Source organism: Hydra viridissima, unplaced genomic scaffold (genome assembly GCF_058129835.1).
Source record: "Hydra viridissima isolate aposymbiotic clone 2 unplaced genomic scaffold, HvirCarnegie_v1 scaffold_12, whole genome shotgun sequence".
In the NCBI taxonomy this organism is placed as follows: domain Eukaryota; kingdom Metazoa; phylum Cnidaria; class Hydrozoa; order Anthoathecata; family Hydridae; genus Hydra; species Hydra viridissima.
The window spans coordinates 8,063,762-8,201,046 of NW_028324311.1; the positions used below are offsets into that span (position 1 = coordinate 8,063,762).

The window sequence follows — 137,285 nt, forward strand, 5'->3', positions numbered from 1 at the left end:
TGATGGAGGAATCGGCATACAAGTATTTTATGTGAAAGCCCAGTATCAGCCTGTATCATTCAGTATGTGTTACGAACTAAAAGTGTTAACACCGTATTTTTTCGCTAGCTGAAAATGTTGTGTTTTGTACCAGAAAAGTGTGATTTACCTATAGGTTTGTTGCTATTGATTAATTTGAAGAAAACTACAGCTGAAAGTCATTAAATACTTGTAGAAGGCTATGGTGAATATACTTAATCTGAAAGAAAGTGTAGAGCGTTGTTTCAATAATTCAAAATTGGTGATTTTGGTTTGAATGACACAGACCGTGGAAAATCATTAAAAAACTTAAAGGTACAAAATTAAATAGCTCAGCTCATGAATTCTACAGTAAACTCCCGGTTATTCGAACCTCCTTAGGGAATAAGAATTTACTTCGAATAACCGAAATTTCGAATGACTGAGTTTTTTAGTTTGTTAAGAAAAATTCACAGGGAAAGAAAACTGCTTCGAATAAGCGGGAAATTTGCTAATTACAGAAGCTAAATTTCAGGAAATTCGAATAAGTTTGAATAAACAGGAGTTTACTGTGATATTAGTAACTTAACGAAAGAAATGAAGTCACAAGAAAATACCCTCCTCGTTTTCCCGTCAAAATTATCTAACAGCTTAAAATTTTTTGTTTACATATTTTGATTTCTCGGTAGCAACATGGCATCTGTAATTAGTAGCTCAGAAGCTGATCTAAGCTCTCTTGCTGATACAGAAGAAGAAAATATTGGAGAACTGACAGATCAAGAGCTTTATAGTTTGGTGCAAATGTCTAAGTAAGTTTTTAAAGCAATGGTGAAATCTATTTAACCTTTTTCTTAAAGTCTTTCTTAAGGTACTTTTTCTTAAAATTTTCTTAAAGTACTTTTTTTATATGTATATTTTACAATGACATTAAATATAGGAACAAAAAGAGTTTTGTATTTTGAATTACTGTTTTTAAATTGTATTAGAGTCTGATAATATTGCTTACTATTGTCATTTTTTTTTAATAAAGAAAAGCACTTGACGTACTCAAGATTGAAACAAAGATGTTTGAATTATTTTTGAAGAGAGTTGACCCAAAAGAATTAGATGTACATCAAATATTGGGTGCACACCAGAATCTCTCAGAGCAAGCTCAACGAGCATTTCGAAAACGTACTCACCCTCAAAATAAAGTGCATGACAGACATCTCAAATTGACATCACAGCAAAAATGTGATATTGCTTCTAAAGAAATAGAAGAATTAAGAGAGCAGATAAGAAAATCCAAAGAAATTTATTTAAAGAAAATAGAAAATTTTAGTGTATGTAAAAATAGTTTAACTAGGTTTGTCTTGATTGGTTTCTTGATTCTAAAATTATATATTTTTGTGCTACTGTATTAAGAATTAAGCCAATAAATGGATCTTTACTTATTCTATTATATTATATAATTTCAAAATATTTAAGATTTTGACTCTAGTTTCTTTTATGATAAATAAAGAACTTAAGCATGAAGGGTTCAAGATTTCTTATAGTATTATAAATAATAAAAAGTAGTATTTTAGATTTTTAATTCTTTTATGGCATTTTTGATACTTTTAGAATTTTTTTTTAAGGCTGTTATGCAAGAAGCTGATATACGTTTGATTGAAGTAAAAAAAGTACAGCATGAATTTAATCGTGATATTGTTAATGGTGCAATAAATCCAGTAAGTGCATTGTATTTGATTTCTCAGGTTTTTTTGGATGTTCTAATAAAATTTATAGTCAACTCTTGTTTGAAATGATTTGTGGTTTAAGTAGTTTCTATTTTGACAAAGTTATTGTTCATATGATAGATCAAGCACTCTTATTTTATTGACTATAAAAAATCCACAGCCAGCAATTAGTCTCAATAAGGATATGGGGTATTACTAATCTATATCTTTGTCAAGGTTAGTTAAATGCAATGAGTCTGTAGGCTATTTAAATGGAGTAATAATAACCTCACTTAAGTATATCATCTAAAAAACTTACCTTAATGTTATTGTTTTTCAGAAGTTTTTTCTGTATCAAAGTTGTTTGGAAATTTATCTTTATTTTATCTTTATATTTATTGTTAGAGAAATAAGAAAGTTATTGCTGAAAAGTTTACTAGATCTATTGATGATAAGATGAAATCAAGTGTAAGTTTTTTTTACAATAAAGTGTTTATTGTTTTTATCAAGTTTTACCTTTGAAATAACTTTAAAATTTTTTTCTTTTATTAATTTAGCAAAAAAAATTTAAAGTGTAAAATTCTCTGTTCATATATTTAAGTTTATATCTCTTAATTTAGGATGGGTTAATTGAGAAACTGCGCCTGAAGAACTCAGCACTGAAGGTTCAGAAAAAAAAATTACAACAGCAGCTGAAGCAGGTTTGTGAGGAGTTCGCTTAATGCACATCACTCTTTAATTTATCTTGTTTATTAAGTATGTTTAGTGTTTTATTATAGAAAGAGGAAATGGGAGAAGTTCTCCATGAAGTTGATTTTAACCAGCTAAAGATTGAAAACTTTCAGTATCTTGAAAAGATTGATGAAAGAAACCAAGAGTTGCTTAATTTAAAGTTAACTGCTACAAATATTTTGCAATTGTTAAATGCTCATAAGGTCTGTGTGTTCTTAATAATGCATATTATTAGATTGTTTGGTAGCTTTTTTGGTTTCAATTTTACTGGGTTTTTTAATATTTCTTTTTAAAGGAAAAGCTCAATACATCCACTGCAGAATTAGAGAGATTGAAAATGGAAATTGTGCAGCGTAAAGATTTGCTCTCTCACATTGAAAATGAGGCTAAAATTGTAGAGTTGGTAAGTTATTTTATCCAAATAATCTAACTTAAAAGTTAGTTTTTTCAAAAAAAAAATGTTTTCAGTTATTTTATCCTCCAAGCCCCCAACTAAAACAAACATTTATAGGGAGGTATTTTTCAAGTGGGAGTGTTTGAAAAATTCTGGTGAACACCAGTGCTAACAAGAGCATGACAAAGAAAACTAGATAAAGCAAGGATTTACCATGACCTTAAATTAAGGATAAAAAGGCCATATTCATCTGGAAAACCAATCAGTAAATTACCAAGAAATAAAATTATGATTACAGTTGTTATTAAATTCTAAAAATATATTTTCAAAATTAGGTTTTGTGTAATTCAAAACTAGTTCTACTAATTCTTTATATTTCAAAGATCTCTTTTAAATGTTTTTTGCATTGTATGTGCAGTAAGTGAATAAAAAGTAAATTTATTTCTGTATTTTATGCAAGTTTTCTTCATTCAATAGCAAATATCTTTTTGCTTACTTTTTTTTTTTTTTTTATTTTAGGAAAAGAATGGTGCAGACCTGATCAATAAAAAACATAGAGAAAATCTCTCAAATTTTAAAGTCCCTGATGTAGGTACATAACTTTCTAATCTAGTAATAACATTTAATAATGACAAACTAACGAAATGTAAAAAATGAAATCAAAAGTAAAATCACAACTTCTTCATTATTTACAATTTTTTTAAAATAATACATTTCCGTAGTCTCTTTACTTATGTGCAGTAGTTTTGGTATTTCTAGAAATTGTTAACACTGATTCTAAATCTTATTCTGCTATATCTTTGCATTTAACTGATTTTTTAGAATTGAGACTTAAGTGTTTGGTTCTCATATTTCAGGTACTAGAGTATGTTGAAAAGAAAGCTGAACTTTATAATCTTTGCAAATTGGTAACAAATCATTTTTTTGTTTTTTTGTTTTTATTTTTCATAACTAATTAATATCACTACTAATTATGATTGATGATGATTTTAGGAGATGGGAATTTTAACATAAAGCTTTGATGTTTTAGATTGGCAGCTGGGAAAGAAAAGTTGAAATTGCCATGGTAATATTCTTTAAAAAAAGTTAATTATTTCATGTTTTTATACTTTTTTCATATTTTACAAAATTATATTTTATTGCTTTTACAAATGAAAAGTGAAATCATGTTGTAAAATTTGCATGTTATTGCAGCAATCCAAGTGTTTAAATGAACCTTATTGCTGCAACTCAAATGTTTAAATCTACCTTTTTAACTGCACTGACAGAGACAACATTTTGTTTGATGCAGGGTTTATAATATAGGTTGCATTAAATTAGCATGTTATGATGACATTTATTAACAATATTTAAAAAAACGGATCTAAAAAGAAATGATTCCACAGCGCATCAGAGGTAGACAATACTTATATGAATTATGTCTGCTTTTTTTTTTTTTTTTTTTTCCTATCCAAATTACAATTCCTATATATATATATATATATATATATATATATATATATATATATATATATATATATATATATATATATATATATATATATATTGATGAACTTTTGTTGGAAAACATTGAAAACATGTACCATTCCTCTCGGTTGTAGAAAAAAAAAAAAGGTCATCCCGCTATTAAAATTACAATTCGTCATTTATTTAAGCTTGTTACTGCTACTACTAATACATGTGGTTTTGCTGCAAATCATTTAAAGCTTGTATAGATTAGAAGTGTTTAGAACTTTAGAACATTTTGGAAAATTCTAGAATATTTTAGGCAACTTTAGAACATTCTGGAACAATTTACAATACTCTAGAACAATTTAGAACATTCAGGAACAATTTAGAATATTCTAGAACAATTTAGACTGTGTGTATATATAGCTTCTTATCTAATTTTATAGTTATTACAGAAGCAACACATGGCAATGTACAAGCCTAGTGATAGTAGCATTCAGAAAAACAAGGATGTCTGGACCAATAATCTGGTAAAATTTGAAGACTCTCATAAAAGAAGAAGAATGGTTCCTTTGGAAGAATATTTACTGGAAGAAAAGTGAAGAATGCTTCTCCAAAAGCAAATTATCGGATCCTACCATTTCCTTGGACCAAAAATCAAAGGAAGAAAGGAGCAAATAGCACAAATTTTCAAAGAAGTCACCAAATTGTGGAAGAATAGACTGAATTTTCCTCATGTATCTGATCAAGTTATGCAAGCAAAGCTTGATAAAATACTGAAATATTATGATGAATATGTCAAGTGGGGAAGCTGCAAACCCCTTGATGAAATTTTTGACATTACTAAAGTGGATGGAACATGGTTATTTTCCAAGGACAAGCAATTGAGCCCTCTTCAAGTGGAAAGCAAAGGAACAGTGGGATACTCTACAGGCCAAGTGGCCAGTAAAGAAATGATCCATTCCTCTAAAAGACAAAAATTTTCTAATGAGTCATCCAACTCATCATTTTACTATCCTGTTTTTAGTGATTCTGACTCTGAGGCTGACGACAGTGAATATGAAAAGAATGAAGAAGAAGATGAGACTACTCCTACACCAAGCAGAAAATATCATACAACCAGAATTGCAGTCAACTTGGTGACCTACACAAGAGTATCAACAAACAAAACTGCTAACATATGCAAGCAATTGGCTCATGAAGGCATTGACATCCCAACCCCATGTCAATCAGCTATTTACAAGTCAACAATCGAAGAGACAATCAAGCTGAAAAAAGAAATGATTGAAAAGTTGCATATGGAAAGTTGGTCCTTACACTTTGATGGCAAGCGCATTGATGGAATTGATTATCAACTGGTTCTCCTTAAAAATGAAAGAAGAGAAATCAAATTGGATGTCCTGGGCTTGGTAGATGGCAGGGGAAAAACTATTGCTCAAGGAATTTCTAAAGTCCTCAATGAATTTCACCTATGGAATTCAATACAGATGATTATTGAAGATACTACCAGCGTTAACACTGGAAAAAAGAATGGTGTTGTTGTAATATTGAAACGAATGCTCACAGAGAAATGCATCAACAAACCTCAGTTTATTAGTAGTCAACACCATGTATTAGATAGAATCCTCTGTTTGGTGGTGGATGAAAAACTTGGAAGTAAAACACAATCGCCAAACATTGAATATCCATTTGTATCTCAACTATTGAAGGAGTAAAAACAATTGAAAACACAGTTTGATAATGGAAGAGAAGAAATTCTTGAAACAACAGGGTGGAGAGATGATATGAAATTTTTATTTCATCTTACTTGAGTATTCTGATTTTTTGAGGAAAAGGGACATTTTCTGTTGATTAGGTTTCAGAAATTACCCAACATCAGCAATGCGAGGTGGAATTCCAGAGCTATACTAGCAATCCTGGCTTTTATCTTAATTTCTTCAGCAAGGAAAGTTCTGCAGAGAGTATGTCAATTTATATTGTATGGCTAGGCAAGCCATTGGTTTACATACCAACTGTACAAGGAAAACAACTTTAATAACTTGGCTGAAGTACTGAATCCATACAAAAAGGCTTTAAGCTCTTTGAAAAATCATTGGAAGCGAGAGCCATCCATACTACAGATCCCCAGAAGTAATAATGTGCAGAGCACGCAATCACAATAATGAAAGATATTTATTCGTCATGCAAAAATGAAGACAAATTGCACCTTCCTTCTGTGCAACAAGCAAGAGCAAGGGCAATGGTCTGAGTCATTGTTGGATTGAAAGTTTATTGTATTACATGACTATGATATTCTAATTACATTTGAATACATAGTAGTACTTATGTCAAAATCAGTTTTTTAATGGCTGAGTAAGTTTTTTTCAAAAGATATGCAAGTTATAGTTTGTTTTGTGCCTTTTAGTTAAAAGTTTATCAAACTACAGTACAGGAGCATGGGGTTGAAAAAATTTAATAACCCTAATACATATATATATATATATATATATATATATATATATATATATATATATATATATATATATATATATATATATATATATATATATATATATATATATATAGGAGTATGTAAAAGTTTTGTTGTCAAACTTTTAAATTGGTACATTATGCAAATTATAATATAATAATGCATGCTTTTATGAGTTTTGACTAGGAAAAAATGCTGTTGAAGCTAACAATCCAATTTGTTCTGTTTATGGAATTGATGCTCTAGAAGTAAGAACTTGTCAAAGATGGTTTGCTAAGTTTAGCAGTGGATTTTAATGACTTAGAAGATCAGCAATGCTCCAGATGACCACAAAAAACCAAAAATGAAAGATTTGTTAGAGTTGCTTGACAAAAATCAAGTTAAAAAAATAGCTCTAAAACATTTCATCAGTCAAACAATTTTAGTTTGCATGAATTATGAAAAATTCAAAAAAGTGGGAAATGGATTCTGTATGAGTTGAGTAAAAGAAACATGATTCAATGATTGAACAACTGCATTTCTCATTTAGTAAAGTTTTAAAATAAAGATTTTTACTGGAGATGAGAAATGGATTTATTTTGAGAACCTTAATAACAACAACAAAAAAAAACTGTGGTCATACAATAGTTGCAACTCCAAAAAGAGACTGTTACTATAATAAAGTGATGTTATGAATTTGAGTTATTGGAACCTAATAAAAGTTATTGGAATCTAACAAAAGTTGTTGGAAGCAAACAGCAAACTGTTTGTTTAAACAAACTGCTTGCCTTAATATTATTCTCAACAATGAATACATTTGAATGAAATAATCTTAGAAAAAAAAATTGGACCCGGTCATGCAGAGTTAAAATTCATTATGCTGCATGACAATACCTATCTATATGTTGCTATGGAAACACAAAATACAATATTTGAACTAGGTGTGCCACATTCCACTTGTTTCACTCACTTAAGCATTTTCTTAAAGAGCAATTGTTTACAAGCCGGTAATGCATTGAAAATTTTCTTTTTATCATCCTTAAAATGATGAACATATAAAAAGCTTTTCAAAAAAGGAGTTTTTATTTTAGTTGCTATTTTTTCTATTTAATTTATTGTTTTAATGAGAGCACCATATTTTATTCCATGATTCTAGACTATTATGTAAAAGAATCTAAAGCTGTTTCAAAAAATGAAAATGAGTCATTTGGACATCAAAATAATAAATGACTTTGTACATGAATGTTATCATTTGAAAGGAAGTTTTTTGTCAGAAGTGTAGTTAATGTTGGTACGGTAGGATGGAAAGTTAAAATCATTTTGTCTGAGGTAATAAGTTCATCTTCCTCTATGTACTGCTTTGCTAAAATATATTTGGTATAGAATCCCTTTAATTTTCCATAAGATCTAAATTCACGTGCTAATTTTTACATTCAAGTTGTCAGGTTGTTTAACTAGAAATTTAGAAAATGCCAAGAAGGAATCTTTTTATCATGGTAGTCTCAAAATGGTAGTTACTTCAAAATGTGAATACTAAATTGGAAGAAAAAAAAAAAAAAACACTTGTATGATTTCAATAACCTAGTCATCGTTTAAAATTATTTTTAGATTTTAGTTTATTAAATGTTATATTGCACACTACAAAGTAATTATGCACGTCATTTCTAACTAAATTTACTTTTTAGACTGCTTTAAAAAGCCACGAAATTTCGATGAATCGGAAGCACTTACTGGATGATAAAGAAAAATCAAAACGACAATTTGTTAAAAAATGCAATTCTTCTGTTAGCGAAGTCTAATACTCGCTGTAAAAGAATCCGTTATCTATAAGAATTTATTCAGATCTGTTAAAAGAATCTTGTTTTATAAACTTGGTGCAATGCAGGTACTGAGAGCTTTCATCGGAACAACAATTCAAATTATTCAAGAAAGTCTGCGTTTTAGTTTTAAAATGTTCAACTATATATTTTAGAATCAAATTAAAGATTTTTGATACTATTATAATAAATAGATGGTTTAAAAGATTTTTTAACACTTACTTTAATAAATATACAAATTATAAATTAGTTTTTTTGATATTGCAAGCTCATAGAATGATTTGGTGTTCTATCTAAAAATGATTTATCTGAAAATAGAAATAACTTCGTGTGCAGTACTTTCCTGCGAGAAATTTCTTTTTTTTGGGAAAGGTTTCCATAATTGAAAATTACCTTAATTAAAAAAAACTTTTTTAGAAATTTGGAAAGTCTTCATGTCTTCCTAATTATTTAAAATTTTTCTCCAAGTTTAATCGTAGTTTTATCAATACCATTTTGCTGTGGTATTCTTGGTAAGCTTTCGAATTTTTTCGACAAAAAGAATTACATTTTATTTCCTTTTGGCAGGAACCAACAAACTGTCACGTTATTCAAGTATTTTTCACTATAAATGGACTTAAATCTCCATTCATAGTAAAGAATTTGAGTTGATTTGTTAAATGATTTAGCTTTTAATGTTTTAGCAATTTTTTGAATTTTCTTGACAAGGTGACAGTTTATCTAGTTTTTTCAACGTGTTTTTGGTAATGTCCATCCATGATAGAGATTCAGCAAGTCATTTTTGTTCTTTTTTCTGAAAAAAAATTAGCTACGAATCAAACGAGAGTTTTGCATCTTCATTAGATTCTGATTGGAGCTCATGAGCTGATTAAAAAATCTTTAAAATGAGTAAAAAACTTCCTTTTTTAAGTGTGTGTTGTATAAGTTTATTTAAGCTTTTTTTTAAAAAAAAAGTTGAAACAAATTTCAATTTAGAACCAAAATAATATCTAATTAAACTTTAAACGGTAATTTACAGGCTGGAGAATGAACATTTCTTCATTAAAGTGTTACTAGAGATATGAAACTGACGTGAGGTTTTACATTTACTTTAATATTATCCGCTTGATATTTACAAGAGGGGAATGCAGCAGATGTGCCTCACCAGGGCCAACTAAATCAAAAAATTGTACAAAATTTGATTACTTTTATGTCGTACGCAAAATTTAAAGACGGTACTAAACGTATGTACCTACTTGGAGTACCTATTAAGGTATCCCAAGTAGGTACTTTAGTCTCCAAGTACCTACTTGGTACTTGGAGACTGAAGTACCTACTTGTATTTTTTTTTTAAAAAAAAAATCAGTTTTTTTCCTTCAAAGTTTTATCTTTGATTTTAACAAATACTTGTTTTGTACTAAAACGAACATTTGCAAAGTGAAAGCCCCGTTTAAATTGGAAGAAAAAGCTTTTCTTTAAGAAACTATCCAAACAAATTTCAACTTTAAAGAACTCGATTCTCCGAATACTTAAAATTGATCTAAATTGTCGTGCATACTGAAAAGGATGGAGGTGCTACTTATTGATGGTAAAAAGGCCAAAGGGAATTTGAAGTATAGGTACGAAATAATTTCAGAAAAGAAAAAACTACGGATTTTGATTTTTTTATGTTTGGGATTAAAATGGATATTGGAATTAAAATAAAGTACGATCGAAAAAAAAAAGTTGACGAATTAAAACTCTTAGTAGTTTATATAGTTTTAGATCTAAATGTGGGTACGTGCGTATCTGCGATTTACAGCACCGATTTTAACCCTAAAAGGACGGGAAAAAAAAGTTACGTTAAGGACGGCTGGGGTATTAAACTACCCCAACTGAAAATATAGGTTTTTATACAAAATATGTTGAACTTTTTAAATTAAAATACGTGCTTTTAACAGAAATATCAAATTTCTCAATTTTTTTTTAAATAAAAGTGATACTTGACACAATTTATTTAAATAAAAACAAAATATATCTTTTAAATAAGGCAACTATTGCAAACAATTTTGCTATGAGCCTTGCAAACAGAATGACTACATGATGCACATTGCAGACGGGTTTTTCTGTCATGAACACGAGGACACATATAGCATCTTTTTATGAGCTGCTCTTGAATTGGTTGGCCTTGATTTAATAGGTTATTTTGTGCAAATACTTGTCGAAGATTATTATTTGCAACTATTGGTGGAAGATCATTAGCATCAAATGTTTTAATAAGACTTTTTGATAATTCTTTTAAAAATTCTCTTCTTCTGTGAGAAGCCCCATTATGGTCCATAATAATGTCATTACTGTGATGGAAGGTTGATAATATTACTGCTTTGTTTTTCTTAGGTACATAAGAAACTATAGTAGATTCATTTTGAAAACCAAAAATCACTTGAAGATAACTCATTTAAACCAAAAATAATATTATTAGCCTCGACTGCAGCATTTCTTCTTGGGCGACTCATTATATTATGTTTATTCTAAAAAATAGTTTAAGTGTTTATCAAACCAAATATGTGAAAAATATATAACAAACATTTTAGGCATTATTATTTTGTATCAATAATATAAATATTTTTGACATAAAAATAAAATATATGCAACACGAGCACACTATTGTTGTTACAGTGATTGTATATATATAATGAATATATGGTATAATTTACTCATAAAAAAGATAAGTAATACCCTATACCTATCAAAAAATAACTAAAAAAAACAAGCAAGTGTTAAACTAAACATAATTTATATAACTATTTATTGATTCACTAACTAAAAAATGAGAAAACTTGCATGGGGTATAAAAATACCCAAACCGTCTTTAACGTAAGTAAATTTTCAACCAACAATATTATTGTCAATTGATTAGTAAAACAAAAACATTTTACACTAACAACTTCCTTAAATGATAATAAAAGATGTTCTGAAGTGGCAGTTTAAATAGACAAAATTTGTTGATGTGGCAGTTAAAAATAAACTCCTCTGGGGTAGTAAAATATCCCGCCGTCCTTTAAGGGTTAAAGATAAAACCTGTGAACATTTTTTTACCGCGTGCTTGAGGTAGGTGTCGTAAGGATGGATTTTTCTCGTCTTTTTTTTAGAATGTTATATTGACTTAGACAATATTTTAAAAGTAGAGTGTTGTAAGTTTATTATAATTTGTTTTTTTCTCTTTGCATTTACTAACGTTTTTAGTGATTTTATTGCTATTGAAAACTTCATTCCTGTTCTGGTAGTGAATTGACATTGAAGGGGTGATGGGTTTTTTTTCTAACTTTTGAATCAATTTTATATATCTATTTTCTATGTACCAGCCAAATTTCATTAAAAAATAATGACACGCTCATATTCTATTTTTGCACGCAGAAAAAGTACCAAATATTCTTCTGTTGTAGAAGTTGGGGGGGGGGGGGTATTCACGATTATGAGCATTTTGTACATTTGACTTTTTTATTCATTAAAAAATTGTTTTTTTAGAAAAATGAAACTTTATTTAAAATATTGGTGATTTTTTTAAAGTATTCAAAACATGATTTACACACAAACACACACAAAAAAAAACTTTTTCTGTTATTAGTTGAATAAAAATATAACCGAGGCAAAGTAATGCGTTAAAAACAAAACAATGAAGTTCTATTATAAAACCACCGTAAGCCGAACGCTAATTTTTTAAGTTGGTTGCAGTTTTCTTAAGCATTCCTTATAATGAATTTTTGTCACTTAAATGGGCATAACTTTTAATAGAATCATTAGTTTTTTATGAAATTTTTACCATCGTAATACTGATTTAAAGCTCTTTACAATGATGTATAATAATTATATATTTGAATAGTTTAAAAATTTTGCACACGTACCTACTAAATAAAAAGAGAAATGTGAAAAATAAGCCGTCACTTACGGTTGCAAGCATTTCTAGGATAAACAATAGTGCAGTTGAATCATCAAGATATATCATATCAAAAAATATGCTTGGGCAAGACCTTTTCTTGGCTCCCTTACCAATACTAGTTTTACTATAGATTGGTGTTGGAAAAGGGGGCTTAGTGAAAGTCTCGCCCCAATACATTTTTTTCCTGTTAAGGGCCCTGTTCAAGTCTTTCAGGTATTGAAATACCTAAATCTACTGTATGATTACAAAAAAAAAAAAGATAAATTAAGAATGAAATTTGTATCTGCCTGTAAAACCAGGCTTAATAGATAAAAGATTTATAATCTTCCTAAAAATAATTTTGAAAAAGAGATTGTCGAAAAGAGATTGCTGAAAAGAGAAAAAAAGATTGCCGACTTCCTAAAAATAATTTTGAAAAAGAGAATGCCGAAACCCGGGATTGAACCAGGGACCTTCAGATCTTCAGTCTGACGCTCTCCCAACTGAGCTATTTCGGCATATACGTATTTTATAAATTAAGTATTATTTTTAAATAAAATAATTACTGCTTAATGTTAAAGTTCGTCTCAAAAGAAATAAAGTGAAAAACCCACGGTTGTTAGTTTTTTCTACTTTTGAGAAAAATTAAATTTTGTGTTCGAAGACTTTATTAGTCTTTAATGTTAAATATTTATAATCAGTTTAATATTGCCTGATATCGGGTTTTTTTATATGGATATTGTCAGAAGTAACAGTTAATTATCTGTGGTTTTTCCCGTTTAGTCTACAAATAGGCATACAATTATCATACCATTCTATGGTCATTTTTACTTTTTTGATTGAAAATTAGCATTGATATTGATATCCTAAAACACATCAGTATATATTAATGCCAAAAATAAAAAATTCCTTTATGATATGCTCATATAAAATAGATCGTGCATTTTTATATCAATTAGACTCAGACATGCACACACAAAATATCATTTCTATCGTATATCAATTTGAAATGTTTTTTCTAAAAATGGTATTTATTATTTAATTACGTCACCCAATTTGGCATAAAACTGTCAACTCATTTGGTTTTAAAATATCAATTTTTAATATGGCAAATTAAACTTGACAAGTTAAATCTGACGCATGCATCAGCATGAAAATAGCATAGTTTAATATATATTTGACAGTTTTATAATTTTAAAAGCTACTTCTAAGAAAAACATTGAAGGGAAAAGACATTTTCAAAGCCTCAAAATGATATCACCAGTTTAGTAGTACTTCAAAAAATTTAATGGTAAGAAAATCTGTACTTTTTAATAGCTAATTTGTTATTTTTTTGGACTGCGAGTTTTGATAAACAAATGACAAAAGTAGTTAAAGCATCTATGTTAATTGACATATGCTGATGCCAATTGCAATATAATATTTATCGTATTGTAGGGGCGTAACTAGTTTGGGGGCGGAAGTTGGTGGTGTCACTCCATCAAAAGTAAAAAGCGATAAATTTAATATGTACTTCATGGAACAATTAACATAAATATTTCTAAAATATTTATTTCAAAAATATTGAACAATTACAAAAGCACAATAACAACGAAGACGCAAAAACATATTTTTATACCATGCGTTTATTTTATAATTAAAATATATTCTTTCCGGCTTTGGAGGCTGCAAACTCTGAAATAAAGTTGTTAAGTCTTATATTTTTTATTGCCTCATGTTCTATGGCTAATATACACTAAGATTGCTGAGCCGCGATAAAATCCCATTCTACAATAAACTTTAAAAAGTCTAGGGATGCCCAACCAGTAGTACTTCAAAAAACTTGATTGTAACATTAGCAGCTTTTAAGTGTCTTCGCAATCTTGGTATCTCCAAAAGAAGTACTGTTTCTGAGATCTCATCATAAAATTTGTAAATTTTGATGTAGCCAACTTAAGTCAGGGGCGGGTTTAAGGGGGGGCTAAGGGGGTAGTAGCCCCCCCCCCCTTGGGACAATGTTATATTTTTTTTAAAGCGAGTAATAAAATATATCAATGATCTTTATATGCATAAGTTATGCATAAATGCATATACATAAGTTATGCTACATAACTCAGTTTTAGTTTTATTGGAAAAACGCTTGAATGCTTCTTGCATTTTTAAGTTAATAAGTTTCTAAACCATAATGCATTGTAACTTAGATTGTTATTATAAAGCGGTGTCATATAGTTTGCATTGTAGTTTATTCTTCTGTATTTGTTTATAACCATGTTTTTTATTTTTATTTTTTAGTTTTAAATTTAATTTTTTAAATTTTAAGGGATATTTTTAAGTTTTATGTGTTGTATGTCAAGTGTTATTTTAAAGTTTTACACAAAATTTTTAACAAATGAGCAATGCCAATGGAAATGGTAAAAACCCAGTTAATGCAAAAAGAAAACAAGTCAATATTTCTACATATTTTAACAAGAAACACATTTTATCAGAACAAGTTAATAAAACAGAGAACTTAATCATTCTGATACCGTGCACTTCTCAATTATCTGAAAATGAAAAAAACACTGCTTGCAGTATCGAAAAAGATATTTTAGAACCTTTAACTTTTATTGAGGATATTGGATATTATATAAACTCAAAGTCTTTAAATCAGAATACAAGATATAGATTAGTTAAAAAAAAATTGGTTGCCTGGATCTGATTTTATTTATCCTTTTTCAACACATGTTAAAAAAGGCAAAGAAGTAAAGCGATACTTAAATCAATCTCACTTAATGAAATTCCCTTGGTTAGTATATTCATCATTAAATCTGGGTTATTCTGTAAATTTTGTGTACTTTTCCTTGTTAACAATACTGGAGGATTAAGAAATACTGAACCTTTAAAAAAGTTAGTCACTGTACCATTAAATACATTTGCTAAACTATTAGGAAAAGATGGCGATCTAGAATCCCACCAAAATAATTTATATCACAAAAATGCAATTTTACAAGCTAATGAGTTTTTAATCCGTTATGAGCAGCCAGAAAGAGAAGTTCTTAACTTGATTGACAGTGAAAGAAAGAGGCAAATAGTTGAAAATAGAGAAAAAGTTACTCCTATTATTGAGTCAATAATTTTTTTAGCTAGACAAAACATTCCTTTTAGAGGGCATAGGGATGATGGAGAATTATTAATTAATTCTAGTTCAAAATCATCCGTTATCAATGAAGGGAACTTTAGAGAACTTTTAAGATTCCGAATAAAATCTAGTGATAAGATATTAGAAAATCATCTTAACATAACTCATGCCAAAGCCACATATATAAGTAATACTATTCAAGTTATTACTTATGTTTCTTTTTTAAAGATGGTTTCCGGTAAAAATTGACATCAATTAAACTTTTGTTGGTAACAAATAAGAAATTAATAAACAAGCGGCTTTAAAAAGCTTGGCGTGGGTAAGAAAAGTTATTAAGCACGCATTAGGTTCTCCCCTATATTAAGCACGCGAGAGAATGAGTAGAACCATTAAGAGTAGTCCATAATTTACGTCAACCAACTTTGACCAATTTTACCCCCATCGTAATGCTTTTGTAACAAGATCCGTAGTTTAAAGACGACCCTTTATGTGAATTAAAATGTTAGAGACAAATACGACTAAATAGACGTAAAATACGACTAGGTAAATTTTTAAACTTTAGCCCCCCCCCCCCCCCTTGGTAAGTGTCCAAACCCGCCCCTGACTTAAGTTTTTTAGAATTTGCCAAAAGCAAACTATTTTTATGCAATCTCAAATAATAAGCCACATCTTGACAAGACTTCGATCTTTGAAAATCTTGGAAAAAGAAAAAGTTATGCTAGCGATATAATTTTTTTCCTAACTTTCATATCTTTGTTTGTTCTAGATGTTTAGGTATTGGGTGTCACCCCAAAATGGATGACACCCGGGGTGGACCGCTCGCACCGCCCCTTGGGTACTCTTCTATCTTATTGTCTGATGCCTGTCGATAAATTCTATTGTTACACTACTTTTAGCTAGACGATATGATACAAGACGATATGATACAAGACGACTCGATACAAGATTATACGATGCAAGACAAAGCAAGACCAAACGAAACTGAGTGTCACCTCGTACAATTTAATTGTAGAACAAGACTAAGTTATTGAAATTATAATTTGAATAAGAAACTCGAGACTTGAATGTTTTAAAACAAAAATTTTTTATTAAATAAATAAAAATACATATCAAAGATGAGAACAAATTATCTAAACTTATACCATTTTGTAGCTTATTCACAGCAGCTGTGATTTATTATAGAAACCTTTAAATTCTCTTTAACAAATTCAATATAATTTACAAAAGTCGAAATGATATTAAGGGTTGTTGTGAATGACTTTCATGTAAATTTGTTGTTGTGTTGAGAAATTATATTGTAGCCTTTTAAATCTTCTTAATCATATTTGTCTTATTCTTCTTAATTTTATTTGAAGTGCAGCTACCCAGGACGAAAAGTTCTATAGAATTTCTATAAAACTGTTTTAATTCTATAGGAGTCCTATAAAAATAATTGAGTTCTATAAAACTTCAATAGACAATTTCTTGAAGTCTATAGAAATTCAAAATATTTTTTGTTGTCAGATACTGGAAGTCTCGTCAAAGTTGTGTCTGTCAGATACTGGAAGTTTCGTCAAATTTGTGTCTGTCAGATACTGGAAGTCTCGTCAAAGGATGTGCGAACGACAATCAAAATAAAATTAAACACTGCGTCGAAAGTTAAGATTTAAAATATGAAAGATGTTATCAGAATGTACATATTGTGAGGAGGGAGAACTAAAGTAAAAACAACGATCGATAAAAAATATAACAAGATGGTTCACCAATTCTTTGTTTTAAAAGTTTATAAATGCACTTTTTCTTCTTTTTACTCCCAATAACAAATATTCCTTGTAACATATGATGGTTTATAACATATCATAAAAAATCTATAAAATATTCTGCTATATTCCGTCGATTCCATAGACCATCTGAAATAATAATAGAAAATATTTTCTATAGACTTTCGAAAAATATAATATATAGAAACTTCTATATACTTTCAATTGCATACTCTATAGACTTTTGATAGTTGAATTTCTATAGGCAATATGTTTCAAAAGCCTATAGAAAATAGGATTGATTTTTTTATATAGAAAATCTATACAAATTTTTTCCTGGGTTAACAAATTGCAAAATAATCAGATTATGTAATCGGTCCAACAAGAAGCTTTTAAGATGTCAAGGGAACAACCAACCATTGGATGTAAAAAGCTTTAAATGTAAAAAGGTTAAAAATGAAAAAAGAGCGCAAATGTTTAAGATGAAGCACACATTTCAAAAGAGATTATTTTCCGTTTATTTTCGATTGATTTTCTTTTAAACTAAAGGATTATAGCAAAATGAATTTATTTACCACTAAAAAAAAATTCGCAAACGAAAAAGATCTCAGAGTTTATACAAAAATTTCTCATTTTTTTCCTTTTAATACATCGCAAAAAATAATCTTAAAGAGATGCAATTACAAAAAATAATCCAGAGACAAATCACAAAAGAAAAAAAAAAAAAAAAAACCTAGAAGAGATCACAAAAGATAATTTAGAGGAGGCTCATCGCAAAAAATGATAAAATAGAAGTATTTCTCTTACTTTCAAATAAATTAAAATAAAATTTTTTTCATAAGAAATCGTAGAAGAATCTTCACAAGATTTCAAACTTAACTCCTCGCTTTACTAAACGATCGACTAACCCAGTACCCTTAAAGGCTGAACCAGCAGTGAGTACACCACCTCTGCAAGTTAAAGAAAATTAGTAAGACGAAAGTAAAGACACCACCATAAAACACAGCAACATCGAGTTTAACTCACCTGTTTCTTAGATTATCATCTAGAATAGTTTTGGCGCATGCAGTGACGCATATAGAAGTAAAAATATAACCAATTTCTAAAATGAAAAAAAAAAAAAAAATTGTAAACAACCTTTCAATCGACAAGCATTTCAAAATATTAACCTTTAAGTTTATCTAACCTGGCCCAATAATTTGCATGGATAATCCTTTATCTGGTTTTCCAGCAGTAGTACTAAAATTTAAAAACACTCTTAAATTCTGTTTTTGCATGTGACAATTCATAAAAATAAATTAGTTTTAAGTACTTTTTCTACTAACACCTGATGATCAAAAATTGAGACAAAATTTAAATCAATTTATGTATGCTATTCATAATCATACAATTGAAATAAATTAGTGTATTTATAGGGAATTTACTACTCTATTAAAATTATATTATAGTTTTAAAATATTAATTAAAATGGCTCCGTATAAAACAAGTTTGCAAGAAGACCTAAGAAAACGCATTTGCCAATTTAGAAATTCGCATCTGGAAAAGCCAAAAATCTTCACAGTAAAACATTTTCTAGATGAAGGAGCATCGAAAGCGACCATATATTGTGCTCTAGAACGTGTAGATAATAATTTAGGCTATCAACAAAAAAAAGGAAGCGGTCCAAAGATAAAATATTAGATATTACAAGAAGAAAAAATTCCACATCGAAGCGAAAGCCAACTAGCTCGAATCAAACCTTTGTGTTGGCATATATATCGCAATTTTGATTTTGTCTTGGATGACGAATAAAATTTCACATATGCGAATACAAAATTGGCTGGCAACGATGGCTTCTATTCTAGCGACGTGTCATCTACAACTAGCGACGTCAAATTCAAAAGAAAGAAGAAGTACGAGGAAAAGGTGCTAGTCTCTTTGATTATATCGCCCAAAGGGACTTTAAAATCAATGTTTTTTGAAAGTGGCCAGGCAATCAACAAAAAAGCATACATTGGATGTCTCCTCAAGCGGTTAATACCCTTCATTGATGAACAATATAAAAATGAAGAGTACTTGTTCTGGCCAGATTTAGCTAGCTCGCACTATGCAAAGGAAGTGGTTTCTTTTCTCGATGCCAATAACATCAAATACCTGCCAAAGGTAAAAAAATCCACCCAATGTACCAAAAGCTCGACCAATTGAGGACTTTTGGGGTCAGTTGAAACCCTCAGTCTACGAGGATAATTGGCAAGCAACAAGCATTCCTCAACTCAAACGGCGTGTCGTGGATTGTCTTAACAAAATGGATCTGGAAGTGGCAAAACGTTATGCCTTAATGACTTCAGTTCATCTAGGTCGAATTGCTTTTAATGATGTTATTGAAAACCAATAAATATACTTTTTTAAATATCTTATAATTGTTTATAAATTTATTTTAAATTAAATTTGATAGCTATGTAACTATGGCTATAATAACAATTTTAAAGTTGTCTCATTTTTTAGTCATCAGGTGTTATGTAAAAACTGCAAAAATTTCGAAACGATTAAAGAAAGAAGATTAAACAAATTCACCTGGAATCTGGTTTTACACTGTATCCTTTTCCGTGAAAAACTATTTTAAACCCACCACGTGCCAACTAAAAAGTATGTGGCACGAATTAAAATTTAGTATTTATTGCATAATTTATATCACTATTTTTTAAGCGTGGAAAGGTTATTCCAGAAATATTTTATGCAGAGAGTACACAAATTAAAAATAAAAAATAGGCAAAAAAAACCCTACAACGAAACAAAAAAAAGTTTACATCTTCACGTGTAGGACCCTCGTGCGAAAAAGTGCCAAAGGAAAAAACTTTAGGAAACTAAAAAAAATTAAAGTAAGTTTCAACAAAAAAGATAGCACTAGTCTGTGTATAAGCTCTTAAAAATATAACCATTCCTTTCTTTATTTAAAATCAAATCAATTCAATTACAAATCAATAACAAAGTACAAATCAATTAACTCTAAAACAAAATTAGTGAAAATGATAAAATATTAAACATTTTTTAAAACTCCATTAAAAATACTCAAATAAAAATTGTGGAATTATTACACAAACTTTGAATGTTGTTCATGGAGATTTTATTAGTAGCATTTACTATTTTATCATTTTCTCTAACTTTTGTTGTGCAGTTCATTATTAAATTGGAAATATTGCTTTAGTTGATTTTGAAATAGAATCAAGCACAAATAAATCTGAAAATAAGTCTGAATATAAAAAAAAATATAACACTGATTTGGTAAACCTTTACAATAATACTGCTTCTTTGGCTTGGGATACTTATTTAACACATGAGCAGTTTACAACTTTCAACTTCTGTATCCAGAATAGTTATGACATTCCAGATCCTTTGTATAAAGTATATAAAGAATTCAAACTGAAAAAGAGTTCATGCATAAAGGATGTTTTTGAAATAGAATATTCCAGTGTCAAATGAAAACACAGATCTTCCTATTCCAATTCTAAACGAAACCATTGTTCAGTCAAATTCTATGCCAAATGAAATTACAGACCAGCCTTGTTATTTGACCAATGAATTCCCCTCTCATTATAATCAGATGCCAAATGAAGCTATTGTTCAGCCTATTCTGACACCAATTCAGTCTTGTACAAAGGGTTCTGCTATAATAGTGACAATTATATTTTGCCTTATCCAAAGATATATACTATCAAGTCAAAAGAGAATCGAAGAAAAGTTCAAAAATATTTTGTATTAACTTCACAAGAAGCTATGCAATCGAAATTGAATAATGAGGAAAAGAAAAAAAATAAAGTCAAAGCAACTGAAGAAAAAAGATTAAAAAAGAAAAAAGAAAAAGAACAACAGAAGAAAGAGACACAAAAATTATCTAAAAAAGCTAATTTAGTTCAAGAGATTAATAGCAATTAAAAAATTTCTCAACTGATTTTTTTATTTCCTATTTGATACACTAGCTAGATTCGAATAACAAATAAACACTCTGTTAAAGTACTGCTATAAACCAAGAAAAAAATGTTTTTTTAGCAAAACAGAGTATATTTTACTATACTCTTTTTACTAAAAAATATTTTTCTTAGTATCTAGTTGTTCCTAGTTCATTATTAGGCTATAATCATCTGATAAAATAATACTTTTTGATATATAAGCATTCTTAGATATGTCAGTTTTTGGTTATGAAAGTGGCTCATAATAGGTACATTTCTCAATTTGCTGGCTACTATTTGGTCTACCCGGCCATTAATTGGTACGAAATTGAAATCTCTGTTTAAATACATTTTTCTCTGAATGAAGCATATTTTAGTACTAACTAGGACTTTTTTTAGGTAAAGTCATTTGTCACCAATATAACAGTGAAAAAAAAAAAGCTCCGTTAGGTTAAGGCATTCTTTAAGGCTATCAATAAGAAATTTATGGCCATTAATTGGGCACTTTGCCCTAATAGGATACAGCGTCAGAGGATTCAATACATAAAAAAAGGTCATAAAAAAAGCTTAAAGAAAAGCTCAAAAGTTTAACCAACTTTTTAAATACTATTAAACCCTTAAACTTTTGGATACATTAAAACTTACCAAATCAAATTTTTTTACTAAAAGTTAACAAAATAAAATCCAAAAAAAACATTAACTTTCAAAAGATTTTCTTTGGGATTTATTTTCAGTAGCATTTGAAAGAACTATTTCAACAACTAAATAATGAGAAAATCAGTAAAATACAAGTTGAGGTCAAAGTTTAGTTATTTTCATTCTTGATATTTTTGCTTTCTATGAACTCAGAAGTATGCTTTGCAAAATTTTTTAGATTTTTTATTTATCACTAAACATTATTTATTAACAAAAAATCATAATATGGAAAAGGTACCAAAAATGGATGTTCAAATAGTATTATTTGTAAATTTAACATCTCTGGAATTTGTAAGAATATCATTGTGAATTTTCTTTTCATTAATGCCAATTACTACAGAGAACATATTGGCACTCTTAACTCCATCCCGCACTTTTGGTACCTTTTCTCTTAGCCGGTCACATATATATAAAAAGAGGCTTCAACCTAAAATCATAAAAGTTTTTTATTTTCTGTTAGATAAGAATTTTAAAACTCTCAACATAAGTTAAGAAAACAGAAACAAAAACAGGGGAATTAAAAGCAAATATGAAGCAAACTTCAATAAAATAGCCTTCAATAAACTCGCCTTTTCCAGCAACTTGATGCCAAATGAAAACCTTGTAAATATCCAGATTAAAAGTGCAAACAATATCATAAAAAATGTGACAAAAAATGATGGAGCAGTTAAATAAGCAGCATACTGAATTGGCGTTTGATTGTGATTCACACTCTCATACAATTGGGTGCGCCTGACCACAGAAGGATCAGCACCCAAGAAAGGAACAAACCAACGATTTTCAGATTTAGAAAATCCAGGATATCTAAAAAGTATTGAAAAAACGTTTATGACATTACTAATCTTTTATATAAATACGTATAAGATCAAAAATGATTAAAATATTTAAAATCTGAATTAATATCTAAAACAAGCAACATTTTTCACTAGGTTTAAAAAACATTTATTAGACAACAAAAAATAAAAACGTAAGGTAACAAAAAAAGTTAGTAACTCAAGTTAACAAAAAAAGGTAATAACATAAGGTAACAACCTCATCAAAAGTTTTGGTCCAGTAAACCTGAGCTTTTCTTTAAAAATTGCTTTATGCTGAATTTTCAAATTTTTTCTACTTTGAACACTGTGAATGATAGTTAGATATGTCCCATAGTTACCCTAGAAAAATTAAATTTATTAGCTGTTATATGACAGCAAAATTATATATAAAACTTTAAACATTCTTTTTTTTTCTTTGGCTGAAAGTATAACATAAATACATCCTAAATAATTATACTTATATAAAAATAGAAAACAAAATAAAACCTTTTGTGGTCCGTATAGGTGTATATAACTTTCAGCTGCAGTTAGTTCACCTATCCATTTAAAAAATACATCAATCCAATTATTAATAAATTTTTATGTTAAAACTATATAACAAATTTAAAAGCAGTTTGATTCTTTTACAAACATTTATAAAACAGCATACATCATATTAACAATAAAATATGAATATATGTTATAATAACTGTAAACTATATAACAATTCAATCTATTCAACATTACACTATTATAACTTAAAAAACACATTAACCAAGCAATATAAAAAAATCTATGCGTGTTGATTTACCTTGAAACTTTTCTCTGAGTAATTCTAACCCTACATCAGCTGGTACACTGTCAAAGCCACAAGCACCAACTATGTGTATCCCTTTTTCCTCTGCTTGCTTATGATACTTCAACTGTAACATCTGGAGATACTGAAAATAAAAAAACCTTTTATAAATTAGATCTGTAATTTTAGGTTTCTTTTTAGAAACCATATTGATTTTGTCAGTAGAAAAATTAATAATCATAAAACTAATCAACTTAGAAAAGAAGAAACATTTGTTTCTTGTAATTTTATGAGCTTAAAGAACTTTTTAAATATTGAATAGCTAATGCAAAAATTTTGTCATTGGTCACTAGGTACCTCTATTGTCTTAATCAAAAGGCATCCCTACTGCTACTTTTTATCAATTTACAGCACTTTTCCATTTGTGTATCTTTTTATTTGCCAATTTCTGTTTTGATTTTTTCAAAGAGTTTTTTTGTTTTACATTTTGACACCAGAACAACATCAACGTTCAATCAAAATTTGTTTGTTTGTAGTGAAACACAAAAATCAAAAAAAAAAGAAATTTACAAAAGTTTACTTAAACCATCAAAAAATTGGAGTTGACTTTTAAATTAAACCCTTTAATGACTTAGTTTAAGCCTATTTACCTCAGGTTCACCACTTATATCAACATAATTAGTTGCCATTTCAACACATGCTTTGACAACCTGTTCTCCATACCAACGAAACTAGAAAATTATTATGAAAGAAAATTAGTTTATTTAAAATTAATTTAAATAATCAAATCAAAGTTAAAGATAAACTCAAAATTTTAAGGTTGGATGTAAAATTGTAAAGAATAAAAACTAAAAATTTCGTTTTGAGTCAGGTGTATTCAACAGCTGCTTAAATTTTTGATTTTAGCAATATTTTTAACTAGGAAAAAATATGTAGATCATGTAGTGGTCATATTCTTCATTTTGGAAGTTTTATCTGCAAGAAACTAGCTACAACACTTCCAACTGTTTATAGATGGATTATAGATTGTATGAGTATAAATAATGACCCAGTGAATATTGATCTGCAACAACACCAATTAACTGAGAAAATATATCATATTGTTTGTGAAGATCCAAGTGTCACTATGCATAATATTATTAATAATGTAGGCATCTCAGATATGATTACTTACAGTATTTGAAATTGTAATCCATTTGCTAGAATAATTTCAAGAAATGTGACTAATAGCTCAACTAAATCTGTTGTCATCTATGGTCTGTTCAAATTTCTCCTCTGTGTGGGTAAATAAAAGGTCATCAGAAAAAAAGGTGCAATCAATTACTCCACCTTTAAGTCTAACAAGATTGTCAGACAAAATCTTGACCTACATGAATTATACCATGTGTAGCAACTTTTGTCCTAGTTACCTACTTTGCAACTAAAATATAAGTTGTAGGTTTTTTTTCATCACAGTTGTAATGCAAAAGTAAATTTGCTATTGCAAGAATCATTTACTTTATTACACAGGTCTTATTCATAACTAAATATACTAGCATAAAACAATTTTTAAAGAAACTCACAAACAAATACTGATAGAATATGGTGATGTTAGCTAATATTGAATCATCTTGGTAATTGTTGCAGTTTTCTATTGCACCATGCATTTTACAAAAATTACTTCATTAGACAATTACTTAGATCATAGAAACTAGAGCCAGTATACATTTTAAAATATTATTTTTGTTTTTAGAGCCTTAAAATTATGTAAGAACAGCTATTTTCATGCTCAAAACATTTTACCTGTAGAACTGAGTTATTGAATTGACAAAACATGACAACCACTACTTAGTACTGTCTAATTACAAAAATGTAACCAAACAATATTCCCTGGTGGCCATCAAGAAGATAGATAAACTAAATAAAATCATTCTAAAAATATTCTTTTACAAGATCAGGTGTAGAATTGAATTGTGAGACATGGAAGAAAATAACATTATGAGACCAGCTGGAAACATTTATCATGTAAGATCAGGTGAAAATTTTTATCATGTAAAGGGGAAAAATTTATCTTATAAGTATTATTAAGTAGAACTTTGAATGGTAGCTGTATAAGAACTTAAAGTAAACAGCTAAGTGAAAAAACTTACAGGACCAACGCAATTTATAACTATGCGACTTTGTCTACACATTTCACGCACAGATTCTTCATTAGAACTATCTGCAATTATAATACCAACTTCCCCACGCGTATTCCAACCTATAATATTAAAAACAATAATTTCTTATTCTTAGTGCAAGCATCTTTTTTTTTTTATGATATAAATGTGTACTATACTCCAGATTATGTTTTTTTATTTAAACTAAACTTTCTTTATAATTTGACTTAACATATACACTACCGGTCAAAAGTTTAAGCTCACTGTTTTTGCACTATATGCACTAGGCACTATTGTTTCATAGTGCCTAGTGCATATTACACATTATTTTTGTACTGCAAGAATTCACTCGACATATATTTTTCTTTTTGTTTTTCTTTAAATACAGGTGAGTAGAAAATTTTTTGTAATAAATATTGCAACTGTTACAGAAACAGTCATCTATATTGAAACTGTCATCTAAATTGACAATTGTCATCTAAATTTTTAAACTATGAGAAAAAATACATTTTTAATGTTTTAATAGTAAAAAAAAATGAGTCAAAGAGCAGAAATGAGTTCAGAAACACAAGCAGTCATTGTGGCATTACACAAAGAAGATAATTCAACGCCAAAAATTGCTTCTAAAAATTGTTTATCAAAGTTCAGTCAATGGAGGATTGCAAAGAAAGCATGAAAGTGGGTGCAATAAGAGCCATCATCATTTTAGAAGGCCTTAAACAACTTTAATACAAAAGGGCAAATTCATCTGTGTTCAAAGCAAGAACTGTACCCTTACAGCTTCTGAAATTCGAGAGTAACTCAACTCCATCTTAAAAACACGAATATGTTTCAACAGCACAGTGACCTCTAGTAATTGCAATTTAAAAGGATGCATAATTAATCAATGTGTTATTTCAACAGTCTAGCATAGTAGAGGGTTGGTCATTTGCAGGAGACATAGTTGGTAATCTTGTGCAAATTGAAATATTATTGGCAAAAACAAGATGATTTGCAGGAAACATAGTTGGTAATCTTGTGCAAATTGAAATATTATTGGCAAAAAAATGAATTACAAAAATTCTCTAACAACACGTTTTTCTTTGTGGGAAACAGCTTGTGGATTGTGGATTTGTTATTCAGCAGGAAAATAATCCCAAGCTTAATTCTAAATTTTGCCAGACTTACATTTCAGTCTATTGCATATATTTTAGCTATCCTTGTTTAAAGTAAAACAAAGAGAGCTAAAATATATGCAATAGACTTTTCAATCACCTAGTTGTAACTCAATTATGCTATTGTGGGACAAGTTGTATAGAAACAGGAGGATAATGCAACCAACCAATACAAAACAGCTGTGCAAATTTCTAAAAACTTTTTGGAGTAAAAATACAATGGAATCATCTGATAAACTAGTTGCAAGAATGCCCATGGAATGCACTGCTTTTATACAGACAAAAGGTGGATATTTTGAAGAATCAAATATATAAAAAAAAATCTTCAGAAGTTTTGTAAGAGTCAACATATTTTGTTTAAAATGATTATTTGTCTGTAAATAATCCTAGAAAAAGACAGTAGTTAAAGAAAATCTTGGCTTTCATTAAATTTAGTTAAAACTGTGAGGTGAACATAAACTTTTGACTGGTAGTGTATATATAAATAAACCTATATTACTGTCTTACACACATAGCTAAGAGTAGTTACTATTTTAGTGTAGTAGCTATTTAAATAATTAGCAGACCTTAGGCTATGTAGTAAATAAATCATCTTTTGTTATTCCATTTTATTGAATGTACACTGAACAGTTTTAAAAATGGCAGTCATAACACTTAGTATTAGAAACCTTAAGCATTTCAATTTTAATATGTAAACACTTATAGTACAATTAACTACCTAATTGTATAACCCTAGTTAACTTTAGAACAAAGAGTTTTAACAAGCTTAATTATGTTTCTTTTAGAGCATTTCTGCTGAAGTAACAGTTTTTTTTTATCATTAACAGTACACTGAGATAGAAAAACTGCTACTATTTTTGACATGAAGAGAGCCTATTAGCAGATTTAAAGTAATTTTATCTAAATATGAAAATCTGGACCAAATCCCATATGAATTACCTAAAGTTTATCTAAAAATAACTATTTTTCATTAAGAATTTTATTAAATCAAAAAGTAAACCTATATGCTTTTGAATTGCTATGCAGAAGTGCTAAAAGATTGTTTTAAATTGAAGCGGGCTTACTTGACATTTCTAATTGATAAGTAAATGAAAATAGTCTACCCACAATTATTTTGAAAATTTTCTAGACTTCAATTTTATATGATTAGACAAGTTTGAGTAACAAATTTTGAAACTTGAAAATTTGAACAGTATTTGTTTAATCTAAACATATCTGTTTTATAGTATTTTTAAATTAAACTATAATTTTGAGATTATATAGTGATAAATATAATGCATTTGAAAAAAATAATCCTTTCTACTTTCACATAGTATTTCTTTCAATTATGTTTTTGTTTAAATGTTTTAATTAGGTTTGTATAGAAAATTGTCTAAAATTCAAATAAATATTTTTCTACTTCTACTATTATATTTCTGCTTGAAAATACAGAAATAACTTTAACCTCACATTTTTAGTTAAAAATAACGAAGCTCAATAATTCTGCCTTATTTAAAATTTTTGTTTCCAAAAAAAATGTGACACATTGTATATAAACAATTGCTCAAGCACTTAGCATTCAATAATTAATATCTTTACTAATTCAAGCTGTGATAGAAATCAGACTTTTTCTAATTAGACATCATAGACAAAAACAAATGTAAGTAATCATACTAACATATTTGTATGCATTAAATGTGCTCAATTTTTAAATTAAATTGCTATATTAATAATGACCTAGGTTATTCTTTCTTACAGCCTTTTTTCTTATGTTGACTTTTTTCTGATTAAATAAGATGGTTTCTTTGTTAAAGGTTCTTCCTGATTTACTGGGAATACTTAAATAATTCATGAAGACAGTTGTATGTGTGAATGCTGCTGTGTTTAGCTGGTCACCAACCAGCACTTCAAGTAGATTTCTGAAACAAGCAAAGACCACAATCTGAACTGAAATTTTTACAGAAAAATTTTTGAGGAAATGAAGATTTCCTCTCAAAAAAAACATCCTTAACAGGTTATGTATGTTAATATGAACAGCACCATTAACACCAGGACTGTTTATAACCTACTCCAGTTGTTTGTAATGAGCAACACAAGTCAAAACCAAAACCAAAAGCACACCAAACCAAGAGGACATTCTGACAAATATTGTAACATTAAAATATCTAAAATGTACACTTACAAGCTACAGTATCTGTCAATAATATTTTATATTTTCTCAGCAGGATTTTATATAAAAATGATCTTATTTGAAATGTTAACCTATAATTAAATAGACTCATTTCAATACTTCTTCAATGATCATTTATGATGTAATATATGCTTAATAAGTTTACATACTGATTATAAAAACTAATTTTATAATCACTATATAAACTTATTAATTTTTATATAAAATTGTTATAAGTTTTTAGATATTTTTTAGTTATATCTGTGAAAAATACTACTATTCATAAAATTTATTAACTCCTGTATTACATACCACATTCTTTTTCTATAACATCAAAAACCTTCTCCAATTTCAACTTTGATCTCCCAGCAATAGCAATTTTTTTTCCCTGGCATGTTTTAACAACTTCAGCAGCAACATATTTTCCAGTGTAGCCACTTGCTCCATAAACAGCTATATCGTATGGTCGCTCAGCCATTACTGTATTGTTTGAAATTGTTTCCTGTTTTAAAAAATGCAAAAAAGAAGATAACTTAAAAATGCTCATTCACAAGAAGTTTAAAGCTTATCTAAACACATATCCTTACTATTGTGAAATAAATTTCTGTTTACTTTACTTTTATCAATTTACAAACAGATCATATATCACATAAAAGAGTAAAACTTTAAAAATTCAAATGTAATACATTATGTATATGATTGTAACAAGTAAAGATAAAAATAAAAAAAAAAAACTGTTTATAAGGGAAAAAAAATAATATAAAGTATAATACCCCAAACTAATGACAAAATACAACTTAATCATAGTATTTCAAACAAAAAAACTCCTCAACTCAGCTTAATAAATTTAAACTTGTAACGTTTTTTGAGCGGTATTCATCTTCCCCTCCCCTTCTTCTATTCTTTTCTCTTCTCCACTCTCCTCTTCCTTTTCATTTTTTTTAAGTAAACATCTCACATATTCCACAATTAAGATAACTTAATTGAGGAAGGAGGGGGGGGGGGGGGGGAGGAACGGGAAAGGAAGGGGGAAAAGTATGAGTTTAATAAATATGGATTGAGAAGGATCTTATTTTTATTTTTTCATGTTTACCTTTCAAGATACTAGCGAAAAAACGTGTCTAACATGTTATTGTTGTTGCGTTCTTATGTAATTTCAACTGTTGTCAATTTTTTTTCCTAAAAAAGAACTTGTATATCTCTGCCACTAATGAACAGGGCTATAGTGAGTATTTTTTCATGATTAACTTAATTTTTCAAAATTACTAGATAAAAAATAGAGTCGCATCCGTATGCTTCTAGTGCACAGTAATTAGAGCATTATATCAGCTTAAATATAATCTTGTGTCCAAAGGTGATGTAATGTTCTCGGGCAATTACTTAATGTAAATGAAAAAAACCATTACAGAAACTGATTTCATAAAAGGAGGTATTTCAAATGAATTAAAAACAATTTTTGAAATTAACAGTAATTTAAGTCCATTAATTACTTTAAACTTTTCATAAGAAGGTTTTTAAATAACGGGCAAAGTGGGCAATAGAACAATCGACTGTTGATTACTGTGTTCTGTAAACTAACAATTCAGTCCCAAAAGTCTCAACAATATAAGTCCCAAATTTTTGGTTCGAAGAGAAGAGCATTTGTTCGAAGAAAAGTTGGTGAACGGATGAAACAATGTGTGATGAAAAATACCTGAAAGAATGATTTGACCTCTCCAACACCCGATCTTGAAATTTTACGGGATGAATTAGACAAAAATGTCTGAAAATTAATGCTCAAGAGTGAAAAAGAAAGGTGGCAAAAACACAAAAGTGAGTGGCACAAAATAGAATTTCAAAATTTAATAGCTTGTTAAGATAAGTACCTCTTAAACTAAGCTACCATTAAATGGTGCATCGCTTTTAAAAAAAAAAAGGCAGAAAAGTAATAAAAAAACTCATTGCAGATGCAGGAGCGGGTTTAGCGGGTAAGGCTTGTTGACGCTTCGACTAGCATCTTTTTTGGTAAACACTTTTTAATTAAAAAGCTTTCTAATTTTAAAAAAATACATTCTTCAATTTTATTTTGTGATTTTTTGGGTGTAAATTAGCTATATCTAAGGAATTTTTATAAGTCAAGTCCCCATCTTGCTTGTTTTTTACCGGCTTCCGAATTTAAGAAATATTTGTAAAGGTAAGTTTCCACTCATCCGTTTTTTCTACGGGATAGGGATGGGAAAATTAATTACTTGAGCATGCGCAGTGATTAACTTTCAAAATTAAATTACAAACTGCGCACGCTCACGTGATTAATTTTTTCTTCCCTTTCCCTTTCCCGTAACAAAAATGGATGAATGGAAACTCACCTTAAAGTGGATTCTAATTTTGTTATCGGTAGCGTAATTTCGGACCATATTAGATGAGCCCACTGATCTCTATAATAACTGGATAGCGCATCTCTAATATCAAAATTGACGCCAAAATCGCCATATTGGAAAGCCCCAGAACGCTGAAATCTGATATGTGTATTTAAAGCGATAAGCCGAAAAACAGAACTTAAAGCTTACGGGATTTAAATTTTTGGGGCTTTCCAATATGGCGATTTTGGCCTCAAAAAATTAGAAGTTTTGCTCGGAGTTACGCTATTCAGTTATTATAGAGATCAGTGGATGCGCCTAACCTGGCCCGTTTATTTGGCTGACGAGATTTCGAAATCGTACAAATTCTTATTAAATTGTTTCCTTTTTATCCTCCGGTAACGTAACTTCAGGTCAAGTTAGGCAAAACATTTTTGCACCTAACTTGGCCCGTTAAATCGGCAAAAGAGAGTCCAAAAAATTATTAAGTTCATTTAACTCAATGATATATTATATATACTAGATGTCTAACTTGCGGGATTTTATTGGACGAAAAGTGAAGCCGCTTTTTTGTTTACAAATTTAATCCGCCATTTGTAATAAAGGCAAAAGATATATCCAACGTGCGAAATAAAAGTTAAAAGTGCATGTTTTTGCCCGAATTAGAATTGGCTTCCACGGCTTCACTTTTCGGATCGAAGTTAGACATCTAGTATATATAATATGGCATTGATTTAACTAGAGGTTTTTTTTTCATCGTTCGGTAGCGTAACTTAAGGCCTAGTAGACTCCCTCCCCCGCCCTTCTTTATAACTAGAAGCGTTAGAAGCATTTCTTGACTAACTTCTTTAAAAAGCTAAACCCGCGTCTGAGATGATGCTTTATAATTCAATAATTATACTTTTTAAACATAGTTTGCAATGTGTTTTTTTTTATTACTTTTATTATCAAACGTTAAAACAATATTGTTTAAACGGTGATGAGTCTTTGTTATCTATAAATCCTTGCAGCAAAGATAAGTTGTTTCAAAAAATATTTCAAAAGAACTGAATTTTTTAGATCTTAAAATTAAATCCTTGAACTTCGCCACCGACAACAAATTTCGAATCTTTTAAAATTCCGATAGTTAACCGCTAAGCTCTCAAAAATGCGTCGTACATTATTAATTGCCGTAGTAAATAACAGTTTCTTCAACTTAGTTTAACGCTATTAAACTTTTCATTTGATAAATAATTTTAAAAGGCATGTTTTTCTGAAGATTTATCATTCCTGAAAACAATTTTTTAAGTGTTTTTTATCTTTATCGAGAAATGGAGTTATTGTTAAAAGATCAATTGGATGTTTCTACAAGTCATGGAACATGCCAAATACATTTATGTGTTGGTAGCGTTACCAAGTTGAAAGAGCCTGTTGATGTCCTAGTTATCTCTGCTTTTCCAGGTAGATATTTTTTTGACACATATTTTTGTTTCTTCACCAATAACTAAGGATTTCGGTTTTTTATTCATGGAATGTTATTATTTTTTATAGTAAAGTTTCTAAGAAGATCAAGGTTAAAAAAAATTAAAAAAAGTAAACCAAAATTTTTACTGAATTATTATGAATAGCTAACCAATATTAATTAGAAAAAAATTAAACCTCTGCATCAAAGGTTGTTTAAAACAATCAATTTTTGGTTGTTACAACTGCATGAGTTATGGAGATTTTAAGGAATTATCAGCTCCTATTAATAGTTTGAATCAAGCAATATATATTTTTTTAATTTCTTCAATTTTACTTTTTTTGTAGCTGTTTTAACTATAGTCAAGCAATAAATAGTGGAAAAAAGTATTTCACTATTTATTGTTTGGCTTTAGTTATATAGGTATTGCTCCAAAAATCATTTAAAGTTTTCTATGGAGATGAGGAATCACTGTTCAAGGTTCTTAGATAAAATAAAAAAATTTCATTTCATATATTTTCTTTTCTTTTTTTTTAATTTTGATTTGATTTGATTTAATTTTTTTTCCTTTAAAACTTCTCTAAAAAATTGCTTTCCTTTAACCAGGTGCTGGCAGAGTAGTTCTATAATCCCTGAAAAAAAAAAAATTTTAATTGAACCAGTTATCTTGATCAGTAAATCATGCTATAACACTCACTCAGGAATATTTCTAAGGCTCTGATAGATAGCTCAAGTAGTTTTTGGTTGTCATTGAATTAGTTGTATAAGGTAATCATAGATCTCAAATATTTGAGCTCATATTGTAAGGTAAACAGAGAATTCTGTGATTCTTTGTCATTAAATTTTAGCTCAACAGTCAACTATGATAACATGATAACTATATATAAAATAGAGTAGCTTCTTTACCAGTTGTATTTGAAAAATGTGAGCACCCCCATAAACTTAATTGTTTGTGTCAAAATAGTTTCTAGTTAGTCAAATTCTAACATCTCTGCTTAGTCAAGTTCTATTAAGTCTTCTACCTCAGGATACCATATATTGTCCCAGAGCAAAATTTTATAAATGCAAGAGGCATATCTAATCCATTTCCAAAAGTAGTTATAGTCAGATGTTACATTTAGCCTCTGCCACTATCATTTATTATTTTACAATCTAATTGTAGTGTCAGTGACATCTGCTGAAAAATATTCCCTTATCTTCATGACATCTTTGGCATAGGTTCTCTTTAAAGGTGGCTTGATTTTGCTTTAGACAAATTATTTTTCTGTTTGCTTTTAACTAATTAGAGTGCTTTCAGTATTTTTATCATCATTATAATTCATGCTTTCCCTTAGAACATGTTGCAGACTATGTAGTAAAACATGTGGAATTGTTTTAAGCTATACTATTAACATATAATGTATGTGATATTTTTCTTTTAAAAATTGCATGCTGTATAATTACAAAAATTGCATATTTAGAGAAAAACAAGTATCACTTAGTTATTTATAAAAATGAAAAATGTATATCTATCATATAATATATTTATGGCCATGTTCAGGTGATTATACTCCAACATCTACATCTGTCATTGGTGCATTGCATCGTGATTTAAACATAAGTATTCGCAATTTATCAAAAGATAAAGAAGAGGATCTTCGGAGTCAATTTTCATGTTGGTGGTCTAAACCATTTCCATCTGAGCTTAAGTTACCTATGAAAAGAGTATTGTGCTTTGAAGGAAGCTTTAAACAAAAATCTAATCCATCAACAACTATTGGAGAAGTATTTAGATCACTTATTGCATTATGCAAAAATCAAGATATCAAAGTCGTAATGCCACTATTAGCTACTGGAGATCAGGTCTGTTTTTATATTAAGTATAAATAAAAGTTTATAAACAGTAGAACAAATTATTTGTAATTACAAAGTAGTTTTAAAAGTAAAAAGTTATAGTAAACTGTTTCTTAAAAAAAAGTTCTGCTCCAGTACTTTTTTGGATAACCTCTTGAAGTAATCACAGCTTGACAGTAACATGGAATTGAGTTGGTGTGCATATTTCTATTGATTTCTTCATCAACATACTTGATCATGTTGATTAAGTTGAACTTGCTAATATGTTTATTTTCAGCTAATATTTGGAGATTAAAATGATTCAATCAGGCTTAAAATGATTCTATCAGGCTTAATTCTTTTTGCCACTCCAAAAGTTAGTTGTTGTTTAAGATGTGTGTTTCCAATCATTATCCTGTTATAAAATCTATCCTTTCACTTGTTGCTTCTTTTGCATGAGGTATCATAATTTCTTTGATTATATTTCTATACACCACTTGATCAATTATGCCTTCTATACAATTTAATGGATTGAATCTTAACTGACTTTTGAGCAATAAATCATACTTATGATTGAACATCATACTTGTGATTGAACATCATAAGTTTGATTTATTGCTCAAAAGCACTTTTGATAAGACCAGTGGTATTTTAAAAACTCAATGGAGGTTTCTAGTTTTTTAAAATATCAAGTAGCCAGTGCTGGGCAAAATACTTTTTAAAAGTATTTGAAATAAAAATAAAATAGTCTACCTAAAAAGTATTTGAAATGAAAATAAAAATAAAATACAAGGAAAGTATTTCAAATAAAAATACATTATAAAACTATTTTAAATACAAAATACAAAATACTGTAACAACTCGAATCGTACATCACAACTTTATTGACATAATTTAACCTTTAAAACAACATTTATTGGCCTTTAAAAGTAACAGTTTTTCGAATGTTGCATCACTAAGACAGTTCCTTCATGGCGTCTGAATTTGTCCAGCGGTGCTAAATAACCGCTCAACAGGTGCGGATGAAGGTAAGGTCATATTGTACCTCACAAATACGTGTTTTATAACTTCATATTTTGCCAAGATTTTAAAATCCGTACCAGAGTCGCTTAAGTACGATAAACATTTGTTGTTGACTGTTGTTTGTTCTGCAATGTTAATTTCGCTAAACGAGAAAAAATCATCACTCATGCCACTGCCACCAGCTGATTGAGTACCTGGAAGTGGGTCAGGGTCAGAAATAGTATTAGCTCTGTCCAACAACTGTTGTTGCTGAGACTTAGCTGCACGAACGAAGAGATCACGACAGAAATCTTTTTTATCAACCAGAACCCATCTCATTTTGAAGTAGGGATGCGATACTGCTGCAACTATCCTGCTGGCATTATGTTCAGAAAATGATAGATGAACCTCAAATCTTGTTTTCAAGCTTGTAAGCATAGATTCTGCAAATTTCTTAGCATGCGTCAGTGATTTCTGCTGCAGGTCCTGCAACTTCTGCTGTACAGTGTGCAGCGTCGGAAATACATCGCCAAAGTACACATTATCACCTTGTAACCTGTCAATGGCAACAGCAATAGGAGCCATTATCATTACATACTCTTCTAGACATTCTAACTCCTTCTTTTTGAACTTTGGCAACTTCAAAACGTCGCATATTTCTCCAAGCTTATCTTGCAACTGGAGAATGCATTTCAATGCATCATACCGGGAGTTCCATCATGTAGGGACTGGTATCAGTATTGCCCTTGCGATGATTTTTTTCACAGCATCCGATGCCTTGGAACTTCTATGAAGCAAATTCCAAATGCTGGTACACTTGGCCAATGCAGCTCGATAAAGACGTTTGAAATTAGCATCAGAATCACATGCTTTATCTGCATCAGTAGTTGATGTGAGGCTGAGAGAGTGACTATTGCAAGCTTCATGGTGAGGCAGAACAACTTCAGTATCTTCATCCGTGTCTTTGCTAACTGGTAAATTTAGGACTGCAGTCATGTCCACTATTTCAACATCATTGTCGGAATTTTCTGCTTCATCATCATCACCAGTTCCTGTTTCCTGAACTTGTTCTTCAGCAGTTGCAGAGATCCCTGAAACAGATGCAGTACTGCTAGTATCTACAAAATATTCTCGGAAGGCTTTGCTGAAGTTAGAGGCATTATCTGTTACTGTTGCTGTAATTTTTTCCACGTGTAACCCATAATCATTATGAATTTTTGAGATCATTGCAGCCACTGAGTCGTAAGTATGACTTCCAACAAAACGTTGACAGGAAAGAGCAACAGATATGCGTGATACTGAGCATTCAGTACTAATATCAATATAGTGAGCTGTCATTCCTAAGTAGCTCTTTTGGTTCACTGACCAAATGTCAGCTGTTGTACAAACAAATGGTACTTTACTAAAGACTGTTCTTTTATCATCAGGCATTTTTTGCAAATGGGCGTTTAATCGCTTGCCTAATGTTTTGCGACAAGGTATACTGACATTGCGATTGAGTCCGTGGATCAAATTTTTGAACGCCAGCTTTTCCACTGTGATCAAGGGGCGCATTTCCTGCACAACGTAGTCAGCAATAAGCTTGTCAACTTCATCCTGTGAAATGGATGTTTGATTTCGAGGCATAATATGCATTTGTTTCAACTTCTTAGAAGCAGGACCAGATTCGACAGAAGGTCCACCTCCAACTCCAGACTCCATCTCAGCTACTGAGCGCTTACGCTGTTTTGCAGCTGAAACCTTGTGCTGCTTGTATTCCTCGATTCGCTTTTTCCCATGAGCATTCTGCAACAACAACAACAACAGTCAATTAACCCAGATTATTGCATTTATTTGTGTTATGTTAAAGCATTAGCGTTTGTCTGTGTTGCTTTATGAGTTTATTGTTTTTAATGTTTAGTGCGCAATATAATATAGTGTTTTTGTAGTTATATACATACCTGAAGATGTTGAGTAAAATTAGAAGTTGCTTTCAGTGAACCACTGTAGGTTTTTTTGCCAACACATAACATACACTGTGCAATAATTTTAACATCCCCTGTAGTTTTACTTTTAGATATAATTTTGAAAAATTTTCCATCAAGTATGGCAGGGACGGCTTGTTCACTCTCAGCATTTTCATTTTCTACAATTTCAGTTGTCTCCCTCTCTTCTGCCATTTTGAATTTTTGGTAGATTGGTTCCCTCTAATATAGTAATTAAATAACAAATTACCATTACCAAGGGCGGTCCAAGGCAGCTCAATCCAGCCAAAGAACTTTTTGTAGTTGCGTCATTGTGTAATTCATTGTGCACAATGAATATGTAGTTCAATGACTATATATGGCTCGTTGTGCATAAGTCATTGTGCACAATGAATTAAGAAATGATATTTAAATTGTAAAAGCGAATGAACGTCAGGATGAAATACATAACGTATATAGAATGTAGTCGTCTTAATATTACACTTTTGGAAACCAAGTTTTAATTAATTTGCTGTTGGTGGAAAAGTATTTTGTATTTTGTGTTTTAAACAAAATAAAAAATAGCCTTGAAAAGTATTTGAAATTAAATTGAAAATACTAATGAATAAAAGCATTTCAAATAAAAATAAAAATAATACAAAAGTATTTTAAATAGTATTTTAAATACTTTCATTTAAAATACTTTTTAAAATACTCAACACTGCAAGTAGCTTTTTTTGCAGATTGTCTTCTAAAATAAATTTGTACTAAGAAGTCATAGTTTGAAGGTTTATACACTGGATTTTGTGTTGATATTAATCATGTTTCTGAATTTAGGTCAACAGCATTATTCCTAATATCAACCTTAGAAAGACTGATAATTTTTCTGTTAGCTCTGTAATATTGAGTCTTCATATTAAGACTGTCATTGGTTTCAGTTGCTAAGTTTTTCACAAGTAAACAGATTGCAGATTTTGGCACAAATTGAATTGAATTTTTCTAATATATGACTTTTCAGTTAACTGCTTGAACAGTCACGTTTTTCATTTCAAGTTTCAATTTCTTCATCTTTCCCTTTGAAAAATTTTTGTAAAATATATTTAAATTTTTTGCCAAAAACAGTTTGCAAACAGTCTTGAATTAGTCATTTAACTGAATTGCAAACAACTGAATTAACCTATTAATCAAAGGCTGTTTATAAACCTTTGGCCATATACTTTGCTATTAGTATTGACCATTTTATTAAATAAAATATTTTAAAATAATTTTTATATTAAAATTATGTAATGATAGTTTGTAGAGTTTAAATAGAATCTGAATGAGTATAGTTATCATTCTGTGTTTTTGTTCTTTAACCAAAATCCAATAATTCAATTTTTTTTTTATTTATTTGTAAAAAATTTATGCATCAGCAATATATGATATGTTTTGCATCATTAACAATTCTTATGTTATATGTATGAGATTTAGAAATTTGGCACTGACATTAATAATATTATACCATCTTCAGACTCAGTATTTATTGGACTCATGGTCTGGGGTGTTGATCACTTAGTCAAAAGTTTTCTGTCCCAAATACACTAGTAATTTTTCATTTGATAGCTAGTTACTACCAGAAACTAGTTGACATTATGCCAAATCAGTACATCATTAACTAATGATGAGGAACTTGGACTTCTTTTGCATCCATAAATACTCAATAGAGAAACTTTAGCTTATCAGAATTAGAACCTGGTTTCTAAATAGCTAACCTTTTTAATTAAAAACCATACTCTTTCACAAAAGTACCATTGTAAAAAAACCATCATATAAAGACTTTATTATTTTTAGTTTAGAAGGCATTTTCTTCAAAAAAAAACAAAAAAATATTGATTTGTCATTTAAGAAATATAATTTCAGTAAATTTCCTTATTCATTTAACTTAAGTGACCTACTTTTGGAGAAAAAAAATTTCTCACAAATTTAGGGACCCTGATATATTCAATTTTGAATTACCCTTAAGAACAGCTTTTATAAGCTAGTTTTCATACCTAGTTTGCATTTTAACAACTATCCTAATAAATATACCAATTTATTTTCTTGTAGTCATACAGTAAAGATTTTATGATGGAGCTGTTAATTGATGCATCCATACACTGGATGCAAGTTGGTCTTCCATTAAAGTTACTCAAGATTGTTCTTTTTACTCAAAATGTAAACAAGCTTGATGCAGCAACATTGAAATTGTGCACATTCTTCACTGTACAAAAAGAAAAATGGTTATCAAACTGGACAATATGTGTACCTTGCACGGTCAGGAGTAATTATCTATTGTCTTCATATAAGATAAAGTACTTGTAGCAAGACTTGAAATTTTACCATTTTATTTTTGAAATATCATTATAGAAATCACTTTATAATCCTGCAAGTTGATTAAAAAATTATTCACTAGCCTTAAACTGACTTGGCAACAACTGATTTTTCAACATAGCTAAATTTTGTTATGAACAAACAACTAATTTTAATTCTCTGCTATTCAACTGTTACCACCAAAATATTTCCAGTTACCACCAAACAGTTAAAAAATTTCTTAATATTGGTAGAACAGGCTTACAGCATTATTACAGTATGTTGTTTTATTTATTGTTTCATTGCATATTAAGACTAAGATATAAAGGTAAACAACCATATTCTTAATTCTAAAAAATATACTGGATTAATTTGGCAACAAGGCCTGACTTTTTCTTTTTTCTAATTAGTTCAAATTTGGGGAGTGAAGTTTTTTGCAACAAGACTGGTATTTAAAAAATATCTTGATATTTTCTAAATATGTGTCTTGTTAAAATCTGATTGGTTTTGATGGTAATCAGTAATTCTAGGGGTTCTCTATCATGGATCTTAAAAATCAGTACTTTTAGGGATTCTCTATCACGGATCTAGTTAATGACTTATGTTAGCTATCATTTAATATTAAAAATGATATGATTAATGTTAAAAAATGGCCAAATAATGTTACCATACAATGTTGCTTTTTTTTTGTTAAAAAACTTACTCACCTTGAATGACCTTTAGATATTGTTTAATCAAGGTGAAGTTTTTATGAAGTATCCTTAGATCATAAATAAATAATTTGGGTTGTGAGATTGAATAATGTAAATATGCTGTAAATAGTATTTTACATCTAAAATTGCTATGTAGAGTGTTAATATTTTATTTGATAAAATGTAAAAAAATTCTTATTTTAATTACTTTTAATCAAAATGCACTCATTATGAGTTCAAAAATAACTTAAAACTAAATCACCCTAAATTGATTAGGAAACCAGCTGATCTTTAATTTTGCAGCATCCTGAACTGATTTGATAATCACTGTAAAGGAAAATACATAGAATAGAGTCTTAAAAATAATTTCAATAGATAATCAGAGGATAATTTAACCATCTTAAATTACTTTGGTGAATTATCAAGTTTCTTTAACAGTATTATATATATAGTTTTAAAATAACAAGAAATAGAATATTTCTCAAATTGTAGTTTTTCGAAGTTATTTTTCTCTAAGAAACATATTAAGTTTATCATTTTACTTTAAATCTAAAGTTTGTCTATAGAAAAATCATTTTAAAAACCAGTTACTTTAATAATGACTCATTAAGAGTTTTTGTTTTTTTAGTCAGATTGACATATTTGTCAGCTTTAGATTATGACCTTTTTTTTGATTTTTCAGTCAGATTTAGATTATGACATATATTTGTCTCACAGTGATGAAGATCAACATCTTGCAGAAAGAATTGTTGATATGTTACATAAACTAAAGAATGGTATTCGCATATACAAGTTTCATCAAGTGTTAGATAATGAGAAATCATGGCAAGAGGAAATTTATAAGGTACAATAATAAGGAAATCTTTAGCACTATAATAGTTAGTTTATTTGATATTATAATAGACAATCATATGGTACTATAATAAGATTTAAGTGCTGGTGGATGAATTAATGTTTTTTAAATCTATATATATTGGTGTACAGGTAATGGTGAAATGTTCACGTGTCCTAGCATTGCTTACTCTTAATTATCTACAAAACAGTTCATGTATTGAACAATATAACATTGCCTTATGTTGCTCAAGGAATATGAATCGTGATTATTTGGCTCCATTGTACATTTCAGAGATCCCTTGTTTACCAACATATATGACTTTAATTCAATATGTTGATTGCAGGTAACTTTTATTTCAGTTTTGTCTTTATTGATTTAATTTAGGTTACTTTTGAATTTTTAATTATCCCCCTGGAAAAAATTGTCAAAATTTATGATAATTAAATGGCATTTTTATCTCAAGGCATAAATATGTATAGAAATCAATCCAAAGTTAGTTTTTTAAAAACCATGGACCATAGCAAATTGCTACAAAAAAGGGAATCATTCATCGACCAAGCCTCAATGTAAGCTCCAGGCTGGCACCATCTAAAATAGCAATTCTTTTCTCAGCAACTGTAGTTTTAACTCTTCTGACAATTTTTCTTTTAGAATCATCACCAACATCTTTAATGTCTCTATAATATCTTCTCTAAGCAACACTTTTAAATAATGTTTTCTCTAAGCAACACTCTTAATAATGTCTTCTCTAAGTAACACTCTTAAAAAGATTCTTCTCTAAGCAGTACTCTTAAATGATGATTAAATAATAATCAGATAGCTAATACAATTAGATAACAACCTTTTTTTACAACCAAATTTTTTACCTTATCAAATTTTTATAACCTTCTTTTACAAAAATTTGATAAGGTAAAAAATTTTGAACTAATGATTTTGATAATTTAATGTTTATGCCAGATTTGTTTTTAACTAGAAAAAAAAGGTTCCTAACTTAGACCTGAATGAAAGAGTAGCAATCCGTTTCTCTTGTATTAATTGATTTTTTTTTTTCCATTCTTAGGTTTGTATATCTCTTTATTTGTAGATGATGTTAAGCTTACTTATGCAAGGAATTGAGAATCTTTTGATAGATTATTTCAGATTCTGATTTACAATTTATTATTTAATTTATTTAATTTCTTATTTTCTAAAACTATCATCAGCTCTGCTTTCTCTTTTTCTTTCTCTCTTTTTCTAATTAGAATGTACAAAAAATTTGTCTATTTCTTTAGATTTTTTCTATCTGGTTTTTATCTTAAATAAATTGAAAGACTTCCCTCTTTATTTAATCATTTTGGTACAAAAATATTAGATAATCTGTGGTATATGTTTGAAAAATTTAAAATTGATTTTTTTCCATGGAAGAAATATTTGAATATTGAGCAAGTTAGAATATTCTCTCCCTGAAATAAAAAAAATTAGTTTTATATATTTCTATATACTGTTTTTTTTTCCTCCCGCACAAATTTTACTGAGTTGAGTGCTAAAGAAAAAATTAATAAAACCTGATTTTCTTCAAACTTTCAACATTTCAGTGTCACACAATTGTAATCTCCAATTTGCAATTCACTCTTTTCACAATCTATTATTTTTGCATTGTGCTTTAAAGGGCAAGCCACTATATTCTTGGGTGATTTAACATTGGTTGGTGATTTAAGGTACTGGTAGTATCTGAGCACATTTCCTGCAGTATGAAGGTGGTTGGGAAGAATCCCAGTAATTGGATATTTCAAAAGAATTAGCATTCTTTGTGGATTCTTTGTGGATTCTTTTGTTTCTTTTCTTGTTATCTCTTTTTGAATAAATTATTTAAGAATAATGTTAAAAATTAATTCTATATTCAAACAAAATTAATTAAATTCAATGGTTATTTTGAATCATTTAAAGTTATTTATTACAAGATTGATTACAAAACTATGAGTAAACAAATGCATAGTAGAACATTACATTTATGTAAAGCTACATTTGGATTGTAGGAAACTTCCTAAATTGGAAGAACAGCTGAAATTTTACTTTTTTAATTTTTTTTTTAAGGATTAAGAAGTTTCAAACTAAGAGTTGAAATTTAGATCAAACTTACAACAGTTATTTGTAAAGCATTCCACTAATGAATTTGTTCTCATCAAAAGGGTGAATTTCAGTAATGGTACCTTTTAGAAAATCATAAAATTTTCTAAAATCTCTCTTTGTGTCATTTTGATAAAAACCACCTTCCCACATGATAGAAGCTTAGCAAATATAATAAAAACCACCTTCTGACATGATAGAATTTTAGCAAACTTGAGACCTACAGGCTAACAAAAAAAGAGACCTACAGGCTTTTATCAAAAATTAATTCAAATAAAAGTAAGAATGTAGTTTGCTATGCTACATAGGGGGAATTGTCACATACAAATACAACAACTGTTAACAGTCATACAACTATTGTTAACTACACCTTATAAGAATAAATCTTATTTTAAGTTTATGGTAGAATGTTGATGGTAGAAGTTTAACAAATTTGCCCTTTTTGAAGTATTTTTAATTTTTACACTATGTTTTTAAGAATTAAATATTAAAAAAGTTACCATTAGGATATAATGAAATAAAGAAAAAATGCTTCAGATTGTTTTTAAATTTTTTGTGGGCTGTGTAACTTTTACTGGTCATGCAATGTTATATTTATTGTCACTTAGCGGATTATAATATCACTCTATAGTAACTCTAAAGCTTTCATGCATCAAAGAAAATTTGAAAAGTAATTTTAGTGAAAATCAGTTAAAACTATAATTATATTTGTAAATTTGTACATCTATATATATATATATATATATATATATATATATATATATATATATATATATATATATATATATATATATATAGTGCTTTATTTTTTTTTTTTTACTAATATTAAGGGTTATTATACAAAAATAAAAGAGGGTGAGCAAATTCTCTTTAGACCATCAGATATTGAAAAAATCAAAAATGCATGTAGATCCGTGTTTGTCTCGACTGTGAAAAAAGTACCTACTCAGTTTGATAAAACTAAATATGTCACGTCTACATATGATGTGTTTGTATCATATGCTCATAAGGATTTCAAAATATTAAGTGAAATTGTTCGTTTGATAAAAAAACAAAGGCAATCTTGGAATATTTTTGTTGATCAGTCAGGACTGCAAGCTGGAACAGCATGGCAAACAAAATTGTACTCAAGCATAGGTTTTCTTTGATTTGTAAATGATTCATATTCAGTAGCGTTCAAAAAAATGAGACTTATTTTTTAATTAAACTTTGGTTTGTTACTTTGAAGTTTACTCTTAGAAATTGATCAAGTTTTTATGGTAGGTAGTTGTTAAAACGATTTGTTGATTGACATTGTTTTCTCAGTTTTTATTGTGAAATACCATAGACATAAAGAGTTACATCAAATTTTAATGGTAGATTTCAACAAAAAATGATAAAAGAAGAGAAGGTCTCATCGCTTTCACCGCTACTTTGTATGTATGTATGTATGTATGTATGTATGTATGTATGTATGTATGTATGTATGTATGTATGTATGTATGTATGTTTGTATGTATGTATGTATGTATGTATGTATGTATGTATGTATGTATGTATGTATGTATGTATGTATGTATGTATGTATGTATGCATGTATGTATGTATGTGTATGTATTATAGTATAGATTTTTTTATTTCAAGGCAAAGTGCATTATCATAATTTCCAAATTTTGTTCTTGCTTTTAGAAAAATCAAAGTTTGTTATTGCTTTACTTTCTTCAAATTATTTTGGATCAAAAGTTTGTCAGGAGGAGTATAATTTGGCAAAAGCTCTAAATGACGATCCAAACTATTCAACACGATTAGTTTCTATAAGTATTGAAAACGTTGGTATTTGGCCGCCTTGGTGTGCACCTGCCACTTATAAAGTGATGGAAAATAAACTATCAATTAAAATGACACAAATCATAGAGAGAATGGAATTTCTTGATAGTAAATATTTTTAGAAGTTCATTGAAGCAACTTGTGTATTTATATTTTAAAACATATTTTATTCATTTGTTTGCATTTGTTTAGATACATATCATCTTAGCGTTCTTCCAATAAAAGAAATTACAAGTATGTGGCGACAAGAGTATGCTTCTCAAAATTTTCCTATTGTACCGGGAAATAACTTTCTAAAACATTTCTCTTTATTAGAAACTGAAAGTGTGCTTGATATGGAATGCCATGTTTTTCTGAGCTATCATTTAAATGATAGTCTATTTGCTGAGAAACTTAAGTTTGAGTTAGTAAAATATCTCCCTAAAGTTCAAATTTCGCTGCCTGTTAGTGGCATGCTTCGATTTGATTTGATCGATAAAGCGAGAATAATAGTGCCACTTTTGTCCCACCATTATATTGGTTCCAGTGAGCTTATGGAAGAATATAATATTGCCTTGTGTCGTCATCGGTCATCGGTTAATTTGGTCTTATGTCCATTGATTGTTGGGAAATTACCCAATTGCCCAGCATATCCACATATTTCATTTGCTTTATTTTCAATTGATGATGAAATATGGCAAAAAGATAATGACCCAGTTGTATATTGTTTGAAAACAGCTGCCATTCTTATCGGAAACATACTTCTTGCTTCGCCTCAAGTCGACTGTTCGTTTAAAACACTTTATAGCATGACTGAGCTAGAAGAGTGGCGAAAACATTTTCATCGAAATAAAACCGCCGACTCCTTATCACCAAATTTTAATCCACTTGTTTATAGATCATTACTAAGAGAACATAAAATCGAAATCTTATGGAAATTTAATTCTAATGAAAACCCATTCAAAACTGAAGAAGATTTTGGTAAGAGAGCTGTTGGCAATGAGGGTTTGTCTCTTTATCAAAATCTTCATCAGAGTGCTTGTTTGTCTACTAATGAAGCTCTAACAATAAAAAATGTTGACATCGACGAATGTTTTGTTGGTTTAGCTGAAAATAGTTCAGCCATTTATCAAAATGATTCTCACAAACAGTTCTCTGATGCACATATGGAAGACAAGATTTTAAATGATTTAACTCCTAGAGATTACAATGATCTTCTCAATAAGAGCCTAGTTATTAACGATGAAGATCTACTCCACAATGGTGTACCAATCCAAGAATCTAATGATATAACAGATTATAAAAATGACTTAACTGATGTTTTTAAGTCTCTTCCGAATGCAAATATTGTTTTTAATGACGGCAATAATTGTCAGAGAAAAAAGTCAAAAATCAGTAAGTTGTGTACATTGCAATAATTTAATAAAATATAAGATATAATTTAATGTTTTTTATTTACTGTGGATGTGAAAAATGTTTTCTATATATTGATACTGTTTTTTTGTTGTTTTTTTTTGAAAAAATGATTGAAGAAACATAAATTTAGATAATTATTAATCAAGTTTTTTATGATTGAAAAATGATTTTTATGAATTAAAAAAAATGATCGAAGAAATATAAATTTAGATGTTAATCAAGTTTTTTATGACGAAAACTTTTTTATAGTTGTTTTTCTTCTTATTCATTAAAAGTAAAAGTTATCGTTATTTTTAAGAATTAAAAAACGGAATAATAATAGAATTACAAAATAAAACAAAATTACTTCTTAATAGAGAAATGTCGATTAGTCAACATCAGTGACGTAGGCAGGACTTCGTAATAAAGGAAAGGTTGGGGGAGGAATTGTTAGGAAAACCTCAAGTTAATATAGACAACTATTCTGCTATGTTCGTTAAGTTTCTATCGTTTTTTAGGATGAGAGCATAAACTAAAAAGATTTGGGTCACTTATCTGAAAATTTCGTTTTTCAGTGGGGAAGTGGAATGAAATAAAATTTAATGAGTTTTTACACTCCATCTCTGGTACTTTCTCTCATCTACTACACAATTTCATATATGTTTGTTAGGATAAAGTTCATAAAACATCCGCAGAATTATAAGGGATGTCTGTACACTGCTGTTAATCGCTACTCTCTACTTGTGACCAAGCACGAGAGCAAAATTTCTTTTTTCTGCTTTTGTTTAAGTTCTTCCTTCTGTATCTTTAAAATGCAGAAGTTTAGATGCTGGATATAGCTCCACCGTTTTTTTAGTAATTTGTCTGACGTGTGGGAATTCCGGCGATATACTTTACAAAAACAACTCTCTTGACTTATAGGAGTAAAAAGTTCATAACCTAATAACATCACACCGTCAAGTATACCAAACATAAAACAAAAAATCTATTGGCAGATAAAAGCTTATTGATACGATGACCTCGAAAAAATACGGTTTGTGGTCCGAATCCCCTAATACTATCGCATAAAAACTATCCATGTGTTTTACTGAAAGTTCTTTCGTACGCTAGATTTGCGTATTGAATTTTGGGTTTGTTTTGTAAATTCAACACCAACTTTTAGTAGGTATATTCTTTTTTCGCATGTGAGCAGTCAAACATTTTTTTAAAAATTTAAACCGAAAAACTTAATTGCTTCACAAGTTCTTTAGCTGATACTTTAAAACTACTAAAATCGTTAAAGAAATTATTCTTCTAAAAAAAAAAAATTTATTCTTTTATTCAAACAGAAATCTCCTTTTTTTTTACTTTTTTAAGAGGAATAGGGGGAGGAAGTGGTTTAAACAGTTTGTATAAAACTCGTAAAAAGGTTTTTTTTCGTTTATTGATTTTTTTCTTTGTTTTATGTCTGGAGAAAAGATTTCTTATGTATTTTTTTTAATGGAGAATATTGTTGCACTAAATTAATTTTCTTTAAAATAAGAAAATTGTTTAATAACAATGTAAAGTAATTATATAGAAATATTTTATGGTTTAATGTAACAGTTTTCAAAAGAAACATTTTTCCTTTTTCCCAAATGCATACTTAAATTTTATAAAAGCGTTCCAAATATAGCCGTTTAAATAAAGTATAACTCTATATCTTTCAAAATTAAATGCTCTTGCTAGTTAATAGGGTGGGTTTTATTGAAGCAGCTCAACAAATCAAAAATGGAAACCACGTTAAGGCGCGATTTACCAAGTTGTATTTAAGTTTGCACATTCTCTTTTGAAAAAGTTACTAGTGGACACATTAGTTATCAACACTTTTTTAATTACTCTAACTACATTTTACCACTAATTGAAGCAATGATAAAATCTGCAATGTATACCATAATTTGAAGGAGGGGGTATTATATTGAAAAAATAAGTTTTTCATTTAGAAATATGGGAGGATCGTCTTCTCTTGTTTTTCTTGGACTCTTTTTTTATTTTATTGGAATACCTACTAATGCTGGACTAAATCAATTGTGCAATTTTATTAATCGTTATGTTAAAACAAAAGGCCTTCAGTGTCTTTCTTATGACGATTATGGTTGCTGGTGTGGAGTTGGGGGTTCAGGGATTCCTGTTGATGAAACCGACAAATGCTGCCAAACTCACGATTTTTGTTACGATGCAATAATTGCAACAAAAGGTTGCAATCCATATTTGGTTCAGTACAAAAAATTGAATGACACTTGTGGTGAGTTAATTTTGTGTTGAGAAAGAAAAATTTCTTTTTTTAGTTAAGTAGTATACTCTTAGAAAATGGAGTGTTATATATAGAAACATAAGGACTGGCAGATTATGGCGAAAGAGTGTTAGTTGTTTTCCTGATTTTCCGGAAAATTCTTTTTTTAACTTTTCTAACACGCAGTGTTAGAATGTTTACAACTAAAGGGACAGGCAGCATTAAAAGCGAAAAGAGCATAAATACGTGGGCGCCCACGCATTACAACTATTAGTGCATCATACTTTAACTTTTTCACTCAAAGAATTTCTTCCAGGAAAGTATTGCGCAGGTAATACTTGAAGATTTCAGTAAATGTAAATAACCTGACGTTAAAAAAAGAATTTTCCGGAAAATCAGGAAAACAACTAACACTCTTTCGCCATAATCTGCCAGCCCCCATGTTTCTATATATAACACTCCATTTTCTAAGAGTATACTACTTAACTAAAAAAAAAATTTTTCTTTTTTTTTTATCTCATTTCCTTTCTTTTCCTTCAGGCCCCATCTTGTTTGCCAGTAAAATCTACTCTAATCAAAATCATGATATAAAAAAAAAAAACATTTATCAAAAAGTTGTTAGAAAACTTCTCTAGATAAGATTTTTTCAATTAGACTATACTCTGAGCAGCAATCATTATACTTCACACTATCATGGACCTCCAACCGTCTTGTTGTTAATAAAATGATTGGTTCGACAGTTGGTCACAGAAATAAATTTAACATGTTTTCATAAAAAAAGAGACGTACAAAAGCACTCTTAAGAATGTTGGTGAAACAAGATACTCTTAAAGCCTTGAAGTTATCCTTTACCATTTCCTTGTTAGTTTCCGAGAGATCTTTGAACATCTATGTAGATCTCATGGGATTCTTGACTCTAACTGGTTTTTCTAACCTTATGACGCTTACACTAATCTTATCAAACCTCTTCTAGACTTTTCCTACGATTAATTTTTTTTTCCTACCATGGTTTTTAAAATACATTTAACTCGTTTTACAATTATATTACTTTTTTTTTTAGCGGATAGTCTTGAAACGTGCGAACGTCACATATGTGATTGTGATCAAAAGTTCGCTATTTGTCTTAGCAAGTCAAAGCACCAATGGCGATATTGGGGACATCGCTTTTGGCCTGGAAACTGCAAAAACTAAGCTTCATTTCAAGGCAGCCCTTGTAAATAATATTTTTAAAATACAGGAAATCTTTACAACTTTTTTTTTTCTTTTTTGTAAATATTTTTTGTTGCAGACATAAAAGAAAAATCAGATAGTTAAACTTTTCGGAACTTTCTTTAATTATGAATTATTGTGTAAAAAATTCATGACGAAAAAAAAAAAATTTACAAATTAAGTTTTATGGTTTCAAATAGAAGTTTTTTAAAAATGTCGCTGGTTTTGAAAATGAATTTCTTAGCAATGTCTCTCTTCCAATAAACAACTTAAAATAAATAGTATTTTAGTGTTGTATTTACTTTTAGAAATTTATTAAAATTCTTATATTTTAATGTTAGAAAAGTATTTCAAATTTAATCTTGTTAAATAAAAATGCTGTTAGAATTTCTTGATATCCGCAAGAATATCTTGATATCTGCTAAAATACTAAGATATCTGCAAAAATATCTAGATATCTTGATATCAGGAAATAGAAGTTTTTAGATTCTCCTTGATTTTCTTTTATAATTGATGCACAAAGCATTATGGTCGCCAAAATATCTCATATCAAAATATTTTTTCCACTATTTTTTACAATCAAAGTTTATGCATCTTCCCTTCAAAAATTTAGGTAATCATTTTTAGAATCAAACGATAGAGGTTAATGAAGTCTATCAATAGTTAATTAAAACAAGTTCTAAAGTAGAACTCGATTTAAAAATGAACAATGTTTTAAAAGAAAATACTCAGACATATACTAAAATACCATAATGCAAAGAATATATTTCATACAGATTTGGTTGTATATCTTTTTATTAATCTGAAATATTAGCTAACTTTTATATTTTAGAATTACATTTAAAAATTATACTTCATTTGTTATTTATCATCATAGCATTTCTTTCTAATAGCAAATTTCTCAATCCAGACATCATCTGTTATTTGTATTTAATGTACATATTTTATTATTTTAATATTTTTTATGTTGCAGTCTGTTTCATGTTTTCTGAGTTCAACGTCCTCTAAAGGTGAAGAAGAGAAATGTAAAACATGAAAAAGAAAAAAAATCAAGAAATAAATTCAAATACTAAAGATGCTCTGGTTAAAACTCAGTCATTACAATAAGAAATGGTTGCTTATAATAGTGCTAATAACAGGCAATAAGTAAGAATATTCTTAAGAGCATTGTAACACATAAACTATATTTTTTTGCAACTTTTTTGATCAGTAGTAAGTGTAGGTATTAAAATTGAAATAAGTATCCATATCCATTGTTTTCGGAGATCTGCAGTATCTTTAAAAGTTGACTTTAGCGACAGAGTTAAGATAATAATCTTAATGTACTGCCCTGTAAGTCTTGCATTCGAAGAGATAAACAGCTATTCGCCTTTTGTATTAAGCAGATGTTAATTGACTGGCTTAATTGGTTTAATGTGAATTATCAAAAATGTTTCAGCAATTAAATTGTCAACTCCTTTAAATTTTCCCGCTCGAACTAATAAAAAGTGGTAAACCAAAAGAAATCATCTTTGCGTTATAGCAAATGGTTTTCGATTTTTTTTACCCTGCAGTGTAATCAATTTAACGCATTTCGTATTAATAAGGTTACAAACAGGTCATTGCAAATATTGATTTACTAATAAAATTTAATGACCTAGATAAGATAAAGAACATACAGAAAAAAAAAAAAAAAAAAAACATAAAAGGAATGATGTAGGTAAAACATAAAAGGAATGATGTAGGTAATATAAAGTATTTATACATTTACTTGCACATATATTCATATATACAAATAAAAAGTTATAAGATGTTTATATACACAAAAAAGTTATGGAGGTAAAAAAGTTAAGTGTAGCTATTTAGGTAGAAATGATGGAATGGTTTTAAGAACAGATTCTTGGACCTAAGGATAAAATCTGTTTTTAGGTTGTTCAGAATGGTATTCCGAGAAAGGATGCACTGGTATATTATGGAATTCCATGGTTAGTAAACAATATAGTTCTCAATTAAATGCCACATGTTTTTATGTACATTTCAGTTGCTGCTAGGAACATCTATTAAAATGATAGTTGTATAGGTTATTAGTTTTATCATTTAATTTTAAATGAAATAATGTTAGTCAACTAAAAATGATAAGAATAATTTACTACCATTCAACACCATTTTATCCTTGCTCATTTAAAAGTGTGTTTAAATCAACAATGCAAGCTGTTTTGGTAAAAGATTCCCTAATGTCAATAGAAAATATAGAAAGAGTAACTCTAAGGTTGCCTAGAGATATTGTAGTAAAAGTTGAAGCTACAGCTATCAACCGAGCAGATATTCTTCAAAAGAAAGGACTTTATCTTCCTTCTATCAGTGAATCCAATATATTAGGTTTAGAAGCTTCAGGAATTGTAACTAAAACTGGATCTGGCTGTAAGAAATTCAGGTTTGTTTAAATTGTTATTTTTTCTAACCCTAAGTTCAACCAAAATTTTTTAAAAATGTTTGACTTAAATATATACTTAGAAAATCTTGAAGCAGGCAAAAATTTAGTTTGTTAAATTTTAAGTTGATGAAATCAAGTTTTAAATTGCAAAACTAAACCTAAGTTTTATAGGAGGTTGGCTTTAACAAAATTTAAAGCAGGATTATGAAAAATGAGTTGTTTGTTTTTTTCTATAGAGTTGCTTTTTAAGGGTAAGTTGCGGTGAAAGTGAAAAAAGTTTGATTTAGTTATCATTTTTAGGGTTGGAGATCGGGTGGCAGGTATAGTAACAGGTAATTCATTTTCAGATTTTTTTTGTTTTCCTTATGTCAATTTTTTTTGTTTAACATGAATAAAGTTCTATAAAACAATTTTTTTTAAGTTTATACACAAAAGTTATTGTTAGTGAATGTTATATTAATGTTAATTGAGAGTAAAAATCAGTTTTATAAAAGCGATGTATTCAAAAAGTGATATCGCCATTAATTGTGAAATTTTTGAAGTAATACCTTTGTATAATTTTGAAACATAATTATCATGTATAAAGTTTAATATTTATTGCTTTATGTTAGGTGGTGGGTATGCAGAATATGTTTCCTCAGATGAGCGAAACTTTTTTAGGGTACCAGATACAATGGATTTTATTTCAGCTGCTGCTATTCCAGAGGTTTGGATTACAGCTTATCAGCTTATTCATACAATATCTAACTCTCAACCTGGTGAAGCTATTCTCATTCATGCAGCAGGTAGTGGGGTTGGTACAGCTGCTGTTCAATTAGCTAAGCATGCAAAACTAACAGTTTATGCTACTGCAGGTTCAGAGAAAAAGCTTGAAAAGATCAAATTGCTTGGTGGTGATGTGATGATTAATTACAAGCATCAGAAGTTTGATGAAATTATTTTGAAAAGTACACAAGGTTGCGCTTTTAATTTGTAGGTTAATATAAGTATAACTTTTTTTTCAAGGTTTTTTTTTGATAATAGATTTGATTGTTTTCTGGAAACATCATTTACAGGTTCCAAAGAGAATGATATTGTCAAACAGGTGATATTTAGAATACCTATTTTATATGAAACTTTTCCTATTTAGGTCAAGGCGTTAATATTATCTTAGATTGCGTTTGTGGTTCTTATATAACACAAAATTTAAATTGCCTTGCTATGGATAGCAGATGGATATTATATGGATTTTTAGGTGGATCGCAAGTTGATGCAAAATTTTTACTAAAACTTTTTGCAAAACGATCCATGTTAGTAGCAACCACTCTAAGAACACGTCCTATAGAGGTATTTATATATTATATGTTTATAATATTTCATTTAGTGCAAAAAAGTTTCAAATTTCTGAAAAGTAGTTGATTTTACGTTTTTTTAGCTTTTAAAGTTTAATACAATTCAGAATTCATTGAACTAATATAAATTTACTTTTAATATAAATTTTTTGAAATTTTAATAATTTTCGTAATTGTTTTAGTATAAGAGTGATCTTGTTCAATCAATAGAAAGTAAAGTACTTCCATACTTTGAAAAAGGAAAGTTTTACCCAATAATTGATAAGGTTTTTGATTGGACCGATGTTAATGAGGCACATGCATATATGGAATCAAACCAAAGTCTTGGAAAAGTCATCCTTAAAGTTAGTAAAACTGGTTAATAATGACGTTCATATATAAACTTATATTAAAGATTGTAAAAGTTTCTTTTGTTTTTAAATGTTAACATGAAATGAATTTGAATAGTTTTAAACGTTATCTTGGTACAGATATAGAAATTAAAGAGAAGATTCTTTTACCCCCGTCTTTATATCTTAATGTTAAATTTAATTTAGAAAGTCAATTTTTAAATGCCGATGTTTACTTTTTTTGATCGTGTTGTCTAAATAAAACACCGATACTAGATACCGATATTTAGGAAGAAAAAAAAGTTTTTCCATCTAAGAGTAAACCCATAAAAATATAATGAATTGGGGTGAAACGGGAAAATTTTTATTTAAAAAAATCCTTTTTTTTCCTTCGCATTTTGCAAGAAAATTGAATACTGCTTATGTTTCAGCCAAATGACTTGCTAAAAAAAATTTTTCTCGGAAATTATCAATGCATTTAAGAAAGACACGCTTCTTTAAACTTCATAAAATGAGTTTTAAGGAAGCGTCTCACCATTTTACCCCCGGGTTAGAACGAATAATGGGGCAATAGGAGACAATTTTAACGCAATAACAATATTTTATATCAGTATAGTGATAATACTAAACATGGTTGCCGGCTAAAAGCTTCAGATCTGTGAAAAAAAAAAAAGTTTTTGCAAAATTAAACAACCTTTTTAAACTTAAAATTGACTTACATAATAATAATAATAATAATTGGGTTGATGCATAATCATTGCGGCTTTTTTCGCGCCTCTCTTTTGTTGCATCCAAAAACCGTGATTTCTTTGCTCATATTTTGCTCACTCAAACGTCTGCCAAGCTAATACAAATCTTTTCTTAAAGTATATGGTGACTACGCTTTGGAATAATCGTTAAACCATTTGTGAAATATTTTCATCGTTTTTGTTCAATAAAGTTTGTTAAAAAAAAAAAAAAAAAAAGCCGCAATAAGTACGCATCGAGCCAATAAAAAATACAAAAATAAAATTTGAACAAGTTTTAAATTATGGTGTCTAATATTTTTCTTCAAAACAACTCAGATTTGTTTGCTTATTTTTATGAGTCTGAGCATCTGAACTACCATATTATTATTAGTGGGAGGGCGATTATTTGTTTAGTGCGGAGATATGTTTAGTCTTTGGTGTATGTGTTTATTATGTTTGATTATGTTAAGGTGTTGTGGGTGGGTGTGGTTCATATATGGTTCGTGTAACGATAGACTCCTCGACGTCCAACACTTTGTACCTATTTAAAGTCTAACAGTAAAATCTTAATACAATTAAATATTAATGGTCCTTCTCGTTTCACTTAAAAATACTCTCAAATATTTAACTGACGTTCAATAGGATCGAGATCAGAGCTTTTTGGTGGCTGAATCATGTTCAAAACACATTTCCCCTCTTTTCGTTCTAAATAGCCCGTGTATAATTTATACTGTGTCGTTATGCTGTGAAATGAATCCAGCACCATTTAATTGCAACCCAGATAGAACGACATTTTGTTCATGAATTCTGTTTTAATCTTCTTTTTTCACTTCAGTTAAATTTCCAACTCCAGATATGTGAAGGTTATCCTAAACCATGACAAAGCCCCCATCCATTCTTCACCGTAGCCAGCTCGTACTCTGGTGGCATCTTTTTTTTGTTTTTGCTTCGGCCAATGAAAACTCTTTTTTTTTAATCAAATATTTCGAACTTCGATTCCTCAATTCAAAATACTTTTTCAAAGTCTTCTATTCCCCATTCACGGTGAGCAAATGCCAATTCTAGTTTTTCTTATTTTGAGGCCAAAATAATGGTTTTCTTGCAGCTACTCAACCAGATTAGATTCTCGTAGAGTTATTTTATAGGAGATATATGTTTATTCTGAGTGCTGTGAGTTATGTCAACTTCTTTTGTTAGTTACACAATAAACTGCTCCTTTCTTTAGTTGCTTTTGGACATTATGACCGAGGAAAGACCTTGATGAATTTCACTTTATTTGTTCGCTATATAGTATGATTAACAGTTTGATATTTTTAGATTTGGTCAAATAACGCGTTCAAATTTTTATTGGATTGTCTAATCTAATAATAAAAATAGCGGATTAATATAATTGAATAGTTAAACAATAGATTTAACAACAAATAAATTATCAGCTAATAAATAATTATACAATAATTAAACAATAGATTTGACATATACGTATGAAACAAAAATGATTTAACCTTGCGCTTTAAATTACTTGTATTGATCAATAGGCAAAAATAAATGCATTTTAAAATAGTCGAGGATATTGTTTTTTTTCATTAACCCAGGAATTCAAACTTTTATTGTTCAGTGAATATCTTAATTATACTAACTGAACAATAAAACTTAGAATTCCTGGGTTAATGAAAAGAAATTATATCCATTATTCTGGTTTGTTTATCGTAACTTTTATGCTTTGTGTATCTTCAAAGTTAGTCGGCTTTAAATTGTTGTTGATTAAGAACCTATTTATATTATCTTTATTCTCCAAATAAAAATGGTCTTTAACTGGAGTAATGCAAAGAAATTGTCTTCCAGTTACGTTTGAGGCGAGGCTTCTTTAGCAGCAAATAAATTCGATACAATTTTTTCAGACACATAACCATCTTGAGCAACAATATTTTTTACCGTCTTTTGAGTGTAAATTGATTGCATTTATGATATGAACCTTTTCGCAAAAGACTCAAGCATATGTATCATTAAACAATTGGTGTCTTTTCTTCCATTTTTTTTTTAAATTTAATTTACTTATACAGCTTATTTGAAATATCAAGCAATTACAGTCTTATAATCGTGTCCTTTTTAAATCCAAATATAGTTACAGCTATTTAAAGCCAGTAAAGCCAGTATGTTAAAGCACTTCGCAAAACTATTGTCACTTCAAAAGTATTCCAGAAATTTCTCTGAATCACCGAAATTTCATTCAGTTTTAATGTTAAGAATTATAAAGTGGTTTTTGATAGTAACAAATTACTTGCCTAACTATTGATCTTATATTGATCGATTTTATTGCATAAGTGAAAACTAAAACATGATTGACTACTAGAAAAAATGTTTTTTTCTTTAATAAGGCAAAATCCTTGAGGTTTTTGACACCAGCACGAAGAACCTTATTTCACCTGATGACGACACTAGCACCTGGTGACGACACCAGCAAGAAGAACCTTATTTCACCTGATAATTAAAAAATAGTATCTGCAATATGGAAAAATATTTTTAAATATATAATAAATCTCCGTTTTATATAATTTTATATAATTTTATATATTCGTATAACATTTGTATATATCATTAAAGCTATAAACATCAAGTCAACAAAAATAAAAATATAAAATAAAAAATATGAACAACTTTTAACATCTCTTTTTAAGTATTGAAAATAAATTAGGAATTCATAAATATAACTCTCTCATTTTCACTATAAACAAGCTGTGTATATATTTAAAACACGTTAAAAAAATATGACAAAAAAAAAACAACAAAAAAACAACAAAAAAACAAATTCATTAACATTGTAAAATATCAGAAATTTTGATTACTTTCAAATTGCATGTTGCAATTTTAATAGTACTAAATGAACCCACAACTTAATGAAAATATTTAAACGCTAAAGAGCGAAAACATTTTTTAAAAAACAAAAAGTTTTAACCAACAGTTTATATTGCAACAATCTGCATTTAAATTTTCTTATCTTCGTGAAACGACATCCATAGCTCATTGAAATGCAGATCGTATGAGCTAAGAAATAAAAATAACGTCACTCAGTAAAACTAACTAAAGGAATCACAGGAAGAATAATTCGCACTTAAGCAGCACGTGACGCTTTTAAAATGTCTGTTAACGTCGTAACTATGTAATTTACAAACATTAAAAAAAAAACAACCTTTTATTGGCGTTGAGCCGCTCGATTTGCTTCTGCTTTTGTCTGACAATATCCTTAAGATCGTTTAGCTCATTTTCGTAAGTTTTCCGAAGTTTACAAAACTCTTCCTCTTGCTCTCGTAATCTTTAAGACGAAAATTTTATAGATGAAACTTCTCACGTTTACAATTAAAAGTTACGTTTTAACAAAAATAATGGGTGGCCATTTAATGGGCAGTATTTTTAACGAGTCAGTCAGTATTTTTTTATTTTTATTTTTCAGTATTTTATTGAGATGGTCAGTATTTTAACTAAATGGTCAGTATTATATATTAACTGTCAGTTAACTAATTTAGTTAACAGTTTTTAATTAAATGGTCAGTAATTTAACCAAGTGGTCAGTTATTTAATTAAGGGCCTGTTTATATGGACAAGAGCTAGCCCGTTTGCCGAGCTAGCCCAGAAAACGAGCCAGTTTTAAAATTGCGTTTATATGAATTTTTTGCCAAAAAAATAAAAAATATTTTCGAGGTCAGCCTGGCTTTTTCTAGCAGGGCTGGCCTCTTTATCGGTAAAATAATAACTTTAAAGATGGCGGCTTGCAAAAAAAAAACAAAAAAAACATTGCATTTTAACAATATGTTTAACTGATATTTTAACACAAATAATGCTTCTTAAAAGCCTAATTGTATTATATAAGCTTCACAAATTTAAATTTGATAATTTTTTTAAAATTATTATTTTACGAAAACGATCACAATCACTTCAAAAGATGAAACAAGCAGGAGAGAGGCGTCTTAAAAGAAAAAATTGTAGTTGTTGGTTTAAAACTGGCAGAACTGATTTATGATGGCATAATATAATAACTAGTGTAGCTCCCATTGATGTATGGAAAACAAATTTTAGGCTTTCACGGTTTCTTTTCATAAATTTGGTTTCAGAGTTAAGGCCTTATTTATCTCCTAACTCTTTTTCGCCTAACTCTATAGCTCTATCAACAGATAAAAAAGTAGCTATTACTTTATATTACTTAAAAGATACTGGATTTTTGGTAAATTTATAAAAGCAAAACAATTAAAATTTTAAGTACACGGAAGTTGCCAGTTTTATTATTAAATTTATTATTTTACGCGAAAGCTTTCAAATTTAAAAAATGTAAGAATTTGTACGCATGCGTACAAATTTATATAAGAATTAAACCAGCCCGTTTGCTGAGATCTCGGCAAAAAACAGTGAGTTAAAATATTGATAACGTCGATATCTCGGCAAACGGGTTGGCTTGGCAAACGAGCCAGCCCGCTTTCCATATAAACAGGCCCTAAAATGATTTGTATTTTAAGTAAAATGATCTGTATTTTAAATTAAGTGATCTGTATTTTAAACTAATATTTAATGATCTGTAACTTAGGACCTGTTTATATGGAAAGCGGGCTGGCTCGGCAAACGAGCCAGCCCGTTTACCGAGATATCGATGTCATCAATATTTTAACTTAATTTTATTTTGCGTTTATATGAATAAACGAGCTAGCCCGGATGGCGAGATCTCACCGTTTTTTGCCGAGATCTCGGCAAACGAGCTGGTTAATTTCTTACATAAATTTGTACGCATGCGTATAAACTCTTAAATTTTTTAAATTTGAATGCTTCCGCGTAAAATATTAAATTTAATAATAAAACTGACAACTTCCGTGTACTTAAAATTTATATAAATCCAGTATCTTTTAGGTAATATAGATCCAGTATCTTTTAAAGATCCAGTATCTTTTAGGTAATATAAAGTAATAGCTACTTTTTTTATCTGCTGATAGAGCTCTAGAGTTAGGCTAAAAAGGGTCAGAAGATAAATAGAGGCTTAACTCTGAAACCAAATTCATGAAAATAACTCGTGAAAGGCTAAAATTTGTTTTCCATATATCAATGGGAGCTACACCAGTTATTATATTATACCACCATAAATCAGTTCTGCCAGTTTTAAACCAGCAACTACAATTTTTTCTTTTAAGGCGCCTCTCTCTTGCTTGTTTCATCTTTTGAAGTGATTGTGATCGTTTTCGTAAAAGAATAATATTTAAAAAATTATCAAATTTAAATTTGTAAAACTTATATAACACAATTAGGCTTTTATGAAGCATTATTTGTGTTGTAATACCAGTTAAACATATTGTTAAAATGCAATGTTTTTTTTTTTGTCGCTAGCCGCCATCTTTAAAGTTACTATCTTACCGATAAAGAGGCCAGCCCTGCTAGAAAAAGCCAGGCTGACCTTGATATCATTTTTTATTTTTTTGGCAAAAAATTCATATAAACGCAATTTTAAAACTGGCTCGTTTTCTGGGCTAGCTCGGCAAACGGGCTAGCTCTTGTCCATATAAATAGGCCCTTAAATAAAATGATCTGTAATTTAACTAAAGTATTATGAACTTTGACCAAAGTAATTAGATAAAATTTGCAAATAAGACTACCATTTCTGAGTACTGAACAAAGAAAGTTTAAAAAAAATTTATTCCAGAATACAAGTCTTCTAGTGAAGAAGAAATTGAGACAATAGAAGAGCAAGCATCATTGAAATCAAGGAAACAGAAACGAAAACGTGAATGGATAAGATGTGAAACATACCCAAATAAGAAAGATGCAATTGCAGGTAAACAGTTTTTAAGTCATCAGACAGCTAGGTCTCAGACAGTTAGGTCCCTAGAAGTTAGGTCAACAAACTTTTAGGCCTAAGAGCCATTTAGGTCTACAAACATATAGATTGATTGCACATTTGGAGAGAGAAGAGAGAGAGAGAGGAGATGCGTTTTGCTCTCTCCCCTCTTTCCTCTCTCCTCTAACTATCTCTCTTTTCCTTTTCTTCTCTTTCACTCTCTTTCTTCCTCCTCTTCTTTTTATTTACTTTTTCTCAAATATTTTTTCAGCGATAACAGCAGAAGATCAATGGAGTTATCATTATTCCAATTACACTAATGATGGAAAAAAATCATACTATAGATGTAAAGCCATTCAAAGACGCAAAGAGCAATGTGATGCTGCAGTTTATTTGATTCAGCAAGTGACAATGTAATCATTTGATGCTGCAGTTTATTTGACAGTAACAACATGTCCAAAGAAGCCATCCCTACTTTTTTAAAGACTGAAATCAACAAAATGTGTGACTTGCTTATGAAACCAAAAAGAATTTTAAGAACCCTTGTAGATAATGGCCACCAAATCCAAATGAAACAACTTTAAAACTATATAACTGCTTACAAAAACAAAAAATATGGTAGTACATCAATTTCTCTTGGTGAATTACAACAATGGTGCATAGACAATGATAATGTTCCAAACAGTGAGGATGAACCTTTCATAGGAAACTACATAATAGTTCACTCTAATGGTTCAGATGTCGAAGAGGAAAATGATGATGTCGAAGACAATTCGAAATTTCGAATTTTTGTATCAACAAAAAGATTCTTATGTCAAGTTTCAGGAAAAGATAAATTACATGTTGATGCTACGTACAAATTAAATTGGCAAGGGTTTCCTGTGTTACTTGTTGGGACCACTGATATGGATTCCCATTTTCATGTATTTGGAATGGCCATGTTTTCCAATGAAAAAACTGCAGATTTCAAGTTTATATTTGAAAGCATTTCTTATGGTTTGGCAAAAATCAACCAGGGAGGGTATGAACCTGAAGTATTAATCTCAGATGGTGCTGATTCAATTCGAAATGCATTTTCTGATGTTTTTGGCAAAAAGGATATGGTGATGTGTTGAGCGCATATGCGTCGGAATGTTAATAAAAAGGCTGAGGCAATGGTGAACAAATCCCATCAAGATGAACTTATTGAGGATATAGACACATTGCAAAAAGGTCAGAATAAAGAGATCTTTAAGAAAGCTTCAGGTTTGTTTTTGAAAAAATGGAAAACCCTTGAACCAGAATTTTCTAGGTACTTTGAAGCAGAATGGTTGAATTCTCATCAAACTTGGTATGAAGGCTTTAGACATTTCACAAAAAGTACTAATAATGCTCTTAAATCATTTAATAGAGTGGTGAAAAATGAAGATAACTTAAGGGAAAGGCATCCATTCTCAAGATTTAAAGAGGTTGCATTAGAGATGGTTGCAAAATGGTCAAATGAATATTCAACAAACATAAAAAAATACAGCCAAGAACCAACAATTACACTAAATTTGTGGACAAAAGGTTATCAGTGGGCCAAGACCAATAAATCAATTTCATCTAAGCAAATAGGTGAATCAACTGAATATTATTTACCTGCAAATGATGAAATAAAAACTACTCAGACAGAAATAGATTTCATTAAAGAAATGAAATTGAAGACTTTTGACCAATTTAAACAAAAAGCTTTTAATGTCTGGACCTTAACTATGATTAAGAATGAAGAAAATTGGTCACATAATGTATGTAGTTGTCCAGATTTCTTTAAGAAATTCATGTGCAAACATATTGTTGGTTTTGTAATTCGAATGAAGTATTGTAAACCCCCACTGGCTGCAAAAGATGTTCCTATTGGTGAAAAAAGAAAACGTGGGAGACCAAAAAAAGCTACTAAAGCATTACTAAGAGACTGATCACATTTTCATATTGTAAAATATTTGGAGATCAAATATTTTTTAAAAGTGTATAAATAAAGCTTTTACTAACCAACTTCTGTTTTTACTGACCAATTTTAATACTTATACTTAATTTTAATACTTATACTGACCAATTTTAATATTTATACTTACCAATTTTAATTTTTATACTAACAAAACTTAAGTGAAATACTGACCATTTGTTTAAAATACTGACCCAAAGTTATATATATACTGACCAAAAAATACTGAATATTTATTTCAAAAAATACTGACTGATTCATCACAAATACTGACCAAAAAATTTGTACTCAAAAATAATTTGATTCTTTTATAACAGAGCATAAAAAATTATTAAAAAATTCTCTGACAATTGACTTCCAATAATAATAATCACCTTTTATTTTTTTGGTGCAATTTTTGTCTAGCCTGGAGTTTGCTGAACTATAAAAGCGTAAATAACTACAGAAATATTTAAAATATTCATAATACTACTTCATAATTACATTATGATGCAGAATGGGATGATGATTTCTGTTCCCATTCCTGAATAAAGGAAATATACATAAAATTTAAACAAATTTTCCACATATTCTTTGTATTTCTTTGGAAAATAGTAATACATTATATAACTAAAGTATTTATATATTTTTTAATTGTACTTTTAAAGATATTTTGGTGACAAATTGCTGCTTAAATAAACTATTGCAAGAAATAGAATTTAAAAAATTCCAGTTAAACAAAATGATCTTTTAGCATCAGCATGATGGACAAATTGTCAAAAGAGAGTTATAAAGAATTTATAAACCATAAGATTGTCTGTTAAAAGCTTCAAATAAATTAAATTCTTTATGTTGAGTTATTGCAATGAACTTTAATGTTTTTTTTTCTTTTCCCTTTTTGATAAACAGATGGCTCATTTGTATCAACATTATCAACTTTTCTTGCTACTTTGTCATTATTCATTATTTTTGCTAAATTTATCATTCTTTTCATAATTCTTAATTTTTTGTTAAATAATTTTGTTGAACATCATTCATATATGATTATATAAATTAAAATTTATGCATAAAAAAGTTGATGTAATCTCTTCTTTAAATCATTTTTCAAAACCTGAGACAATTAGTTCAACACTTTTTTTCACTAAATTTTCATTTTAAGTTCATCATCAAAAAGTTACTTTATAAAATCTAAATCCACAAGAGATTTAGCAACTACTTTTTTAATTTTAATAAATCTTTGAACCGTGGCCAACATTGAATTCCAAAGTGTTTTTGGATCCAAATTTAGTACAAGCTCCAACTTTTTAAAACAATGATCAATCTTTTAATGTTCTAAAGTTTTTTCAGGTGATCTTTTAAAAGCTACAACAATTTTTCTAATCAAAATCTTGTTCACAAAGATTAAGATCTTGCTATTCAATATGGTGGAATAACATGGAATGTCGTTCATATACCAGAGAGTAATTATGAGCTATCATCTTTTTACAGTGCTATGCAAAAACAAATAGAGATAAATGGTCATTATAATAGTACTAACAATCAATACCATATAAGCATATCAGCAAATCAAAGTATATTAAAATCTATACTAATGTTGGAAAATAGCTATGAAATTTTCATCAGTTTTAGACGTAAATAATATTAAGTACACACAAACTTACCAAGAATTTCAAAAAACTGTTAGTATTCTAATAGTAAACAGTATTCAAATTCACATGGATATCATTTCAGGATCTAATATTGATGGCTCAACATCAAATGTTTTTTATCTCAAAAATTTCATTAAAGTCATTATCAAGATCTTTTTCATTGGTAATTTGATTGTTATTATCATACTATTGTCATACATCTACTATTGTTAATTGAATTGCATCAGCAAATCAAAATTGATATTGAGCAGAATAATTATCGCACATTTTTCCCATTACAGAAACATAATCATTTGTACATCAGTGGATGGCTTTATATTACACAAGTCTACTTTTTTAGCAACTAGTAAATCAAGACAATCATTCCATTTATACAATTCTCTCATTCTTTCTATTTCAAGATTAACAAATCCTCCATTGAAATGAAGATTTATATTCATAATTCTTCAACCATGTTTTAAATATTCTAAACCTACACTTCAACTTGAATCCATTTTTTTTGTTTCAAGTTCTTTTTTTTTCAACTTTTTCTTTGTAATAATCATATATAATTTCATAACAACTGTTCAATAAGGTAACTTTTTTCTCAAAGTAATTCACAAAATTGATAAGATTTTATCAATCCTTTTATAGATAATCCATCTAAAGCTGAAAAATTTAATTCAATGATAAATTCTTTATCATAAAATCTAAATTTAATTGAATACAATTTTTTTATATTTGATAGTTCATCTCCACATTCCTGTTGCAAAATAATATTATGAATTTTTTCTAAATGTCTTTTATGTTAAAAATGGCTCCAAACCAATAGAACCATAGAAACCAAAGAAGTTCATTTTGCAAAAGGACATTAACATTTATTTTCTTCTTTTAAAGTTGTTAAAAAAAATTCAAATCAAAATTCAAAAAAATTTAACAAAAATATTTGAGTGACTTCTGATGTGCCTAAAAAAACTAAAGTTTCAAAAAATTTCCCCCGGAAACACCCTCTTTGTAGACCTACAGGTCAAATACAAATGCCTTAAACCTTTTCTAATCAGATTCAATGTCAATAAAATGAATTCTTGATAACTTTTTTTAATCTACTAAAAGAATTTGATTGACTTCTTTTTCATTTAAAATCATTAAACAGTAAAAATAAAATCTGAAGTGATAAAAAAAATTGTATTCCTCACCTTAAAAAGATGCTGTAACTTTTTTAATTCCTTGTTTTCTTGATGACAGATAAGTGTTTCATTTTTTTTCTCATTTAAAACAAGTTCATCTCGTTCTTTTTTAACATTTTCTGCCTAAAAACTTTTATTGTGCATTAAGTAAAACTTCTCAAAACAAATTAACAACAACAACAACAACAACAACAACAACAACAATAATGATAATTGAGGAAATAGATGGAGTATTAATAAAGACCATTTTAAGAGTTTATTTAGATTTTGAGGGCTTACATTTATTGCTGTTTCTGCAAATTTGTTAACATCTAATCTACATTTCATTTAGATTTTATTTCTTTCTTCTTAAACCTAGGTTGTGTTTATAATACCACAATGATAGACTTAAAATAAAAATAAACGATTTTATTAGCGTCAAAGGAAACAAATGGTATTACATAATTTTAATAATATTACCACTTTTATAACTTGCGAAAGGATTTTTTTTGTATAAAGATCTTTTTTCTTTAATACTTCAATTTCTTTTTTGTAATGATTGAGTTGCTTTTTCTGCTTTCTAGCGTAAGAAAAAAAATTTCAAACAAATACTGCTTTTTTACACTTCATTTGAATTAAATATTTAACTATTAACAATTTACATACACTGATAATTGGCAATTTTGAACAAACTACGTCATCTTAAATAATTTAACTAATAAATCTTTTCTTTAACGAAGGATTTTTTAAGTTCATACTCAAAATGAATTCAATTATAGAAAATAATTTAAGTAGGATGATTTTTACAGTTAAGTTATCATTTGGATTTGTAGCTGTCCAGTAAACTAAAGCATAATCCAGAATAGTTTAACAATATACAATATATTTTTAAAAAATAATTTTATTTAACATCAATCCTGCTTTTGCTTAATTTTCAGCATGAAGATTTAAACTATGGATTCTTAAGTATTATGATTATAAATTTTTAAAAAGTTAGAGAAATCATAACTCTAACAATACATACTAAAAACTTCAAAACAATAACTTCAACTAAAGGTGAACTATTGGTGGATTTCATAATTCAACTTTATGTTAATGTTTTCATTGACTCTTTTTTACTTTAAAGAAATTCTTTTCTTTGAGTCAATTTGAAGCTGTGATTGATGCTGAGGGAGGACATATTGAATAAAAATTCTTAACACTTTTTAAATAAATTTTGTTTAGCTTCAAGCTTTTATTCTATATAAATATTTGTCAAAAAACAAGCATTAAATAAAATTTGTGGTTGCCTACAGTAAATTTAACAAATAATAAAACCTGGCAATTTTCTCAATAAACTTCATCTGAGAAGAAAAATGAAGATTTTCAGCGCATAGTTCTAAAAAAAAAATTGTAAACAATTCTCTTGGATTTCGCTTCTATAATTTTCTTTGTAAATTTTTGTAAAAGCCTTTTTTTGTATAAATACAAATATTATTTTAAAGAAGAAACAAAAAGAGAAATATAAGAACAGAACATTGTACCACTGTTTTGTACAGCTAAAGTAACTCTTTCCTTATTTGAAGCCTAAAATAAACACACACTTCAATAAGTTAATTTTACTATCACAAGCATTTAACAAACTTTGAGGAAAAAATATAATTCAAAAATTTACCTTAAAGGTTTTAAATAATCAAAACATAGTAAAAATAAAAAATTGACAATTCTTCTAGAAAGTCCTTCAATACTGCAAACTGATTTACTATAAAATCATTTTGTTCTTGAAACTGCAACTTACTGTAAGTTTTAGACACAAATCATCAACTTTTGTGAGAAGCTTGTTTATTTCATTTTGGTGCTCACTGGAAGTAAAAAGTATTTTCAACATCAATCAACCTTAACAATCAAAATTTCTTTTTAGTATAAATTACTATTAAGATTTTCAATAAAAAAGTACATTTTTATTGATTTGATGTTTTTGCATTTTAAATGATTAAAATCAAAGTTTATTTTAATTAACTGTAAAAATAAAAAAACTGTAAGGAAATTATTTTAAGAAAAACTTACTTTTTCAAACCTTCAACAACTTTATTATGATCAGTAAGAGCTATCATACTATCTTGACTTCTTTGAATCTGTTCTTTTTGAGATTTTATTAGAGAACAATCATTTTTCAGTTCAAACAACTCTTGCTCTGCATGCTTCTTTCCTTTACTTACTTCATTCAGTTGGTTTTCTAATTTGTTAACTAAAATATTTTGGATAATCAAAGAGAACAAAAATTCACACTGAGAATTTATTGTTACAAAGTTGATAAAACTTTAAACATAAATATTTCAAAATTTAAAATTGATAATACATTAAACTTTTAAATTAATAATATCTTAAAATTCAAAATTAACAATACTTTAAACTTTAAAATTAATAACTTAACAAAATGAAAACATCTTAAAAATCTGAAATACTTTTCTGAGAGTGCTCATTGGTTAATTTACAGATAGTTTCTTTATAGAGCTGCATCTGCTTTGTACAAACTTCATTTTCCTCAAGAACAACTTTTGCTTGCCGCTTTAATAAATTCCTAAGGGAATTACAATAAATACTTCTTTATAATTATGTAGCAGTTTCACATGACTTTAAACAATTATTAAAAAAATGTATAAACTATTTACAACTAGGATTGTTCATGCCATATAATTAAGGAGCTTAGTTTTAAATTACAATTGATTTAAAATTAATTATGGAGAAGGGGGAATGTAGGAAAAGAGTTTAGAAAATGAATATGTATAATTACATAGGGGGCAGATGGGTGTCAAATGTAAGGAGAGTGTTGACAAAATATGTTAACCAACTCTTCAGATCGTCAACAAGGAGATTAAATTATGTTAACAATTCAACTGTAAGATTACTTAAGCAAAAAAAAAAAAGAAAAAAAACTGTAGGGATTTCAAAATGTTAGTAGAATTACCATTTTTCTTTAGGTATCATGTTATCTTTCATTTCTTCTAGAGAAACCTAAAAAAATTGAACTCGTACATTGAATATATATTCAACAAATGCAAACATAAGGTAAAATATTATTCAACCTATTGAGAAGTTACTGATCAAACAATCCAGATATTTCATTTAAATAACCATTATTAAACTCAAAGACAATTTTATGTTAACAAGAAACACATAAAGACATGGTCTGCCTGATAAGATAGAATGAGTAATGTTTATCAAGATTTTAAAAGTCTGTTTAAAAAAAAAACTTTTCCAGAAAAATTTTAAGAAATATTTTACGCAATAAAAGCTTTCATTTTGTTTCAATATTTATGGAGGACTAAACTTTTAACCATAAAAAAAAATTTTTAAGATAGTTATTTCCTTTTTTATAAAATTTTCTTTAAATTTAATATAAGAAACAATAAAGATAACTTTTCATGCCAAAACAATATTTAAGCAGTGAACCAAAAATATCCAATTCAAAAAATTAACGGAGCAAATAAAAATGAGCAAACTTATCCTGTAAAAAAAAATGGTTATTAGAGATGTTTTTCCAAACAAAAGTATATAGAAAAGTAGCATCAAAGTTTTATGCCAAATTCAGCTTGTCGAATAGTAAAGAAATTTTGAACAGAACGAAGAATAAGAAAAATTTTGGAATACCAAGAATAACTTGTTCCCTGATCTAAGAAAATGTTGTAAATTTGAATTCTGAACTGCCTTTGAATTAAAGTAAAATGCAGTGTTAACATAACAAAATGAAGCCTGTTGATTTATTAACAAAAGAAGTAGTAAAGAAATGATTGTTTTCTGTGAAGAATGGAAAAACACTAGTTGAGTTTACTATTTAAAGATAACATGAATCAAAGGATGCACAGAGACACAATTAATGAAAATATGTTGCCTTAAATGAGTAACCAAAAATGCTTAGAAGATGGATCTTCCAGCAAGACGAAAGATCAATATTAGATCTTGAAACATACGGAAGAATTGGTAGAAAAAAAATTAATTTAAAAAAAGATAGTAACCTTTGTAATAAACAAATTTGTAAAAGAACAGGAACTCATTTTCAATAAGAAGTTAAGTGTGAACTTCTTACAGCAAATGATCAATTAATGATATTATGTTGATCTGGGGTCGATAACATCTTAAAATATCTCAGAAAAACTGGATCTACTCTTCCAAAGGTAATAACCACTCTGAATCAAAAAACTAGAACACCAAATCTTATTAAGAACACTTAAGAAAAAATCAGGACGAACCCTGAGTTGAGCATAAAAAATTAGCAACAAATGTTAGCTATGGTACGGTGCAAACCATATTGCAAGATCTAAAACTTACAGCATTTAAAAAGACCAAAGCTCAACTGCTGTCATAAACCAACAAAGTAAAATGGTTGAGTAGAGCGAATCTTCTTTTAGATAAGCTCAAGGAAGAAACACAACCTCCAGTGGTATGGACAGATGAGAAACTATTTACAGTGCAAGCAATACACAATAATCAGAACAATCAAATTTACACACAAGAAAAAAAAAGACATCCCAGTGAATGAGTGAGTAGCTTATCAGCTTCAAAAAGCTGCAGCATCTATAATGGTTTGGGCAGGTGTAATCTCAACAGATGAAAAAAAGCCCCTTATCTTTTTTGAAGAGGAAGTAAAAACAAACCATTATGCTTACTTGAAATTGTTAAAAGAGCAGTAGATGTTTTGGATTGATAGGACGTTTAAAGAGGTTGGTATCAATCTCTAACAAGGTGGAGCCATAACTCATACTGTAAACGTTATTCAAGATTGGTGCAAAGACAATATGTCAGGATTATGGGAAAAGAATTTTTGGCCTCCCTCTAAACCAGATTTAAATCCAACTGATTTTGCTATTTGGAGTATTTTGGAAAGCAATTCTTGTCCATCTTCTCACCAGAATATAACATTAATAAAAGCTAAGTTAAGGTATTGCTGGGACAAAATTTCACCAGAAACTTTCTGTACTTCATGTAATCAAGTTTTAAGAGATTAGGGCAAGTGGTAAAAACTAAAGGAGGTAACATCAGAAAATAAACTGTGATTTATATTTTTATAGATATGTACTTTATTTATGCAAAAAATTAAATCACGTTTCCTTACTTTTGCAAAGTTATTTTAATTAAAATTTGTCTATACTTGGTCTGATTTCTTAGTTACTATTGAATTCTCTTTGCGACTATAATACTTTTTTGTCATAAAAATTTTTTTTGAGTTCAAAAGCTTTCTATTTTGAGAACAATACTTTTAAACACTGATAAAGTCAAAAATATCAATAAATGAAAGAAATTGTATGATTGTGTTACATGAAGAGGATTATAATCAAGTGAAAATAACTAAAACTGTGAATTGTTCCCAATCCTTGATTCAAAAAATAATTCAGAAATATATTGAAACTGGTGATGTAGTAGATGAAAAGAAATCTTATTATCCCAAAAAGTTAATCCCACATGACAAACAGCTTTTAAAAGTATCACCACTAAAAAACCATAAAAAAGTAAGTGCAGAACTTGGTCAAGACTTCAGAAAAGCTACCAGAACTATAGTACATCCATGTACTGTGTAGCAATCTTTGTTAAGATCTTGCTTAAGGGGCTATGTGGCTATCAAAAAACCTTTATTATAAAAAGGCAATAAAAAAGATTAAAATTTGGAAAACAATTTATTGAGTGGCAAAAAAGGTATTGTTTACAGACAATTCAAATTTTCAGCTATTTGGGAGAAATAGATACCAGTGTGGTGAAGTGAAGAAAAAGAGAATCATTAATGGAACTTTATATAACAATGACAGTGAAACATAGTGGAATAAATAAACAAGCTTGGAGATGTATTTAAATTAAAGGAGTAGGGGATATTGTTAGAATACAAGAAAAGCTTACAAGAGAAAAATACAAAAATATTTTACAATTAGACAACTAATAATTGGATATAATTTTATCCTACAACAGGATAATGATCAAAAACACACTTGTAATTTAGTAAAAAAGTATTTGCCAAATCTAGAAGCAAAGTGGGTATGTCAAATAATGTCTTGGCCTCTTTAGAGCCCAGATCTGAAAATTATAGAATATGGACAACAACAAAGATGGAAAGGTTGCCAAGGGACTTAAATGAGCTTTGGAACATTCTACAAGAGGAATGGTACAATATCCTCTACACTTTTATTGAAAATCTTCATAATAATATAAGTGAAAGTTATTACAAACAAAGGTGTTCACACTAAATATTTGTAAAACCATTATCTACAGTAAGAAATTTCAACATTTTTAACCAATACTATTTATGATAAAACTTAATAAAAATGTATATCTACTTTTAATTTAATATTAACTTTTTACCATCTTGTCCTGAATTTATCAAAAATCTCCTAGGTACTACTTTCTTTTTCAGTAATGTATGTGGGTTGATATATAAATAAAATCTGTGTATGTTAAACATAATTTAGGAAATACCTTTAGTGCATTGATGGCATTTTCCTTTTCTTGCAGTTGCTGATCAAAACTTACTAACAATCCAGATATATACCTGATATTTATCTGAAAATAATACCTGATATTTATCTGAAAAGAATTAGCTTTACACAAAAATAGAAGTTTTCTTAAATTGTAACTAATATTTTTTAAAAAAGAATCTTTTTTTTTTTTAGTTTAATGGAGTTAACAAATATTTATGTTTTATTGCTAAGCTGGCTGTTTATTCACATAAACCATGATAATAAGTATAACTTTTTTTAAAAAAAAATTGTATAAAAATCATGTAGCTAACATATGGATCTTCAGTGACAACAGATCCTTCTGTTGCTTTGACTTTAGTTATTTCTTGATTTAACCTCATTACAACAATTCTTAGTGCTTCATTTTCATTTTTTAAGATTTTGTTTTGTTGTTGTAAATGCTTGATGTAATCCTGACCTGCAAATTAAATAAACAAATAACAATCAAATTTTACACAACCAACACTATATATTTAAATAGGAATTTTTAAAAATAATTATAAATTCAGAACACTGAAACTGTAAAACTCATTTCAAACAACAATATCAATAAGACTCAAAATAAACCACAGACATTTAGATAGTCCAGAAAGATTGTTAGATATACCATTGCTGGGCTCAGAGTTATGATTTCTCACTGTATTATTTAATCTTTCCAAATACTAAAAAAAAAATGAAACCAATTTATTTTCTTTTTTTTTTTTTTATTTGTAACATAACTTTAGGCCTCAAAAGTCTTTTAAAACTTATATCAAAAAATCTATTAGTCTACCTGATTCAATTTACCAACTACATTTTTAATTTCATCAAAATTACCACCATTAAATAGCTCTAGGTAGATAAAAATAAAATCATCATGAGATAAAAAAATTTTAATACTAAAGTTTAGGAATAAGACTAATAATAAACTTTTATATTTACCTTTTTTTATTAAAGAATTTAATGCATCAAATATTTGTTGTAATTTCTCATTAAGCTCCATTTGCTTCACACAAGTTTCTCTTTTATCAGTGGCAGTGGATTTTTTATTTTTAATCATTTTTGTTCCATTATTTGTTCCATCTTTTGATATATTTTGTTTACTGGACATATGAAGATATTCTTCAGGTAAGGTATAATTTGTTTGAACTTGTAATTTACTTTGAGAATGTGAACTTTGAGAATGTGAACTTAAATGACTGCTAAAGAGTTTTGGTTGAAATACCAAATTCTTTTTAACACTTTTTGAGGAGGATTTGTCTTCTCTTACAATCTTCTGATTTGCATATTGACTCTCTACTGAATCATTCCAATCATTCATTAAAGAAGTGTTTTGCATAGTCTCTTGCATTTGATTACAAGGAGTATCATATTCTTTGAAGTCTAGCAGTTTTAACTGCATAGAGCTTTTAGATGAATTTTCAATGAACTCCTTCTCAACTTTCTTTTGCTGAACAAACTTATTATATGAGCTGCTCTTATTAAAAGATGAACTTAAACTGTTTTTATTTTTATTTTTTTTTTTAACCCCACGCTTTGATAAATCACTTCTATCTTCACTTTCTTCCATTAACTTTAGGGTTTGTGTGGGAATGGATTGATCAAGAGTGCAACCACGAAATGTAAGTATATTATCTTCAGTGACATTATCTTGTGAGGAAAATGAATTAGGATCTGATAATGCACAAGTAGTGACAGGTTGCAAAGGAATACTATTGTGTTTGGTTTTTTCTGCACCAAAAACATTGTTTGAACTGCAACTAACAATATTATCTCCAGTACAACTATTTGGAGTAGAAGAGGAAAATGCTTTGCAATTTTCTTGATAAGTTTCTTTTCCAAAAAAAGAATGTACACCACCATACTCAGCTATTCCTTCTATTTCACTAACAGTTGTTATATCTTCATTATCAGAGCCTTCATTAGGTCCACACTAAATTTAAAAAATATATTTAAACCTCACTGCAAAAAATATTCCTATAATTGATCATGATGCATCATAAAATGAAGTTTTATGAACAAAGTATTACAACTCATCATTAAAGCACACATAACCTCTGTTAGATTTTACACAATTGTGCTTCAAAGATACTTAAAAATTTTCAGTAACCTGCACAATACCTTCATGAACCTTGAAAAATGCATAATACCTTTTTTACCTTTAACACTGTTGCATATAAACTTTCTGATTTGCTTGCAAAAACATTAACAGAATTATTTGAAGGTTGGGCTGATATGTGCATAGCTGGAACAGCTGGATTAATTACAACTTTTGAAGAATGTTTTTGTGTATCATTTAAAGAATCTAGACACATCTCAGGATCATTTTTGGTATAAAATATCTCCCCAATAAACAGCTGCAAAACCTTTGTAACAGATCCTATAGCAATTGTTAAAGAGGAAGGTGAGGAACGTAGGTTGATATTTTTGGCACTTGGAATAGCTATTACCAATGCAACTGATGGAAGTAAGGAAGAATCAATATGACACTAAAATACATAAATAAATAAATATTAATAATAATAACAATAATAATATATCAATGCTGAAGCAGAGATAATGTAACCCTGAAGAACCTATCAAAATGTTAGTAACTACATTTGAACGATAAAATAGCCTTAAATGAGTTTAATGATATTGCATTAGTAACTTCGGTTTTTAAGGTATTCCACAATTTTGCAGCTCTGTTTGTAAAAAAATTAAATCTTGCTGGACAATTTTTTTACTAGTTCAATCTTCAATTTATGCCCTTGCCTATGTGTATGAATCTTAGGTTTATCAATAACTGGAAATGTAAAATTTGACAATTGAATTTTCTAATACCCATGAACAATTTTATACATTTGGATTAAGTCTCCATGCTGTTGTCTTATATACAAACTGGTTAAATTCAAATACTTAAGGCGGCCTTCATACCATAAATTATTTAATTCTGAAGGGATTTTAATTACTTTGCATTGAATTCTTTCCAGCCTTTTTATGTCTCCTGTCAGATAGGGACACCATATTACACTTGCATATTCTAAATGTGGTCGTATATATGATTTATACAAAATTTCTATCATTTCTATGTTTATTATAAATGCTATAGCTTTTTATAAAACTTTCTTTCTATTAAATTATAAATGCTATAGCTTTTTATAAAACTTTCTTTCTATTAAATTGTGTATGCATGTATTAAATTGTGTATGCTACATGCATACACAATTTAATAACATTTCATATTAAAACCCCTTTAACTTTTATATATTTATATCTCATAAATAGAAATCTAGGACTAATATGATTACATAGAGTATTATTAATCAAACCAGCAATCTCAACTCTTTATAAACTATATGTGTGTGTGTATATGTGTATAGACACACACACACACACACACACACACACACACACACACACACACACACACACACACACACACACACACACACACACACACACACACACACACACACACACACACACACACACATGGGTGATTCTCCAGAAAGGTAGCAATATACTGTCACCACTAGTTTTTTCTTTCAAGTTAATACTATTTTTATTTTTAACGTGTACAAATAATAAATTTACAGCTCATACAATGTTAAACTAATCTAACCCAATCCAAAATAGTATTTTCAGTGAATAAATTATGTTCCACAGACTGTGACAAGTCTCGCCCGTGGAATGTCACCACCCAGAGCTTTTGCTAATCCCAAGTAGTTTAATCTTTGATAGAAGTACTTTACTTTTTTTTAATGCATAATAAATAATTAAAAATACATCAAAATTACAGTTGACATATTATTTTCCTCAAAACATATTTTCAAAGTAACTTTTATGTGATTGAAGCTTGTGTCACCAGCTCAAGTGTCACGTCTATAGATAGAGTTGTTAACATAAAAAAAAAGCTGTAGGATGAAGCAGTAGTGCTCTCTGTTGCTGCCCTAGCTGAAATATCAGACATTTTTATTAATGAGTAAAATTGAAGGAAGGTTTGGTGGAGTTGTTTAGTGTTAATAAGCGTTGAAGCTTTAAAAGTTGAATATGTTAGTGTGAGTGTGTCACATCTGTGGTAAACATTTATAGAGTATATAAATTTATGTTTTTATAAGCAATAATTTTAATTACTGGCTATTACTTGGACATGTTTACTCCAAGAGGAACAGAGTCCTAGCCTCAAAACATAGCACCCCTTTAAGGCTTTTTCCTTTAATCTGTCACGTCTGTGGATGTCACATCTGTGGAATACAGGAAGCAACAGATGTGACACCAGTGGAACAGGTGTGACAACAAATAACAATTTTACTTGTATATGGATTTTTTAATGTCTACTTATACTATTTTTAATACTTTAAAACTTTGCTCATTTAGCCAATTAATTATTAGATTACAAAGATGGGAAAGATAGAAAAAACTAAATATGAGAAAGGCGAGGGAGAAGATAAAAGCTGAAAACCCAGAAAAGTATGAAGAACAAAAACAAAAAGACAGAGAAAGAAAAAAAGCAACACAGAAGAAAATTCATGAACATTCAGAAAGGGATAAAAGATCAGTAAGAAAAGGTTGGAAGGAAAGGACCAAAAGAAGTTGAGAAATGAAAAAGAAAAGACAACAACTAATTGAATATTTGTCAACATCACCTGAAAGTCCAATTGTAAATATTCCTATCGACAATGAACTAGACTTCAATGTACTTCCTGGTCCCAGTCAAGAATCTAGTTCCAGAAATAGCAGCAGGCTAAAAATTTGTAGAAAGTATAGAGATGGGTTAAAGAAAAAAATCCAAAAATTAGAAGAAAAAAACAAATTGTTAAAGCAAAGAGGTGATAAATACAAACAAAAATTCTACAGACTGCAGTCTGCAAAAGATAATACTCCTCGAAAGGTGGATAAAAAAATGATTAGTGGTACAAAATGCTCAAAGGAAGTAAAGAAAAGCTTGCTTTTTAGCGAAGTGTTAAAGACACAAATACAATCAAATTTTTCTACTGAGAGATGTATTAACACCAAAAAAGGCTTTTGCCAGGGTATTAAGCAGAAAGATAATAAAGAAGTACAGACTTCAAAGAAGCCTTAACAATCTTACTTCTAGATATATCTTACCACGCAATCCATACCATACACATCAACTCTCAAATATACTGAAACAACAAAAACTTAAGATGGAAGTACAAAACTTTTTAGAAAAAGATAGTTCTAGTAGGCTTACTGCTGGGAAAAAAGAAACAATAACAAGAAACAAACTGAAAAAACAGAAAAGACTATTGAATGATACAATGTTAAATTTATATAATGACTTTAAACAAACAAACGAGTTCAATTCAACATCTTATAGCACATTTTGTAAATTGAGACCCTTTTGGGTAGTTCAACCAGAGTTCCGTAAATGAGATACTTGTCTTTGTATTGACCATGAGAATTTTGCTTTGGTTCTTGAAAAGTTGTATACTTTAAAGATGTCGTCATATAAATATCCCAATGACTTGCTAAAAAGTATAACATGTGATGGCGAGCTGAGAGAATTGTGCCTAGAAAGAAAATGTTGAGTATGCTGTTTAAACAAAAAAAATAGTTTGTAAAGAATTTGAGAATGAACAAGCAACTTTTCCCCATTGGTCTAAAAAAAATAGCTGAAGTTTTGGTAAAAGGTAAAATGAAGACATGTTTCAAAACTGTAAAAGAAGAGTTAACATTAACTAAAAAACAGCTGTTTTTACATTTTATTAATAGCTTGTTGGAAAAGTTTATGAGGCATGTATGCAATATAAAACACCAGTACAAAGCTACATCAGAAATAAAAAATAACTTGGGGCCTAGGGATATTTTCATTTATTGTGATTTTTCAGAAAATTACATTTGCAAATACTCAAAAGAAATTCAATCGCTCCATTTTGGTGGATCGAGAAACCAAGTGTCAATCCATACAGTTGTGGCGTACTATTACAGTATTTCTGAAAACAAAATAAAGACCAAATCTTACTGTACATTTTCAGATAACAGGCAACACGACTTTGTTGGGATCTGTGCACATTTAAAGCCTGTTATTAATGACTTGAAAGAAAAGCTGCCTATCATTAAAACAGTTCATTTTCTTAGCGATAGTACTTCTCAACAGTACCGAAACAAGTCCATGTTCTATTTGCTAGGTACTTTTTTTCAATAAGAGTTTGGAGCTGAAACAATGAGATGGCATTTCACAGAAAAGAGGCACAGAAAAGGTGCCCGTGATATAATATGGGGATGTATCAAAAGAACGGCAGACAGAATAATAAGACAAGGGAAAGATATTCCTGATATTAATTGTTTGGTTGAAGAAATAAAAAAAAAGTGTCCCAGTATAACCATCTATACTATTAAAAAAACAGATTTCAATCTCTATGAGAAATGTGTACCCAAAAACCTAACAACTTTCAAGGGGACTTTACAAGTTCATGAGGTGTTTGGAGTTCCACTAAAAAAGAAACGTTGTATATGAGAAGGCTGACATGCACTGAATGTGACAATGGTACAAAATCCAATCACTATAGTATTGGAGAAGTACTAATCACTACTGAATCTTTGACAGATCTTCATCCTTGTATCCTTTTAATGTATAAATTTAAATTGGCTCATATTGAATACTGCAAACTTTTGCATTGTTCTAGGTACTTAGCCATCAAGAATGTTTGAACATTAACATTTAGTTTTTCAGCGAGCCTTGTATTTTCATAAAATATTGAAATAAGTTGTGCATCAAAAACCTTACTTAACTATTATTTAATTTTGTAATTTTTTTTTATAAATAATTTTATTTGCTTCTGTTTTTAGAAATTCCTTAAATACTTTACCAGGCCAACGATCCTTGAAAAGGAAGAAAGTACTTGCTGAAGGAACAGTATCCGAAGGTTTGGCGCAAGAAAACCAAGGCCCAAGTAAATGTAAAAAGAAAAAGACAAGACTAAGTTATCACAGTGTTTATGGCAATAGTGAGGAGGACAGCCAGTCTATTAAAATGAATGACTTTGTGATTGTGAAGTTTCAAACTTCCAAACAAATCGTCAAATACTATGTTGGGTTAATTCAAGCCTTAGTTGCAGATAGAAATGAGTTTGTCATAAATTTTTTGAGAAGATCTGGCTAGGAATTTTTCATGTTTCCGGAGAAAGATGACATCTCTGTCATTGATAAAGGCGATGTAGTGCTTATATTGTGCCAGCCAAACCTCAACAACAGGGGGCAATACAGTTTTCTACAAAATTTGCCATTCAAAAACATTTGCTAATTTATGTACTAATAACACTTAAAAAAATTTTAAAAACTTGTACCATATACTATTTTATGTTAGCTAATAAAAACTATTGATTACAGATGATTATTATTTTTGAAAATTACTTGAACAACACTTATAGCTGTTACAGCATAAGTGATATTACTCTTAATGTCACGTCTGTGGTAAAGTTGTCACATCTGTGGATTAGGCTATAAATTTTGAATTTTTTTTTAGTAAACTGACATTTAACGAGTTGTGTGGATACTTTCAAATGATTACATATACTCAAAGCTATAACCACAAAAAATTTGGTTAAAAAAGTTTTATATTTAACTTTTTATCAACTATTGAAAATGTTACTTTTCAGGAGAATGACCCATATATATATATATATATATATATATATATATATATATATATATATATATATATATATATATATATATGCTTAAATTATACGGAGCATATTTATGTGTAAGAAAAGGTATTTTAACTTAATGTTACTTACAGACTTGGGGAAAATACTTTTGAAAAAATACAATACAAAAATTGTATTACTATTTAAAATTCAAAAATGCATTTTTGAATTTTAAATAGTAATACAAAATACAAATGTATTTCAAAATACTTTTGCTCAAACAGTGGTTTATCTCCTTCAATAAGTGTATACACCCTACTGTGAAAAAAAAATTATTCAGTATACCATATGTAACAGTGCTATAACAGAACTATTCATATATAGATTAACAGGTTTTCAGTACCATGGTATTGTATGTCTTAGACTAAGCTAGAACGTTTTGGTAAATATGAGACTTTATATAGTAACACAAAATGGCTCATGCTAAACATTATGAGCTGCAGTGTAATGAATAGCCTAACTGTCTAGAGTACTACAAAGAACTAGCCAATACTGATTTGTTATAAAAAAAATCTTCTTGACACAAACAGTTCATATTAGCACTAAAAAAACCATTTTTCAGCTGAAAGGAGAAATGCATTTTGTATTTTGAATGTTCAAAATACAAATACTTCTCAAAAAAAGTATTTCAAATAAATTACAAAATACTTTCCAAAAAACATAAAGATTAAAACGCCTAAATAAAAAAGATGGTTTTGAACCATTATATGCTATTTTGAACTTTAGACAGAAAATCCCATTTTTTGGGCCCATGTTCTCTGTTATAGATTTTAATTGTACCTTTTTCTAAATAATTCCAGTTACAGTGGAAGATATTGGCTGAAAGTTGATAGGTACCACTGATTAAAATTTAGTGGAAATCTGAGGGGGTGGGTGAAATGACTGTCAAAATTTTACATGGAATTTCCCAAGCGCAACACATACTGGAGTTAAGTCATTTTAGTCAAGTTTGAATTTATCATTAATTTAAAGAAAAACACCCTAACTCATTCATAAAATATAACTGCAAAATCCTACGTATTGCTGTCTCCATGAATAAATAATCAATTTTTTCTTTTTGTTTTTTCTTTTTGTAGTCTTGGAGTTTTTATTTGCTTCTTTGGCCGCCATTATGTGTAGTCCAATTTATCGAGAAAGGAAACATTATTCTCAGAATTTATGTGGTTCTAATTATTGATTTAAAAATGTTTTAAATACAGTGGAGAAAATAGAATTAGCCTCAACATGTACTGATCCAATATTTTGTAAATCTGTAAACAAGTTTGTGCGGTACATCTTTTGTATCCACACACATAATTATTGTTACAAACAACAACTTTTTAGATTATAATATATTAAATTGCGGTACATTTGATAAAACCATTAAATGTATAATACTTGATATTTGCGGTAACAAATAGAATTAGCCTCATCAATAATTATTTTCAGTTTACTTGTATATTTTGATCTGGTGATACGCATTTGTGAGTTAGTTTTTTATTATTATTTGTAAGTTAAACAAAGACTGTGAAATCAGTGCTCATAAAGTTTTTAACATTTGGTTTTTGATACCTTAATTTGAAATGGGACGTGGTAAGCGTTTAACGAATGAAGAATTAGCAGTAATCAAAGCATACAAAGATACAGGCTTATCTAATAAGGGAATTGCAAAGAAAATTAAAAGATCTCCAAAAGTGGTTAACAATTACTTCAAGATTGGCGTTAATTATGGAGCTTATAAGGGAAGTGGTGGCAAACGTAAAATTGATAATTGTACTAAACGAGTTATTGTACGTGGTGCTGCTGCTCAGCACATGACTGCATCTCAAATTCGTGCTGATTTACAATTACCTGTATCTGTTCAACGTGTGAGACAAATCTTACATGAAGATACAAACACAGTTTGGAAAAAGCGTAAACCAAAACCAAAACTTACTGCTCGTCATAAAAAAGTTAGATTACAATTTGCGAAAGAACACATGTCTTGGCAAGAAGAGTGGCATCAAGTTCTCTTTAGTGATGAAAAAAAGTTCAATCTTGATGGTCCTGATGGCTAACAATATTACTCGCACGATCTTCGAAAAGAGAAAGAAACTCGGATGAGTCGTAACTTTGGGGGTGGAAATGTTATGGTTTGGGGGGCTTTTTCCTTTGCTGGAAAACTTCCACTGGCATGGATTTCAACAAAAATGAATTCACAGGACTACATTGACTTATTAGAAATAAGTTTACTTGAACATGGTGAGGAATTGATGTTTGAAAATTTCACTTTCCAACAAGATAATGCTACTATCCATAATTCAAAGGTTATAAAAGCTTGGTTTAGAGAAAAAAATATTCACGTAATGGAATGGCCCGCACGTAGTCCAGATATTAACCCAATTGAAAATCTATGGGGAATACTTTCTAGAAAGGTTTATGAAAATGGTAAGCAATTTGAATGTACCTTGGAGCTGAAAACTCATATCAGAGAAGCTTGGAATGAAATATCAATAGAAACTATCCAAAATCTTGTGACTAGTATGTCAAACCGCATATTTGAAGTCATTAAAAATTCAGGAAGCAGTACTAAATACTAAATGAGCGTAAAAACAAAATATTTTCTTTATTTTTTGTATATAACGTTAATGAGGCTAATTCAATTTTCTCCACAAATTGAATACTTTTAATTTTTTTTTCCATTTGTAATTAATTAAACATATTAATTTATAAACTTTTTAGTTGTAGTAGAAGTAATAAGAAATAAAGTAGATTTCATAATTGTTTCACTGCGATTTTTGTTAAATTAGAACAAAAAATAAAGGTGAGGCTAATTCTATTTTCTCCGCTGTATTATACACAATTCATTTCTTATTTCGAAGTTTGCGTGACAGAAAAATAAAACTATTAGCAGAGCAACGCTCATATTGCGACTTTTGTAACTTTTCAAGTTAATGAAACGGACAAGTCAAAATATTTCTCTTAAGAACTATTAAATGATTAAGAATAGTGAAGCTAATCAATTTCTATCACCACATGACATTGACAACACATTTCCGACTCATGAATATTTAATAACTCAGAATCAGCGAAGATTATGCGGCTATTAGTTATAATCAAGCTTAGTTTTACTAACGTTTTTGATACCCACTTTTCGGTACAGGTTAGCTCAAACTACTCAAGCAATCTATGAAACCGTCTGAATGCACAGTGAATCGTTTAATACAAGTTAGCTGGACAAAAACATTTTCTTTACCAATTCTATTGTTCTAGTCATGAATGGTTGAAATGAATAATACTTTGTTGCTTTTGTTGAATAATTACCCAGGGTTTAAAAACTTAGAAGACTTTTTTTGTCCGGTGGGATGGAGCAATCCCCTTCGGTTACCCCCCCCCCCCCCTTCCTCATCGCATCGGCAACTGTGATAATAAAAAAATGAAGTACAAAATAAAAGATATATTTAAAAAATAAGGATTCATAAAATTATACAACAAAAGTTATATTCAGTTATCAGAAAGCTGATCATTTGACTCCTCCGAATCTTCAGAAGACTCATCATTTAAAACATTAAATTATTCATCGAAAAATTACAATTTGCTTTTTTTGGAGGCGGGACAATCAAATTCAAAACCTCGTCTACCAATTTTTTACTTCTTTTTGCGAGCAGCTCTCTAAGTAAATTATTGACAGGGTCAGATGTTATTAAGAGCATATTCAGCAAATCTATATTTTTAGAAATACGCGACTTTTTCCTAGTATGATGCTCTCGAAATCTTCAACAATCTTTATTTCGTGCTTCTTGAGAGAGCTGGTCAATTGGAAGAACACACGACTTTATAACTTCAGTACTATACAATAAAATTTTGTACACTGTAACAGAATACAAATTTAAATATAAATTTCTAGTTTCAGAAAAAAAATTTTCAAATTAGACGCAATCAATGTCATGGCCAGAAGATAGCGTTCTTAATAAAACGCCAAAATTTTAAATTAATTTGACGTCTAATTCTGTAATCTATCCGCTCTTTTCTGGATTTAGAAAAAACCTGCAAACTGTGTTGCCATCATTTGTATTGTCATAACGAGGTTTCGGTTTGTCTTCTGAACGTTGTCTGATACGAAATTTATCCTCATTACTTCTAGCTGGCCACTTTTTTATGTCCAAGTGGTAGCAATGTGTTGCAAGCATTCAAAGGTACGGATCCAAGTATGCAAGGTAGACAAACCAAAATTATAGTTTTATTTTTTATCAGCCATGCCTTTTAATTCACCATTCTTTCATTTTTTTTGGAGTAGCACCACAGATATAATATTTTTGTGTTGAACGCGTGTCAGTTAAAGGATTGCACACTTTTCATCGCAGGTAACAGATTTAAATTCACCAACAGTATACAGTATTGGAAGAAGTTCAGATATTTCTTTAAAAACTTTGTTAGTTTCTATTACAGTAAATTCATGTGTTTCTTTTGAAAAGATGAATTTAATTGGTTGGCGATAAGGTGTTAATAATAGCCGGGGATTTTGCCAATTAATATTATGACAGTCAACACTAAATCTCAATTAGAGAAATGCAAATACAAACAGAAACTCATCATTAGCATCGGAGTTCTCAAATTTTTGTTTGTAGGAACTGTTGCCAGAACTTCCGTCACATCCCTATTTGCTTATTCATGTAAGTGACGATTTAGAGGGTTAATTTTTGAGAAATTGACTTTGTATTTCCATTAACTGTTCAGTTGTTTTATTGATTATGGCTTGAAGTTTAATTTCAGCCCGCGTTTCTGAGACAGATATAAAGTCTTCTGGAGGGTAACAGAACATTTTGGATTTACATAAATTATGGTAAGACAGAAATACTTCATGTCCTGATTTCAGGGACCACTTTCTTGTTCAGTGTTCAGAAATATCATGGGATTATCTACGAAGAGATTCTTTGAATTGACTTTTGTCCATCTAGTTTGTATTAGATGATTCACTGTGCAGTAGGATGAATTACGAATGTTCCACGACTCTTGGGCCTCTTCAGATAACTGTTAAATTAGTACAAAGACATATTTAACTGATAACGAGCCACATACTGAAATGATATGAATGATTGGTGGCACACAGTACCAATTATATAATTGTAGATAAAGTTCAGTAGTTTCTTTAGCATACAAGTTCAAGATTTTATTTCATAGCCACTATAAATTACTGTTAATATAACTATTCATCTTTTTTTTAACTAGGAATGTTAAATTTTAATTGCAACCATTTTTCGTTTTCAATTAAAAGTTTTGACAGCGATTCCTTCCATTTTTTATTGGCTATACTAAAATTTCTTTCCATTTCCCCCCTCATAAATTTTTCAACTTTCTTATTAGAATTTTAAGTTTATTCCCCCAGAAAACTTGTTTTGCCCAACTATGGATAAAGATTACTTATTTTTCGCTGATTGACTGTTGGATTGTTTGTTGTAGTGAGCAATAAAAAATCTACAAAAGAAGGTCATACTCGCAAAGATTTTGATTCTTATAATAACAACTTTGATTTCTATTGATTGAAAGATCATAAGTACGTTTGTGCTGTTTAAAATAACAAATCAGTTCAGCAGAGATATTAAAAAATTTTTTTAAATATCTCTGCTGAACTGATTTGTTTAAAAGATTTGTTTAAAAGATTTGTTTAAAAGATTTGTTTAAAAGATTTGTTTAAAAGATTTGTTTAAAAGATTTTTTAAAAAAATACATTAAAGTTAATACTCCACAATCAGATGTACTAGAAAAAAAAAAGAAAGTAGACTTAAAATCAACGCAGAAAAATTATTTAGAAAAATATTTTTTTTTTCTGATGCTTTTATGCTCATTGCAGTCTTCCATTTCTCGATTATCCAGTAATCGAGCAGCTTAATTAAAGGTTTCATTAAGTTCAAGAAATTTGGAAAAGAACATTTCGCGTTACAAGAGACACGACTACAATGAGGTGCTCAAATACTTGACTTTCTTCGAAAGTTTTAGCTTCTAAAAACTCTACAAAGAAACATATTCAACAATCATTACAACTCTAAATTTTGTTTTTAGAAAATACAGCTGTTGTAAGATAATCCAAGAGTTTTAATAACCATGCTGTTAAAATCGCGCTTTTTTTTGACATTACTTTCGGATGTTTAAATTAGAAAATATTACAACAAAGGTCAATTTTCATCAACCTTCACAACGCTTTAATGTTGTAAAAGAAAAAACATCTTCTACCCAAACATAAAGCGAGTTGTATTAACATTATGAGCAGGAATCTCAGCGACAGAAAAACTTAGCGACAGAAAAACCTAAGCAAAAGCAGCAACATGCCTAATATATTCAATGTAAAAAATGTGTAAAAATGTATTCAACCACCCAAACCAACAATCAACTTTGAACACAAAAATTAAAAAAATGGCGATGCTCAATTACAGAAAAGAAAAAAAAAAAAAAAGTTAAAAACATGAAAAGGAGGTTGATGTCTGAAATGAACCCAGATGTCGCTCTACTCAAAAAAATCCGAAAGAACAAACCAGTTTAAAACATTTTTGATTTTGTTTTACGAATTTTTGTTTTTGTTAGCAATATTTGAGAGTAAAATAATTATTTGAAAAAAAAAAAAATTCAAAATAAATTTGCGTGATTTTAACTAAAAAATATTCAGTGTGCTACCATGACAGAGAACTTGATATCCCTATATTGCTTAGATCTCTAACTATATTCCTCAACCACACATGCATAAAACGCAAATAATTACAACTGTTTTGTATGGGGAAGGAGCATTTTTTTAATGCTAACCAATTTAATAGAAACAATATTTAGGAAGAACTCAATCATCCATGTCGACACATATTTGCCTTCAACTAACTTAACGGCATTTTTAAAGTTATGTTCAAAAATGAAGAATACAGAAAGTTACAAATGTGTAATTTCTGTGTAAAAAGAATACGAGAATGGATTCGAAGAAAGCAAATCTTTTCATTGATTATTATAGTTTTTATTATTTTTACATGGAAACCTATCGCTGTATATTTTTTGGGAGAAACAGGAAAAGTGTATTTGCATTGGAGAAACTACGATTTGTCTGCGAATTTTTACGCTCAGTCATTTAATCAAAGCAAAAGTAAAAATACAAATATTTTGGAGTTTACTAAATCGTGGAGATTTTTACATGGTTCTCTATCGAATCCTTTTTTAATATATAACAACTGTGATATGAGATGGCTTAAAAAAGATGCTATTCCGTGGTTTAATAAAAATGGAAGAACAGATGTTGAAACCAGCTTTATTAGCATTTGGGATATTAGGCCTGCAGGTGAGTTTAGTAGAATTATGCTTCAAACTCAATATCCAAACGGTACGCAAAAAACATTCGGTGGTGATTTTTGGAGATGTTTTGTAAAAGGGACTACATCTGTTCCTGTTGCAAAAAAAGATTTTTGGAACGGTTCTTACGAGTTTAAATTTCTTCTCATGGAAGGTGGAAATTACACTTTAGGGTTATCTTTAGAATACACTTTGTGTGATGGAATCAAAGAGCCTCCTCCTGATTGGTTTGTTAAAGGTACACATTAAACTATCCAATCACTTTTTAAGTTACAAATATTATTAGTTTCTTTTTAAATGCATTTGCATTAATGATTTACGTATATAACAAAACAAGTAAAAATTATATTCTAAAAAGTAAAAAGAATCAAATGAAAAAAAAAAAAAATTAAAATTATTCAAAAATTATTGCAGGAAATGTTCAAGGCAAAGAACAAAAACATGGTATATTGTTTGGAGATATGCCGTACATTAACAAACCTTTGTGGGGAGGGACATCTATTCACTTCATAGTCCCTCCGGCTAGGGCTTCTATGGAAGGTAAGGTGTTACAAGAATGCTTCTTTGAGTAGGAGAGATTTGAATTTAATTACAACTATTAATCTAATACATATTTAAAAAAAGATTTTTAAATATGTATTTCTTACAAGTTTATTAAATTTTTAAGAATCGAAAAAAAATAAATAGATAAATAAAACATTTTCAGAAAAAAAGTTGGTTTTACAAAAGCATTGTATTGAGAATAAGACCAATTGCAGGTTTTTATGGGACGGCTACGGAAGTTGGATGAATAAAACAACATGGATACCATATTGTCGTAAGTAAATAATAATACTTTACACAGGTTTACTTAAACAGTATGTTAATGTACATAATCAATTTATACCAATATATACTTATACACTTTTATTTTATTTTATACCAATATATACTTATACACTTTTGCTTCAAAATAAACACTATTTTAGAAAATTATGAATTAAACTACCCGCGTCACAAAGAAGGTGTGTTGTGGCTCTATGGTGATTCTGTATCGTCACAATTTTATCATAGTATTAAACAAAATAGAATATGCAGAAAAATATTCAAGTACTGTTTATACACATATAACTGGATTTATAGTCTCGAAAACTATAATATAACTTTGAATAAATACGTTCGCCGAAATAATACAGTCGAAAAGAGCCTCTGGGATACAAACGATTTTCAAGTCGAAAAAGTAATCGATGAATTAAAGCAAGCTTTATTCCATCCTGCTATGGATGAAAAAAGCGTACTTTTGATTAATTATGGACTGCACTACACAGAGGCAATCAACTATACAAATTTTCAAAACCTGGTTCATAGAGTAATAAAGATTGGCAAAACGGCTCGTTGCAAACTTGTTTGGAGAACATCAACTAGTTTAAACAGACATAAATACTCATTGCCAAATCTACATTCAAGAAGATTCATGACGTCACAGGTTATAAAGATTGGTTTTCACAAAAAATTCTTTTTTGAATTTGCTTCGAAATTTATTTGTCTACATTTCACTCTGCTCTGACTGTTTATTTTGATTTATTTATAGAGGGTTCTTCTTTACAATGCATTTGCCACAAAAGAATTTTGCGCAGCTGGATATGATGTACTTGATGTTTATCCAATTACAGATTCTTATCCTGATGGGACTGGTAATGAAAAGTTTCCTCACGATCCGGTACATTATGAACAGCATGTAATGAAGCCGGTTGAACAGCTCTTAGAACGAGTTTTCAGCCCAAAACAGTAAAATATGAAATTAATACTTTCTTATTCATTTAACATTCTGTGTTCGCCTTTGTACTTGACCAAAACAATCCCAGGTTAAATGCAATTTTACGTGATACAAAACTATTTTATTTATAAGGATATTAGTCCTGTAGTTATTGCAATAAGGGTTTCTGAAATCTGTACTAAGTGCAAAAGTGAGATAAAATGGTACATTTTAGAACTTGGGGCTGTAAAATTGTGTTTTTTTACTCTTTAGATTCATAGTAGTTTTTATTTATAACAATTTTATTATGTAAGAAGTTCATACAAACACTAAACAATTGGAATTAAGCTTGAGGGTTGAAAATCCAAGTTTTCTATATCTTGTTTAAATTACTTCTATCCCAGTCTAATCCCTGGTATCCTCGTTGAAGAACATTTTTTTAATTTTATTCAATAATTGATCTCTGATCGGAAAAATAAAACCAATCAACAAATAAAGTTCTGGTGAAGAAACCAGTCTCTCAATTAATGTACCTGGACCCAGGTCAAGAAAAAAAATTGAGGATATATACAGGGTGCGGGAAAAGTATTATTATTACAATTTTATTAGTCGAAAAAAAAAAAATAATATAAGAACATCAAAAAATATATACAATTTTAATTACAAAAGTTCATTTTCAAAAATTCCTCCATTTGCTCTGATACAAGCTCTGAGACGCCGTAGGAACTGATCAATTGCGGCGCGCACCACTTTCTCGTCAATTTTGCTTCACGCTTTCACCAAATCGTGCTTCAACGATTCCACTGACTTGTGTGGTTTAGAACGAATCTTTGCCTCTAGAATCCCCCAAATGACGTACTCGAGTGGTTTCAAGTTGGGCGAATACGGCGGCCATGGCTGAGGCAACCAAAATGTCGGAAAATTGTTTTTACAAAATTCTTGCGTCGTTCTTGTTCGATGTGCTGGCGCAGAATCTTGTTGAAAGATCCAATTTTGGTTCGGATAGGTTTGTTGGGTCCAAGGCAACACTACGACTTGAAGAATGTCGGTGACATAGTTGTTGGCGTTGATTTTGATTCCATTTTCAACAAAACTAAGCTCTGTTTTGCCCAAAAATGACACTCCGGCCCATACCATCACTCCAGCTGGCTTCTGGGTGCGTGAAACGATGCGACCTTTTTTTTTTAGCCTCAGAAGACCCTGAAGCAAGTACACGATTATTTTGGACATTGTAGGCTTGCTTAAAGCTGAAGAATTTTTTGTCTGAAAAAAGAACCTTTCGTTGAAATTGAGCACCGCGCTCCCGTAACAACCTTTGACATCTTTGTTTTCTTGTTTCGCATTTTTTGTCATCTAGATGCTGGACTTTTTGAAGCTTTAAAGACTTGAGTTTAAGTTCTTTTTTGACAATAGACGGACACTGTGCTCATCAATGCTGATTTCGCTGGCCATTTATCTCATTGAACGGCGGAAATTTCGTCGAATTCGGTCTCGGATCAGTTTGTGGTTGGCAGGAGCGTTGGCAGTGCGTGGTCTTCCACTACGAGGACGGTCCTTAGTGTGACCCAACTCCTTGAAACGTTTAATTGCTTTAGACACCACAGATTTACTGACATTGAGTAAACGCACAATTTCGATTTGACGTTTATTTTGCTGATGCAGGGAAATTATAGATGTAAGAATGTTTTCACGTTCGATAGACATCTGAAAATAAAACATTTAAGAACGTTTGATACATCATTCAAGAGAAAATTGAATAACAAATTTAACAACATAAAAATAATAATAAAACATTGTTTCACTCAATAAAAATTTTAAAGCAAAAAAAGTTTCCGAACTTTTCCCGCACCCTGTACATTTCGTATAATCTAATTTATTCACGGTCTTTCAAACTCTGTTAATAAACGACAGGTTATTGTGCTCAAGCGCAAATATATTATGAAAATTTTAGAACTTTCTAAATGGCTACGGACCTTTGTTACAGAATGAATTTTTACTTAGCGACCAATTTTTCATTACTTAGAAACATCAGTAGAACATCTCATTCCTCCACCAGAGTTACACATTCTTATTGGTATTACTTCTATATTTGTAAAAATGTTAATTACGTTGTGGCCTGATTTTGATTCGTGGCTTAAGTCGAATTATATAATCTTTAGAGGTTACCACGGAACTGGTTTGGATGAAACTGGTTGGTAAAAAACACAAAAAAAAAATTCTTTGTCAAAACTATATATAACAATACATCGAATGCAACACACAAAATAAATTAAATAAATCTTTAAAAATCAGTTTCCATATCTTGTCTTTCCTTTCATCAATATACACCTTTCAAATAAAATATCCATGACAAGTTAGCTCCAGCCCCTGCACTCCTTGCGCACGTCACCACTAGTCTCGCCAATTGCACAGACTTGCAATCGCTTTGGTTTCCGTCGAAAGAAACAACTATGTTATGAGTTTTCTTAGCTCTGATACTTTCGCTAGGTTTTGTAGTAAATAACGGGTTGTCCACATAAAATGAAAAACTCATCGTTTGAGAGAAAATATTTTTAAACGGTATCTGTGTAGAACTGTTGGCTTTCACTGTAAAAGGTCCTTGAGGTTTTGGCTGCAAACAATGTCCGAACAAAGGAAAAACATATTCCCCTCCAACACTAGACGTTAAAGTTAAAACGGCTTCCGAGTTACCGAGACGCGACGGTTCGTATGTGACATCAAGACTGACCTCAGTGCCACCACTCAATGAGGATGGTGCATTAACGGTTTTATCAACTATAAAATCTGCGGAATCCACCTTAGAAAAAAAAAATTGAAAAATAAAGGAATAAAAACTTCACCCAAACAAAAATGAAATCACTATGATCACTATGATCGCCAGTAAAATGACATCATATATATATTTTTTATTGTGTGATCTTTAAAATTATGCACAAAAATCGCATATTATCGGTGTTCGTGACACACTGATATTATCCATTTAATTATTAAACGTGTTAAAATACCTTGACAAAATATTCTGTCCGAACTCGTGCGTAATTAATGAATTTACACGCTTGCACCTGACTAGCTCCAAGCGATGATGTGAAACGTACGGCTCGTTCTGAAGCAGCAGGATTTGCAACTAAATTAAGATCGTAAATGTAGGCTCCTAAATCAAAACTTTGAAGATGCAATCGACCCGTTGCGGTTCCAGACTTTAGCGGAAGATACTCAAAGGTAAAAGAACCCTATAATGAATAGATATTTTATGCTGTTATGTAAGTACTGCACGTACCTACATAACTACATAAAATTTTATTATGTCAAATGAATTACAACGTCAGATAAATACACCTCAGATTGTGCTGGAATCGCAAACTGTGGTGGCATGTTCACTTCTTGAATGCTGCAACTTGTTTGAAAGTTCACTATAGAAAACAGCGGATTGCTAATTGTGATTACGTGACTAACACTTTGTCTTACCGCTGTGGTTAGATCAACGCTGCCTATTACACCTGGAGTCAATACTTTAAATGTAACAAAATAGAAGATATATTCACCGGAAGCATCATTTTTAAACGTTACCTGAAAATGTATCAATTAATAAATGAATTACAACATTAGTATTTCATAAACCCGTAATATGTGAGAAATCATTTACCTTAGTGCTCCAAATGCCCTCTTTGTGGGCAAAAAAATTAACTTTGTAATCTTTCTTGGACAATCCAGGTAAGTCAATATATTCTGAACCAGTAATTGTTGTGGCTGGATCAGGTTTCTCTGGCTTGATTATTTCTAATATCACGTGGAATCTAAAGTATTTTTTTTACTCCAAATTTTAAAACGTTACATTTTAAACTTTTTATTTTCTATCAATTATTTTACCTGCTTACATCTACTAAAACATATATCTTCTGTTACACACCTTCTATTAAAAATCTTCCATTCATGGGATAAAATTAGTATTTATATACATTGATGATATCATATTTGTACTGATATGGCTTTAGTTGCTCAAAGTCTTAGATGATACGACAATTTGTGTAACCGCATGGAAGTATAGCTTTTAGGCAGTTGAAAGATTTAAAAGCAGTTGATATGTAATAGATAGAATGGAATATATCAAACAGTATATATAGTTTATATATACATCATCTAAAAAAAATGTCTAAGCAAATGAATTATTTGCATTACAAATATATATATTTAGTTTGAGAATATCAATTTTATTCTACAGAGACCCTGACATGAAATACATATGATCACTGAACCGACAGCTTTGGTTATACTCTATACATTATGGTCACAGATGACGTTTTGTAAATGTACAATTGAGGTTTGCTAACAAATGCTTCAAAACAACAGATAAACTGTAACAATATTTCTTCATGTTGTAGACACTTAACATACTATCTTACACAGTTATTTTAATTGTATTTAAATTAGTTCTTGTATTTCCTTTCTATTAGTTATTAGCAATTTTGCTAATTACATTCTAATTGCATTTTTTTTTGTAATGTTCCTTAAAGGTATCTGATAATTGTTAAAAATCTTTACTGATTTTTCTTAAGAAATGTCAATTAGTTGATTGAATTAATAAGACCAAAAATCTTTAGTTATTATCTAGTTTAAATAACTGTTTTTATGGTGGTCGTTATTTTGCATCAATTCTTATTAACTTATTTACATTTTATACAAATATTTACATAGTAAATTATACTTCAACAATTACAGATAAAAGTCTATTGCACTTTTTAAATGCATTTCATGATGAACATGAATATCTTTTAATATTCATGACATTTGATCATATCATATAATAATCATCTTAATTGTAATAACCTTGTATTTTAATGGAAATAGATCAAATTATAAAACATAAAAAATTTTTTGCTTTTTTTAGGTGATGTATACGAAAACAGAAGGCAATATCAAGGGTGTTGTTAAGTATTTGAAGAAGGATGATCTCTAAATTGTGGCTTATCTTGACATCTTCTTTCATCATAAAAGCAAGTGATGCCTCATTGATCAAGTTTCCCTACTTACAAGGAACCACATTAATAACAATTTTAGTTAAAGTATAGTTTGGAGTTTGCATATTTTCATCAACCTACATCAAAATTGTTTTACTATAAAGTTTGAAAATCTACAACCACAAAATAATATACAACTTGTGAAAAAAAACTGATAATTTTTTATTCAAAGGTACTAAATTTTATTCAAAATGGTACTAATGTTTATGAAGTGAAATCACAAGTTATGATCATGATAATGTTTATGGAATTTTTCACAAGTTACATAGTTGAAAGATTTGAAATGTTGACATACGATATCAGCTTCATGAATAATTTTCTCAAATGCAGTTGCTTAAAGTCAAATCTTTAAATTATGTATTTATGTTGCAATCCTGTGAAAATGGCTGTAGTATTAGATTCAAACATTGCAGCTGATTTACAGGCATCAACTATTCAGCTAACAACATAGGTGAAATAGATTTCAAAAATTACCTTTGTGGTTTTTTTAGCCAGTTGGTCACATTAAGCAGTTCTGTGCATGAAACTTTACAAGGGACTTCTCTTAATATATTATTAATAGGTTTTGGAGCTTCAGATGTTCCCACTAAATTGTACAATAAACCAGACCCATCAGGTAATGGAAAGAAGATTGAACCCTGTGTTAAAAAAAAAACATTTCAATTATTCTAAAATTGCTGATTTTGCTAGTCCTATCTACACTGACTTTCAAAATTTTAGACACGCTTAATGAATAATTAAAAGTAATAACTAAAATTTTAGACACACTTAATGAATTTGGAGTATAATTTTAGACACATTTAAATATTTGGAGTATAATTTTAGACACACTTAATTTTATTTGGAGTATTGAAACTAAAGGTTTCAATATTCCAAATAAAAATAATTTAAAATATTTTTGATTTTTTCCTTCAAATAAAAGTTACAGTTGATAAGTTCTTGTAGATGAATTAAAATCAATTACATAAATAAACTACCAGTTGAATGTTTTTAAAATTTAGTGTACTAGAAATTTTATTAATTTTAAACATTAACACCTCCATGTTACTTTTTACTCTAACTATTATTGATACTTTCATATTTATTTTTACCTTCAAAATGATTTTAAATGATACAATATCTTGTGATAAACTAATAAATCATTCTATTAAAGAAAATATTAGTGTTGAATCAACAACAAAATACCGCGGTGGCATAACTTGTTCTGTTCCATTGTGCAACAATAATTCGCTCAAAAACAAAAACCTATCGCTTTACATCATCCCTAATGAATCAACAAGGGTAATCTTAGACTGCACTGAACTATTTATTGAAATGCCTACATCTTTTTGAAGCCAGTCTGCAACTTTTTCTAATTATAAACATAAAAATACAGCAAAAGAATTAATTGGAATAGCACCAAATGGAGCCATAACTTTTGTTTCTGATTTATACTGTGGTCGTTTTTTGGACAAACAAATTAGTAAAGATTGTGGCATATACAACCTGCTTGAAAGAGGTTTTGATATTGCTGATGATTTACCAGAAAACGTTTCATTAAATATACCACCATTTCTAAATGGAAAAGCTCAACTCAGTATAGAAGATGAGAATGAAACTAGAAAATTTGCTACTGTTTGTATTCATGTAGAAAGAGCAATACAGCGAATAAAAAAATACTCCTTTTTACAAACACCATTTAAATTGTCTATGGCGCCAGAAAGTTGTTATTTAGCAAACTTTTTGCCACAACTTGTTTCAGATAAATAAAAAGTTTGTAGAAAATATAAAAACATTTAATCTAAACTGCAAATATATTTTCTTGCATAAACTCAAAGTAAAATTTAGTTAATTTTGGTAAAGTAGCTTTTTCCTATTGCTCTTTAAGAAATTTAATACTTTCAATAAAAACATCTTTTTCAGTATAAACTATAAAATCTAGTTCTATGACCTCTAATAATGCCATAACACCTTGAAATTGATAAAAATAAACATGATTTTGTTTAAGCATTGTTTTACCATCAACAACAGCAAGAAAAAATCTTTTATCTAGGCAAGCTTCAGCTATAGTTAAATCTTTTTTTGAATAAGGACATTTGATTTCAACAGCCCTTATTTTTTCATTTACTAATACAATTCCATCAGGGCCTACACCAAACCAAGGTCATTTTGGGTTAATGATAAATCTGCATCTCAATACTGATACATTTTTTAAACACTTTTTTATTGCAGTGTTTTCATTTATTTTACCCCTATTACTAGCTTTGTTGCAAAAGTTATTTTTATTGTTTTTCTAAATTCTATTCATAATAGAGGCAGAAAATATACTTTTTTGTCTATTAATAACAAAACCAAAGTTTGAAGATGTCAAGCGTTTTTTTCTTTCTTCAAGCCATAAACTTGTAGATTGTGATAATGTAGCTCTTTCCAAAGTCTCTATTTTCTCTTTTGATAGAACTAAATATTTTGAAATAAACATTAATTGAGTTTCATCAAATTCAAATGAGTCACTGAATTCTACTTCAAATTCATTAATTATGGTATCAACAAGATTAAACTTAATATCAGAATTTAAATCGAGTTCTTTTATTTTTAGCTGATATTCAGATATTGATGTTTCATAGTAGGACAAGGAATGATAATTGTTTCCTTTTAAAAGATTTGCAAATGCTATTCCTTCTCCTAGATTATATAAACTATCAGACAGTTTTTTAATTTTTTCATCACTTGGATTATGCACAAAAGTTTCTATTTCCTATACAAAAGGATGCTTTTGTGAGTTGTTTAGATCCTTTTCTAAATCACTCTTTTCAAAGGAAACTTTAGAAAGCTTAATTGGTTCTGAGTTTTTTCCTTCAGCAGGAACATGCCATTGCTGTAACACTTCTGTGCATGCTTTATCAAATGGTACAGAGTTTAAATTTAAATTTTTATATTCATTTAATTGAAATAATACTGCAGCAACATCCTTGCAGCATCCTCTCATACCAGCTTTACAATTACATTTAGCATACAAAATATCTCCTTCTTTTTGACAAAAATGTACATAAATAAGGTACTGATTTTTTTTCATTGAAGCTGAAACTTTAGCTCTAACAAGAAAAGAATTCATTTCAATGTTGAAATTAGGCTAGCTAATGTCAACTAGCTCCAAAAATTAGTTGAACTATCATCTATAATTAACCCTTTCATGCTCCAATTATTTTCCCATAACTAAAAAAAATCCAAACTTTGTTTTTTTGAACCTCATTTATGCCAATACAACATATAAAAAAAAATTAGGAAAAAAATATGTGAAGATGTCATTTGAATTTGTTGTTATAGAACAACACTGCCCACCAATGGGTATTTTTAACAAACAAACAATTTTGAGTTTTTACAATTTTAATTCTACACTACATTTGTTAAAACAGTAATGAAATTAAAATAACAAAACCGTCAAAGATGGATGTTAACAACAGTCAAAGAGGGATGCTGACAAACAACAAAAAATAACTGGTAATGGATTTCTTTATTTTAAAAGACACAGGCTTATCTACCATTTCATACATTGAATAAAAGTAAAACCATTTCCACACTGCCTACAATGACTTAGTTTGTGTAATGTACATGATTAAGAAATTTATTTGCTGAAACCATTTAATTATTGATACTTTCATCATCAGAACTTTTATCTACACTAAACTCTGATTCTGAGCAAGTAGAATCACTGTACATGCACAAATCCTTTTCTTTATTTGTATTCTCGAGATCACTATTATTATTATTACTATCAACATCACTATCGTCAAAGTCTATGACAAAAGCTTCTTCAGAAACTAACTTTTTTATAACGTTATGTGTGTGTTTAGAAGAACAAAATCTTTTTAAAAAGGCTAATTTTTATTTTACTTTAAGTTCTGCAAATAAATAAGTTGCATCAAATTACACACACTCACACACACATATATAGTATATATTTATGTGTGTATATAAACATGTACTAAGCACACCCAGTAAATAATATAGTATTGTACTCAATACAACCATAAGTAACATATATAATCACATTCACAGTAATATTATATTTACTAAAAAATAAAAATAAGAATAATGATATTTTAAATGATAATAATAATAACAATATTTTAATCTTTAAATTCATTTTAACAATTAAATGATGAAAAAAAATGTTTTAATTAAAAAATCTTATCGCATAAAACAATAATAATAATGGACGGGATTTTATACCGTTGAAGCGCAGTGTTGTTCCACAACAACAAATTAATTTTGTTTATTAAATCAAAAAGGTAGAAATAAACAAAAATATAAATGAGTAGTAAGAACAGTACTATGTTAAACTAATATTAAATATTTTTTCACAACAAGATCAGAATTATAAATCCTTTAAATTAGTAGTATTTGTTGTTTGCTCCTACTACCAACTTCACCCATAAAAAATCATCTACAAAATGTCAGTGGTACTATGAATTAGTAAAGTAGACTTTTTCTATAGCCCTTTTCAACTTTCCTTTATAAAATAATATTGTTTTCAATCGGTTAGGATGCACTTTTTGCATTGGGGAAGCTCAGTTTAATTTGTTGTTATACAACAACCCAGCGCATAAAAGGGTTAAATGTTTGTGTATTTTTTCTTGGCTTATATTAGGTAGTAAGGAAAGACATCTTGACTAAGAGCTTATTTGTTCTGGTACAACTTCTTCAGCATCTATTTGATTAAACTGACTAGATATTTCTTGAAATACTGGTTGAGTAGCGATTGAAATGTTTTTAAAAAAATATGGATCAATATCAACAGCATTTGAATCATTTTCCAAACTAATTTCATAGCTATCAACTATGTTTATTGCTGACATGATATATGTTTTGATAATTTGTTTATTTTCGGTGAATACAAAGACCAAAATGCACTGCGGTTTTTTTCTATAGAGGGAACAGTCCATTAACTCTGAAAAGTATTAATTGACATATTTCCAAGTATGTTGTAATACTTGAAAATATATTAATTCCATCTGATGATTGTTTGAAATGAGAGAAAGATCTTGGATTTTTTAACAAGATGGATTAACTTCTTATACTTCCCAATATACCAAAACATAGTTTGCAGAAAATGATGACATGGCTTTTTTTTTTTTTAAATTCAAAACATGCATCTAAACTTATGTAAGGCATAATATAAATAATAGGCTAAAATTCCAAAATTTTTATATAAATTGCTCAATTGTTACTTTCAATAATCAACATAAAGCAACTGCTTATTTAAAATAACTATAAAAGGTTTGATGGAAAAGATAGGATTTCTTAAAACTAAATAAAAGTTCTTCAAAAAAACTGCAAAAAAAAAAAAAAAAAAGCAAAAGAAACTTTTCTCACCAAGTGCTTTTTTGTTTCTTGGGTCATTGTAAGTGGTCTGTAAACAATTTCATAGGGCTTGCTCTCTTGGGGTTCCACAATAAAAGTGTCTGCACCTGACCAATACTCTCCATCAATAACTGGTTTCAATGACCATAAATGATTAGTTTTGTTATGTATGAAAATACTTTTTGCATCACGATTGCGCACATGACTTACAAAATATACAGACTGGAAAAGGTAAAAAAACTTGTTTAAATATTGACATTTCAAGGCCAAAAAATATTTTTACTAATGTAAATAAACAGTAATGTAATAAACAAATTGCATTTAAACAATATCATACTTTGATCTTTTCAATTTTTCAATATCATCATGAAAACATTTGTCAAAGCAACAAGGGACTTATATTAAACTGTAGTATCAGTTAATAATTACCAAAGAAATTCTTCATTGAGAAGAAATAAAGAATTACTATTGATCATTAAGAAAATGGTGTATTAGCTAGACTTTCTTAAAAAATTCTAAAATGAAAAAACTTACTTCCTTCATTGGCATTCGAGGAATGCATGCACCAACAAGATTTAATAACAAAAACTTTCCATCTTCTAAAATGCATTTCAAGTCCTAAAATAATCATGGAAGATATTTATTTCATACAAAAACATCAAAAATTACAAACAAAAAAATACAAATATTACAAGTTCATTTCTTTACAAAGAATAAAACATGAATGAAAAAATTTACATCGCATCTTATCTCTTGACATTCTACCAACGGATTAAAAGTAATCTCAAATGGAACTTCCATTCCACATGAAATATAACCATTGGTTGGAAAAATAGTGAAAACAGATTTAAGTTTTTTGGTATCCCAAGAAAAGTTACTGCCAATGTCCCCATAGTTTGTCATCACAAACTTCCTAATGCTTGAACTACCCAGCGTTACTGAACCAAATGAAATAGACTCACTGTCCAATCTAATATCTGTTCCATGACAACCACCAACAATGCTAAATAGTGGTTGAGATATACCAGCATACTCCATCATCACCTGTTAAAAAAAAAAAAATAAAAAAATAAAGGAAAATATTCAGTATAGAGAAAAGCGAAATAAAAGGTTTCCACAAAGAGTTGATGGAAACATTTTTAAAAGGTTTTGACCAATAAATAAAGGTATTTCATAATTATTGTTGAAGAAAAAATAAATTTAGAGCAAAACTTCTAAAAGCCATAAATAATAAACAATTATTGTTTACCTCATCATAAAATTGAGGTATACGAAACTTTGGGTGGAAATGAATTGTGACATCGCATATAGCTTTAGATTGTAAAGTTACTAATGATTTTGGAAAAAGCCCAAGAATATTTTGATTTTGCAGAGCTAAAGTTGCAGTTGTCAACGCAAATGTAAATTCTATTGATGCTAAACTATTGTTCACAATACGAATTGATTTTGCTGACTTTTCATTGATACGAAGAAAGCCTAAATTGACTTTTCGGTCAGCTGAATTCAAAACTTCCACCTGAAACAAAAAGTAACAATTGAAATCATTTACAATAAACTAAAAAAAAAGTAATAGAAAAAAGCAGTAAAAAAAATAACTAGCAAATGAAGTACATTCATCTCCGTTCCTTGTCCACAAATATTTATTTGAATGACAGACAAACTATTGATTTCAAAAGTCACTTGCTCATTGTAGGATTTTGTCTCTCTTGGGTAGAAGCAGATTTCAGCTTCTTTCTTTTCACCAGGAAAAATAATAAGAGGCAGAAAGTGAACTTCAAGATGATTTGTGTTGGAATATAAGCATTCCACACTAAATGGTAATAAAAACAATAACTTTTTTCTGCTAAATGAAAACAAAAAAAAAAAACAAAAAAAACAAAAACAAAAAAAAAACAACAAAAAAATTAAAAAAATTACAGATTTGAATGTAACTCGGTGAAAATAGACTTACAACAATATCAGTACTGATAAAACAAACATTTTACATAATATCATATATTCTTCAAACTGTATTATATTTAACTAACATGATTTTTTCTTTTATAAATAAAAACTGAAATAATTAAAACAACAGAGTTAAAAACAAAATTTACCTTATTTCTTTAGTATCTTCATTAGTAATATATAAAATCTTTTTCTTGATTGCAGCACCAGATCGATAAATAAAACATGGACCAAAATTAAAGGATGTGAATGAGAATTTTATTGCAGGTAAAACTCCATTTCCAATTATTGATAACTGATATGACGGACCATTAGAAATCTTATAAAAAAATTTTTTTAGACATCAATATCATCAGTTCATCATCAGTTCAGCAAAAAAGTGATGAATACTAAGCAACCAGCAATTCTATCAAACTGTCCTAACAAAAATTAACTTTGCAAGAATCAACCTCTGTAAGAAAAAAAAAAAAAAAAGAACCTTTAACAAAGCACTGCAGTCCTTTAACACCATAGCATATGGTGGTGAAAAAGTAATCTGACATTTTTGTTTCATCATGGCATGAACAGTACCAGTATCTGGAACAATCACTACACTTGAATCTGATGTAAAGTCTACTTTTTCTCTACTTTTTTCTGCTTTTATATTCCATAAAAAATCCAGGTTAAATTTGCTATTATTTTCAATATGAACCTGCCTGATAGACTTGTCATTAATTTCAACCTTTGTAAAAAAAGAGGAAAAATATTACCCCTCATATCATTTTGCATCCATTACTATTGATATCAATATTATATAATATGAATAATATATTGTATAACATTGATGTCAATTTTAGTAAAATGAAAAACTAAGCAGGAGAGTCAGGAGAAAGGCTATAATACTTGAAAACATAAATTCAATCAAACTTTGTTAGGATCATGCAAATATTAAAAATGGATTTAAAAATGAAAACATTATTTAGAACAAAAAAATTATGATAGAAACCAAATCAAAAAATTTAATAACAGAAGTGAAATCTTACATTGAAAAAATTTATGACATTTAGCCCTGAAGGTGATAGCTTAACTTTATTACCAGATGAATCTTCACAATAAATTTCAACATTGAAAGAAACTCCTTCAGCCTTTACATTCAAGACAAGGGGAGAAGTCTTTTTGGAGACTCTACACAAAATATTGAGGTTCATTTCGGCTTCGCTTTCTGGAGTGTAAATAAAAGTAATAGGAATTCTAAAATAAAAGCAGATATTTATAATTTCCCAACTTATTAAAATCCACAAAACTCTCTTTAAACAGAGAATAGAAAAAATACAAAAAAAAAAAAAAAAAAAAACTTAACAACCCCAGACACAGTGTTGCTATACAGATTTTTAGAATATCAAAGACTTTTATAAGCATTTTGATAATAAGCTATTATTTGGGAATAAGTTCTTCTTTTAATCATTAGGAATAATTACTTGTTATGGGGTTCTATATATCCTTTTGTTGGTTCAATTTGAAGATTAGTAATATGAGATGTCGCATCTTGTATAGATTTGTCAAATTTAAAAGAAAATGTTTGATCCTCATTGTTGAGCAGAAATACTTTTTGGCAAGCAGATAAACCTAAAACAAATTAAATCATTTAAGAGAAGCAATTTCACGGCATAAAACCAATTCTTGCATTTTATTCTAGGAAACTACTTATGTTTAAAAAAACAATCTAATAAAAGATCATGCTTTGATCAGGTGAATATTTTTTTAAGGATGATTGATTGTGTTACACATTGAGATTAAAAATGAAAAGTAATAGAAGTAAAGAAAATAAGTTGTTAAATAACAAGTTTTTTTTAAATTTTGATAACAAGGTATTTTAATTGAAGATAAAAAATGAAGATCTATTTATTTTTCAAATGACTTGAAAATATTTCTTTAAAAATATTTTCAAGTCATTTTTTTTATTATTTAATAAGCAACATAACTAACATACAACATATTTAACATACAACTGTTGCCTAGCAATCATATAATCACAATTCTCACGGTTTTTATGAACTTAATTTATCAAAGAAAATTTCCAGATTAACAAAGGGTTTTGTAACTTTTCTTTGAATAGGTACAAACGAACATAGTATGAAGTATTATCTTCACCACATTTGAATAAACCTATAAAACAACCATACCAATCAAAACTTGTTTGAAATTAACATGGGAACAGTCAAATGATATAGAAGGTTCTCTCCCATAAGCAACTAATAGAAAGGGTACAGAGATGTTATTTTCTTTAATTATGAATCTCCATAATGACTCTTTTAAATCAAAGGCATCCATTTTATACTCAAACACTATTTCTGTTCTCTTTCCAGGTTGAATGCACCCATTCATTGTTTTGCAAATAAAATTAGATAAACGGTTTCCAGGGTGCTGTTCAGGAACCCATGAATAATTGTAAGAAGTAGCTGTAGGGTTCATTATAAAAAACTTTCTAAAAAGAAAAAATAAGAAACCTGATAATTAAGATATCTAATGAAGTTAATATAAGATAAATGAGTTATGAATTATTTATATAGAGAAAAAGTGGATGGAATTTAAAACTTGAATTATAAAAGCACAAACAATCAAAATACCTTATTATATTAGTCATACCACAAGCTTCAAACTCAATAACGTTTGTGTTTGGATCAAGAATCAATCCAACTGCCCCTTTCAGTTCGGGATTACGCCGATCTTTTATGTAATTTGATTCTTTTAACTCAAAATGGCACCAAGGTAAAATACTTTTGCCTTGCAGTGCAATAACTGGCTTTTTTAAAGATGGATCCAAATTTTCAATACTATAAATTAGCAACAAATAATAATGTTCTAAGTAACAATTTAAGCTAAATGAATAACAACAACAGTATATGTAAAAGATATACTTTTCCTGCTGCAGTAAATGTATATAAAACAAAACTTCATACCTCATATAGAGAGTTGCATTAAAATCTCGAATTTCTATTGGAGAAAATCTAACTGTAAATGAAGCTTCTTCTCCCACAGGAATAGTCCCAAACATTGGTTCAATTGTAAATGGAATGTCTGTGGTATGAAAACTTTGAGAAGATTTAAACAACTCTGTTTCAAGCATCAATCCCATTATACTAGCTGGTTGATCATCTGTATTAAGTGCACTCTGAACAGCAGCAGCTTGTGAGTAGGGTGGAACTTTAATGAATTCAGGTGAAATATTTGTTTCACCTGAACTTACTATAACTTTACCAAGATCAGCTCGTGCACTAGGTTTATAAAAAACAAAAAAAACATTTATTGATCAATGATAGAAATTAATATGTATATACACAATTTACACAACTTAGAACTATTTAAGTGATAGGATAACTTAAGTTTCACTTTATTTTCAGCTTAAAATAATGATATTACTATTTGATTTCTATTTGTTTCAACTTTTGTCAATGATTCTGCATCTATTAAAATTTTATTTTCAGATTTTTCTTAGTTAAATATAATTTTTATTTGCAAAAAAATACAATTCTACAGAGTACATTATCATGTTCATAAAATTTGTTTAAAGACTGGTGCAAACAAAAAATCCTAAAGCATGTCTTCTTTAATTGTTACCTCACCAAACAATACCGATTATAAAAATATTTACCTTCCACTCTGTGAACTTGTTTGTAACTGCATCTGATTAGAATTGCCTCCTTTTTGAGACAACTTAACAATCTTTTTTTGTTCTATTGTAGATTCAGATTGAACAGAGCTAACCTGTTGTTCATATATCTCTTGATTAATACTCCAACTGTAATCTATTGATATTAAACCTACATTCATCACTTTAAAGCTAAAAGATAAAAAAAGCTTAGTAAGATATTAGTTTTTGTTTTAGCTCAGTGAATGCATTTTCAGTTCATTCAAGGGACAAAAGAAAAAAATCCTTATCTATTCTAAATTAAAAAAACCACCTATATAATCTTGTTTGGAGGATATAGGTTTCTTTAAAATAAATCTTGTCAACAGTCAACTGGTACTTAGAATAATGACAATTTGCTGAAACAAGAATATCTGAATCTATTGATGAACCAGGAATAACAGTGTGTCCTGGTTCTTCTTCAATCTCAACCTTTTTTTTTTTTACAGGCAAGTTTTTTTTAAGAACTATGTTTTCTTCATTATTTATTGGCTGTAAGTCTTCAGTAGTTAAATCATCAACCCAACAAATAATTTGTTTGGCATTATCCCAATCAATAACCTAAATACAAAAACAGCAATTTACATTTTAAATTACATATAATGTTAAGAATATTACAACAGAAATATTAGAAAAATGACCTTTTTATTAACTTGTATTATTTTGGAAACTCGACACAGAATATTTACATGATCAAGTATTTGGGATTGATAACTAAGATAAGAGACAGTAATGTCTTTAGTACAATTAGGCTGAAGATGTCCACAGCTAGGTTTGAATGTTAATTCTGGAATAGAATCCCAGAAAAACCGCATAACATCAGTTGAAGAATGATTGCAAACAGTAAAAGTCATGCTCTTTGACACACCAACATGACAGTCACCAAAAATGATTTGATTGCTACTTTGAACTAAAATAAAAATAATATTTCACTAAAGACATAAAAACAAACTAGTTTGATTTACATGAACCAGTAACATAAAGAGAAAACATAATCTCTTTACAATAATATACTTTATAATACTTGACAGTTCAACTTACTGGCAATGGCTTCTGTATCATGCTGAAAATCAAGCTTCTGTTGGGTTTGCCAATCTGTGAGCAGATTGATATTTTCTATGGTAAACTCTTGACAATAGCCTTCACCAATCAGTTCAATAAAATTGTCTTCAAATGGGTTATCTTCAATTGTTATTTGAATATTGGCAGCAAGTTTTGCAGCAATGCTTGGAGAAAATTCAACGAAAAACTCAACAGTTTCATTAGTTGCAACATTCAAGACAGCTGAGTAATCTCCTGCCACTGCAGATGAGAATGGAATGGTTTGATTACCAATAAAATTTTTTGTTTGACATTTACAATCATGTTTCTGTAAAACAAAAAAAAAAACAACCATCCCTATTTGAAAAGAGTCGAGATTTCTTTAAGTACAAATCTTTAAGCAAGTAATTCTGGTAAATGGGTATAAAATGGGATATTTGATTATGCAAAGGAGCAATACCTAATCCAAAAGAACTTTCCTAAGTTATTAGAATAAAAGTTTTGTTATTTTTTTCACTGTCATTATGTAATTTACATTATTTACTTTAATCATCTATGTAAAAACATTAAATGAAAAATGAAAACAAATCCCATAAAAAATATGACCTGAACCATCTTTTTAAAATCTGGTTTTTGTATAAGACTTTTTGTGTGATAGTAGAAATAAAATTTTAAATCAGTTTTATTTTCTCTGGTTATTATGTAAATCATCAGATGACACTCAATGAGCTATAATATAAAATACCTAGTGAAACTGGAAAACAGCTCATTGACTCACAAGTTCAGATAGAATGAAAAGTATTTTTTTCATGAAATTACTTTTAATAACACTGAGAAAGATAACAGCTCTTTACTATCTATAAATGTTAAGAGATAACAATTAAGCAGCAATAACAGTAAATTGCACTCTAACATAAAATAAGTAAAATGATTGTTAATTTGATAACTTTTAATTCAAGTTAACAACTCTTAACTTGCCATATAATTACAATAAAAATAGTAAAGAAGAAAATTGTAAAACCTATCAAAGTTTTGTGTGTGTGCATTAATAACTTTATTTGTTCTAAAAAAAGAATAGCATTAACTGTATTTTCAATATTTTGTACTTATTAATAAGGAATTGAGAAACCCATGAAGTGTAATTGATTATTGAGCAGAAATTAAAGGATTTATACTCATACTAACTTCTTTATTTTTTGAACAAATAATGTAACTTTTGTTTGGATCAATTAGTCTAATGTGAAACTTGCAAGCCAAAAATCCATCATTTTTAAGAACAATTGGTGCATATTGAGAATGGCCCAAAAGCAACCTAAAAAATTTAAACTATTTTTATTTCATAAAATAACATTTATTTACAGAGCAATAAAACAAGTGAAATAAAATTCAACAAAATTTATTTGCTTCAAAGTTCCCTATCACTTGTGCACATATTTCATCACTTAATCCTTGCTCATAAACTTTTTCTGACTTGTATATGATGAGGTAATTTTTTAATGGATTGATTCAATAGCCACTTCAAAATGGTCAATTAAAACTCCTTGTTGGGTTTTTAACCTACTGGAAAAACTTATGAACTCCAAATACCCACAAAATTTTGAAAAACATTATTCCCTGTATTATCCAACAAGTGGATCTAAACAATAAATATAACTTTTTAGCTTTTGTAGATTACACATGCAATCATAATTTACAAACTTAATTTTAAATCTTCAAGACCCACTCTTTCTACTATCAAAAAATACTGACAGAAAGTAAGTCCTACTTCAACTACATAAAAAAAATATTTTGCACTAATTTAAATAAAATTCCAAATTAGATTAATGTGAGATAAGTAATCATAATTTTTTAATTCTAGCTAGATTACTAAACACTTAATTTATATTTTTACCTTTGAAAGACAATAACAGGAGTTCCTCGTAAGTTAGTAGTAAATGGTTTTAAAATTGAAATATGTGGAAGAACTCCCTCTCCAACAATCTCAAATGTAACATTTCTACCTTTAGAAACAGATCCTGCTAATCCTTCAACCACAGCATCAAAGATGCACGAATATTGCTGAAAAAAAAAAAGAAAGAAATAGATAAGCACAACATTTCATCTAAATAACAAAATTCTTGCATTGATAATCACTTACCTGTATAGCTTGAGGCTGAAAAGAGACAACCACATATACTGTGCTATGTGGATATATTGATGAGCGTTGCATATTTAATTCAAAGACATCATTGATTTTATGAACTGGTTTATTTGATACTGGTTTCAAAGAAAAAACAACATCGCATGGTACCTGCAAATAAACAGTAAAATATTAACATAAAGAACTAAAATATTAAAAACACACAACAACAACAACAATAACAACAAAAGGCAAAAAAAGAAATTAAAGCTAAAAAAAAGATTTATTGCCTTATTAGAATTAGAAATTTTAAATTGAACTTTAGCAATTTGCCCCACAATCACATTGTATATTATAAATCTATTTTCATCTTCTCCATATACACAGGTTCTAGATTCACAATCATGGAATGTGTAACACATTGAATCAAAATTTTTAACAATGCGATGCTCTTCAAATATTGATGCTGCTCCATTTGGCAGAGATAAAATACTTGGTAAACAAACTTCACCAAAAAGTCTGTACTCAATTCCCCCAGGATGATCCTCAGGATCTCTATCACTAATATCAATAACAATGTCCTGCAAAATAAAATTTATAAAAAATGAAGGTCACAAAAACTAAACCATAATATTAACCTGGAGAAATTTTTATACAAGAATCTAATAGTATAGAATTTAGAAAAAAGTATAATGTACCTCTAGACCAGTAATTGCAATCTCTGACACCATATCAACAGTAATGATGCATGCTCCGTTAAGAGCTGGTACAATGCCATTTGATGGGTAAACAGAGAAAATTCCAAAATTCAGTTTGATATTGTGTCCACCAACAATGCCAGTTGTAGGAATAGCATTTGATAACACTTCAGTACTAAAATACATTACATGGAGTAAAATTTTTGCATGGAGTAAAATAACTACTTGGCAGCTAAACATATAATTTACTATAAAAATGCCAGAATTTATTTTTATTTTAGAGATGATTAACTTTTGATTAGAAAATTGTTACAAACACAAATTTTCATACCCTTTAAAAGATTCTCTCCGTGATCGAACTTTTGATCTGTCAGAGAAACTGGTTGTATGCTGTGATGAAGAACTAAAGAGGGTATTGCCAGGTTTTATTTTTCCAATAAAAGTTTGTGCTTTTGAAATAGTAAACCGGAAATCAAATTCACACTTATTTTCAATTACAAATGTTCTGGACTTCTTTGTGTTAACTGTTACAGCACCAAAATTTATTTCACTCCCAGGGTTAATTGTGTACTTGCTGAAGATTGACTTTGCACTTACTTTAACAGGAATGCATGCAATTATTTCTCCATTCTCCCCCATGTTTGGCTCAATAACCTATAGAAATTCAGTTGTATTAATAATTAGTGTATAAGGAAAAAAAAATTTATTCATTTGAAATTCTTCCTGTAGCAAAAAAAAAAAAAAAGTTAGTCTATGCTTGTTTCTATATGTTTCTATAAATATTTTTATGTCAATTTGACATTTTCTTCATTGTTATTTTTAATTTACAATAAAAAAATATTAAATAAAAGACATGAACTTTATATATACCCAAATTTACCTGGCATTTTAGAACAGGCTTTTCTTTTAAAGATATTTCTTTATGAGATATAAAAGTTACTTGAATTGGAGTTGGACGCTCATTTGGTAATAGCACACCCTTGTTTGGAATGACAGATAGTGAACTAATAAAATCTTTGGAATCATCAATACTTTCAATAACAAATAAAAATGAAATTTCATAACGCCCTTTATTTTTCAAGGTGCAATTCAATCTAGCTTCTTCTCCAACTTTAAGTGTTCCAAAGTCCAATACACCATCAGCACCTATTTTTAAGTAATAATGAAAGTAAAATACCAACAGCAGTAAAATAATATTATGATAATGATGGTAGTAATACTATCATAATAAAAATATTATTGTAATTGTATTGATTATGATGGCTATTATTATCAATAATGATAATATTAATAAAAAAATTAATAATTACACTAACAAAAATTTATTTTCAAAGTAACCTTTGGGAAAACTTAGATCAAGTGCAATATCATATGCTTCAGCAACAACAGTGATATTCTCGGCATGTGACAGACCCAAAACATTATCCCCATCAGAAACCTTTAAAAACAATTGCTACCATTGTTACTATACTTATTATAAATATCCAAAATATCATTCTGACATAACATAATTAGTGGATATACTCATTAGCAAATGAATGGATAATACAACTGGTAGATGTCATAATCCTTATTATATAAAGGCATACAGAAGTAAACAACTAATTTTTAAAGTATTAATATAAATTGTAATCCAACTAAACTTTAACAAACTGATGCTTACTTCAACTCTGATTATCTTCTTCAAATTAACAGCTTTAATGGCGCGAAAGTGCATCTGCAAATCAAATTCTGACATTGGTTCAACAATTCCATGATTTGCATTAATTGAAAAATCATCACCAATATTTTCCATTCCACTTAACTTCCATGCTGCTGGGAGTAATGTTTTGTTGCGCAAGTAAATGGTACGTGTTTCTTTTCTAGATATAATCATAAACAAAAATGTGCATTTTTCAAAAACTATGAAATTAGTGTTCAATCAGTAATTCAAAATTTTGAAATAACTGTTTTTATCTAAAATTTTGAACTACTGATTGATTGAAAACTACATTATCAAAATAACAGCAGAAATATAAAAATAACAGTAAAACTATCAAAATAACAGAACACTAAAAAAAAAATTAAAATTTTACCTATGAAGTAATACTCTGTCAAATTGAATGATCTTGCGATCAATTTCAAGCTCAGGACGAACACCATGAGAAGAAACTTTAAAAAGTATTGGTTCAGGATTATCTTTAATGCAACATACTATTGTGTCTTCATAAAAACCAGGTGTTTTAGGATATGCCCATATTTTAAGTGTCTGAAGTAATTAAAAAATAACTTTGTTTTACTTTTAGTCAAATTTTGACTTTAAATCTCTTAGCAAAACTTAAACAAGAATGAATAAATTACCTCATTTTCCCCAGGAAATAAAGACATTGAGGTGGGCTCAAGAAGAAAAGTAGTAGCATTACCATCATTTAAATATGAAAACATTAATTCTGCCTTCATTGGAGAAGTATTTGACATACACAGGGTCTCCATATTTTCAGGATATCTGCCCTCACGGTATCTTTCTCGATTTTTTCCAGCAAGTAAAGGTCCAAACTCAAACACCTGATTACTTAAGTTAAAAACCTTATGAAATATCTCATCTGATTTTTTGTACTTCTTGCAAAGTGGAAATACCACTTTAGGATCTTGACATATTGATGGGAGAGAACACATACCGCGACAGAATAGTTGATACTTACGTTGCGTTCCTGCAATTTCAAGGTTAAGAGTTTGATCAAATTGGCCAATCTCTTGTGATTGAAAACTAACTTTCAACTCCATAGTTTTTAGTGGCTCAACAACCCATCGGTGTTCATTAAAAATGGAAAAAGATTTGACAGTCATGCAGTGTGATACTGAACTGAAAGTTTTTTTGAAAATATTTACCAGATTGGAATAATACATATAAGTAAAAAACATATATAAAAAAATATCTTTTAACAAATCTTAAATACACTCTGCATTATACAAATACACATACATACACACACACAAATACATGTGTGCGTGTGTATATATATATATATATATATATATATATATATATATATATATATATACACACATTCAGTTGAGGATGTTGGTTCATTGAGCTAAACTTCATCAGGAATCATAGTAATACTTAAATCACGTTTTTTTTAAACTGTCATTAGTTAGTATTTGACAAGTTGAACTCTATAATGTGGTATTTCACTACTGAGTTTTGAAAATGAATATGTTTTATCAACGTCTTAGCAATATATATAAAAAACAAAATAAAAAACTGAGAAATGATTCAAAAAACTCATATCTTTTCAAATTGAAGCGGCACTCAGTTTGCAAATCAAATTTATCGGCAAGGTGCTATTATACATTATATACATTTTTATACATGTATATTACATACATCTTACAAACCTCTTTTTATCAGGACTGATCACTAGAGGAGGAGGTGATTCAGGTTTTGCTGCAGCCAATGAACTATATCGACCTTTTTTAACTGCAACAACAGATGGAATTTTCTCAATTTTGCACTTTGCTTGCTTTTTTGAATCCTATGACATTAACTTAATTTTTTCATGACCAGCTTAACTTTTTACAAAAATCTAATAATAATTGTTCATAATACCTGATCAAATAAACTAGAGTTCTCATGTTGTTTACTTTATAATCCCTATAAAAGATGGTTTGATGGAATAATCATAGTACGTTTTTTAAAGAAAACAAATTATGAATATTCTACCAAATGATCTTTTATAGTGCTTCAACAATCAGCTAAACAGAATACTACCTTTTTTTCAATAGCTCTCTCCAGTAGATCAGATTTTTCATCGCTAATTGAACCCTGAACTCTTTCTTCAGTTGACATAAATGTAAAAAAATGCTTGGATTCATTTATTGGTGGAGCCTGTCTGGAAACTGGATACATAAGTACAGATAATATTGTATTTGATGGGAGAGCAGGTGCTAATGTCTTTAAATCAACATCATCCAGTACCTTAATACAAAAAACTATATTAAAAATAATAATGTTTATATAAGACAGCATAAGTTGAATGTAAATATATCAAATTTGAACATAAAAATATATTTTTTAAGATTTGAAAAACTTAATAAAAAAAAATTGCTAGTTATACTTCTTGAATTTGTGGCAAAATATTTGTTTCTAGAGCTTCTTTTAAACAGCTTTTTTGTGGTTCTCTTACTTGTACCATAATATGTGGTATTCCAATACCATCTTTTAATCTGGTATTTATTTCATTTGGAAGTTCTCCATTATTTTCATTACTTGCAATTCCTGATTCCAATAACTAAACAAGTATTATAAAGTATCAGTTTCTTTGCAGTTTAACCTTATAAAGCTTACAAAGAACTTTATTTTCCTTTATCATCTTTTAAACAGTTTATATTGGATATTTAACATTAAGATAATTATGAAATATTTACATTAAGTTAACTACACAATTTTATTAATAGTAATGATAAAGTGTTTAAATGTGTATTTTCATTTAATGTGATTCTTGATCTACTGATATTTCATTTTTGCTTTAATGTGTTTTGATGGAAAAATACAGTAGGTATCAATTAGACCTTATTTTTACCTCTTTGCGCCGTTCTTTTTCTATCTGCTTCTTTTTATCATTTTTTTTGTTGAAAGTTTGCAAAACAGAAGAATGCACAAAAACCTCAGTTTCAGTTTCTTCAGGTTCCACCACACTACCTGCTATTCTGTCCCAGCCATCAAACAATTTTATAATATCACGCAATGACAGCTCATATGGTTTAAAGCTACACACAAAATCACATATAATTTATATCATTTTGAAAAAATATTTTATAGCACTTTAAAGATTTATGTTTGTGTATATGTAAGAAAATATCAAATAATACAAGTTCTCTTAATACAAATAATAAATTATTAAAAGAAATTTTTGCTGGATTATGTTTACCAACATCATCAGCTCATAAAATAATTTAACTTTTAAAAACCGTTTAAAATTAACTGACATAAGCAGTTGAATGATTCCTTTCTTTTTTAGCAAAAATATGAAATATGGAGTTCAAAATTTAGTTTTAACAAATTGGTCTTTATTAAGACTAATTCTGCCATTAAAAGGTGAACATTGGTGCCTCTGTATCTTAAGAGCCTCACAAACCTTAAAATCAAATTTTTTTGTCTCCATTTTTAGAGTTTTAGTCTTCTCCCAGTTTATTTCTTCAGAGCAAAACTTACTTATTGTGACTATTATGTGACTATTGCAGACTGATGATTTATGCCCTTATTTAAATTTTTTTTTGTCAAAAGAAAGATCATTCAAAAGGTATAATGTTCTTCTGAATGAATTTAAAGTTAACCACATGTACAAATAATACTGTTTAGTACTGTGATTCCGAAATACCAAAACGATCATCTTAATCCTGGCCCACACTTTGTAACTTCTTTGAGAGATATGCCTTATATGGGTATTATAGCAAAAACATAGTCTTTTGCTTTAAAGCTGGAATATAACAAAAAGATTGAAAATGCACAGGATTTGAGAATGCTTTAAAAAAACTTAAATCGAGCAAATAATAAGCCAAAAAAGAGAAAAAAGAAAAGCAAACTTGTCAGTATATATCCATTTGATAAAGGCAATTGTTTAGTTAGAATAGAACACAACAAAGCTTTAGAAAAAATTCGTGAATAAATTGGTCCAACAAGAGTTCTAAGTGAAGATTCTACTTAAAGTTACGCCATTTCTCACAACTTAATAAAAAGCAACAATTTTCAAAAACTCAGTATGATAATATATATCCATGTGACCCCATCGCACCTCATATGTATGGTTTAATTAAAGCTCATAAACCTGAAAAATTCTATCCTATGAGAATAGTTGTATCAACTATCAGCACGCCAAACTATGGAAAATCTAGCTACTTAGTGAAGACAATACAACTTGTCTTAAAAAGAATGAAACACAGTTGTGAAAATCTTTTAACTTTATTAGGAAATCAAACTCATGGAATATAGAAAAAACCAAGATTCAAGTTTCACTTGATGTAGTTTAACTGTATCCATCAATTCTTTAAAGAAGCTACTTTGATTCTTTTAGATCAATTAGATGATTCCTACAAACATTCTACCAAGCTTACTATATCAGAAATGAGAAAGTTTATAGAGCTTTGTTTACATTGTTGTAATTTCTTGTGAAACAAAGAAATTCATGAATTTGAGAATCCCGGTCCTATAGATGCTTCATTTATGGTCATACTGGCAAAATCTTTTCTACAATTCCACAAACAAAATGCTTTTAAGATTGCAACAACATTAAATCCTCCAACATAAAATCATATCTAAGATATGTTGATGATAGTCATGCTAGATTTTCAAAAATTCAGGAAGCAGAGCAATTCCAACTTATTTTGAACAAAGAACACTCAGCTATACTATACACAATTGAAATCGAAAGTGAAAAAAAAACTTTGAACTTTCTTGATGAAACAATAATGAACAACATCAAAAGTAATTACAAGTTTAAATTTTACAGGAAAGAAGCCATTACAAATACTCAAATTAAACCTCAAATCAAATCATGAACCCAAAATTTTAAGCACAATATTTAAAGGTTATGTTCATAGAGCTTACTCCATGTGCATTGAGTCACATTTACAAATCGAGATAAACTTTCTAATTCAAATATTCAACAAAAATGGTTATGACAAAAGCCAACTGATAAGTATTGTAAACTAAATTAGTAAAAAAAAGGTCCTTAAAGAACAATAAAATTCAATCCGAGTATAATGCCCTATATACAGTACTATATACATTATATACATTACTGTGGATACCATCACTGTCTCCAAATTTAAAAAAATATTTAAAAAAATTGGATATAGAGTAGTTTTTAAATCAAATCCTAATTTAAGATCGTTGCTAACATGAAAAAATAAATCTGAATTACTAGGCAATAGCCTAGAACTTATTTAATTGAATGCAACTGCTTAGAAAATACATCGACAAAACAAAGTTACAAATTAGAACTGGAACTCAGCAATATCAGAAAAGTTTAAACGAGGGCAAACATCATCAGTCTACAATAGCTGCACACAGTAAGTTTTGTTTGCAGGAAATAATCTGGGAGAAGACTAAAACTCTTAAAGTGGAGACAAAAAAATTTGAGCAAAAGGTCCGTGAGGCTCTTGAAATACAGAGACACCAATGTTCCTATTTAAATGGCAGAATTAGTCTTGATAATAACCAATTTGTTAAAAATAAATTTTGGACTCAACTGCTTATGTCAGTTAATTTTAAAATATTTCTTTTTTTTAAAGTTAAAATATTTTATGAGCTGATGATGCTGGTAACCATAATCCAGCATCTATATTAATATAACATGCACTTTTATATACATTGTCAATATTCAAGTCATATATATGTATGTATATATGTATGTATGTATGTATGTATGTATGTATGTATGTATGTATGTATGTATGTATGTATGTATGTATGTATGTATGTATGTATGTATGTATGTATGTATGTATGTATGTATGTATGTATGTATGTATGTATGTATGTATGTATATATATATATATATATATAAAAGAAAAATCTAAACTCATTTAAGAAATTACAAAATATTTGTTTTGCTCTTTCAGATTCACTAGAACTTTAGTAATGTGCACTATGGTTCATTATTGGAGTAGTTTCAAATCTGTTGGTTAAACAAAATGAAAACAAATACCTGAGTCTAAGATTTTTATCTTCTGCGGTTTCTAGTTCTTCTTTTCCATCCTCAATTATAGAAACAGGAAAATCTTTTAATAATCCAGATTTAATTTGAGGTCCTCTTGAACTACCAATTTTTTTTCTAAGTAATTAACAAAATTAAAACTAAATGAAACTTGTATTTTAAGATTATTTCATAAGTACTTAAACCTTAACTGTGAAAATGACTTAATATTAATTGTATTTGAAGCATAATATATAATAGCCCAAAGTTTGTATGTGTGTATGTTCTTTATAAAAAAAAATCCAGAGTTTTGATCCAATCCTCACCAAATTTTGTACGAAGGTCTAATTTTTCCAAGAGAAGGTTTTAGGCCAGGTTAGGACCACCCCAGACTACATGTTCAGGCTTCTTATGACTGGAACCAAGTTCCAGCCCCCTCTAACAATTTCTCTTGCCCAAAGCAGGTAGAGGTGATTATGGAGCTAATATTTTATTAGTTTTTACCAGCAAAAACCATAAAAATTGTAAATATGTGTTTGGAAAAGCATACTGTATAAATGAACAAAAGAGTTTGATAGGTTTTTGTTTAGAGAGAAGATTATTGTGATTTATTGATGTGTTTGTTGCGAAAAAGCTACATTACCACAATGTGGTTTAGTTCCTAAAAACATGACAGCATAGCTACAAATGCATTTCTGATTAATACAGTAAAATTTTATATCTAATAGCTGGAAAACCCAGTACATTACACCAGGTATTCCAGAATTAAATACTTAAGGCTAAAAATGCAGAAAAACGACATAGTGGTTGAAATGGAACAATTTTAATGCTTGGATTGTATCCCAACCATTTTGAAAAACATTTATCTTTGAGTGTGTTTTAATATCTAAATTTTAAACTTAAATATCAAATTTAACAAACATTTATTAAGGGTTTATACCAGAAAAGTAAAATAGCTATAAGTGCATAATAAAAAAACAGTTTAAAATATTCATATTATAATTTAAATTTCTCCAAGGATAGTGAAATAAAAAAAGTAAGAGTAAATCTTTAAAATTAATTTACTTTTCACCATCGTCATTATTAGAAGAGTATCTATCTTCTGATAGATTTGTTTCTGGTCTCAATGCATCATTTGTTGATTTGTTCCCAATAATTTCTGCATTTCCAAACCTATCTTGGCTTTTTTTATCTTTCAACTTACTTGGATTGAAAGTTTTCTTTTTCTTGTTATTTCTAAAACCAGAAAATATAGAAAAATTCCGCAAATAATATCTTAGGATGGACAATAGTTAATGCTATAATCACAGTAAGAAAAAATGAACTAATGTTTTTTAAAACAAAAACAATTTAGAATAAAAAAAAAAGAATATTCAAGCAAAAATGTGTTATAACAAAAAATGAAAAAATACTTTTCTTCTTCTCTTCTCTTTTCTTCCAATAAAACTTTCTCTAATTTTTCTCTCTCTTTTCTTGCCTTAAGTTCTTTTTTCTTGTTAACTCTTAATCGCTTTAGTAGTAATCTCTTTTGATCAATAATGTTGCGCTCTACTTCCAGAAGAGCATCATATTCTTCTTCAGTCATCTCTTCCAACTTTGCCCATTCATTTCTCTCAGCCATTTGGTGCTGCATTTCTATCCAACAGTATATTTTAAACATTTATCAATCACTTAAGAAAAATAAAAATTAAATGTGTCTAGTATAAAAAAATAATTAGACTTTGTACCATCTTCACACTTTTTCTTTTGATTGATAATTTTCAATGTTTCAAAATCCAATTTTAAAGTTATTGCATAGATGTGTTTTCGATTATTGATTGCTTTTAACAACATTTTAGCGCTGGTAGTTAAATCAATAACAAATGAACTTTCCAAACCATCAAAAACTATTCCGGTTGCACAGTCTGATTCCTATTTGAAAAATGAATGACAATTACAACAAAATTGATGATATAATATAAACATAATATAACAAAAGAAACTATTAAAAAAGAACCCACTTTCATTCTTTCAGATAGTAACTCAACTAAGATATCTTCTGGTAAAATACAACTGTAAAACTCATCTTCAACACCATCTGGACCATAAGTGATATCTAATTTCTTTGAAATAAAGGTAGCATTGGAAAATGTATGAGGTGTAGGAGGATTTTTTTTACCAAGTTTTGTAACTGGCATTGCTAAACCCCTGTTACTTGGTGATTTTGATGCATTACCAATCAGACCATAGTCCATTTGAACATTAGGTAATATAGAGTGAGTTTTAAGTTCGTTACTATTTAGAAATTGATCATTGTTTAACTTAGCAAGACGAGCAGCAGCACAGCATAACTCGCGTGTTCGGATAGCTTTAAATAATTGAAAGAAAAATAGTGCAAAATAAACAACTATGACATGTGAAAAGATTTTATTACTAAAAGTTTCATCATTAAATTGTTAAACAACTTTCAATTTAACATATAAACCAATTTAAATCCAGCATAAACTTTTAATTAAATAAATACATTCACCTATTTTAAAATATATGTAAACATCACCTGCCACAGATCTGCCATTTTTTATAGACTGAATAACAACCTCATCTATTTTAATAACAGCAGCTCTGTACATTTTTGATAACTCAATTGCTGTTGCAGTTTTTCCAGATAATGGAGGACCATGAACAACTACACAAATACTATGATGACATAAAGAATCCCCTTCAGTAGCTAAATTAATCCCTAGATAAGATGCTATGGCAGCTGCTACTGGTGTTACTTCTAAATCTCCAACTCCAGTTTCTAAAGGCAATTACTTTAAGTTTTAAGATAATATCCAATAGAATGTAACATAATTAATGGATAGCCTTACTAGTATTTTCAAATAAAACTTGTGCTTCTTTTAATATATTTAATTTACCATCTTTTCCACTTAAGCTTGAAGTGAGTGCATTGCTAATAGAAGGTGTTTCTGTTGTAAAACTTTCAAACGATCTGCTATGAAGTTTTTCATAGTAAGACACAATTTCTTTTGGTAAACCTTCACCAGGAACTCGTGGAGGTAGTAAAATCCTATTGTGTTCATCATAGCAGTGCAGGGATTGTAGAATCTTAAAAAATATTTAAAGTCATGAGGGGTAATATCTAAATAAAATAAAAGTCTAAACAGAATTGTAAGAAAAAAAATTAAAATAGATTTAGATGAGTAAACAAGCAATTACCTTCTCTTCTTCAAGATATTGTTTATCAAACTCCAAAGAGTAAAACTCAACAGGAAATGTGCATGGGTTTGTTACTTTTACAACCATCTCAGATTTTCCACAAAACGGAAGAACAGGAGAAAAAATCAACATTTTATTATTGAACTCAATATGTGGTTCTTTTCCAGTTCCTTTGCATGTAATAAAATGCTTGATTGTGCTTTGAGAAAGTTTAATGGGCAGTTTTTTAGTGTAATTAACCTAAAAATGTAAAACAGGATTAACATTTTTTTATTTTTTTATTTTTTATAAAAAATATCATACTATGTTTTGAATAAAATTTTACTTTGAAAATAACTTTAATTTATGACCAGGCTTTTGCCTAGATAAAAGGAACTAGATCACAATCCTGGTTTGAGGTTCAAGCTGAAAGAGTTCATTGATGTTTTTTGGATTTAGATCTAAAAGGGTAGTTTTCTTCAAGCATATATAATGAAAACAAACCAAACCTACACTATGTAAAGTCAAAATAGGTCATAGTATTTCTCATTGATCTTAAAGAAAATTAATACTAAGAATAATAGTTACTATATTATAGCATAATTTACATTATCTGAACAAAGTTACTTTATTCAAAACATTATGAATGAGCAACATTAAGTAATAATAATGTGTTCAAATAAGTCTCCGCATCCAAGAGTCACAACATTTAAAAAAGATAGGAATCATGCTAGTGGGCAAAGAAAAAAGGAAACCTAAAAATCTTTGACCAATAATAGATGTTAATTAAAAAACATCAGGTAATATCTTTTTTAATTAGTCTTTAATCTAAACCTTTCATTAAAATTTCAAAACAAAAAGCAAAATAAATTTTAAAAAAAGAATTTTTTAGTTAAAGAGTTTTTAACAAGTTAACAAAAGATGTATTCTTAAGTGAATTTAAAGGCTACAAGCCCTTTAGTATAAATTAATTAATACCACAATTTACTTTTTTTTTTTCAATCACTTGAGGCTGATATTGTTATTTGAATAGAACATCTTTATTGGGTGGCTGAAATATTGTTTTAAGTTCTTTATTTTGAAAATATATTAAAGACATAACATTATGCAAAACATTTTTATGACATACACTTTAAATATTGAAGCTTTTTTGGTCAACTGTATTATTCAGGTTGTTGTAAAAATCAGTTTAAAAACCTTGCTTAAGGTAAGCAAATTTATTGTCTTAAATTCATCTGCTTTTTTCAAATTCCATGCACACCAGCTGCAAAAAATGATGCTGTTATTGGTTCCTAAACTAATTTTAAAAAATCTTCTGACACTTTCATTGCAGTATGAACAAAATCAAAATGACCACAATTAAAATCACACTGGACTACAAAAAAAAGCAAACTTCAAAGGAGATGGTCTGATAATAGAATAAACAGTACAATCTAGTCTGCAAGTTTCAATTTGAACCACAATCTAGCACAAAAACCTAGATATAACATACCATGAAATTAAAGTTAATATAACTTTATATTTTCTATCAAACATTTATCCTACTTCATAAAAAAAGTCACTCTACAGACTACAATAAAAGGCAAATTAAATTAAAACATAATTATGATGGAATTTAAGTATAATTTTTATTTAATATTTATTTTGTAATTTACTATGTGTCTTACATCAACAAATTTGTTTACTATTTTCATTAAAAATATACATTTCTTGGAAAAAGAAATTACAAATTTTAATTCACTTACTTCTTCGATGGGCATGAACTTGACATTGATATTCTGACTTTGACCAGGTAATAAACAACCACAAAAAGGCAGAAGTTCAAAGATATTTACTTTAGAAGAAGAGTTGATTTTCTTAGTTAAATAAGGCTTTTTCTCCTGAAAAATGTCAACAGCATAGTTAATTTGATACTTACCATTTCATATTCAATTAAAAAAACATTCATTAAAAAAAATATTTAAAATAACAGTGAATAAATATAAGCTTGATAATAAGTTTGTACCTTTAATTTATCTTGAGAGAAATACCACTGGCAACTACAGAAAAGTAGTAAAAAGTATTATATATCTTCAAATATTTTATTGAAGAATGTCTTATATTTATCCTTAAAACTAAAAAAGATACTAATTTATGTAATAGATTCATGTACAATATTAACATAATAACTAAAACAAGTTGTTTCCAAATACTGAAAGTAATTATATCTAAAGATGCTAATGTTAATACATACTCTTCTAAGTTCATTCATGAATTTTGTAATATTTATCAATTTTAATTATTTATAAAAACAACATTAACAAGACTAAAGAGAACACTATTGCTTAATCAGTTTCAACCACAAATATAAACTTACGAAACATTAGTGGTGTTGATTATTTGCAATACAATGATTTTACATTGCCCACATATAACTTCACCAAATTCAAGAAAGTTTACAGATAATGATACATCAGGGATTGAGACAAATGCTTTAAAGCAAAGATTTAATGTTGGTCCACTAAGCACCTGCACATCAAGTTCAATGATAAAATTAAAGTTTAAGATAATAAATTTAAAAATACTACAATATGAAAGTTATAAGTACTGAGATAAAACAAAGTAAAAAAGAAAAACAACTTACCAGTTAAAAAAGTAAAAAAAGGACGAGAAAAGTAAAGGACAATTTTAGCAATAAAGTTAAAGAAATATAAAAAAACCTTAACAGGTAAAACTGCTTGAACAGGTCCAACAGGTAACTCTACTGATTGAGGGTTGAATATTGCTTCAAACTCTAAGTGTTCATTTTGAGGATAACCAGGTAGACCTTTGACTGGATCTAATTTTACACAGAATCCAGTTTTTAAAATACATTTATGATCTGCATAAAAAGAGACAGGCGAATAACCAATGTTTGTGACTAGAAATGTTTTTCGCACTACTGATCCATAAATAACAGGTCCAAAATCAAGAATATACTCCATAAGAGAAGGCCTAAACATAAAAACAATTTTCAATATTGAAGGCAAGTTATTTACATATGTATAAAAGATTTATTAGGTTAGAAAGAAAGTTCTTTTGCACTTGCAGCATTACAAACAGATCTCATTAGAACATGGGAAGCTCTACAAATTTCTGAAATATTCCAGCATTTTGTTTTAATGCATAAATGGCACATTACTTTCTAGAAATTTTCATGCCACTATATAAGTGAATAAAGCTGATTCACTTGGCGTAAAATTTCAGATTAGAATTTCTATATTGGACACTGCATCTTCTATGAGTTCCTGCTTGGTCTTTCCACCAACGAGGCTGAATATTACATATGCCAATCCCTAAGCCAAAGCAGTATTACAAAATGCACTTGTCAAACTTGGTTTTAACATTTTTGTTGTAATCATTGCCTACTCAAGGATTATCCAAGGTCTGGTCATCCAGCTAAAGTTGATTCTGAAATGGTATCTAAACTAATGGAGGAAGATCCAAAACTTAGTAGCTGCTGTATAGCCTCCACAGCCCAATGTTCTTACACATGAATGCTGCACTGTCTTCATTGATTGGGAAAGGTTCTAAAGTTGGGGACTTGGGTTCCCCACAGTCTCATACAACATAATAAGGATATGCACTTGGAGCAATTCTTTGATTGTTTAGATCACTAAATCACTGATCATGAGAAGTCGGTACTTTATGTAAACTACACAAAGGTATAAGTGGGTAAATACTGAAGAGCAAGTAGAACCAGAGCTTAAAGCAGATCCTCACCAAAAGAAGGTCATGTTGTCAGTGTGGTGAGATATATATAGCATCATACATACATTTTGAGAGTCTTTCTCCCAGCTTCTAGAGATAGAATGGGAGATCTTGTCCCACCCAACATATTCTTCAGACATTGCTTCAAGTGATTGTCACCTTTTCTGTGCCCTGCAAATTAATATGTCAGTGAAGAGCTTTAATGATGTTTGCCAACTCTAAGCCAATATTTGTAAATCCTTGAGGCACAGTAAGGCAGCTTCTTCAAGGATGGGATCCATTACTTACCTAATAAATGGAGAACTATTGCTGATAATAATAGCAATTATATTGTAGATTGATTGTGTTTGTTCAGAAGATTGAAACTATTTCATGAAAGTGTGAAAGAACTTTCTTTCCTACCTATTAGTATTGAAAACAAGTTATTTATATATAAGATTTAGTATCAAAAGGAAGTTTTTATTATTTAATCTTATTTTAAAACTATGACATTTTTTAAAACCCTTTAATATACTTAAATTCAAATTTAAAAAAAAAAAAAACCTTTGCTTAACAGATCTTTCAAATGTTGTTATGGATTGAATGTTTTCCATACTAATATTCAATCTTTCTAGTACAAAATGTTTTACTTCAAGTCTGTCAATCTCAGCTTGAATATCTAAAACATCTATTTCATTCTGGAATAAAATGATGTCAAAAAAAGTATTAGTTATTTAATATTTGTGTTTTTTTCATTTTTCATGCATAACAAACATATATTAAATACTTAAATAAAATATCTTTACTGATTGCTGTAAACAAAATTTTTTACTTTATTTACTTTCTGCTTTAGTAAGTTTTCAATGGCTTCAGAATGTAAATGCTGATATTTTAGCAATTGATTATCTTTTGGCAAATCAAAAACAATATGAGGAAACATTCCAGTTCCTGTGACAGTTATCTTTTCAGGTGGCAGGTGTGCAACTTGAACCTAAAAATTTATAAGTTCCTAAAAAAGTCAATATTTTTTAACCTTGTCCAATCAAATGTGACTACTCAAATTACTATTGTCTAATTTGAGACATGATAATAAATAGATTAATTAGTAATAAATAATAATAATCAATAAACTAATAATAAATGGATTAACCAACAAGTAACTATTAACCATTATATATGTCTCAAAATCTTGTGGTACAACTGGAATACATTCAATGGTCAATTTAGAGTTATCTCCAGCAGATATAATACCCTAGAACAAAAATTTTTACATAAGCAATAATAATAAACCTCCATCAGTTACAGAAAAGAATTAGCTGCCAATATAATTAGAAAAGTTTTAAAACAATACTGTCATATTTATTAATGGAAAAAAACTAATAACTCTTTTTGGAAAGAAAATACTATTTTCAACACAAAACAATTATCAATTAGTTTTTAGATATTTATAAATCTTATGTTCCCTGTTGTTCATATATAACCCAATTGTTGTGAATCAAATTTTTTTGAAGATGTGAACAGCCAAGTAACTTTAGTGAATATTATTTTCTCGCTAGACCAGTTTCTTCAAGAGCTTACTTCATTATTATTTTTCTTTTTGACAAAAAGTAAAAATAATCACTTAGTTTATAACTAATATCAATAAATAGATTAAATGGCAAAATTAAATGGTTTTTTTAATTTCTAATAAAGATTTTCAACAAAATTTTTCAGAGTTGAGGTGAAGCACAAGTACAAACAGAGAATTATAAATACTAAAATATATACTTATAAAATATACAAAACATAAACTTTATGTGTAAAAGAACAAATCCATGACCACAAAGTAAAATAAATAAACCTTTTCTGGTAAAATTTTTATAAGAGCTAAGGATCTACTACTTGGATCACATTGGTGTACACTGTATTCAAGCTTTTGTTTTCCAGTATTGAACAGCTGAATATCATGCATATGAACTTGATCATACAACTTAACATATAAAAAAGAAACAAGTTTTGAGAACTTAAAGCCAACCTAGTATAGAAAAATTCCCTATTGCACACAATAGAGGACAAATATTTTAAGAGAGAATCTTGGTTGTAAAAAATTATTACTTAAAAATACATACTATTCTTCCAAGATTGATTTCTTTACTGGGCAATTCATAGCTTATTAAAGAGGCCTCTCCTTTTAAAAACACATTATAATCTGGTCCACCTTCCACTTTGCATGTAGCAATAGCTTCTGCCATTATATACGAATGACCATAAAAACTGAATTGAAAATATAGAGTTTCTTCTGGCTTTATGCAACCAAATAATGGAAAAATATCAAAAACCTGAAAAATAGTTTAAAAAATTATTTTTAAACAATAAAACTAAATAAATTTTAAAATTACAAAATATCTATGAGAGCAAATGTAGATATTAATGACACCTCTTCAATACCAATCTCACTACAAGGTTTTACATCACTCAGTGAAGATAAATTACAATCATCAGCAGACAGCAAACTAATTTTTTCATTTTTTGTAGCATCTGCAGAAGCATAAAATTGATCATCACAAACTGTAATTTCTATATTTTTACCTGCATTTCAGCAAAAAAAAAAAAAAAAAAATCCAATATGGATATTAAAAAAAAAACACTTACAAAAAAATATTTAAAAAAATTGAATAAAACACCTTTCTTCATTTCTTCCTTGTTAATTGAAATATCATGGTAACTAAAGGTCCATGAGTAGGTAGCTTCTACAGGACTCACATTAGTTGCTTTTACCAAGTGGATATGTTCTGTGTCATTTGTGACAGCTTCAAAATTTACCTAAAACAAACCACTTTAGTTTTAAAAAATTACTACACTTTCTCTATCAAACACTATAAATTCACAAGTTAATTTTTTCAACACTGCTTTATTTAAATACTACTTTGGACTCACATTGTTTGTTTCAAAGGTCAGGTTAGGAAAGAGAACTTCTCCTCTTAAAGAAATACTGTCAGTACTTGGATGATCTTTATAAGAAACAGTCATTAAGGATTCTGTTGTCCAGCTAATTTTATCTTTTCGACTTGATGGATCAAATTGAATGCTAAGATTTATCTCTTGATTTATATCTAGGATAAAATCTAACTTGGAAGAAGGGTTGTTTTCAGCTAAATTGATTTGAAAAGGATATTCTACTTGAATAGACAAAATTAAGGGAAGCAATGAAATATTCTTTACTTTCAGTAGTTTTTTTTCAATTGATAGAGTTGTTTCTGGGAACTAAAAAAAAAAAAAGGATCAATATTGAAAATAGTTATACTAACACTTCATTTTAAATAGATTTATAAAGTTTGTAATTACCTTTTTTATGACTTTAATAACTATTTATATTAACTTTAGACAAGATTTAAAACAAGGTAAACATGGCAAAATTCATTTTAAAGAATTTGCATGAAAATTTTTCTGCAACAAATATTTACCTTAATAATAGTAAAGCTAATACTTTTTTCAGAAAAATCAAGTAAAGGTTGAATAAAATTTGCAACTACTTCTATGTTCATTATGTTATCTTTGAAGGTATTATTTCCAATAACAGCTTGACAAAGTAATCTTTCTTTCACAACTTGTGCACTTAAAAAATTAAAAAAATAAAATGTAACCATTTTATATACAGCCTTTAAAATGAGAAACTGCAGAAAAAAAAACTTACTCTTTTGAGTAACCTTCTAAATACACATCTTGATATTTTCCAGGTCCAAGAGAAAAAGAATTTGGGATCAATTTAAAGACCGGAGAAGGAATATTAGCAGCAAGAATCTAAAATTGTATTAAAAAACATATTGCAATAAATGATACATTAAAAAAAGTAGATTTAAAAAGTAAAAAATCCACTTTTAAAAAAGTATTTACTATTTCTGACTTTAATAGATTTTTTAATAAAAACTCTACCCTAAAATTTTTATCTTCTGGGTTTAAGTTTCTTTTATGCTTTAGTTTACTTGTAGAGAATCCTTTAGTTAGCCAGTAAATTTGCTGCACTCGTCTGCCTTTATTATAAAAGCGAAACTTTTGTATATAAGTATGACAACAGAGGCATGCCCCAACATCCCATAATGATGAAAATGGGGGTTCTGTAACAATAGTGGAGCCTTGACCATGTGCACTTAAACAAACTATATGAACTTGACTGTTTGCAACCTGAATTAAAATTTTGTCTTGAAATCTAAAAAAATATATACTTTCATATTAATTATTAATAGTGAATTTAAGACTGCAATTATTTTGTACCTATTTTTTAAACAATAATTTATTCTTATTAGTCAATAATAATTATAGTGGTCATGGCATTTAGGGCATTACAACTTCACTTAGTTGTCATCATTTTAAGAAAATCTTTACTTAGTTTATGTATATAACTAGAAAATGCACTAGTCAACTTATTTTATTTGAAGTTATTCTGGATATATTGTTTATATTAAATTTTATATATATATATATATATATATATATATATATATATATATATATATATATATATATATATATATATATACAGTGGGCAAAATAATTGTCTGTACATTAATGAAAAATAAGGTTTTTTGAAAAAAGCTCTAAAACTTTAAATGATAGAAAAAAATAAATTAAACCAATAGATAGCGCACAAGAAAACAAATAAAAACGATACACCATCTTTAATTTTCTCCAGACAATTTAAATTATAATTAACTTATTTAAAAGTTTTAAAAATTTTAAAACCAAAAAATTGTCTGTACATTTGATTTAAAAGGTAAAATTTTGTTTATAAATGATTTTTATATTAATATCTTGTACTTTTAGGTTAAATAATACTATAATAAATAAAAATAAACTTTTTCTTAACTACGTGGCTATGATGGAAGGAAAAAGAAAAGAATATAGTATTGACTTACGTAAACGGGTAATTTTTGATAGGGAAAATGGATTATCAATTAGAAAAGTTGCAAAAATGTTGAAAATACCACCAAGCTCTGTTCAATATGGGAAAAGTATTTAAAAACAAAATCAGTGGCAAATAATGGTGTACGAGGCAGAAAAAGATCAACAACGCCAAGAGTTGACAGGTGCATAGTTGGGAAAATCGAGCAGAATAGAAGAAAAAATGCAGTAGAAGTATCAAAAGAGCTGGAAAATGAATTAAATATTTAATTATCGCCACAAACAATTAGGAACAGACTGCATGAAGCCAATCTTTTTGCACGGACGCCTCGGAGAAAACCATTCATCAGCATAGTAAACAAGAGAAAACGGTTGCAGTGGGCAAAGGAACATGTTCTGAAGGATGATACATTCTGGAATATGATTATTTGGTCAGACGAGAGTAAATTTAATTTATATGGAGCTGATGGTGGTGCAAAAGTTTATAGAAGAGTCGGAGAAGAATATAATGTGAAGTGTTTGAAGGCAACATTTAAATTTTGTGGTGGAAATGTTATGGTTTGGGGCTGCATGAGTGCGTCCGGTGTTGGCAAAATTGAATTTATTGATGAGAAAATGCATCAACACTTATATAGATCCATATTAGAACGGAATTTGGTGGCTTCTGCAGGAAAATTAGGACTTGGAACGGAATTTATATTCCAACATGACAACAATCCAAAGCACAAAGCTGGATCTGTAACCAGATATCTTGCTGCAAATGGCATTAACGTGTTGGATTGGGTAGCACAATCGCCCGATTTGAACCCTATAGAACATTTATGGTCGGTGGTGGAAAAAAGAATGAAAGATTGAGCTCCAAAGAATAAAAACGAGCTCAAAGAATTGGTTTTAGATGTTTGGTCATCAATTAATCAAGAAATTACGTCTAAACTCGTCTCATCAATGAAAAATTGTTATAGAGCAGTTATTGAAGCTGATGGTGGTCCATGAAGATATTAATTTAATTTTAAGTAATTCTAATTTAAAAATTAACACAGTGTACGGACAATTTTTTTGTTTAAACTTTTAACTCTTTTCATATATTTATATATTTTTAACTAATACACTTAAAATTACTTTAATATTATAATATTTCTTTAAAAACTCTTAATTACAACTATCTATATACTTTTAAATGTTGTTTTGATCAAATATAGATACTTTTCATTAATGTACGGACAATTATTTTGCCCACTGTATATATATATATATACATAAGATGATAAATTTAGTACATTTTCTGGTCTATAGTAAGTAATAACATTTTAAATCAGATTGTAAGAAATTTAAAACTAGAACGTAGGAAACTTAAATTTAGAGAATATGAGAAATCTTAAACTAGAATATAAGAAACTTTAAATGAATGCAACATTTTTCTTTAGGTTTAAGCTTAGATCGCAATACCTTTGAATGATTGCATATTAAAAATGCAACTTTGAATTTCTAACTTTGTTTAAAGTTGAGAAAATATTTTCAATAAAACCAGTGTAAACATTACGTGATTGCATTAGCTTGTGAGATTTTGTATAAAAATATCTAATAAAAGTGTGTAAAACAATAATTGAAGTTAATAATTTACATTCAATTGCTTTAACTGGTCAATTTAACTAATCACATTTTCAAGTATCAAAACTTAATAAATGAAATGAAAAAGAGAGCATAGATAAATATGAGATATATTGATCATAAAATAAATAATAGATTAAATGAAAAAGAGAGTATAAATAATCATACCTGACATTATCATTAATATTGGCCACAATTTTTAACATAACTTTTGAATGGCTATTGATTACTGCAGATAATGGCTCTACATGAAATTGAGAATGAGAGCAAACCTAAATAGTTTTTAAAACAAAAATTATTCTATCTAAATAACTAAATCAATTTTGAACTAAAAAAATTAACACTTTAAAATGAACAGTTACCATGTCACAAGTAATTTGTGCTGGTATTGGTGATTCATTTGAAACTTGAAGATAACATGTTGAGTCTTGTAAGACAGCAATACGCCCAAAGTCTATATTATGCTTATCAATATAGACTACTGGACCTTCACCTCGAGCTTTTAAAGTTACTTGCTATAAGTATAAAAATTAGAAAATGACAATTTTTACTTAGTTTGTTGCAGAAACATTGAAGTTAACAATCATAAAATAGTTAAAATTTTAATTTTAATACCTTAAATTGGTCAATACAACCAAATATGCTTAACTTGAGATCAATTGAGATGTTTACTACTTTTTTCAGTATAAGGTGTATAGGAATTTTACAAGTACTATGGCTCTCAATAATTCCCTATAGCAAATTTAAACGAAAATGATTTAGATAAACTGAACAATAAAACCTTACAAAGTTAGCAGCAATAGCAGCAATAATAAATGTGTTTTCTCTTTATAAACGATAACACAATTTCTTTTTTCAAAACTGTTTTAATTCCTAAAAACTTAAACAATTGTCCACTGAAAATTCTTTTTAAAGGTACAATTTTCTTCTCAAAAGCTTCATGCTATACTTTGATTGATAAGTTAATGAGAATATTTATGAAGAGATAAAATAAACTTATTGCTCTTTTAACATGTTTATAAAGAAAAGTGATCTAAAATGATCCCAATAGGTAAAGCAGTCCCTGCAACTTTTGTAAATTTGAGAATAAAGCATGCTGTATGCTGAAAAAAGTTTAAATTTGCATGAACTTTTCGTCTAAGCTACTTAACCCTTGGTTATAGTGTAACACAAATAGCAGTACTTGGTATTTTCTAAGGGACTGATATTAAAAGATGTTTTGAATACTATTTACTTTATTTTTCAGAATAAGAGGCTAATACATAAAAAATCTCAACCAAGTGGAATGACTGAGATTCCAGCTATGTGTTATATCTATACTTATTGGAAAAATATTGCCCTTACATGAGCAATATTTTTCCAATGAGCCAGCTAGCTTAAGTAAGATAAATACCCAATAATATAAAATGAGTGTGAATTTTTCTCTAACTTACTGTAATTAGTGAGGACTTCTGAACAGTCAGTAATAAAATATAAATAGCTCTCAAAAGGCATTAAATCAAAATAGGTTTACTATACTAATCAATAAAAAAAACTTTCTGCACAATTTTTTTTGTTTTAAAGGAAAAAAAGTCAAAATAGAAGCTTGTAAATTAATTGATCTCAACCCCTAGATTTGCTCTATCATTTTTGAAAATCAAAAAGACTGTTTACTGGTGGCACAACATCAGTAAAATTTGCCAAAAACAAATGTTGTGTTTATAAGTTTTAAAGAATAGTTCAGCATTGTACTGTTAACTGCTGTTCAAGCTGTGGATTTTATTGTAAAAAAATCTTTGCCAATTTGCATTGCATTGAAGAACATGTTGGTGCTTTGCAAACTGTGAAAGTGTAAACTGAGACTTGTTTACTTTCATTAAGTGATTCAACTAAAACTTTGGGGAACAGGGGGTAGGTACACCCTGTTCCTGATGGGATTTTTCAATGAATTATAATTTTCATGAAAAGGGAAAATATATATTATTTAATCCAGAACTTATTTGTAGTTTTTTAAAGGAGAAGAGTATTTACTTTGAAATTTCTATTTTGATGGTGTTTTCTTTTCTAGGTAGATTTTTTTCATAACAGTTTCTTCAAGGTGCGGTGGAGGTCTTAGTGTTAATTTTAAGAGACATAAGGGTTTTTAAAATAAATACTTAGAAGGGGTTAGATTCTAGCAACATCTTAAGTTCTGATATTTTATTGAAATACTATACCTTTTTAATGGGTTAGTTTTAAATAAATAAAAAAATACTAAACTAAAAAACTATTAAATATTTTTTAATTAAGACTGTAAGCTTACTTTAGGCAATGGACATACAATGTCACTGCTATCTTCAATCTATAAAAGAAAGTCAGCTGTTTAAAATAAAGTTGAGTGTACTGAAAATATTTTTTTATCATCTTTTAAAGCCTATAAGAAGATTTCAAAAATATAGAATTCAAATTAAGGCAAAAATAATCATTACATAAAATATTTACCTCAATTATAAGTTCATACATTGCCAGTAAATCAGAATCATTGCGTAATTCAATAAGACTTTCATACTGATGATTAATAAAACATCGACCAAAATCTAACACTGGTGTCAACAAGTCAATTGAAGGAATGATTGACCTGGAAAAAGTACTATGATGAAACTAATTTTAAAATTAAAAAAAAAATGTATGATTTTCTAACAAATACTTTTTTATTTTTAAATTTTAGATGCATTTTCAAAAAATGTGACAAAATATCAAGAAACTTATCAAAAAAGCAGCTGATTTTCAAAAAGAATAGAACATACTGATATTGTTTGCTGTTGAAAATAAAATTATAGTCTCAGCATTTCATGCTGAAAACTTGTGATAAGTAATTCCATAAAAAATCTATTTTGTATAGATTACTTTTTTCTACAGTCAAAAACAAGCAATTTTAAAAATTGTTAACCAACTAAAAGTTATTATAATCATTAGTATAAAACAATTAGTATTAATCCTTTTAAATAATTTATTATAAACAATATTTTTTTGAAAGCTTTTAGACAATAAGGATTGCAGTAAAACAGTGCTAAATGAGTTTAATAATATTTAGGAGAAAACTGCAATAAAAATTGAATCACCTTGCAGATATGGGTAATGTAAGAATATTTTCCCCAACACCATCTATTCCAACTGTTAGAAATGTTTTATACCTATTTGTACTTAATGGTGTAAAGCACACCTAATGCAGAGTAAAAAAATTTGAACATTAATATAAATAATTTTGAAACAGAAACACTTAAACCAATAAAAATAATTTTTAGATACCTGGATTTCAATTTCTGACAATGGCATAACAATACCACTTGATGGAATAATTTCAAATTCTTTTGGAAAAGATTGAAACTCTACATTTAATTCATTATGCCTTTCTGTAAAACTTTTAACAGATTCAGCACCACTAACTCCTGCACCATCCGATGGAACAGTTAAATGGAAAGACATAGGAACTGATGATGTATTAACTAGTTTGCATGACTTTTCACTAGTAAACCCTAAGAAAGAATTAAACTTAAAAAATATTTGTTAACTATTAATTTTGATATTAATGTTGATTAAAGTTTAACATAACTTAATAATACCTTAATTGAGCCAAAACAAAAAAAAATTTGAAATAGGAAAGTTTTTTACCATAAGAAATTTTTCCAAACTTTAGTTTCATTATATCAAAATGAAATGTTGGTCCAATTACACATCCCCTAAACAAGTTAAAGTTTAGTCAAGCAATCAAAACCAATGCTTTAAAAATGTTGTTAGTAACCCCTTAACTAGAAGCTTTCCCATTATTTCTATATTCATTAACAAATGAACAATAGTTAATGCATAAAGAGACAGAGAATAAAAATACCTTATTGTTATGGATTTCTCATTTGAGCCATTAACTGACCAAGAGAAAATTTCTACAAATTCACCCAAATTAATTGAGGAGAAAATAATCTAAACATTAAATACCATTTGTCTTTTCACTGTTTCTTGTTAATATAAACTGTATAAAATGAAATTGAAATGAAACCTGAATGGTTTGATATTCACCAACTTTAACAATTCCTTCTGTTGGAGAAAACTCAAATTGGCTAGCAAATAATGTTTTTGCTGGCAAGTATGAAAATGGTGCATCAATGTGACCTGTATTTGTAATGACAACCTAAAAAATACATTTTGGATACTAAGAAAAAATTTATCATCAAAATCAATACCTGTTAGAACAAAAAACCAAATTCCTATTTGATTATTTAATAATCTTTTCAAATTTAATTTCCCTCCAAAAAAAATTTAAGCATGAAAAAAATTAAAAATTTAAATAAAATTTACCTCATATATGTGACGTGAATTCACAAATACATTTTGTATATCTAATACATCATAAGAAAATTCAATTTTTGGACCAATTCCTTCCCCTTGTATTCTTAATGGTAACCGTGATTCTCTGCCACTAACATCACAATAAATAGTGCATGAATAATGACGTTCTTCAAAAGGTTTAAATATTATGTTAATGTCCATTGAAGAATTAGGCCATATCTCCCCTTCCTAAAAAAGTAAAATTGCTTTATGAATAAATATAATTACAAATAAAAACAAATAAATAATGAAGAATGAGCTTAAAAATTACAGGGTTGTAAAATAAATATTTTCATATTATTTTTATGTTTCACGAACCATGCTAGTCAAATAGATGCAAAATAAAAAGTTTAACATTTTTATCTTGTTAAACTTGTTTGTTTATGTCATAATTATGTTCTTTTACATATCGAATAGTTATATGAGATATTAGTTGCTGGGAAGACTGAAGCATTTTTCTTATACTTAAAAAAAAAATTCAAATAACCTTGTAATAAACTAATAAAAAAAATTATGTTAAATTTAGACATTTAATAAAAAAAAGCATTTAATAGGTTGAGCTTCATTTGTTTCAAATAAAGTGCCCCTTTACAAATTATGCAGAAACATGTACTTTATAAAGCGGCACTCAGCAACACAACAAATGAGGCTAATTTAATCAATTATATTCTGGTTTAATCAATCACATTCTAGTTTAATCACCTTTTGTACACAGATAACCTATATACATAACATAATCATTAATTTCTGCCATTTAGTCTTTAACTTTTCATCATTTTACTTTTGTTTGCCACTTGACTTTCTTCTGAAATAATCATTATTAACTTCAAAAATCCTTTCACTCAAAAGTGCAGTTGTCACTGAAATATCAGTGAAAACTGCAATTATGAGCAATTTTCTTTTATGCCTGTTATCTACATTTACAATAGACCCAGCTTTTCCAAATGAGAATATTTGTTCTGGCATAATCAATCATGCAGATGATGTAGTTGTAGTTCTTAAACTACTTGTCAATATTGCCTTTGAACCTAGCTAAATTTAAAAAAATTTTGTGTTGTAATTAAGCTTGATATGCTTGTGCATGGAAGGAAAGTTCTATCTTTTGACATTAGTATTTATATAATTGTCATAATATAAAGATGATCAGTTCCATTAGTACAGAAAACTGGATTAACTTGAAAATCTTCAAATATATATTTGGTGTTATAGCAATTTGCATTGGATGCTGACAAAAGCATATAAAAACATATTACAATCAAAAATGTTAAAAGAAAACATCAAGTTTTATTACCTTTAAACATTTTTTATAGTAATTTTGTCAATTTAAGATATTTAAATAGTGTTACTTTGAATGAATGGAGGACTAATTCTCTGGAGATTGCAGAACTAACAACTATAATGTTATCTGATAAGCAGTATGAGCTCAGTTAACTGTTCAACAATCAAGATTCATGGCAATATTTCATATTTTTCTTCTTATTCCAAACCAAAAGGCTGCTGAGAAAGTAGAAATCTGGTTTATGACATTTTTACAGCAGTTTTCTAATCTAACTGATTCCTAAGATCTGAAATCCATGTCTGTCTCAGGTAGTATTCTATAATTCAAATCAACTAAATATAAAAAAATGTAGAAATTGCTTTATTATACCATGCTTACAAGGTGGTGTCAGGTGAGTTGATAATTGGGACTGTTAAGTTCTTTTGAGGAAGGCTTGTTTGATACCTATACAGATCAAATCAACCAATACCTATATAAAGAAGCACTTGATTCCATCAGTTGAAATACTCTTCAAATAAAAACAAATGGTGGCAGTTCTAACAGATGGTTACTACCCACAACTCATATAGTCAAAGCATGGGACAAAATTATTAGCATCATGGCCAGTTTGAGTACAAGATTTGTGGATTCATATGAATAAAGAATTAGTCAAGGATGATTTTAATCATTTAAAAATAAAGTCAATATTTTCATTGGTTTTCATTTTATGGTACTTTGAAAAACTATAAACAAAGAAAATTTAATTCATCTGGTGTTTTTGTATTTCAAAAATTTCAAAAATAGATCATATCTAGCTGTAGAATTAAAAAAAATTTCTCTTTAATTTACATTACTATTTCCTAAGGTTCTATGTCACATACATGCTTCAGTTAACAATCTAAGTATTCTATTTTAGAAAGGATAGTTGTCCAAGTCATTACAAACATGGTAATTGCATTTAACTTTAGACACAACATACCAATTGCTTTAATTCATTGTGACTGTTACTTAAACTTAGCGCATCAGATGTTATCAAATTTAAATCAATTTTACAATAAAAGCAGGCAATAAAAAAGCCACTATCATTGCAGAGAAGTAAAAATACTAATATAGTTTCATTTGATTGTTTCTTTGGTAAACTTGTTATGGTTTATGACATAGATTTAATAAGCAATTGGCTTATGAAAATATTTTACACAAATTTTTATTATTTTTTTTTTGTAAAATACTCCAAAGTTATAAAACACTCATTTCAAATTACTTTTTTGTTAAATTTTTTTTGATATCTAAAAATTTCTTCTGAAATTGCAATCACATCAATATTATAAGTTTTCATTAGGAAAACATAAAGAAAAATTGTTTTAATGTTTCAACCTTTCCCTGTTTGAATTTACCAATTTTTCCTACACACTATAACTTTTTTAAAAAATCATCATTAGTCTTTTATGAAATGAATAATAGAAAGATAAGAAAATCAATATAGACTTTTTATTTCTACATTTAAAAAGTTTTTTAAAAACAAAACAAAGTGTAATTCATTTGTTTTTGAAAAAATTTAAAGCTAAGACATAATATCAATCTTATGATATAGATATTTAACAACAATAGGCCAGTGAAGTGAAAAATGTAAAAATTACATACCAATGGCTCAACAATAATATTCTCATCTTCATACAGCATTTTATCATTGTTAGCACCCTAAATATATTTTTAAAAAAAGATTAAAATTTAAAAAAAAAAAAAAAAAAAAAAAAAAAAAGAACGGAAGTAATAAAAAAAAGAAAAAGATAAAAACTTACATTTATTTTATTTTTTATTGAACGAACAATAAGTGAGAGCTTGTCTCTCATTGTAGGATCCGCTATACATTCCTTTAAAAAAGCATCATCAGATACTGATGCATTTAGTTTTTGAAAATGCCTACAAAATAAAGATAACATCACTATTTGATTTAAAAAATAGAATTAGGTTTGAAAACTTTGGATCAGAATTCTAAACACTACAGGGGGCATGAGCCCAATTGACATGAATTTTAAACTCAGGACATTGGAAAGCTTCTAAAGCTCTCCACTTCCTGTTGAAAAATGGATTTGCCAAAAAAGTTTAGTTATTTTTAGCAAAAAAAAATTGGATATTCCTTTCTTGAACTATACATTTTAAACCAATAAAAAATATTAAGTACTTAACTTTTTTGTTAATAACTATTTCATTTAACTTCAAAAATTAAAACTCTATTTTAATTCAATAAATTTGCTAAAGTAATTAAATGATGTCTTGCTATATTTTTTTTTAAATTTATA

General features: G+C 28.7%; 9 protein-coding genes, 1 non-coding gene and 1 pseudogene across 59 annotated transcripts in view; 6 read left to right on the forward strand and 5 right to left on the reverse strand.

The window, feature by feature from the left end:
• Positions 1-443: 443 nt before the first annotated feature.
• Positions 444-8,781, forward strand: LOC145193971 (cilia- and flagella-associated protein 263-like). 4 transcript variants are annotated; one of them, XR_016445957.1, is made up of 11 exons: positions 444-806; positions 1,028-1,342; positions 1,614-1,706; positions 2,100-2,162; positions 2,315-2,395; positions 2,474-2,629; positions 2,722-2,829; positions 3,340-3,412; positions 3,678-3,728; positions 3,851-3,886; positions 8,404-8,781. XR_016445957.1 is itself a non-coding variant. In XM_090069717.1 (11 exons), the coding sequence occupies exons 1-11, from the start codon at positions 691-693 to the stop codon at positions 8,515-8,517; spliced, it is 1,179 nt and encodes a 392-aa protein (XP_089925843.1). In that variant the 5' UTR covers positions 444-690; the 3' UTR covers positions 8,518-8,781. The 4 variants fall into 4 exon arrangements, 2 of the variants coding, with proteins under 2 accessions (XP_089925843.1, XP_089925844.1); XM_090069717.1 differs by having other exon boundaries at positions 1,028-1,319; positions 3,340-3,408; XM_090069718.1 differs by having other exon boundaries at positions 470-806; positions 3,340-3,408.
• A 4,076-nt stretch (positions 8,782-12,857) lies between these two features.
• Positions 12,858-12,930, reverse strand: Trnaf-gaa (transfer RNA phenylalanine (anticodon GAA)). The gene has a single exon. It is a non-coding gene; the product is annotated as a tRNA-Phe (tRNA).
• Positions 12,931-14,496: 1,566 nt separating this feature from the next.
• Positions 14,497-15,758, forward strand: LOC149881078 (uncharacterized; annotated as a pseudogene).
• A 1,468-nt stretch (positions 15,759-17,226) lies between these two features.
• LOC145194200 (saccharopine dehydrogenase-like oxidoreductase) lies at positions 17,227-29,868 on the reverse strand. 3 transcript variants are annotated; one of them, XM_090069336.1, is made up of 13 exons: positions 29,675-29,868; positions 29,214-29,403; positions 25,590-25,699; positions 24,111-24,191; positions 23,476-23,605; positions 23,172-23,221; positions 22,903-23,024; positions 22,440-22,674; positions 20,035-20,091; positions 19,802-19,866; positions 18,435-18,487; positions 18,275-18,350; positions 17,227-18,198 (listed from the first exon to the last, which is right to left on the reverse strand). In XM_090069336.1, exons 2-13 carry the CDS (start codon positions 29,377-29,379, stop codon positions 18,108-18,110), a joined length of 1,236 nt encoding a protein of 411 aa, XP_089925462.1. In that variant the 5' UTR covers positions 29,380-29,403; positions 29,675-29,868; the 3' UTR covers positions 17,227-18,107. The 3 variants fall into 3 exon arrangements, with proteins under 3 accessions (XP_089925462.1, XP_089925461.1, XP_089925460.1); XM_090069335.1 differs by having other exon boundaries at positions 29,735-29,857; XM_090069334.1 differs by lacking the exon at positions 29,675-29,868 and having other exon boundaries at positions 29,214-29,448.
• A 2,523-nt stretch (positions 29,869-32,391) lies between these two features.
• Positions 32,392-47,607, forward strand: LOC145193920 (uncharacterized). Of its 8 annotated transcripts, none has more exons than XM_090068978.1 (9): positions 32,398-32,677; positions 34,219-34,520; positions 39,521-39,727; positions 41,138-41,299; positions 41,440-41,633; positions 44,271-44,533; positions 45,065-45,310; positions 45,395-46,576; positions 47,498-47,607. In XM_090068978.1, exons 1-9 carry the CDS (start codon positions 32,548-32,550, stop codon positions 47,512-47,514), a joined length of 2,703 nt encoding a protein of 900 aa, XP_089925104.1. In that variant the 5' UTR covers positions 32,398-32,547; the 3' UTR covers positions 47,515-47,607. The 8 variants fall into 8 exon arrangements, 5 of the variants coding, with proteins under 5 accessions (XP_089925103.1, XP_089925104.1, XP_089925102.1 ...); XM_090068976.1 differs by lacking the exon at positions 47,498-47,607 and adding an exon at positions 46,954-47,411; XM_090068977.1 differs by lacking the exon at positions 47,498-47,607 and having other exon boundaries at positions 32,392-32,677; positions 45,395-46,734.
• Positions 47,543-50,077, forward strand: LOC145194168 (basic phospholipase A2 nigroxin B-like). Of its 3 annotated transcripts, none has more exons than XM_090068981.1 (3): positions 47,543-47,741; positions 48,538-48,839; positions 49,888-50,077. In XM_090068981.1, exons 2-3 carry the CDS (start codon positions 48,542-48,544, stop codon positions 50,016-50,018), a joined length of 429 nt encoding a protein of 142 aa, XP_089925107.1. In that variant the 5' UTR covers positions 47,543-47,741; positions 48,538-48,541; the 3' UTR covers positions 50,019-50,077. The 3 variants fall into 3 exon arrangements, with proteins under 3 accessions (XP_089925107.1, XP_089925110.1, XP_089925109.1); XM_090068984.1 differs by having other exon boundaries at positions 47,650-47,737; XM_090068983.1 differs by lacking the exon at positions 47,543-47,741 and having other exon boundaries at positions 48,348-48,839.
• Positions 50,078-51,370: 1,293 nt separating this feature from the next.
• On the forward strand, positions 51,371-54,234 carry LOC145194476 (quinone oxidoreductase PIG3-like). 5 transcript variants are annotated; one of them, XM_090069397.1, is made up of 7 exons: positions 51,555-51,760; positions 51,945-52,000; positions 52,204-52,449; positions 52,750-52,781; positions 53,061-53,405; positions 53,579-53,775; positions 53,963-54,234. In XM_090069397.1, exons 3-7 carry the CDS (start codon positions 52,220-52,222, stop codon positions 54,140-54,142), a joined length of 984 nt encoding a protein of 327 aa, XP_089925523.1. In that variant the 5' UTR covers positions 51,555-51,760; positions 51,945-52,000; positions 52,204-52,219; the 3' UTR covers positions 54,143-54,234. The 5 variants fall into 5 exon arrangements, 3 of the variants coding, with proteins under 3 accessions (XP_089925523.1, XP_089925522.1, XP_089925524.1); XM_090069396.1 differs by having other exon boundaries at positions 51,560-51,760; positions 51,945-52,449; XR_016445814.1 differs by having other exon boundaries at positions 51,581-51,760; positions 51,945-52,449; positions 53,061-53,421.
• A 3,195-nt stretch (positions 54,235-57,429) lies between these two features.
• Positions 57,430-80,650, reverse strand: LOC145194167 (uncharacterized). 20 transcript variants are annotated; one of them, XM_090069634.1, is made up of 18 exons: positions 80,279-80,473; positions 73,994-74,332; positions 72,786-73,776; positions 72,637-72,695; positions 72,439-72,526; positions 72,137-72,282; positions 71,824-71,931; positions 68,330-68,376; positions 67,827-67,942; positions 67,429-67,609; positions 67,160-67,223; positions 66,906-66,948; positions 66,700-66,760; positions 65,863-65,962; positions 65,413-65,526; positions 62,984-63,030; positions 58,025-58,147; positions 57,430-57,879 (listed from the first exon to the last, which is right to left on the reverse strand). In XM_090069634.1, the coding sequence occupies exons 2-18, from the start codon at positions 74,156-74,158 to the stop codon at positions 57,819-57,821; spliced, it is 2,514 nt and encodes an 837-aa protein (XP_089925760.1). In that variant the 5' UTR covers positions 74,159-74,332; positions 80,279-80,473; the 3' UTR covers positions 57,430-57,818. The 20 variants fall into 20 exon arrangements, 14 of the variants coding, with proteins under 14 accessions (XP_089925760.1, XP_089925762.1, XP_089925761.1 ...); XM_090069636.1 differs by having other exon boundaries at positions 57,436-57,879; positions 72,472-72,526; positions 80,279-80,471; XM_090069635.1 differs by having other exon boundaries at positions 57,438-57,879; positions 74,003-74,332; positions 80,279-80,471.
• A 4,731-nt stretch (positions 80,651-85,381) lies between these two features.
• Positions 85,382-94,000, forward strand: LOC145194466 (uncharacterized). 3 transcript variants are annotated; one of them, XM_090068337.1, is made up of 6 exons: positions 85,382-87,017; positions 87,194-87,319; positions 87,486-87,596; positions 87,748-88,244; positions 88,350-88,546; positions 93,400-94,000. In XM_090068337.1, exons 1-6 carry the CDS (start codon positions 86,342-86,344, stop codon positions 93,401-93,403), a joined length of 1,611 nt encoding a protein of 536 aa, XP_089924463.1. In that variant the 5' UTR covers positions 85,382-86,341; the 3' UTR covers positions 93,404-94,000. The 3 variants fall into 3 exon arrangements, with proteins under 3 accessions (XP_089924463.1, XP_079928246.2, XP_089924464.1); XM_090068338.1 differs by lacking the exon at positions 93,400-94,000 and having other exon boundaries at positions 86,317-86,768; positions 86,964-87,017; positions 88,350-88,877; XM_080072120.2 differs by lacking the exon at positions 93,400-94,000 and having other exon boundaries at positions 88,350-88,877.
• Positions 90,734-137,285, reverse strand: part of LOC145194041 (axonemal central pair apparatus protein HYDIN-like) — a 55,438-nt gene continuing 8,886 nt past the window's right edge. Inside the window, exons 10-81 of one of the 11 annotated variants that reach the window (XM_090068332.1) lie at positions 136,785-136,905; positions 136,627-136,683; positions 133,698-133,916; positions 133,399-133,530; positions 133,234-133,322; positions 133,017-133,084; positions 132,654-132,880; positions 132,467-132,567; positions 131,847-131,982; positions 131,668-131,706; positions 130,002-130,118; positions 129,749-129,901; positions 129,555-129,658; positions 126,813-127,086; positions 126,574-126,680; positions 126,344-126,494; positions 125,817-126,143; positions 125,564-125,702; positions 125,317-125,417; positions 125,009-125,218; positions 124,741-124,869; positions 124,069-124,152; positions 123,742-123,891; positions 123,465-123,598; positions 121,892-122,165; positions 121,549-121,700; positions 121,198-121,231; positions 120,938-121,072; positions 119,214-119,453; positions 118,913-119,102; positions 118,552-118,794; positions 118,016-118,362; positions 117,743-117,926; positions 117,428-117,650; positions 117,081-117,251; positions 116,028-116,153; positions 112,901-113,087; positions 112,436-112,609; positions 112,090-112,296; positions 111,717-111,853; positions 110,679-111,180; positions 110,414-110,586; positions 110,002-110,200; positions 109,677-109,776; positions 109,219-109,484; positions 108,670-108,992; positions 108,339-108,513; positions 107,931-108,221; positions 107,659-107,811; positions 107,413-107,579; positions 106,707-106,833; positions 105,522-105,849; positions 105,122-105,390; positions 104,755-105,041; positions 104,445-104,633; positions 103,753-104,067; positions 103,420-103,626; positions 102,976-103,277; positions 102,271-102,418; positions 101,836-102,043; positions 101,292-101,534; positions 100,963-101,132; positions 100,481-100,679; positions 100,119-100,385; positions 99,608-99,913; positions 99,404-99,487; positions 98,882-99,091; positions 94,004-94,167; positions 92,158-92,308; positions 91,851-92,081; positions 91,520-91,744; positions 90,734-91,311 (exon numbers count right to left, since the gene is read on the reverse strand). In XM_090068332.1, coding sequence (XP_089924458.1) covers positions 90,832-91,311; positions 91,520-91,744; positions 91,851-92,081; positions 92,158-92,308; positions 94,004-94,167; positions 98,882-99,091; positions 99,404-99,487; positions 99,608-99,913; positions 100,119-100,385; positions 100,481-100,679; positions 100,963-101,132; positions 101,292-101,534; positions 101,836-102,043; positions 102,271-102,418; positions 102,976-103,277; positions 103,420-103,626; positions 103,753-104,067; positions 104,445-104,633; positions 104,755-105,041; positions 105,122-105,390; positions 105,522-105,849; positions 106,707-106,833; positions 107,413-107,579; positions 107,659-107,811; positions 107,931-108,221; positions 108,339-108,513; positions 108,670-108,992; positions 109,219-109,484; positions 109,677-109,776; positions 110,002-110,200; positions 110,414-110,586; positions 110,679-111,180; positions 111,717-111,853; positions 112,090-112,296; positions 112,436-112,609; positions 112,901-113,087; positions 116,028-116,153; positions 117,081-117,251; positions 117,428-117,650; positions 117,743-117,926; positions 118,016-118,362; positions 118,552-118,794; positions 118,913-119,102; positions 119,214-119,453; positions 120,938-121,072; positions 121,198-121,231; positions 121,549-121,700; positions 121,892-122,165; positions 123,465-123,598; positions 123,742-123,891; positions 124,069-124,152; positions 124,741-124,869; positions 125,009-125,218; positions 125,317-125,417; positions 125,564-125,702; positions 125,817-126,143; positions 126,344-126,494; positions 126,574-126,680; positions 126,813-127,086; positions 129,555-129,658; positions 129,749-129,901; positions 130,002-130,118; positions 131,668-131,706; positions 131,847-131,982; positions 132,467-132,567; positions 132,654-132,880; positions 133,017-133,084; positions 133,234-133,322; positions 133,399-133,530; positions 133,698-133,916; positions 136,627-136,683; positions 136,785-136,905 — 13,852 coding nt within the window. In that variant the 3' untranslated portion in view covers positions 90,734-90,831. The other 10 variants (XM_090068331.1, XM_090068330.1, XM_090068329.1 and 7 more) reach the window with 10 other exon arrangements.
• On the reverse strand, positions 95,367-96,620 carry LOC149881079 (uncharacterized). The gene is made up of 3 exons (XM_090069087.1): positions 96,270-96,620; positions 95,837-96,104; positions 95,367-95,656 (listed from the first exon to the last, which is right to left on the reverse strand). Exons 1-3 carry the CDS (start codon positions 96,618-96,620, stop codon positions 95,382-95,384), a joined length of 894 nt encoding a protein of 297 aa, XP_089925213.1. The 3' UTR covers positions 95,367-95,381.

What these genes read in the sequence shown, in the direction of transcription:
- LOC145193971 (XM_090069717.1), top strand. Translation starts at nt 691, where the DNA reads ATGGCATCTGTAATTAGTAGCTCAGAAGCTGATCTAAGCTCTCTTGCT. An exon ending in AATTGTTAAATGCTCATAAG is followed by an intron (nt 2,630 to 2,721) that starts GTCTGTGTGTTC and finishes TTCTTTTTAAAG; the next exon opens with GAAAAGCTCAATACATCCAC. An exon ending in CAAATTTTAAAGTCCCTGAT is followed by an intron (nt 3,409 to 3,677) that starts GTAGGTACATAA and finishes CTCATATTTCAG; the next exon opens with GTACTAGAGTATGTTGAAAA.
- LOC145194200 (XM_090069334.1), bottom strand. Translation starts at nt 29,448, where the DNA reads ATGAGCATTTTTAAGTTATCTTCTTTTTTGCATTTTTTAAAACAGGAA. An exon ending in TGTTATAGAAAAAGAATGTG is followed by an intron (nt 25,700 to 29,213) that starts GTATGTAATACA and finishes TTAATATTATAG; the next exon opens with GTTGGAATACGCGTGGGGAA. An exon ending in GATGATAATCTAAGAAACAG is followed by an intron (nt 18,199 to 18,274) that starts GTGAGTTAAACT and finishes TTTAACTTGCAG; the next exon opens with AGGTGGTGTACTCACTGCTG.
- LOC145193920 (XM_090068976.1), top strand. Translation starts at nt 32,548, where the DNA reads ATGGAGTTATTGTTAAAAGATCAATTGGATGTTTCTACAAGTCATGGA. An exon ending in CAATATGTGTACCTTGCACG is followed by an intron (nt 39,728 to 41,137) that starts GTCAGGAGTAAT and finishes TTGATTTTTCAG; the next exon opens with TCAGATTTAGATTATGACAT. An exon ending in GAGAATGGAATTTCTTGATA is followed by an intron (nt 45,311 to 45,394) that starts GTAAATATTTTT and finishes GCATTTGTTTAG; the next exon opens with ATACATATCATCTTAGCGTT.
- LOC145194168 (XM_090068981.1), top strand. Translation starts at nt 48,542, where the DNA reads ATGGGAGGATCGTCTTCTCTTGTTTTTCTTGGACTCTTTTTTTATTTT. An exon ending in AAAATTGAATGACACTTGTG is followed by an intron (nt 48,840 to 49,887) that starts GTGAGTTAATTT and finishes TTTTTTTTTTAG; the next exon opens with CGGATAGTCTTGAAACGTGC.
- LOC145194476 (XM_090069396.1), top strand. Translation starts at nt 52,148, where the DNA reads ATGATAAGAATAATTTACTACCATTCAACACCATTTTATCCTTGCTCA. An exon ending in TCTGGCTGTAAGAAATTCAG is followed by an intron (nt 52,450 to 52,749) that starts GTTTGTTTAAAT and finishes TATCATTTTTAG; the next exon opens with GGTTGGAGATCGGGTGGCAG. An exon ending in GGTGGCAGGTATAGTAACAG is followed by an intron (nt 52,782 to 53,060) that starts GTAATTCATTTT and finishes GCTTTATGTTAG; the next exon opens with GTGGTGGGTATGCAGAATAT.
- LOC145194167 (XM_090069626.1), bottom strand. Translation starts at nt 80,608, where the DNA reads ATGGCGGCCAAAGAAGCAAATAAAAACTCCAAGACTACAAAAAGAAAA. An exon ending in TTGTCACTGAAGATCCATAT is followed by an intron (nt 71,932 to 72,136) that starts GTTAGCTACATG and finishes AATTCTTTTCAG; the next exon opens with ATAAATATCAGGTATTATTT. An exon ending in AGTTACAGCATCTTTTTAAG is followed by an intron (nt 63,031 to 65,412) that starts GTGAGGAATACA and finishes ACGCTTTTATAG; the next exon opens with TTCAGCAAACTCCAGGCTAG.
- LOC145194466 (XM_090068337.1), top strand. Translation starts at nt 86,342, where the DNA reads ATGTTCAAAAATGAAGAATACAGAAAGTTACAAATGTGTAATTTCTGT. An exon ending in AACATGGATACCATATTGTC is followed by an intron (nt 87,597 to 87,747) that starts GTAAGTAAATAA and finishes ACACTATTTTAG; the next exon opens with AAAATTATGAATTAAACTAC. An exon ending in GAAGATTCATGACGTCACAG is followed by an intron (nt 88,245 to 88,349) that starts GTTATAAAGATT and finishes ATTTATTTATAG; the next exon opens with AGGGTTCTTCTTTACAATGC.
- LOC149881079 (XM_090069087.1), bottom strand. Translation starts at nt 96,620, where the DNA reads ATGAATTCTTTTCTTGTTAGAGCTAAAGTTTCAGCTTCAATGAAAAAA. An exon ending in ACTCACAAAAGCATCCTTTT is followed by an intron (nt 96,105 to 96,269) that starts GTATAGGAAATA and finishes TCTGAATATCAG; the next exon opens with CTAAAAATAAAAGAACTCGA. An exon ending in TGTTATTAATAGACAAAAAA is followed by an intron (nt 95,657 to 95,836) that starts GTATATTTTCTG and finishes GGTTTGGTGTAG; the next exon opens with GCCCTGATGGAATTGTATTA.